This window comes from Mytilus galloprovincialis, chromosome 14 (assembly GCF_965363235.1).
Source record: "Mytilus galloprovincialis chromosome 14, xbMytGall1.hap1.1, whole genome shotgun sequence".
NCBI lineage: Eukaryota > Metazoa > Mollusca > Bivalvia > Mytilida > Mytilidae > Mytilus > Mytilus galloprovincialis.
In genome coordinates, this window is record NC_134851.1 from 33,394,655 (window position 1) to 33,538,833 (window position 144,179).

At 31.9% G+C, this 144,179-nt stretch overlaps 1 protein-coding gene and 2 long non-coding RNA genes across 3 annotated transcripts; all 3 read right to left on the reverse strand.

The window, feature by feature from the left end:
• Positions 1–31,583: 31,583 nt before the first annotated feature.
• Positions 31,584–72,948, reverse strand: LOC143059097 (uncharacterized). Its single transcript, XM_076232586.1, has 8 exons — positions 72,819–72,948; positions 57,585–57,665; positions 49,360–49,665; positions 47,098–47,216; positions 43,222–43,393; positions 34,549–34,671; positions 33,876–33,955; positions 31,584–32,522 (listed from the first exon to the last, which is right to left on the reverse strand). The coding sequence occupies exons 2-7, from the start codon at positions 57,652–57,654 to the stop codon at positions 33,894–33,896; spliced, it is 852 nt and encodes a 283-aa protein (XP_076088701.1). The 5' UTR covers positions 57,655–57,665; positions 72,819–72,948; the 3' UTR covers positions 31,584–32,522; positions 33,876–33,893.
• A 23,684-nt stretch (positions 72,949–96,632) lies between these two features.
• Positions 96,633–98,915, reverse strand: LOC143058331 (uncharacterized). Its single transcript, XR_012973011.1, has 3 exons — positions 98,649–98,915; positions 97,661–97,984; positions 96,633–96,727 (listed from the first exon to the last, which is right to left on the reverse strand). It is a non-coding gene; the product is annotated as an uncharacterized LOC143058331 (long non-coding RNA).
• An 18,739-nt stretch (positions 98,916–117,654) lies between these two features.
• LOC143058364 (uncharacterized) lies at positions 117,655–118,975 on the reverse strand. Its single transcript, XR_012973025.1, has 2 exons — positions 118,705–118,975; positions 117,655–117,709 (listed from the first exon to the last, which is right to left on the reverse strand). It is a non-coding gene; the product is annotated as an uncharacterized LOC143058364 (long non-coding RNA).
• Between the last annotated feature and the right edge of the window lie 25,204 nt (positions 118,976–144,179).

Below are 144,179 nucleotides of genomic sequence, written 5' to 3' on the forward strand. Positions count from 1 at the left end.
CACAGTCTCTTGAAATTACTGAATGCAGCTCATTGTCTTGGTTAAAATAAATAAATACTGATGGAATGTTATAGTTGACTAACTGTTTGAGGTTTTTTTTTCGAAGTAATTGTTTCAAATCAATACTGGTTTTCTAATATATTTATGATAGAAAATGTCAACCTTTTAAGAACATAGATTAACCCAGTATTGCATGATTTCCTTTTCACACAGTTGGTTACTCATAGCGAACTGAAAAGTCTTATAGAAACTATACCAAATCTTTAAGCAGAAAATAAGTATGATATAAGGGATATTCAATTATCGTTTACAAAAAACATGTACCTGCTGCAATATGTTCCAACATTTCCCAATATTTCTCTAAAAAAAGTTTAGAGGTATATGTTGATCAATTTATTTATATATTAAGAAGTGAAAGTACTTACTATTTGCTCTCAGTTCCAATGTCATGTTAATGCAACCTTTTTTGTTACAAACTTTGACTGTATAATTGGTAAAGTCATCATCGTTGTTTATGTATATGTCAAAACGTAGCTTCGATCCTAATACCATAACTTTTACCCCATGAAAAACAACATGGCCTATTACTCTTGTTTCTTCTGTGTACGATGTTACATTGTTTTGTCCACCAGATCTTCGAATGGTGCCAGAAAACAGCTCTGTGTCACTGTATATTTTAACCAATAATCCTGCTTCGTTTACATATGCACCATACTGCACTTGCATGTTGCTTAACAAAAATACGGGCGGTCCTGTTATAAACGAGAAACATAAAATTAAACACTATGAATAAATATTATAACACAGACAAATGTAAAACATGGTGGCGCACATTCTATATTGAGAAATGGTTCAGATAATCTTGTTTCCCTAATTAATTTGAAATAAATTAACATTATATTTATTGATTTATTGAAATGATCCATCATAAATATCTATTTATATATTTACGATATGAACTGAGCTACAGGAAAAAACGTTACTAATTCCGCATATAGGCAATCAATTATGGATTATGACCAATTTATTCGTGGTGAGAGCTGGAATGCCAGAAAGTAACCACTTACCTTTTGCAGGAAAAATGACAATATTAGTCCAAGACGATTCAAGTACACGTACTTTAAATGTTCTAACGAATGCAATCATGAGATGGTTCACTTTTACGAATGTAAATGTCACAGATGATCGTGTATATGATTGGGATAGTAAAATTTACTGATGTGACTAATCACCAAAATAAATACTTGACATGAGCGGTAACATATATAAAGAAGGATGTGTTACTCTTCCGCTAAACCTAAAATTACCCTGGTTACCGAAAAAGAAAACTAGTTTCGTTAAGTCTTTAGTAAAATTATCATGATTATGTGGTATATTTTTATTTACTGTAATTTGGATACAGTATGTGTGTTGGAATTGTGTCTTAATTCTGTTTATTTTCTATTCATGATGGTCCCTATGATATTTAATCCCTTGTTTTACTTGCCCAATTTTATAGCATGTATTTATAGTGTTCTCATGAATTCGTTCACATATGTTGATACTGTAGAACCTTTAAGTGTATTTCATTTTTTAAGAATTCCTGAAAATCAATCATATAAATCTAATAAACAATTTGATTAATATATAATTAAGGTAATACCAATACTGAAAAAGGATTAAGCAAACGTTTAATAGTTATCAAAAGTACCAGGATTCTAATTTAGTACGCCAGACGCGCGTTTCGTCTACTTAAGACTCATCAGTGACGCTCATATCAAAATATTTAAAAAGCCAAACAAGTACGAAAGTGAAGAGCATTGGGGATCTAAAATTCCAAAAAGTTGTGCCAAATACGGCTAAGGTAATCTATGCCTGGGATAAGAAAATCCTTAGTTTTTCGAAAAATTCAAAGTTTTGTAACCTGGAAATTTATAAAAATGACCTGCTTCATATTCAAGGAAATATATATACAGCATTTTCAGTAAATGATCCTAATTCAGCCTTTCAAATTGATGGAACAAGTCCATTTGTAAGTTATCAAATATCTAAAATGAAAACGCTGTATTGTAGACACTATTACAGGTATATATCATTTTTTGATATTATTAACCAAACTATAAAGCATTAATAGGTTACCTAACACAATTAGTATGTGGTCGTACCTTGTTGAACTTATTGTTTATCAATCGTTCGACTGTTACAGTCACACCAACGAGCAAATTAAGACGTTAGTTATAAAGACCATGGGTAATTTTCTAATCGATGTATTCCAATGAAACGTTAATGCCATTCATTTATCTTTAAGTATTTAACTGATCATTTCCAATTGTTTTCTTAATTTTCCATATTTCCTTTTGCAATAAGGAAATCCTGCTTTTTAATTTTTAGAACACTTGTGATAGGGAGACATAATTAAGATCCCCCGTTCCAACTAAAACAACCATATAGATTTGACCATTGGTTTTTATACGACCGCAAAAATTTTAATTTTTCGTCGTACATAAAATGTATATTGCTATCACGTTGGCGTCGTCGTCGTCGTCGTCCGAATACTTTTAGTTCATACAAGGATTGCAAACTAATTTTCCTTTTATAAATTTAAAATAATGAAGATTTTACATTCAGAATACTTTCATTATGATCTCTTTTAAGTTTAAATGAAAAAGGTAGGACCAACTTGCAAGTGTCAGTAATGAAAAGGAATTCCTGTGTTAAAATAAATTGGTTGCAGCAGTAAAAATACTTACCAAAACATGAATATTAAATTAACTCTTGGAATATTAAATTAATATTAAATTATTAACCCTATTATGGCACATAGGGACACATAGGGCCTATTTCACTGGGACTGAGTTCTGAAAAGTGATAAAATGTGTTTCTTTATTTTTTTGGCACATGTTTACAGTATCAAAATATATTTAATAAGATTATTTTAATAATATCCACGTGTAAATAACAGCATATGGTGCTTGATATAACAATAGTTTGTTCATGAAAGTGTCAAACAAAGGGACGTAACTCGTGAATTACCGTCGGCCCCGCTTCGTCAGAAATATCGACACATCTAACTGGCACATTTGCGTATCTGAGCATATCAACTGGCACAAATTTGACATATCATAGTCCAAGTTATGTTACATAACATAATTTAAATTCAGCATAGCTTCCCGAGAAGTTAAGAAAGAAAATTACGATTTTAATTTTCTGTGACCAATTTTTTTCGTCAACACCTTGACTTTGAAGACACATTTTGAGAGAAAAAAAGGAGTTTAATCCATAATTGAGTTGAGTAATATATTTCTTATATACTCAAAAATGTTCACTTAAAAGGAAATTAGTTTTAATTCATGCAAAAAACTACAAATTCCAAAAAACGAGCTTCACTTTTTTTGGTAAAAAAATGCCCATATATGGTAATCACATGACGTCCATTGTTGCTTTAAGAAATGGGGTCAAACCGGGGTCAGCTTTCCAACTGATAATGTTTTTCAATTTTACTTTCTAATGAATAAATGCCATTCTAATAAATGAGAAAATAAAAACAATAAAATATCGAGTTACCATATTCTGCTTTACTCATAATATGAAACACTCATTAATGATATTTGAAATTTGCACTAACATATTTTTACAAATTTTTGTTTACGTTTTGGTTTAAAGTTTCATGGAAATATTATGTTATCAATGTTTTTGTGTTTCCTATAACTCCGAGAAGGAACGGATTCAATATTTCATTTAGTGTATAAAGAACAAGTCACTTGATAGTGATAACTGTTAACCGAAAATGATAACTGTTAATGAGAGTATGAAAAATCTTAAAGTACGAATGATACATTAAAAAAATGTCCTTCCATTCTATCTTATTGAAATCATATTAACTTCCTACACGGCATACGTTCTGAAGGTCAGAAACTGTTCAATGTATTCAAACTCAATTTTGAGATATCTATTATTCTCTATATTATATGGACATTGGCTGTAAATTTTAACTTATCAGTATGCATTTATACATATTCAGTGTTGTATATAGTACAACGGTAAAAAAACGTTATTTATATCAAAAATTTTAGGTATAAAATATACTTTTTTTATTCCTTTAGTTCTGTTATTTTTAGATTAGTGCTGTTTTTTTTAATTATTTAAATATATATGCATTTGCATTTATCGGGTCGATTTATCTCTTTTCTTGTTTTCTTAAATGACACACTTTTTGCAATGTTATTTGTATATAAGTACCTACAAATGTTGTTATTTAATAATATTTTTTTTTTATTAAAACATAGTCGTAAAAGTACGCATGCATTTTTCATTGGAGTTCTGTATATTTTCACTTTTGATAACAATGAGATACAATATGGCGAACAAGTAAGTATGACATTTCAAACGAACAAAACACTTAAAAGTGTACTAGTTTGCTCAGTTGAATTTAACAGCGTGTACCTGTTTGAACAACGGTTATGTCAAAGAACGTTTCGTCATTTTTCTAAAACAACTAAATGTATCCTTATATCAAAAAGCACTACTGAAAGGATATATAGGTATAAATATACCTGCATTCATGTATACTGAACCTGTAATTATGATAAACTGTACATCTAGGTTCTTTATATAAGTAATCGGATACGTTGATCTTATCGTGTATGATGTTATACATGTTATAATATTGCGAAATATCCTTTATTTAGTGCTAACAAAGAGTCTTCTGCTTTAGACCGTAGGACGGAAGTGGACGTTCCATATATACTATGCGAAATAGCTCTCTCTCTCTCTCTCTCTCTCTCTCTCTCTCTCTCTCTCTGAACTCTTCATATAATATGTCTGACATTTTGAAAATTAACTAGATTAACGAAAACCGTTATTCGTGATGTATGCTGTGAACTTGGAACATTAATTATTTCTTGTAAATTATAAGCCATGGATTTCGTTCATTGCCATTGTTAGTCATTATCTGGTTTGGAAAAACTGTTGTATTTTGATACAAGTTTGACCAAATTGTAGTATAAGGATGTATTTCAATATTTCCAAAATCAATGGTTTGATACGAATGTTCATAACCGTCTTCATTCAGCAAAGAAATTGATTGACTGTGTTCAGAGCTGTCTGAGGAGCTCGACTTTTCCGATGACGAAATGATGTTGCTAGTTCTTTCTAAGCTTGACCAGTTGACGTTTGATATTGACTCTCGTGGATTGTTGTGTAGCCCTTGAATATTTGCACTTGTGAAAGTAATGTCTCCAATTTCATCGTATTGAACTTCAAGTGGAACGATTGCTTGTATTTTTGAATTTTTCTTATGTTTATAAAAACAATAAATATTCCAAAATAGACTGATGAAAAGACTTCCTCCGAAAACAATTCCAAAAATCTGCCAGGTCGCGTTGTTAATCATGTTAACGTCCATTGACTTGTTATTATCTTAAAATAGAAGTTAAACTGACATTTTATACAAGAATAAGAAAGAACAAACCATTTTAAACGTTTGCAACGATGTCCATGTATAATAACATAAAACATTAAGACATTTTTTTGTATGTCAGTTACTTGCACATCTTATTATTATGTATGCATTTCTGTTACAGTATAAGATAAGAAGATGTGATACGATAGGCATTGAGACATGTGTTTTTATATAAATGTTCAACATATATATAATCTTTGTACGGAGAAGTCTGAGAAGTTCCGTGTTTTAACCCTTTTAGGTCGTCTGCCAAATGACATACTTCAGCTACGTTCACAAGATGTTTTGCTGGTTCGGTAACTTTAAACAAATATTTAACCTTTGATCTTTGCAAAATCTACTAAAGATGCTAAACAAGATAAGGATAGTCGTAAATATTTTCTATACAATTGTCGCATGTATTTGTCTATCAATTGTACCAAAACTATAGTCGGTTATAATTTAACTTTTAAAACAGTGAATATGTTGTTTTGAGTACAGGTAAATTACAAATAATAAATAATCTGCACATATAAAGCTCTGAATTTACCACAGTCTCTTGAAATTACTGAATGCAGCTCATTGTCTTGGTTAAAGTAAATAAATACTGATAGAATGTTATAGTTGACTAACTGTTTGAGTTTTTTTTTTCGAAGTAATTGTTTCAAATCAATACTGGTTTTCTAATATATTTATAATAGAAAATGTCAACCTTTTAAGAACATAGATTAACCCAGTATTGCATGATTTCCTTTTCACACAGTTGGTTACTCATAGCGAACTGAAAAGTCTTATAGAAACTATACCAAATCTTTAAGCAGAAAATAAGTATGATATAAGGGATATTCAATTATCGTTTACAAAAACATGTACCTGCTGCAATATGTTCCAACATTTCCCAATATTTCTCTAAAAAAAGTTTAAAGGTATATGTTGATCAATTTATTTATATATTAAGAAGTGAAAGTACTTACTATTTGCTCTCAGTTCCAATGTCATGTTAATGCAACCTTTTTTGTTACAAACTTTGACTGTATAATTGGTAAAGTCATCATCGTTGTTTATGTATATGTCAAAACGTAGCTTCGATCCTAATACCATAACTTTTACCCCATGAAAAACAACATGGCCTATTACTCTTGTTTCTTCTGTGTACGATGTTACATTGTTTTGTCCACCAGATCTTCGAATGGTGCCAGAAAACAGCTCTGTGTCACTGTATATTTTAACCAATAATCCTGCTTCGTTTAGATATGCACCATACTGCACTTGCATGTTGCTTAACAAAAATACGGGCGGTCCTGTTATAAACGAGAAACATAAAATTAAACACTCTGAATAAATATTATAACACAGACAAATGTAAAACATGGTGGCGCACATTCTATATTGAGAAATGGTTCAGATAATCTTGTTTCCCTAATTAATTTGAAATAAATTAACATTATATTTATTGATTTATTGAAATGATCCATCATAAATATCTATTTATATATTTACGATATGAACTGAGCTACAGGAAAAAACGTTACTAATTCCGCATATAGGCAATCAATTATGGATTATGACCAATTTATTCGTGGTGAGAGCTGGAATGCCAGAAAGTAACCACTTACCTTTTGCAGGAAAAATGACAATATTAGTCCAAAACGATTCAAGTACACGTACTTTAAATGTTCTAACGAATGCAATCATGAGATGGTTCACTTTTACGAATGTAAATGTCACAGATGATCGTGTATATGATTGGGATAGTAAAATTTACTGATGTGACTAATCACCAAAATAAATACTTGACATGAGCGGTAACATATATAAAGAAGGATGTGTTACTCTTCCGCTAAACCTAAAATTACCCTGGTTACCGAAAAGGAAAACTAGTTTCGTTAAGTCTTTAGTAAAATTATCATGATTATGTGGTATATTTTTATTTACTGTAATTTGGATACAGTATGTGTGTTGGAATTGTGTCTTAATTCTGTTTATTTTCTATTCATGATGGTCCCTATGATATTTAATCCCTTGTTTTACTTGCCCAATTTTATAGCATGTGTTTATAGTGTTCTCATGAATTCGTTCACATATGTTGATACTGTAGAACCTTTAAGTGTATTTCATTTTTTAAGAATTCTTGAAAATCAATCATATAAATCTAATAAACAATTTGATTAATATATAATTAAGGTAATACCAATACTGAAAAAGGATTAAGCAAACGTTTAATAGTTATCAAAAGTACCAGGATTCTAATTTAGTACGCCAGACGCGCGTTTCGTCTACTTAAGACTCATCAGTGACCCTCATATCAAAATATTTAAAAAGCCAAACAAGTACGTAAGTGAAGAGCATTGGGGATCTAAAATTCCAAAAAGTTGTGCCAAATACGGCTAAGGTAATCTATGCCTGGGATAAGAAAATCCTTAGTTTTTCGAAAAATTCAAAGTTTTGTAAACTGGAAATTTATAAAAATGACCTGCTTCATATTCAAGGAAATATATATACAGCATTTTCAGTAAATGATCCTAATTCAGCCTTTCAAATTGATGGAACAAGTCCATTTGTAAGTTATCAAATATCTAAAATGAAAACGCTGTATTATAGACACTATTACAGGTATATATCATTTTTTGATATTATTAACCAAACTATAAAGCATTAATAGGTTACCTAACACAATTAGTATGTGGTCGTACCTTGTTGAACTTATTGTTTATCAATCGTTCGACTGTTACAGTCACACCAACGAGCAAATTAAGACGTTAGTTATAAAGACCATGGGTAATTTTCTAATCGATGTATTCCAATGAAACGTTAATGCCATTCATTTATCTTTAAGTATTTAACTGGTCATTTCCAATTTTTTTCTTAATTTTCCATATTTCCTTTTGCAGTAAGGAAATCCTGCTTTTTAATTTTTAGAACACTTGTGATAGTGAGACATAATTAAGATCCCCCGTTCCAACTAAAACAACCATATAGATTTGACCATTGGTTTTTATACGACCGCAAAAATTTTAATTTTTCGTCGTATATTGCTATCACGTTGGCGTCGTCGTCGTCGTCGTCCGAATACTTTTAGTTTTCGCACTCTAACTTTAGTAAAAGTGAATAGAAATCTATGAAATTTTAACACAAGGTTTTTGACCACAAAAGGAAGGTTGGGATTGATTTTGGGAGTTTTGGTTCCAACAGTTTAGGAATAAGGAGCCAAAAAAGGGCCCAAATAAGCATTATTCTTGGTTTTCGTACAATAACTTTAGTATAAGTAAATAGAAATCAATGAAATTTAAACACAAGGTTTATGAACACAAAAGGAAGGTTTGGATTGATTTTGGGAGTTTTGGTCCCAACAGTTTAGGAATTAGGGGCCAAAAAGGGGCCCAAATAAGCATTATTCTTGGTTTTCGCACCATAACTTTAGTACTAGTAAATAGAAATCTATGAAATTTAAACACAAGGTTTATGACCATAAAAGGAAGGTTGGGTTTGATTTTGGGAGGTTTGGTCCCAACATTTTAGGAATAAGGGGCCCAAAGGGTCCAAAATTGAACTTTGTTTGATTTCATCAAAAATTGAATAATCGGGGTTCTTTGATATGCTGAATCTAACTGTGTATGTAGATTCTTAATTTTTGGTCCCGTTTTCAAATTGGTCTACATTAAGGTCCAAAGGGTCCAAAATTAAACTTAGTTTGATTTTAACAAAAATTGACTCCTTGGGGTTCTTTGATATGCTGAATCTAAAAATGTACTTAGATTTTTTATTATTGGCCCAGTTTTCAAGTTGGTCCAAATCGGGGTCCTAAATTAAACTTTATTTGATTTCATCAAAAATTGAATAATTGGGGTTCTTTGATATGCCAAATCTAACTGTGTATGTAGATTCTTAATTTTTGGTCCCGTTTTCAAATTGGTCTACATTAAAGTCCAAAGGGTCCAAAATTAAACTAAGTTTGATTTTAACAAAAATTGAATTCTTGGGCTTTTTTGATATGCTGAATCTAAACATATACTTAGATTTTTGATTATGGGCCCAGTTTTCAAGTTGGTTCAAATCAGGATCCAAAATTATTATATCAAGTATTGTGCAATAGCTAGAAATTTTCAATTGCACAGTATTCAGCAATAGCAAGAAATCTTCAATTGCACAGTATTGTGCAATAGCAAGCAATTTTCAATTGCACAGTATTGCGCAATAGCAAGAAATCTTCAATTGCACAGTATTGTGCAATAGCAAATATTTTCAATTGCACAGTATTGCGCAATAGCAAGAAATATCAAATTGCACAATATTGTGCAATAGTAAGAAATTTTCAATTGATTGGAGTTATCTTTCTTTGTCCAAAATAGTAGTTGAATCAACTTAAATCATTGTTTTATACAATATACAATGTATATTCACTTTTACTACCAACTGATAAATTAAAACAATCTTTACCATTCAGTGATAACAAGCACTTTATTTTACATTTTAATATTTTATGATGTATTTAAATGAGTAGTTATTGTTGCAAACTCCATTAGGAATTTGAATTGAGATCAGTTTTGGAAAAATTGGAAAGGGGGATGTGAAAAAAAAAATGGGGGGGGGGGGGGTTAAATTTTTCTCATTTCAGATTTCATAAATAAAAAGAAAATTTCTTCAAACATTTTTTTGAGAGGATTAATATTCAACAGCATAGTGAGTTGCTCAAAGGCAAACAAAATATTTTAAGTTCATTAGACCACATTCATTCTGTGTCAGAAACCTATGCTGTGTCAACTATTTAATCACAATCCAAATTTAGAGCTGAATCCAGCTTAAATGTTGTGTCCATACTTGCCCCAACTGTTCAGGGTTCAACCTCTGCGGTCGTATATAGCTGCGCCCTGCGGAGCATCTGGTTCCTGTTTGAAATGTGGGGTCTTTGTCAATGTTATAGCTCGCTAGTGGTTGTTAGCGAATACTCCGGGTTGAAGGCTGTACATTGACCTATGATGGTTCACGTTTTTCAAAGTGCGACATGGGTGGAGAGTTGTCTCATTGGCATTAATTCCATATCTTTTTATATCTATTTCGTTAAAAATAGCATATCATAGTATGCTTTATGCACATTCGTTTTTCGAAAAAGGTCTATTTCTATGGCTGTTGTTCTCAACCGTTTCGTAGATAAATAACTATAGTTTTGTCAAACTACATACCCTCAAATTTAACATATGTCATTCCTTTTTGTACTGTCTTTCCATTTATACCAGGGATGCCATTTGATACAAGATAAATGTAGTATCCACTGTCTTCATACTGCTTGGAAACAATGTTTGTTCTTTGAACATGAAGTGTGCCCGACTGTGTTCCATTTAAAAGACGTATCTGTTTGTGAAATTCTGATTCATGTACCCATGGTAAAAATGTATAGTTATTTGGTTCTCCAGCTGCATCACACGTAAAATCAATATAGTCATCTCGAAGTGTATAGTTCACTGTGACTCTTGCAGGATCTGCAAATTTTAAACAATTTTGTATTGTTAATGCTGAAATATGATGAGAGTATGTCTTTATTAATTAATTTGCAAATGTCTTTTTAAAAGCATTCGGTATTACTGTATGTTGAGCTTTATTTTCAAATATGTGTTAAACCGAAACTGATTAAAAGACATCTATGTTGAGGTTAGAACGGCTTTATGCACATATGTTTTTTCGAAAAAGGGTATATTTCTATGGTTGTTCTTCTCAACCGTTTCGTAGATAAATAACTATAGTTTTGTCAGTATTTATGGACTTCCCATTTTTGAGTTTTCCTTTGAGTTCGGTATCATGGTGATCATCTTCAAGTTGTTATTTCGATGTTTATATTTAGTTCGCATGGCAGCTCTATGAGGCATATTGAAAATTTTCTTAACTCGTATTGCATTAAAGAATAATTCTTACAACTATGTTACTAATAGTGTATTCTTAGATAAAGTTAGATATATTTTTTTTCATTTTTGATTTTATAATGTCTTTTGTCATGTTACTTGTCAATCTTAATATTGTAAATGTATTAGTTATACTTACATAATATTTTTAACTCGGTTGACGAGTTGGATTTACCCATAATATTTTCAGCTGAACATGTATAATATCCAGAATCGTTCCGATTGAAGGTAGTAAAAATCAAACAATAATTGGTGCCGTTTCCTTTTTTGTATTTTTCATTATTTTTCATCAACCAAGTATACAGAACGGGTGGATTACTTTGAACCTCACAACAAATCATACCATTGTGTCCTTCTATTCTGTGGAGTCTTCTTGGTTTCACTGATATAATTGTGTATGGTTTAACTACAAAGAAAACCAATCTATATTATGATATGCGTAAAATTGAAAATGAACTGTTAGCTTAGGACAACAATGATACAAGAATGCTTCCGAGACATACATTTACTAACAATTATCTCTTTCTGCGAAATCACTGAATGAAACTCGTCACCTAATTTGCATTACCCATCGACCCTTAACTGATATGATCCACTGGTAAAAACATGATCTGCTTACATTCTTTAACCTGTTCTACCTGGTGAAGTTCGTGTTGACAAATTGTGTGCTTTGAATATGTTGGATGTGGTCTTTTCGTTGCATTTTCGTTTTTGCCAATACGTTGTCGGTTTATCCCGACTTGTGAGGGTTTTTTTCATGATTGTAAATGGCTGTTTCACGTTCAGCGCCTACTTAAATGCACAATCTGGACGATAACATTTCAATGATAAATACAATTTTAACCCTGGGTTTCACTAGAATGGCAATGCGCTTGTTCTCAACCCTTAATGCCGCTTGCTGAATCGGTTTCAAAGTATTTCGTTAGCCAAGAGTGAGTTTACGAGCTCCCACTCTAGTGGCGAACACGCTATATCAAAATCAACATGCAGTTACTTGGTACAAGATAACAATATCTGTAAAGTCTGAATAATAAATAGCACGTATCATAGTGTCATCGGCACGATCTGCATGCATGTCCTGCTAATGTTGCTAATTGATCATGTTCTAAAAAAATGACAAGTAAACTTGTTTTGCATATTTTAGGATTCCAGATTCGCCAAAGAAACTTTTGCAAAGGGTAGATAATATCATCTACCACTACACCACATGTAACCTTGTCCACTCCGTGATGTTCTATCCATGTAGTAAGTAGGACTAGACATATATGTCACACCAACATATTACTGAATTACATTTCTATTGTGCATAAGTGCAGTACATTTAAAGTCATAAATTGTTTTGCTTTTGTAACTTTCCTTCTAAGATATCAAAGGTGTAGATATTCAAAATAGCTGCAATGATTTGATAGTGTCTGTATCAGATGGTGATGATAACATATCAGTTTAAGTTAAAAGAGGGAATTTTTCGTGGATAATGAAAAACGGATATATTGAAATTTTTCTAACTTACATTTTATATCCAACATGATGCTCGTATTAAGTGGTACTCTTAATGCACTACTGTATACGATACATGTAAATGTTCGTCCATGGTCATATCTCCGTGGTACAATAGACCAGGTAAAAGTCCCAGGTCCTCCTCTGCCTAGCCATAACGAACTGTTATACCATGATATTGACTCTTTAGGGATTCCACTTTCAACACTACATTTGAGATATAGTTGATTTCCTTCTTTTCCATATATAATTCCTGTGTTTATACCGTTTACAGTTAAATTTGAAGGTGGTACTGTAAAATTAGAAATATATTTTTTTTAAATTACGGTTTTAATCATATTCCCTATCTTGACTGTGTTCGACTGTTAATTTATCAATTAGTGGTTACATTCAATATATGCATTGAGGGAAAAAATATGTCAGCATACCTGGTATAAGTCCATTTTTGATTTGTGGCGCTTTCTTAGGGATTTCGTTTCGATAAACTGTTTTTGCTTGTAATTCATTGTAAGTCATTACTCATAATAGACATATTACAAAAAGGTATATTCTCGACGCTGCGGTTTACAAATCTATTACTTTAAATTTGGGGACGGTGTCAAAAACATTGATTATAGATTCAAACAGATATAATTTAAATCTTGTACGTCTTGGTTAATTCAAATCACATTTATCTAGAACAGTACTATGTAACATCCTATATGACAATTGCTTTTGTGATATCATTGCTAGCTATCATAAAACATAAATGGTGTTCGCGTGCAGGATGGGTGGGCTAGAAAAGGGAGATGAGGGTTATAAAAGTTCATTCGATTCTATATTAATAATATATAGATAGTAAGCCAGTTAGATATTAATTTTGTTGTTGTTTTACAGTTCCTGAAAATTTTCAATATCTCGCTCTACTAATACCACACAAAGATCTACAATCTGGTTGATTTTTTCTCTCGGGAGTCTGCGTAAGTTTCAAATCACTCATCTATCAACAAACATGGTCGCCATTGCTAAAAATAGAACATAGGGGTCAAATGCAGTTTTTGGCTTATATCTCAAAAACGAAAGCATTTAGAGCAAATCTGACATGGGGTAAAAATTTTCATAAGGGTCAAGATCTATCAGCCCTGAAATTTTTAGATGAATCAAACAACCCACTGTTGGGTTGCTGCCACTTAATTGGTAATTTTAAGGAAATTTTGCAGTTTTTGGTCATTATCTTGAATACTATTATAGATAAAGATAAACTGTAAACAGCAAAAATGATTAGCAAAGTAAGATCTACAAATAAGTTTTATATGACCAAAATTGTCAATTGACCCCTTAAGGGGTTATTGTCCTTTAATGACAATTTTTCACAATTTGTTCATCATATTTGCTAACTTTAAAAAATCTTCTCCTCTAAAACTACTCAACCAAATTCAACCAAACTTCAACTGAATGATCAGTAGGGTGTATAACATAAAGTTTGTGTTTTATTTTCTATTTCGTCAAAAAACATGGTCGTCATGGCTAAAAATAGAACACAGGGTAACATGCAGTTATTCAAGAATCTTCTCCTCTGAAACTACTAGGTCAAATACTTCCAAACTTTAACTGAATGTTTCTTAGAGTATCTAGTTAATAAATTGTATCCGAAGTTTTGATCTATCAACAAACATGGTCGCCATTGCTAAAAATAGAACATAGGGGTCAAATGCAGTTTTTGGCTTATATCTCAAAAACTAAATCAGTCAGAGCAAAAGTGACAGGGAGTCAAAGTGATGAAAAGGTCAAGATCTATCTGCTATATAATTTTCAGGCTAATTGAACAACCTATTGTTGGGTAAATGTCAGATATAGTTATTTTTTTAGGAAATTTTACAGGTTTTGAATTATTATCTTTAAAATTATAGTAGATAGAAATGAGAAAAATTTTCAGCTAAGTAAGATCTACAAATAAGTCACCATGATCAAAATAATATAGATAATTATATCTAGTGATTAGATTCATCTCGGATGAAAAAAGTAGATCATAGGGTGAAATACATTTTTTTTGACTTAATCTTAACAATAAAGCAGTTAAAGCAAAACTGACAAGGGTTTAAACTGATTAACAGGACACAATACTGTTGAATACATATTTTAAACATATGATGTCACAGTAAGGCATTCATATAGACCCAATAAGTCTGAGGCGCAACTACTCCTAAACAGATTAATCAATATTGATGAAACTTCACACAGTTTTTGTACACAACCTGTAGATGTGCAGGAAGGAAGATATTTCTGGTAAGATTTTTTTCAAGGGAGATAAGCAAAACTCCTCCTAAATGACTGTACCAATATTAATTAAACTTTACACAGATCCAGTACATGACCAGAGAATGTGCATAAAGGAAGATATTCTTGGTCTGAAATATTTGAAGGGAGATAATTAACTTAATTTATATAGATTTAGTTATTTTTTTGGTTTCTACACACTGACTTAAAATATGCAAAGAGAGATCTCTAACTATTATTAATTTAAATGTTCTTTCATTTCCTTTTACTTCAAGAAAAATAGCCAATGTTGCTAGGGGTAAAATGCATTATTTTTGCCTGTGAAGAAAATGTGACAGATACAAAGAATGTTTGAATGGCATATTTTAGCACACACTGAAAAGCAAAAATAATCATTGATGAATGATTTAAACAAAAAAATTGAAGGTGAGCGATTCAGGCTCTTGAGAGCCTCTTGTTTTTTTTTTTAACATTTTCTTCTTTCTGCTCGTGGTTTAGCTCTTATATGATGGCTTCTGTAGGGGTTACGATGGGCTAGCGACAAAGATAAATTTTATACGCTAAGATGACAAAATGCTTGGGGAAATCTAACTTCAAACCTGGTCCAATTAAAGGCAATCGATTATACTGTTGGACATCATTTTGATGTCCTATGAAACCACTTCGAATAAGTCTAATATGATTTCAGTGGTCATCAATAACCTGTTGATGCATGCAATGTCTGTGTCTATGTCCAGAGTAAAATTGTTCTTCAGGCTCAGTCAGTAGTCTGTAAATGACATGAGATGTTCCGTCGATTACAGCTAACGCTGTGGGTAATGAATGCCACCCACTGCATAGTTGGCGCCAATTTCTACGGTTGACCAAGAATATTGAGGGCATATATTTCCCAAAGAATTGGAATCAAGGCATTTTTACATAAAAAGAGGAAACGTGCAAAACGCACAACTCTTGATCTTGCTAGAGAAAATTAACTGCTGTATTACAAGTTTATTAGAAATACTATACCAATAGTCCTTGAAGACCTGATAGTGACACTGGACTCTTCTGATAGTGAAAGCAGTCAAACAAAAGTGTGGTTTCACATTAGCGTTAGTTTACAAAAATAATGAGATGTGGTATCAGTTACAATGAAACATCTATCCATCTATCTAATAGCAATAAGGTATTTCAAAAGGAGAAAAACCTATACATATACTAGTAGTCGGCTATCAGGCCCTTGACTAGGACAGGCTAACTAAAAGTACTGCGGGTTTAAACAGCTCGTTGAAATATATGTCCTGCCTTTTTATTGCACTATTCTCTCCGGCTTTTTTTTTTATTAATTCATTCTTTTTTTTTTACATAAATTGTCATCCTTTTTTTGGCCAAGTTGCCTATTTTACCCTTTTTGTTTAACTCAAAACTCCTGTCCTGCCTTTTTCAAATTAAATCCAATTTCCACAAAATGTTTCAGGGATTAATAAAATACAAAATATCTGCATATGTTGGTGTTAATGTGTAAATGCAATGTTAATGAACTTTTGACGCAAACAACAATCACTTTTCCATTGTGGCGTCAGATATTTTGTTTTATGACGTCGACATTTTACGGAAACCTGTGTGCTATCCAGTAATGGCGGACACATAGCGATAAGGTGTATTGTCCAAAGTTCAATATCTGAAAGTAAATAATGCTTATCAACCAAAACGAGGTAAGAACTTTCTGACCTGAGCAAATAGAAGAATAAGCTATTATATAAAACAAACATGATATTTAATTGAATATTAAACGCCATTTTTTTACATTGAACATGTTGAAATTGTTGTTTCATGAAAAAAATTATATAAGAGACACTGGCATGCACTGATTATATATACGGTACCAACTGTTTTACTATGCATGTGCATTTCGACAAATAATATCTCTTTAGTGGTGTACGAAGCAAACATATTGGAATATTTAAATACCTAATACAAAATATATATCCTCCTTTGTATAAGGGTTTTTTTTTCTGATTTTGAAATGATTTCTAATATTTCATTACAGAAAATTGCACTCAAACAATATTCAAAGTGTAAAAACGCATTACATATATTCCTTTAAGTTATGTAGTTAAAATCTCTATGAAATAACAATTCCTCATTAACAGGAAACCAATTATACATAGTATTTGGTAAGTTATTAAGTATGTCAACAGTTACACAAAGTAAACAAATATAGAACTGAAAGAAACATGTTTTGGACAATTTATGTGTTTTCTGTGATTGACTGGTACAATTAAATTATAAATCATGTTTTCATGAAAGAGCCTAACGATTGCTATTGCTTTATGCAAACAATATCCTAAACAGCTAAATAAAAATCGTCTTGTTTTGAATTGAGTCCTTTTCATTTAATTTGTTGGCGATAAGAATGAGTCCTAAATCAAGACAGGACAAAAGAGTGGGATTTAGAAAAGGACCTCTCGGTACGTGTAGAACTATTTCTATGGGAGTACTTGCAATACTCATGTTTGATTTTGGAGCTGACCCGTCCTAAACTCTAAATCAATATAATATGTTGGCATAAACAATTTCATGATTCGTCTGCCTTGGAGGGCTAATGTTTAGGAAACTAATTTACCTACTACTTTAATGAAAGTATACAAATGAAAAAAGGATCTAAAAGGAGCTACGCTTGAACGAAAGATGATGTGGGGGTAAATAGCAGTGATATGATTTTGAGCTTGTATACAAATGCATCGACTACGCAATGACCCTCGTATTGCTCAAACCACTTGAATTTCTAAATCCACTACTGCACTTAGTTAAATCATGACATGGATGATTTTTTAATCAGTTGATTACATATTATGTAATGGTTGTATTGTTTGCAAAATTTTTAACACCAATGGTACATTGCGAATAATTATGAGAAAAGCAGGAGACGACCATAATTTACTTTTTAAAGATACCAATTCCAATAAATGGTTACATTTTGCTAATGGTCTTTATTTCATCAACAGTAATGGAATCTTGTTCAACTGCACAAAATCATGACTATGTCATCGAATGGTGAAATGGTCATGTTACTTACAAATATTTTATCTTCAATATTTTAGTTGTAGACATTGGATGCATTTAAAATTAATGTACATTGATATTAACTCCAAAGAATGAAGATTTAAATATCTCTACTCTGTATAATCTGCAACAGGTTATTCATTTAAAGGCAAAATCAATTAACTTTCTATATTACATATACTATTTAACATCAATTTGATAATAAACCTTGATTAAACTAATGCATTGCTATTTAACAACTTAGGCAAAAAAGATATAATAAACTACATTGTATTTCATAATTTCGTTTCGTTTCGTCTCCGAGGGTACTACCAGCCCAGTAGTCAGCACTTCGATGTTGACATAAATATCAATTATATTTTCATGTTTTTATAAATTTCTTGTTGAAAAATCTTTGAATTTTTCGAAAAACTAAGGTTTTTTTTTTATCCCAGGAATAGATTACCTTAGCCGTATTTGGCAAAACTTTTTGGAAATTTGGGTCCTCAAGCTCTACACCTTTGTACTTGTTTGGATTTATAACTATTTTGATATGAGCGTCACTGATGAGTCTTATGTAGACGAAACGCGCGTCTGGCGTATTAAATTAGAATCCTGGTAACTTTGATAACTATTCACATCACTTGGTCGATGCCACTGCTGGTGGACATTTCGTCCCCGAGGGTATCACCAGCCTAGTAGTCAGCACTTCGGTGTTGACATGAATATCAATCAAATAGTCATATTTTTATAAATTATCTGTTGCATAACTAAGATTTTTTTTCGAAAAAACACAGGATTTTCTTATCCGAGGAATATATTTCATTAGCCGTATTTGACACAATTTTTGGAATTTTAGGTCCTTAAGCTCTACACCTTTGTACTTGTTTGGCTTCATAACTATTTTGATCTGAGCGTCACTGATAAGTCTTATGTAGACGAAACGCGAGTGTGGCGTATTAAATTATAATCCTGGTACCTTAGATAACTATCATAACAACTAACGCAAAATAGATATTATAAAATATTGTACCTTTCATTTTCAACGATACAGTTGCTTCCATTGGCATTCCATGTAATTCTCTATCCATACATGCACATCTGTAATAACCTTCATCTTCCGAAGAAACATTAGATATATGCAAGTTGTATTCCCCTACACTTATGTTTCCAATTATTTTTAGTCTATGCGCATTTGGAAGTTGTTGGTCAATGGTCTCCATATCAGAGTATGTTATAAATGCGCTTCCATTGACACCTGGTCCATCCCATACACACAAACTGGATTGGCTACCATTGCAAAAAAGGATGACAGATTCTCCTTTTTCAAAGTAAACGATTTCTTCTGATCCAATATCTGTTCAATATATTATGATTTCATTTAAATAATAGACAAAAATGTATTTTGCATAACATATATTCAAATTACTTAGACTAACATGAAGAAATCATGTACGTAAAAATAAAACTCATATATAAAACAAACTTTATGATTTTTCATTTCCTATCGTTAATTATCCGTTTTTAGATGGTGACGTTCCCTTGTCATCATCTTACGGTGTTTATATATCTCAACTTGTACGATTCGCTCGTGTATGTAACAATGTTTTAGATTTTAACGAGAGAAATTTATGTATTACTGAAAAATTATTACACCAGGGTTTTCGATATCACAAACTAGTCAAAACATTTACTAAATTTTATCATCGGTATAAAGACATCATTCGTAAATATAGCTCAACATGCAGACTTCTAATACGTTCAGGTATTTCACATCCAATTTTTTATGGTAATATTCTTTATAAAGCACAAAGGTGTCAGTATTCACCTCAGAAACTTACAAAACCTTTGAATAGACTTATTAAGAAGGGATATAATTACGATACTGTTGTCAAGTCATTAAAGATTGCATATTTTGGCGTTAATATTGAGTCACTGATAAGGTCTTTGCATCGGAACTAAACACATTATTTTTTAAAAACAGTTGTTGGCATGACACGGGTTATGTTCTTCTCATATATGTTATGATGGTATGATACTAAACCCCTAACGGGAAGGATTGTGCCTGATGTTCATATGATGAAATCATAATCTTTCAGTCAGTTTAATTGAAATCTGGAGCTGGCATGTCAGTTAACTGCTAGTAGTCTGTTGTTATTTATGTATTATTGTCATTTTGTTTATTTTCTTTGGTTACATCTTCTGACATCAGACTCGGATTTCTCTTGAACTGAATTTTAATGTGCGTATTGTTATGCGTTTACTTTACTACATTGGTTAGAGGTATAGGGAGAGGGTTGAGATCTCACAAACATGTTTAACCCCGCCGCATTTTTGCGCCTGTCCCAAGTCAGGAGCCTCTGGCCTTTGTTAGTCTTGTATTATTTTAATTTTAGTTTCTTGTGTACAATTTGGAAATTAGTATGGCGTTCATTATCACTGGACTAGTATATATTTGTTTAGGGGCCAGCTGAAGGACGCCTCCGGGTGCGGGAATTTCTCGCTACATTGGAGACCTGTTGGTGACCCTTTGCTGTTGTTTTTTATTTGGTCGGGTTGTTGTCTCTTTGACACATTCCCCATTTCCATTCTCAATTTGATTTAACATTATTTCGATTATAAGATGGTAAAAGAAAATCACGTCGAACATTGTATCGCATAGTTTTAGTGTATTTATAAACATGATAAAGGCATCAGTAGTGTACCGCTGTTCAAAAGTCATAAAACGATTGAGAAAAAACAAATCTGGGTAAACATATTCAAACCGAGTGAAACACATTATCTTTAAGAGGAAAACAACGAAACAACAGAATCACTAAAGTGCAACAACAAAAACGACAATGCAACAACTAACAAAGTAACACAGGCCAAATGCTCCTGACTTGGGACAGGTACAAACATGCGGTACAGTAACATGTTTTGTGCGATCTAAATCTTGCCCCTTTTACCTATAGCCAATGTAGAATAAAGAAACACATATCACTTCGCACAGTAAAACTCTGTTTTAAGGGGTCCGAGTACAATGTCAGAATAGGTAACAAAGAAATTATGTAAAAGGACAATGACATATGAAGTTACAAAGGACTACTAGCCATAACTAATATGCCAGCTCCATATCTCATTTGAATTGATTGTACCATTATGTTTTAATCATATGAATGTGTTTTTCAGTCTAGATCAAAATGACATTTTAGATCAACATGTTTTACGTGTAATTGTTCCCTTTATTCTTTTCTTTTAACTTGCTTTATGTTATTTTGAGTGCTCGTAACTTGCTAAGTTGTGTTCGTTGTGTGTTTTTTTTTAGTTGGCGATACTTACCGATTTGATGAGTAATGAAATGTAAAGCTCTAAATATTATTCACACGAAAAAACTTTTGTTGAAACGCAAAATGCGTCAACACGATTATAGGCCAAACTTATTGTATAAAATTTAAAGGCATGTGCCTGACTACATAGTTTAATGTAGATGATTTTGTTAATTTATTTCCGATAAAAGACATTCGAGTACACTTAATTGAAATTAAAGTATATGATAATGGAGTAGGTCCGGTAAGGATCGATTTTGGCCTCAAATTTCAGGTTCATCTGACGAAAGATTTAGACCACTTTTTAAACACTTTTAAGTGTCTATTTCAATTGAATCAATTAGTTTATGTAAAAGATTATAACTGATTTAGTCATTAAAGACGATCTGATTCAATTTAAAAAATGTTCATCCTCAACCTTTATATATGTTATGTATTATCATAAAATACAACTTACATCTCAATATTAAGAATGAACACGAATGCAGCCACTTTCGTTTTACACGAAAACCGTTTAAAATTTAACTAAAATGCTAGAATTGTGAAGATTTCAGTAGCTTAATGTAGATGATTTTGTTAATTTATTTCGGAAAAAAGACATTCGAGTACACTTAATTGAAATTAAAGTATATGATAATGGAGTAGGTCCGGTAAGGATCGATTTTGGCCTCAAATTTCAGGTTTATCTGACGAAAGATTTAGACCACTTTTTAAACACTTAAGTGTCTATTTCATTTGAATCAATTAGTTTATGTAAAAGATTATAACTGATTTAGTGATTAAAGACGATCTGATTCAATTTAAAAAATGTTCATCTTCAACCTTTATATATGTTATGTATTATCATAAAATACAACTTACATTTCAATATTAAGAATGAACACGAATGCAGCCACTTTCGTTTTACACGAAAACCGTTTAAAATTTAACTAAAATGCTAGAATTGTGAAGATTTCAGTAGCTTAATGTAGATGATTTTGTTAATTTATTTCGGAAAAAAGACATTCGAGTACACTTAATTAATTAAAGTATATGATAATGGAGTAGGTCCGGTAAGGATCGATTTTGGCCTCAAATTTCAGGTTTATCTGACGAAAGATTTAGACCACTTTTTAAACACTTAAGTGTCTATTTCATTTGAATCAATAAGTTTATGTAAAAGATTATAACTGATTTAGTCATTTAAAAAAACGATTTTACGTAATTTAGCATGACTTAATGGTGCTAGTACCCGATATATGTGCATTGTATTGTCAAAAACAGCCAATATAAATGTACCACAAGCATTCTACTGTCCAATAAATAACTAAAAATTTACATTTTAACAATTTTGTAAAACTTTTATATTTTGGGGCCAAAAGGGGATCTTACTGGACCTACTCCTTTGTCTTAGAAACCATAATTAGCTTACCTTGAACTATAGCGACAATGCATATAAAACAACGCACTCTGTCATTCAGGTACCTACTCTGCACCATTTTTACACCTGTTAAACGAGAAACTAAAAAAAAATACCAACCTTCAAAATACTAATACTATTACTTTTTATATATATTATACAATATTTTACTTTTGATGGGATTGCTCCCATCATCAAGCCCAGTTGTTGTTGACAAATCATTGTATCAATTGAAATCAAAAGTCAACAATTGTTTTACTATATGACTGTATCCTTTAATTTCTATAATGTGCTCAAGATACTTTTAAACTTCTCCTTGTTTTCTAACAAAATATATCATTTGCTTTTGTAGTTGCTATTTTTCTTATTCAAAATTATCCAATAAAGTTAAAAAAAAACCAAATACACCAAAAACAAAAAGAGAAAAAGTACACTGAAAAGATCAAAGAAGAAAAAAACAACAACAGGAATTTACTTCACGTGATAAAACATTAGACCTTTCTTTTGAAAGTCTATATATCAATCACTCATGATTTTTGCCGCGCTGAATATAATTGTTTATTATAAAGGATTTCCAATACTTTTAGCCAATGAGAAAACAGAAAACGTTGCAGTCGTAAAATACAATTGAGAATCTAAGTTGGTAATATGTCAAAGAGACAACAACCGGGCCTAAGAGCAGAAAACAGTCGAAGGCTACGGTACCAATGGTTCATAAATACAGAGAGAAAATCACGTGCCCTGAGACGTGCATCAGCTGGCCCTTAAACATTCATTTACAGCGATTAAAGAAACAGAGTTGTGCAATGTTCGTTTTTGATTAGGAAGTCAATGGTGAGTAATTTGTATCCAAGACACGTTTCTGGCAAACAAACTTTGACACCGGATTGAGCAGTTTGTTGTGAACATGCATTTATTATTTGCCATTGGACGTTAAGCAAAAGTCAATCGGTAATAGAGCATGGTTATGCTAATGACCGTCAACAGTATTTTAGAATCACCATCTATGTTAACTTGTTTGCACTAAGATTTAAAGTTTCATGGTAATTGGAAATATTTACTACCACGACTACCATACTACCATTACTACTACTGATAATATAAATGATAAAAATAACAAATAAGAACAACTGAAATAATGAATTAATATATAAGACAAGTAAGAGATTATGAAATACTTTACCTAACTTTATGAATATGCTATATGTATTCAATGTTTTTAAATATTTCCTTATTTAAAGTAATTTCCTTTGTAACTGAATTTATTAACAATTATTTAAGTATGACCTATAACGGAAACGACCAATCACTATCAATAATGTCCTATATAATATTTTCAACAACCATTTAGAAACTTATTGTTTTAATTGTCAACATATTGATCTTTAGTAAGCTATAGTTTTAATAAGAAACAAACATGTCTGTCAAACCAATTTCAACTCTCATAAAAGTATAACTAACTTACATTTTTTGGATATGAAAGCAAACTCAGTAAATTGCAACGAATTCCTCAAAAAGACGAAAGTTTGTTTTATGATAAATTGACCAGCGGTTGAAAAATTAAAAAAAATAGTCAATGCACCTACCGAACAAACGACTGACTTATACATCGCTAGAAAGAAAAAAATGTGAACTTTCACATTGATGAATCCGTAAGCCTTAGAAGTGGTCGAAATTTGCATAATTGAGGTAAAGGGAGAACAATTATATATTTCTAAATATTGTCTGAATTGTTAATCATCATCATCATCATCATCATCATCATCATCATCATCATCATCATCATCATCATCATCTGGCTGATCTAACCGATATAAAATACACAATTTCAATGTAAATGCTTGGTTTGCACAGTTATAGAACTGAACAGAATGGGGCTTAAATAAAGATAAATAAAACGTCTCAGACTGCAATTAACATAAATTGTGTAACGGATTGGTGCGTCCTATCTAACTTGAAACATTCTTGTAATTTGAATAAGAAATGTTTCAAATGAAAGTTGTTTTGAATAATGTAAATATCAAAGTGTTTTATATGTAATATAAACACAAATGCAACATTTCATTATTATTCTGTGATTAATTCTGTGATTAATGGAACCCGGTGAAAATCGTGTTAACCACAACTACCGAAGTAAAAAGGTTTCAAACGTTTATCATTAACATTATATTCTTACATTTGCATATTTAAAAAAAAGCCAAGATATTGTGATTCGTAAATATAATTAACAATTAAGTATATCAGTGTTTTTGTCTTTAGGTGAGGTTTTTGAATAAGTATCGATTTTTCGGACTCCTTGATTTTTTGGCATACAATACAAGGTAAACTATTCTGCCCCATAACACCTATTTATCTTTTAACATAAGACTTAATAACTCATAAATGATCATTTGACAAAATTTAAGAAGATTCTTGATTTTCTTTCTTTTGATTTAAGACCCAAATAAAACCAATGCAAATATAAGCTAAAAGTCCGAGTCATACTTTTCCCGTCATATTTTATAAATCAAATATCTCGAAAAGGAGCTCCATGACCTATCAATATTTTTAGCTTTTTGTTTATCCTTAACTAAAACTCTTGCAGCTAAATGTACCAATTTTGAATTTTTGATTTGTTCAATTTTACCTAAGATCACCTAAGTACATGTTTAACGTTAAAAAAAGCATTTTTTACGGAAATTCGACCATACGATTTTCTTACTGAATTTTTAAAATTTACGTTTAAGATGTATTCTTTCGTTTTAAAACATTTTCCTGTTCGTGTTCTTTGGGTGCATTTAACTTCTTAAATAAGTGTCTTTTTCTAGATTTCGCTGCTTCATTTACACATCCATGTCAATTATATTGTTGCTATGCATTAATTTATGTGAGTTATGCACATTGACAAGTATATGCAGTTCATAAAAGATGTCCAACTAAATTTGATAAAGACAACAATTCCCTGATTTTGAGAAATGCAAAAGCTTGCATTGTGAATTACTAGAGTTATTGAGACAACTTATACACCGAAGATGATGTCCTCGAAATACGGGAACTTTTGATGCAATGCAACATATATGAAGTCAAGGTTGTCGAGTGGTCTAGCGCGTCGGATACAGTACATGTGACTTGGTTTCACGATATGTCATTAGCATGAGTTCGATTCCCGACAAAGAAAGAACAAACCATTTTGCCAGATCTTACATTGTTGGGTTGATATTTAGACGAGTTGTATACATAAGTTAGTTTGATGTTGAATAATTTCAGCGTACCCCGAGTTTTCGAATTTGTGAAAATTCTGCATAATCATTGACATATTTGTTTATATTTCGGGGAAACACTTGTAAAATTTGTAAGAGTACAGTTCAAATATTCCTTAAGTTCGGTATTTTTGCTTTGCTGATAATATTGATTGTGATTCAATATCAGTATCTTTTCGCGACACAGTCGGTGATAGCTTCGAATATGTAGCAATTGATTTAATGATGTTTATAAACTAGAATAATCGCGTGGCTTTCGTTATTGATATGTTCTCTCAAAATTTTCAAGAAAAAAAGCAATAATGAGAATGAACTGCAACGAATGAAAAGATCAAGTACATGTACGTCGGTAATTATGTCTTTGTTGTGAATGTTTATATGCATTTGGTTAACAATCCGAAGCCTATGTGAATCATTAGATATACATTTCTTAAAAACAACTGGCAGGAAGGATAATGGACGATAATTTAAATTTCGCCTTACTTAAGCTATATTTTTTATCAAAGTAGTGTGAGAGGATGCTAAAGGTATTATCATACTCGTTAGTCGATGCCATGGCAAAATACAAAAAAAAAAACTAATGACAAACAATTACACATACAACACAAAAGAACAATTTAAGACTGAGCAACATGAAACTGTGGATGATTAGAGGATCCCGGAGAATAATGCACCGATCAATTAAGCTCTTCATTATAATGAAGTAAATGATTATCATTTATTACAATATAACAGATTTTGTTTAAAAAAACATGTAAAATAGTATTGAAAGGGAGATCATTATACCATGTATATCTTTATGCGAAAGTATTGTGAAATTCTGACAATCTTGTTATTAAGAAAGTGAACAACGATTAAGCCAAGGTGAACAATGGGTTTCAATTACAATTAAGACAACTAAATGCTTGAAGCTGCTATTGAACATTGCATGTGTGTGTGAGTGGGGATCCGTTTTAATTGTGAATTTATATTTTAATCGATATTTGAGAGCCATAAAAAATATATTTTATGCACGTGACGGATGAATTTCATCGTATGATGATTCTATTATTATATGATTTGTAACCGGTTTAATGAACCTAAGGGTATTCGATTTGAAATTATCGATAATGGCGTTGACCTTTCGCCAGTACACACGTATTTTTTTTTTAGATATACTTGCATTTTAGAGACCTGTCATAAGACTTTTTGACAATGTCTGACATCAGAGGAGTGCTTCCTTTAAAATCGCATCGGTAACACATTTTATTTGGTACCGTCAAGTTTATGTATGGTTGGCTATGATATTCAATATTTCACAGCTTTAACTGCGTACTACAATGTTGATAGGATCCTACTAAAATTCCAATACGATAGTAACACGTTCTAGCTCAAATCTTTTCACGAACTTAAAATGTCTACTTATACTTGATCATAGAAAAACAACCATCTCTGTGTGCTTGTACCAAGAACTTCCAGGATGCATTACGATTTCAAAACGAATATACTACGTTGGAACCACGACTTCATTACGTTTGTCACTGCACTCTATGTAAATATCTTTCCTATTACACACAAGTTTCCATGATAAAAAAAAAAGCCGCCAATGGTACCAAAACAAAAGGTAGAAGCCGTTGTTAATAAGGTCGTAGCGCGAAGTAGCAGCGCACTAATGTCTTCCTAATTGTAGTATAATCGTATCATTATAATAGTAGAATCGTAATTAAGACGTAGTGATTTCGAGCTAGTAACAGTGAAATCGTAGTAAATTCTGGGTTAAAATAGTTATTTATTTGTTCTGATTACGATTATCCTAAAATGTAGACTGCTGTTCAAAATTTTGTGAACATTTGTACCTATCACATGACTTTTTTTGTATCATGTTGGTCTTTTTAGCTCACACATTGTTGTCAATATAATGGAATTTCAGGCGACTGTCATGTATATTGGAGGTTTCATTTACTTACGTTCACGCTAGGTCTAATACACCATATTCTCCATAGTAAAATACCTATACCAAGTCAGGACTATGACAATTGGGGTTTTTCCTTAGTTTGATGCGTTTGAGCTTTAGATTTTGCTATTTGATAAGAATCTTCCCGTTTTTAGTTTTTGGTTATTTTAATTTATGTCCTCAATATGATATTCAAAGTAAGTTGTTTTTATTCAGAAGACAACATTTGTGCCATCTAATCAAAGGTAAATATATCTTAGAATTGTACTTAGACCACATTGATTAAGATCTCGTCGATTTACAGTCAAATTCATATCCTAGGATGGTCATCAATAGTTTTGAATAGACAAAAAAAGGAAATTTGGTATGATTGTCCTTGTGACCACTATCCAAATTCAAATGAGGTAGGTGTTAGTGTATTTAGTCTTGTTAGTTATGACTTTTCATGTGTAAGTCTGGATCGATATTGTGTGATGTCTAATGATTTTTAGTTTAAAGCAATTGTATGCACAAAATTAATTTGTTTTTATGCAGTTTTTATTTAAAAAGAAAAACCGACATGGTTAGAAAATACAAATATTTACACCACTACTAACATAAATCTGTTAGTATTCTTAAGCTGGTAATGGTATGAAAATACAAAAAAAAAAACTAGAGGCCCTAAAGAGCCTGTGTCGCTCACCTTGGTCTATGTGAATATTAAACAAAAGAAGCAGATGGATTCATGACAAAATTGTGTTTTGGTGATGGTGATGTGTTTGTACATCTTACTTTACTAAACAGTCTTGCTGCTTACAATTATCTTTATCTATAATGAACTTGGCCCAGTAGTTTCAGTGGAAAATGTTAATAAAAATTTACAAATTTTATGAAAATTGTAAAACATTGACTATAAAGGACAACAACTCCTTAGGGGATCAATTGACCATTTCGGTCATGTTGATTTATTTGTAAATCTTACTTTACTGAACATTATTGCTGTTTACAGTTTATCTCTATCTATAATAATATTCAAGATAATAACCAAAAACAGCAAAAAATCCTTAAAATTACCAATTCAGGGGCAGCAACCCAACAACAGGTTGTCCGATTCATCTGACAATTTCAGGGCAGATAGATCTTGACCTGATAAACAATTTTACCACTTGTCAGATTTGCACTAAACGCTTTGGTTTTTGAGTTATTAGCCAAAAACAGAATTTTACTCCTATGTTCTATTTTTAGCCGTGTTGGCCATCTTGATTTGATGGCAGGGTCACCGGACACAATTTTTAAATTAGATACCCCAAAGATGATTGTGGCCAAGTTTGGATTAATTTGACCCAGTAGTTTCAGAGGAGAAGATTTATGTAAAAGATAACTAAGATTTACGAAAAATGGTTAAAAATTGACTATAAAGGGCAATAACTCCTAAAAGGGTCAACTGACCATTTAGGTCATGTTGACTTATTTCTAAATCTTACTTTGCTGAACATTATTGCTGTTTACAGTTTATCTCTATAATAATATTCAAGATAATAACCAAAAACAGCAACATTTCCTTAAACTTACTAATTCAGGGGCAGCAACATATCAACGGGTTGTCCGATTCATCTCAAAATTTCAGGGCAGATAGATCTTGACCTGATTAACAATTTTACCCCTGTCAGATTTGCTCTAAATGCTTTGGTTTTTGAGTTATAAGCCAAAAACTGCATTTTACCCCTCTGTTCTATTTTTAGCCATGGCGGCCATCTTGGTTGGTTGGGCGGGTCACCGGACACCATTATTAAACTAGATACCCTAATGATGATTTTGGCAATGTTTGGTTAAATTTGGCCCAGCAGTTTCAGAGGAGAAGATTTTTGTAAAAGTTAACGACGACGGACGACGGACGCCAAGTGATGAGCTAAACACATCATTACAAACCTAATTCAAACATTCATTATAGTTTTGGAACTTAACGTGTAACGCCATTTTATTATGCATTATACATTCGTGTGACGCACAATTCATAATGATATTGAGGTGAACTATGTGTTGAAGGTATTCTTTGATATTCTGTGGTTCACAGGTAGTAATAAACTATTATATTATGTATTTGTTCTCTATCCTCGTGTTTGTTTTTGTAGCAGCTAAGTTTTTCAGTTTTTCCGTTGTTTTCCTCTTATAGTTGATGTTCTTCGGTTTTGGTTTGTGACCCGGATTTGTTTGAAACAAACAATAGTACACATGACACAACATAGAAAACTAAAGAATAAGCAACACGAACCAACCAAATACTAGGGGTGATCTGAGGTGCTCCGGAAGGGTAAGCAGATTCTTTTCCACATGTGGCACTTGTCGTGTTGCTCATGTTATAACAAATCCGGGAAATAGTCTAATTCGGTAACTCACATTCATGAAAGGGGAGGAGATTGTAGTTGTGAAACGGTACCGATTATTCCATAACGGTCAACCAACTCGTGATGGCGTCCGTAAAATGTACAATAGGGATGATTTCAATTTCAGCATTTGGAACTCTTGGTTTAATAGCTTCCTTGTGAGCAGCATCCCTCTATCAAGCAAATCATGAAAGGAAACGCAAGCACGGGAATATTGTATCAATTGGGAGATATATACCCCGTATGCAGCTGCTGCAGGAATGTTGCTACTGAGAAATGGAAAGTTCACAATTGGAAAACTGAAATCATTTCTTTTGCCATAAATTTTCTTTTTCAACCGACATTTATTGTCAATTTCTAGATGTAAGTCAAGATATGAAGCCGACTTAACTGTATCTGTTGTATCCTTTATCTCTAGTTCAATGGGATAGATGCTTTCAACATAGTCACCAAATTTTAAATTATTTGGTGAAAGAACATCATCTATATAGCGGAAAGAAGAGTTAAAGGATATTGCTAACCTCTTTTTTTTCTTCCTAAGAAGTTCCTGTATGAAGTTAGCGCCATAATAATAAAGAAACAAGTCGACAAGAAGAGAGGCACAATTGGTACAAATTGTAATGTCGACAGTCTGTTGAAAAACACGTCCTCCGAACGTAACAAGTAATTTTGTTGTCAATCAAGAAATCAAGCATCTTGATTATGTCAGTTTCAGAGAATTTTTTTTTGAATCAGAGTGATCCTTTACAAAGTAGGATTTATCCCTCCCTAAGATAAGATACTTGTATTTACGTTGGTCATTCTTTTTTATGAAACAAAGCAATATCAACTTTTTCAAAAAGTTTGAAACGTGGAATACTTGTGTAAAGTGTAAAGTGTAGAAAAGTCAAGTGTGTAAATACTGTTGCAAGATAAATGAAAGTTAGATTGTATGTACTCTAAAAGATCTTTGGAATTTTTAAGTATCCACATCTGATTCATGCCGCCTATAGAATATGCAGTTTCACAATTACTTTGAAGCTCGTCTCTGATTGCTGTAAATGTACAACAAAAACCAATCTACAAACATCAGTTGAAAAGAACTTAACTCATCAGATCAGATAAAAAAGAAAAGAATCTAAATCTTGACATACGATATATACTCATCTAAGATATATACACATCTAAGTATACTTATGACGTATTTTGTTTTTAAAATTGATGTGTTTTTCTAAAAACAAAAATAACATTTCACAGCAGTTTTATACTTTTACTTTGATAATTCATCCCTTACTTTTATTATTTGTATTTAAATTGTACATGTTGTATCACAGATCAAATTTATTCGTTCATTGTGTGTTTATTTGTGTCAGTTTGTTTTTCGATTGAGTTAAGTCATTGATATTTGATAGTGTGCTTTTCTATGTTGTGATGTTATACTACTGTTTCAGAAAAGGGGGAAGGTTTGGTACCATCAAAACGTTTAATCCCGCTGAAATTATTTGTTCCTGTCCTAAGTCAGGAATCTAATGTTCATTGGTTGTCGTTTGTTTATGTTGTTTATGTGTTTTTTAAGTGTTTCTCGTTTCTCGTTTTTTGTATAAATTAGACCGTTGGTTTTTCTCGTTTGAATGTTTTTTCACTAGTAAGTTTTTGGGCCCGTTATAGCTTGCTATTCGGTGTGAGCCTAAGGCTCCGTGTTGAAGACTGTACCTTGACCTATACTGGTTTACTTTTATAAATTGTCACTATGATGGATAGTTGTCTCATTGGCACTCATAGCACATCTTTCTATATGTTATTCTTCAGGTAAGAATCTTGTATATCTTTTGTTATGCAATGTATGGAGTATAAAATATATTCTGAATATAATTCTTTACAAAATCTTTGTAGCAATATATACAAAAATACATAAACAACAATATTCAAAAATTAAACACCGGGTTTTACAATTATCATGACTAAAAATAAAATATGTATAATGATAACTAAAAATAAAACCTTAAAGACAATAGCTGCCTAATAGTCCTCACATGCAGTAGTAACCTTGAAGTAAGGGTATATGCATTTTGTATCGTATGATATACTCTATAGAAATTGCTGGAGAGAAATTGATAGCAATGTTACATACTAGAACGAATAACTATGCATTCATCACTTTTTATACATCATGTATTCCTTTTTCTTTTCAAGTTTATGCTCAATTGTCATCTGAAATATAATTACAGATTTGCGTTATATTAATTTATTAGGGTACAGAAAGTATCAAAATTTCGTATGTTGTTGCAACACATAAAACTTTTTGTTTACACAGAATATTGAATTCTCATTTCATCTGAGATACGTTGTTATACATTTTACTTTCTACTTGAATTTATCATTAAGCGTGCGACAATGTGTAATTCTAAATAATTAATGTATGATTCAGGCAGTATGAAATTCAACGTTTATAATCAAGATGGATGTATAACAATGAACATTATTGATGATAGATTATTTCATTTTCCAAAATATTTTCCATTTTATATTTGGTAAATTGATTAATCAAACGGAACTGATGAGTTAATTGAAAGATTCAAGGTATTTACAAATATCCTCGGTGGATCATCGATATATAAATACATATAGCATGTATAGTTTCAGATATAATTTTCTTATACCTTGCCTTAATGAAGATTTTACTATGGGTTTTTTTCAAAAAAAGTGGAAAAAAGAGTATGGTTCAAAGTGCTTTCTGTCAAGCTACAAATCTTGGAAAATTGCACAAATTAGCATAGATTGGACATGATTAATCACTTTCTTTAGTGATTAAAAAGAAATCTTTGCGATAAAAATTTAAAAATTAAACATGAGAAGATAAGTTTGATAATATTCTTTAAGAAAATAACACAAAATGATGTAACAGATGTTATTCTATTGCAGAAAGTGAAAAATTTAATAAAATTTCTACACGTATTTCATTATAAAACTGTTATTATAAGAGTTATCTCCTTTTAAATGGTTCAGTTACAAAAAATAACAAGTTAAAGGAAAAAAAAATCTATACACACAAATATGTAGTTTTTGTTTACACATTTTAGGTTATGCAATTAATCAGTTATTTAAGGAATGACTGTTATATTTTTTCTGTCTATGAAGAAATAACATTAAAAAAATGGTGCGCACTGAATAACCCGCGTAGCGGGTTATTTTAAAGTGTGCACCACATGTTTTATGTTATTTCGAACAGAAAGATAACATATTACAATTATTTCTTACAATTTAATTACAAATTCTATTTTAAATCAGAGTGAACCATGACAAAACGTTGATGACGTCACGGTCACATGACTAACTTATGTCTATGGGGTGATAAACAAAACGACGTCAGCCAATCAGAAGACGCGTTACATCCAAAATTAAATTATATATATATATAGTGTTACAATAAATTGCAAACTTTTCTTACAATTTGCAAATATAGGCTAAGAGCTAAACAGATTATATACTACTATTGTACAATGCAAGATGTTGGTATACAGGTCTAGACTTAATATATTAAGAAAGTTTATCATTTTTACTTACGTATGTATTCTCGGTTTTTTAACTTTTGCTTCTTTCAGCTATGATTTCGTCAGTGTTTGTTGAGTGATAGTCAATGTTTTCTAAGAAGAAAAATCGATGAACTTGAATATGAAGTTGAATTTACCTTCAAAATTTGCATTGTCCGTTGATAAACATAGGATTGTTTATGTTATTGTGAACAATTATCGGCAGCACTATTAGCTTCTGATATACTATGGTACAAAATGTAAACAGGTAATCTCATTTTATTACCGTTTTGGGTGAGTCATCTAAGAATTTGTTGTTTATCTATCTTGAAATGAATAATGGGAAAATATGATATACGTGATAGATAATTAGCTACGCAGAAAATATATTCAGTATTGACAAGATCAATATAATTTGGTTCTGTAAGCTGTCAGTTCATTGAATTGTGTAGCTGCTGCAACCCCGCATATAACGCCTGTCTAAAGCGAATTGTATCATTCTGAAAAGGGGGCGAGGTAAATTGGTATCAGACAATAAGATATCTTTTAAAAAGTTATTTTTTCTCCGCATATTTGACTTCAATATGTTTACACACTCATATGTTTTGACAGTTTATATGTGATGACAGTTATGGAGGTGATATGCATGACGAGAGCAAATATACATATTTCGTAATAACCAAATACATTATACTACTGTGTTTTACCTTTGTGATATGTCTGTCGTCTTTTATGATATAGTACGACACAACCAACAGTTACTATCAACAAAAATGAGCAGAACAGTGGTAACAATATGACCAGTAAATTTATACTGTCTTCTTTATAGTCTACAAGACAAAATTATATATACTATATATGTATGATACTCAGCAAATATTCGTATGAATTTATTAATTAAAAAAAAAAGTAGTTATTGCCATAAACTTTATGATACCTCGTGTATTATTAATTTCTACAAAACCATGACAGTTTTTAGCAAACAAAAATAGTAACGATTCTTGTGTTTGTTTTCATTGAAATATAAATATCATTGACATAGCGCATGCGTATCTTTAAATACTATGATCAGTGTGGTGGTTGTGTAATGTAATATTGTATCCCAAATTGAAATCATTCAATTTTTAATGATTAAACATAAGATATGTGAACTCTAAAATTATAGCACTTTGAAGTACAATTACTTTTTCCAGTTGTCTCTGTTCTTTAACTGAAACAACAAACAAGCTCATCAAAGATACATGTACAGTATCAGCCTATACCTTAGTACGCCAAACCCGATTTTCGTCTGTGACACACAATTCAATAAAGTTAAATGGCTAAATAAAGTAAAATTTACCATAGTTTTGTTTTTAAATCTGCTGATCAAATCGAGAAAAAAATGAGGTAGTTGAAACGATGAATGAAACACATTTCGGTATTTAATAATCTACGCACAATAACATTATTATACAGAGTTATTAGTTATTTAAGATATACTTTCCAGACTATGCAGATTTAGATTCAGATTAAATAGTTAATTAAAGTCTCGCCACATACTAAATATGTATATTTATATTATATACAGTAAAATACATTTCAGATTAAGAAAAACAATTTACAATGTACAATGTATGTCCCAATCTTTAAAATTTACGAGACTATTTTCATGATATTATTACGTATACATTTTACCTCATAAAGCAACCCTTATACATCAGCAATTTTATATTTATTAAATCTTTTATCTTTAATCATATTAATCTTTGCAATTGTATTTTAATCAAGTGCAAAATCATTGATTTTACAGGATAATTAATGCTTAAAAAAAATTCAAGATATGCATTACATAATAACACTTGTTCTTATTACCTTTAACTTTTTACAATTTAAAAAACCATTTAATATCTACACATATAGTCTAGTATCAAAAATTGTTATCAACTGATTAACACTTTTTAGTTTAGAACCCATATCACCTATAAATGCATTTTTGCAAGTATATTTGCTACCCCCTCCCTCATGTAACATCCCTTTGCTCGGTTCTGTATATCATTGTTGGATGTGCCTTACACTTGAGTAATCCTTGATATGTTCATAACTATAAATTAACTGTTAACTAAACTTTGAATTTTTCAAAACCTAAGGCTTTTTTACCTCAGGAATAGATTACATTAGCAGTTTTTGGCAAAACTTTTTAGACCTTTTGGTGTTCAATGCTCTTCAACTTCGTACTTTATTTTGACCTTTTAAATATTTTTTGATTCGAGCGTCACTGATGAGTCTTTTGTAGACATAACGCGTGTCTGGCGTAAATATAAAATTTTAATCCTGACATCTATCTTTGATGAGTTTATTAGATTGTTGATCCTTATTTTATGACTGACTATATCATAGAGTTATAAATGGTGAATGAAACATATGATGCAGCCGCTTGCATATCATATAAAGTTGTAAAGGAACATATCTGAAGAACGGTAAAAGTGACGCTCCCAAATTTGATCTGTGTTTTGTAATAATAAGCATTGTGTATAAGTTTCATAACATTTGGTTAAGGCAAACTAACATTAGAGAACGAAAACCAATGTTGGGACGTACAGACGCTAAATGCCCCCTCAGCTACGGCGGAGCACACAAAAAAATCGTGAATATGTTGTGTATGAATCCACCATGGACTTTACATTTTACAATTAATAAACCCAATCCTCTAAGTGCAGATTTTGCTACAGTAGTTGCCATTAATTGATAGTTAAAAAATTCAGCTAATAATTAAACTAGATATTGAGGATACATATTGAATGTTGGCACCATTTAACAGAAATTCAAAATTTGCTCTATCTACTGATGTTTTTGCAAAATGCCTGATCAACACGTGAACAAAAGAACACAACAAACATACGGATTCAGTTAAGGTGAGGGTATATATAAACATTTTTATTCTGATTAAACTTACTTACAATGATAGGTTGATTGATGGGTGTTTAATGGCGCTTTCATCACTATTATGATATTTTATGGCGCGTAGAAATTTTTAGGCGGAGAAAACCAGAGTGCTCGAAGAGAACCACCGATGTTCGGTGGAGAATTCCTTTTTTTTTTTAAAGAAACAAGAATGTGTCCATAGTACACGGATGCATTATCATTTTCTATGTTCAGTGGACTGTGAAATTGGGGTCAAAAGTCTAATTTGGCAATTAAATTAGAAATATCATATCATAGGGAGCATGTGTACTAAAGTTTGAAGTTGATTGGACTTCAACTTCATCAAAAACTACCTTGACCAAATACTTTAACCTGAAACTTGCTCTATTATTTTCTATGTTCAGTGAACCGTGAAATTGGGGTCAAAAGTCTAATTTGACAATTAAATTAGAAAGATCATATCATAAGGAACATATATACTAAGTTTGAAGTTGATTGGACTTCAACTTCATCAAAAACTACCTTGACCAAAAACTTTAACCCAGTGGGAAAGCCACGGATCGATTCTGCGCCTCCTTCCATATGACGTAACGGCCAAAAAATCAAGGGCGACAATCGCGATTTTTCATAGAGGGCGACAGTATCGCGCCATCGCGGCAATTTGTTTACATCGTGTACGTGTGATTTTTCGAGAAATTTATCATTAAAGACAATTAAACTTGTGTCATTTCATCATCAATTAGTTATATAGGTAAGTTTTAAAGGTGACCATGCTATTTTTTCATCTTAGAAGATTTTATTTTACAAGAAACGAACATCTGAAAATGGCAAGTGACGTTGTGATTTGGAAGATAAAAATATTGCGGGTGTTTTCCCCTTCTGAAAATAACTGACACATTTGCATCCTATTGGCTATTTAAATATAACATGACCAAAAATAGTATCTATGATGATAGGAGTCCCTAAATATTTGCATAAATACCCATCACTCCGTGTCAAATTGTAACTGAGGCTGCGAAAAGGAAGCACATAAATCGACGCCATTTTTCAACAGATTAAGGTTTCTGAGCTCACGAAATCCTAGTATTATTACTTTTAATGGTTAGTAGAAAGATATGAATACTATCCATAACATAATTTATTGATCAGATCGGGTTATGGCTACATGTTTGCCTCTTTTCGATTCTGAAATCCAGTAAATTTCCGTAGACCACATGTAAATAAACGCCCCTTTTCCAACGGTGAATTTTGGCATGTCAATGTTAGCATTTAAATTTTAATCAAATTTTTACAGCTGTGTAAAGCATTTGTGCTGATTTGTTTGGTTGTCTCGAATAGTAAAAAGGTTAACATTTTTATTTTTGAACCCAAAAAGTGTGACAAAAAACACAAAAAACAAACAATAAAAATAGAGAAGAAAAATAACTATCCCCAGGATAAAGGGGGGTTCCAACTATATGTCCCCATTCAAACGCATTGATCGTCCCCAAAAAAGGGAGATTCCAATCCCTGGAACCCTATCCCTGGATCTGCCACTAGGAACTATGACTATTAAAACATATAAAGAATTAGAGAATTATTACTAATGCTTAAAGGAACAAGAATAGAGAAAATTTACCATGAAATAAGGAAAAAATAGAGCAAATGACATGATATATAGTCCAAATAATTATGAAGTCTGACGAGACTACTTTTTTTCTGGGACGACTTCCTATGCATCCCAGAAAAAAATCTAAATATTCCTAGCAGCAAGCCAGAGGTCTGGTCAAAATCATTTTGAACTATTGATGTGCTAATTTATATATTGAGGAAAGAGAAATTATGGACAAAAAGTATAAAAAAAAGAGACAAATGAACTTAAGGATTAAATGATAAAGAAATGCAGAACACCCCATCCAGACCCTTGTCTATGTGAACAACAGTACTATTATTTTTGCTGAATAGTGCATATGGGCATGTAAAATATCTTTTAAAGATTTCAGGTATATGAAATATTCACCAGTAGGAAAGTATAAATTCTGTCCCTCCTTCCATGCTAAAAAAAAAATTATGTGATTTATTGTTGAATTTTATTGTCACCTTCAGTATTGGCTAGGTGTTGTGGCCAGGTTTTATTGGCGTTGGATACATTTATTATCAATTACTGGTATGAAGAATTAAAGATATGAATGATTGAATGAAAAGTTATCTTTTAAATAACAGATACCTGTAAGATAATTTAATGTTGCATATTACGTTATACTTTATTTAAACATTATTTATATCTATTAAAAAGGTTGATATGTTATTATGGTGATGAATTTTAGATACTAAGTAAATGAATTTATAAGTAGAAAATTTCTCCAAACATCTGTTGGTGACTGGTGTGTATAATTATTACCTTTTCTAGAGGACCTTTTTCGGGACGTCTGGATTGGGTATTTTTTTAGCTCGGGATTGGGTATTTTTTAGCTCATGATTTCAGGATTGATCCTTCAGATTCCAGTATTTCCTTCAACATTTTTTTTTTAAATTGGGAACTCAGAAGATCATGTTTTTGTCAGTAGACAATTAAAATATATTATAATTTACCGATCATATAGCAACTCTAGAGAAGTTTGAAATTAAATTCATTTGATAATATCATCTGCATAAATTATATATTTTCAGATAACAATAGGAATAAGAAGAGCAGGATTTCTATATTGAGGATTTACATGTATGGGACAGAGGACTATTTGACTTGATTTTACTTTAAAAAACTTTTTAATTTTAACAATAGTTCTCCTTAATTGTTTAAAATACTTTTTACATATTTTTTCATTTTAACATTTTTTTTATGACTTTGTATTTATTCATTTATATTTAATAAACTTTTATTACTAAACATTTTTATATTTTCAAATATACATACAATGTGAAACACTCCCCCATTTTATATTGATAACGTGGGGTAAATGTACACGAGACACTATGCTGTTGCAATACAATATTACTTAATGTCATTGAAAAACCTGAGATTCATTGATGCAAAGCTAGCATATTCATAGGGCCCCCCTTTCATAGGAAAAAATTGGTTGATTAAATAGGGAATCACTGGAGCGGGCCCCTCTTAAGTTAGTCAGCAGCAGCAACCCCCCCCCCCCCCCCTAGAAAAAGTTCTGGATCTGTCACTGGTATCAGACATTTACATGTATGTACTGTAGTATTTGAGACATAAGAAAAATAAAAGATATAAAAAGTTAAAATGATGGTCTTTTATTCTTTATAAGGTTTGAATGACTTAAATGGAAAGTTTCTAGAATTGTTCACTTCTCTGAGGTCTCTCAAGTGGCCTATCATGACATGACCTTTCACTGTTTTGCTTCCATGTAGATTTCAAAGTGTGGTAACCCCTGCACCTAAATAAATCATTTTCAGTAGATACATTTCTCTTTTTTCAGACTTTTTGATGAAAAGTTTAAACTAATATACAAATTAGAAAAAAGAAAACTGATCAACTTGAACCCACAATATATAATTGATCCCAGGTGCTCTGGAAGAGTAAGCAGATCCTGCTCCTTGTGTAGAATTATGAATGAGATGTCTATGTGCCCTTTTTCCTAGATATGTAAACACATGATTTTGCAAATTATTGCAATTGTGTGCTTTTAGAATGGATTAAAATGTGTGGAAAGGTATTCTATTGCAGAAAAATCAGCACACAGATATAGGAATGGTATGATTCTTAATAAACTATAGATCCTGAGTCCAAGATTTGTTTTCCTGTAGATTGGTGTAAAATAAAAATGTGGGTCAAGCAGTTATATCAATGCAACAAAACAGGATCACCAAAATCAGAGTGAGACATTCATATACGATTTTTAAAGTAGACATTGGATTTATTGGAAGTGATAGCATTTTGTTAATGCTTTGGATGGTCATATACATGGTCATATACATGTAGCTCTTACATGTATTAAGAATTTGATGTATTAGGCATCCTATTGAATGTTAATCTCAAGTTCTCAAGAGTTGAATATGTCCCAGGGCCAAGACACACTCAAACATGAATAGTTAGTCACAGTGTATATATCAGGTTGCTTGATAAGCAGGGTAATGACAGACATTTATAAACATGTGTGAGTGTTAACTTCCCACTTGCCTAGTATTTTTTATATAAACAAGAACAAAATATGAAAATTATTGATGCATCAGTAGTAGGCAGGCAATATTTGTTGATTGGTACATGTACTTTTTAAAATTGACAAGTTGAAACATTTCAGATTTATAATAATTTACAGAATCAAAGAATGACTGTAACCATTACCCTAAAAATTGGCTTAAAACAAAGACTACCTGAATGCTTACACTTTGCACTTTTGCATGCTTATTCAGACAACAACTTTTGACTAGCTGATTTTTTTTGTTGAAAAAAGGGGGGTAGGTCTACTTCCAAACAATGGAAGTTAATATTTATACGGACAAATTCGTTCATAGATTAAACCAGTTTCAATGTACTACATAAATCTCGCCCATAAATCTGTTATACAACAGCAGCATAATTAAATAACTACAGAAAATGTGATACGAGGAGTTTGAGCAACTTGTAAACATCAACAAATGACGGTGTCAAGCCTTCCACCACTCAACATTTTAAGTAAAATATATTTAAAATCCTGAAAACATCATCACCCTTCGTTGTCTCAATCAGTTTTGTGCTTAGAATCTGTAAAATATGACATAATTTGCTTGATTTTGCACCGAAATAACTCCCAAAACGTCTGAAAAATGTTGAATTTTGACCTCCGGTTGAAGTATTTATTATGTAAACAAGACTCAGAGTGACGGGGAATCCTGTACATAGTCATGTGCCCATATGTTTCTAGGTCACATTTATTTATATCTCGACCAATGAAAAGCTTTAGGATGCATTTGTGTCAGTTGTTTGTAGTCGTGGGGATTACCCGCGGTTTTTTGGAAATCAACGGAGGTAGTCTTTTGGTTTATCATATTTCAGTAACGGAGCACTTATTTGAATACCGAATTTGGCAGTCGTGTGACAAAATCTATTCTAATGAAAAATTAACCTCAAATACTGATGGATGATACGTTGTTTTAATAGATTTAATGTCTGAAGCACAGGCTACGTTTTTGTTTACACGCTGGTTACAGCGCCACCTCAAAATTTTTAGATTATGTCCCCTTTCCCGCGGGACTACCGGAAGTAGCTCTTCAATGTCACTGGCTTTCCCACTGAACCTGAAACTTGCACTATTATTTTCTATGTTCAGTGGACCGTGAAACTGGGGTCAAAAGTCTAATTTGGAAATTAAATTAGAAAGATCATATCATAGGGAACATGTGTACTAAGTTTGAAGTTGATTGGACTTCAACTTCATCAAAAACTACCTTGACCAAAACTTTCACCTGAACGAACGGACGGAAGGACGGAAGGACGGACGCACAGACCAGAAAACATAATGCCCCTCTACTATCGTAGGTGGGGCATAAAAATCTGACAAAGCAGATATTACTTTTGTATAAGATGCGGACGTAGGAAATAATTTTGTTTGAAACAATGTTAGAATGCATCCATTACTAAGATAGTGTAATATACATAATGGTTTACTTTTTAAATGGTTACTTGGATGTAGAGTTGTCTCATTGGCACTACCACCACATCTTCCTATATCTATGTATATATATTTTTTTCTTTTTGTTTGAACGAAATGGGAGTGGGTTATTGAAACACATATGTATTTTATTAGACCAACTAATTTTAGGGTTTATATATGTTATACATAAAAATACCTTTTTCTTTAAAACAACTAGGCGAAGAAGCAGAAAAAATATGCATTTGCTTTACAACAGGAATAAGTCGATAATGCAAATATTCAGCATAACAGGTACAAATGTAGGAGGTCGATCTTTCGTTTTCTGCCGTAGTTTGGTTAGGATAAAAAAAATGTTTCATAAACAGTTGGGGAAGATTTCAAAGTAATGAAAACCGTTTGGGTCTATTAGATTTCATAAAACAGTGCCTTGTTTGGAAACAGATGTTAACAATTCAAATATTCAAATTTTCCATTTTTCCTTCGGGATCTTTACAGACATATATGGGATTATATTTCACGTCAGTATCTTTTATCAGCTTAGCAAACAGGCGAATGGAATATAGGACAATGACAGGGAAAGGAGTCATTATCCCCTGTGAAGCCCGATTAACAATTATATTTTTTGGAGTGTCCAGGTATAAAACGAATTAACATTTGTATCTTCACATGAGTTATTGGCTCATATCTCCTGTGAAGGTAATCAATACATGCAGAATTAACAAAGATATTTTGTGTTCTCTACTAAATCTTTTAAAAATAGTTGCAATATAGCAGATGTTTCAATTGTTGTATTTATCTATCTATGAATCTTATTTTATGCTTGCATGTAGTAAGACGCTAATAAAATGAGTCTGAATCTTGTTCACTATATACTGATTACATAATTAAAGGCTAAAGACATACTTTTGCATTGTATGAATTGTTCGACATGTACAGGATAATGACCAATCAATTTGCAGACTATAGTTGGTTGCAGGTCACATTCAATTTCGCTTCCTAAAGTGTAAATCAAGTTGACCTCAAGATAAATTGTATAATTATTTACGGAATCCACTTCAAAGTTAAACTGTTTGTTCTGGAAAAAATAGACAAAGACATATCATAACAAAACAACACAAATAAAACTAGAATAAATCGTTAAATTGAAGTTAAGTAAATATGTTAGAAACTAGTCTTCATTTAATAACGTTTCTTCTTGCCTTTACCAAAACACTTACTATAATCCGTTCACATTCTATAAATCTTCAACAATAAATTATCAAAAATCAAATTCCATATGCTATATTTTATATCTATATCAGGTCTTTAAAAATAATCATCGATATGTGATCTTTGATTATTTTTTTTAAGTTGTCCACGGTACATTTTGGATCCTTTATACAAATGTAGCTTGATGTTCAGTGTGAGCCAAGGTTCTTAGTTGAAACGTACATTGACATATAATTCATGAGAATGGAAATGGAGAATATGTCAAAGAGACAACCAACCGACCAAAGTTCAGACAACAGCCGAAGGCCACCAATGGGTCTTCAATGGTTTACTTTTACAAATTATGACTTTGATGGAGATTTGTCTCATTGGCACACATCTTCTTAATATATATATATATATATTATAATATTTTTAAATTTGCAAACTACATTTCACATCAAATAATAACAGTTCGTTAAAATATTGTCACTAGCGCTTTCATGCCTTCTGGCAATCTTCAGGCGACGTTTTAACAATGTCCTTGACGACACTGCCGTTGGTTACGTTTATTACGTTACAATAACGGTAAGGGGAGATAAATCAAACGTGTTTACGTAGATCCGTTTAATTTTGGCTGAAAGTCCTTTATAAAGTGTGCTTCCTTTGCCAGTCTTTTATATTTGTTCGATTCGCTCATTTTATAGAACGGATATACGGTAAATTTTCCACTACTACACGTTTCGAAATGTTCGCTCACATCTTGCATTAAATATTATCTACAGATCTCTGGTACAGCTATGGGAACAAAAGTTGCTCCCACATACGCAACTCTCGTGATGGGATTTCTGGAGGATAAAATGTATCAACAAGTTGAAAGTGAATTTGATACAGCTTTTAAAGTGTACGTAAAATCGGAATGGAAGCGATTCTTAGACGACTGTTTTATCATTTTAAACAAAAGTCACAATTTAGAGAAGTTTCATAGTCTGATAAACACATTACATCCTTCGATTAAATTTACCATCGAATCTAGCGAAGAAAGACTGCCATTTCTAGATATTTTAATATTAAAGAATGGAACAACCTTAACCACAGATATATATTATAAGAAGACGGACACCCACCAATACCTGAATTTTCATTCCTGTCATCCTTCGCATACGAAAAGAAACATCCCGTTTTGTCTAGCACGACGTGTATGTACAATTGTGAGTGGTGATTTCACGAAGGAATTACGTTTGAATGAACTAAAGGTGTTTTTGAAAGAACAAAACTATCCAAACCCACTAATAGAAAAGGGAATAGAAAAGGCAAAAGCAATACCAATGACGGAACTCAGGTCCACAGCACGTAAAGAGAGTAATACAGAACTATCCCGTTTGTTAGCACTCATTACCCGTACAATCCTGACATATTCAACGTCATAAAAGCAAATTTGCCAGTTTTACAAAAAACGAAAAAATTAAAAAAGCTTTTCCCTACAAAAAAAATCCTGAAAAGTAAAAGACAGCCTTTAAATCTTAAAAAGATTTTAACAAGGGCTAAGTTTTATGACCCAAATGGAATACAATACAACGTTTCAAAATGTAATGACCCTAGATGTGGTCTTTGTGAATATATGGCAACCGGCCCGCAAATAACATTGAAAAACGACCAAACCATTGTTCCAAATGCAGACATGAATTGCAAAACGGTAAACCTTATTTACTGTATTGTATGCAGCACTTGCAAGGAATGGTACATCGGACAGACTGGTAACTCAATTTGTCAAAGAGTTCGTGTTCACAAACAACAGATACGAGATCCATCCACACGAATGCAAGATGTGAGCGAACATTTCGAAACGTGCAGTAGTGGAAAATTTACCGTATATCCGTTCTATAAAATGAGCGAATCGAACAAATATAAAAGACTGGCAAAGGAAGCACACTTTATAAAGGACTTTCAGCCAAAATTAAACGGATCTACGTAAACACGTTTGATTTATCTCCCCTTACCGTTATTGTAACGTAATAAACGTAACCAACGGCAGTGTCGTCAAGGACATTGTTAAAACGTCGCCTGAAGATTGCCAGAAGGCATGAAAGCGCTAGTGACAATATTTTAACGAACTGTTATTATTTGATGTGAAATGTAGTTTGCAAATTTAAAAATATTATTATATACATTCTGTACACCGTGTTTATTTACTTTTGCTATATATATATTATATATATATATCTTTTATTTGCTTGTCCCTACACCTATAGTCTTTTTATTTAAGGTCCTGGTGTCCTATCTAAAAAAATGAGGTCATTGTCAAAGGTCAAGGTTGTGTTTTGAATTTTATTTCTTGCTTATTTGTTCATTCTCTGATTATTTAGCATTAGCTATATAAGAAATAGTGGAAATTGTTTGTTATATTGTGATGAAGATATAATGTATTTGACCTGACACAATTCAAAGATATCTTATAAGAGATGTTGACCCTGAAATGTTTATTTTAGGTAAATTAATTTTGACTTCAGAATGGTAAATCATAAAAGCAAAAGGTCTTTTAAAAAATGTTAATTGACATGTGACCTTAAAAAATCCTAACCAGAAGTGACCTTGAGTGAACCGGAAGTATTCATGTTTGCACTTGTTTTATGGCAAAATACCTAAAAACCATATATTTGGTATAGCCATACATACATATTTCATATATTTACAATGTTTAAACTTTAAACTGCAAATAAGCTATGAAATCGAGGTCAGGTGAATACAGAGCGTGCAAGTATATACCTGATGTTCAGTAGTTGTCGTTTATTGGTGTGGTTTATAAGTGTTTCTCGTTTCTCTTTTTTCTCTATAAATTATACAGGTTTTTTTCCCGTTTGAATGGTTTAACACTAGTCATTCTGGGGCCTTAAATTTACAGCTCGCTGTTCAGTGTGAGGCAAGGCTCCGTGTCGAGGACAGTACTTTGACCTATAATTGTTTACTTTTACAAATTGTGACTTGGAAAGCAAGTTTTCTCATTGGCATTCATACTACATCTGTTTTATATAGATCTATCAACATATAATACTCACAATAAATAAATACTGCAAATGACAAACAAGCAATACATTCTTTTCAAGCATTCGCTATTATCTTGAACTCAAAATAAGGTCAAAGACAATTAACATATGACAGATGGGAATAACATAAAATAATATGCAATGACTGCTCAGTTTCCGGTTATAAAAATATGTCTGAGAAGATACACATGTGTACCTTTAGACTGTTATCTTTCTATTCAGCGTGTTACAAATCCGGCTAAGTGTCTCAGCATAAAACACACACAATGGTTCCTATGCGTATTACATAACCATATTCCAGTCATGATATGAAACATCCGTTAGATATTATATACATTAACCACTATTTTGATATATTTTAATATGATTGATTGGTTGTTTATTGTTTCACGTCCAGTGGTAAGTATTTCCTGCATGTTCAATAAACACAATAAATAGGTCCTGTAATAACGTTGGGCGTCGTATTGCTATTGGAATAGTTGAGTATGTTAATAATGGACTACATCTAAAAATTGAAATCAACACAATTACCTTTTCTTTTACTTACCTGTATTTCAATTGTGCAATTTGGTAGGGGAAAAACTTTTGTAAAATGTAACTGTATAAAAGTACTTCCTTCTGTAGTGTAATTGTACAAAACATGTGTTGTTTTATCACTAGGCGGATCTGGAAAAATATAACAAAGTATCATATAATTAAAGTCTGTTCTATTCCACGAGAACGTTTTTAGATAATCTTGTATGTACATGGCTTATTATAACTGTTTCAAAATCATCGATTGAGTGTTGGATATCAACTTCTATAATAAGTTTTAATTATAGGAAGTCACCAACAAAAATTACACTGGTATGATGAGAGGGCAATAGTTAACATGTTAACAACACCTCGATTTTGGCAAAAACCGTTAATAACAAATTCAAAAATGCTGATATAACAGTTACCATCCATTTTTATTCTATCCTTTTTCACAAATCAACCGAATAAAGCAATGGAAAAGAGAAATGCACACCTTCAATATTCAATCACCATTTCCATCTCCAAGTCCCAAGAACTCTGAGCTGGTATAGAAAAAAGCCTTTGACCCATCTTTACATTTCTAAAGTCTTAGGCTAGCAAATTTGGCATAAATTTGAGAACCAAGTTCTCATTTTTGGTCTCTTTTACCAAGCCACACTGTTCATTTGTTTTTCAATTGCGAATTAACTTTACTTCATTTTTCATCAACTCCATTCAGGTGCTCTGGGTCAATGTAACTTATCAAACATTCTATATCATCTTTATTGTTTTTATCTTGGGACTGACCAGTGTGTCAGCTGGATCAGAAGTGGCCATTCATGTTAACGGGGTGATCATTATAAATAGGAGATAGAAATCAACTTCATTAGTTAGAGGTATAGGTGGAGGGTTGAGATCTCACAGAACCTGGTAAACACTGTCGCATGTGTTGCACCTGTCCCAAGACCGGAACCTCTGCCATAGTCCTGTATTTTGTTTTATTCATTATTTTGGTTCAATTTTATGTTTCGGGGTTTATTGTGACGTTAATTTTATATAAACTTCTACTCATATTTGTTCAGGAAACGACCATTTAACCTCTGCCCCTCCCCTGTTTTGAAGTTACATGATTGTTCCCTTAGTAGCTAGTTCAGCCTGCCTCCTGGTGCAAGATTTCCTCTCTGTGTTGAAGCATAATTTTGTGTTTGCCTTGGGATGTTTTCTTCTCTGTGGTCATGATCGGTGTTGTTGTTTCTTCGACATATTCCCCATTTCCATTCTCAATTTTATTTATTTTACTATACTCAAAGATCTCAAAAGACAGTTTTATATATGAAGTGTATGTCACTCCTTTGATGAAGCAACGCAAAGAAAGAGAGGGACAGCACATTAAATGTGATTATTGTGAATCTTAAAAGTTCTGATAAATAACAGTTAGGATCAGTTCACTGAGAAAAAATTTGTCAAAAAACAATGAACACTTTAAGTGTCAAGTAATAGATAACAGGAATTCCATTTGAAAATTAAACAGTTAACGACCTTGCAAATTTTTACAGAAAAGATAACATACAATGTGTTGAAAACAATTATCAGTTTAATTTTATCTCAATATAACAGTTAACCACACCTTGTAAAAGCCTAAAACAGGTTAACATAAAAAGGTATTGCCCCCCTCCCCTCCCTCTATAATTTAACTTCAAGGTATGGATTCTTTTAAACACGCTTCATTAAGGTTACAATGAAGTAATTATTTCAATAGGCGACAAGGGTAGCCTTTTATGGGTCCTGCGTTTTCACTATTAATGATCCGTTATTAAAACTGTAAAATACTGAATTATCAACACATGTGGGTGTGATTAAAACTGCAAAACTAATATGGTGAGTATAAATTGTGTAAGGTTACTCAATGGTTCCGGAATTTTCAAAAAAGTATGAATGAAAAACACCCCTTGCTTAATTTTGCACAGACAATGCTTCTCGTCACATGCAGATAGTTTCCCTACATTTCTTTCTTTTACTACATCAATGGCCAACACTCATTTCTCACGATTTCAATGTTGTTTTCTCATTACCAGGGCAGCAGCAAAATAAAATTACTGCCTATTATCTTCGAAATGAAATATTGGTTGCGCCAGTAATCTATAACTCATTCCTTTTAACAATAACGCAAAGACTCACAGCAGTATGAATGGAATAGGACACATTTAAAATTAAATACGGGGGCTAAACGTAATTTTCACATGAAAAACTATATATACACAAACTATATGCATATATAGCTATGTAAGAAATTTCCTTACACTTTTTTACTTACATTCAAAATTTTCACTATCAATATCTAGACCTTTTGTACATGCCTCGAAGCTATACTGACATTGGTATATTGCTGTAACATCAGACACTGTGAGGTTCTTAATCAATAAGCTAAATTCATTTGTTGGTGTTAATATTTCTGTATATTTAGAAGGCTTGTCCAAATGTCCGTTATAGGCAATCAGTTCTGCACCTTTTGACCACTGTCGTGGCATGTTATTATCTATAGTGTCTACATTTTGGATGGTGCAAGTAAGAGTCATCGTCCCGCCTATTCTTAAAATTCCTGGTCTAAGTTCCCATGTCACTACAAAAAAGAATTTTACTGAACATGCTTTAGTTGATAAAATGTGTTGAACAAAGCTAAGTTTAAAATGTGTTCTAAATAAATAATTAACATAATGATTGCTTTATTTCTATTTCCGGAAGCGGGCCACTTACATGCACTGATAAATAAGTATTGCGTATGGTGTATAATAATTGCTTACTTACATGTCAAATGTATTTCGTTGGATAGTTGTCTCATTGGATATCATACCATCATATATTTGGCTTATTTGCTATAGACATTTGTCCCAAGATCATCCTAACTCAGACTCTTTACCTTCTCCTCATTAGGTATAAACATTTGTCCCAAGATCATACTACATTTTTGTAACTCAGACACTTTTCCTTCTCCTCATTACATATAGACATTTGTCCCAAGGTAATCCTAACTCAGACTCTTTACCTTCTCCTCATTAGATATAGACATTTGTCCGAAGATAATCCTAACTCAGACACTTAACCTTCTCCTCATTAGGTATAGACATTTGTCCCAAGATCATCCTTACACAGACGCCTTTCACTCTCCACATTTGGTAAAGATATTTATCCCAAGATCGTTCTAACTCACACGCTTTATAATCTCCTCATTTGGTATACACATTTGTCCCAAGATAATCATAATTCAGACACCTTACATTCTCCATATTTGGTAAATATATTTGTCTCAAGATAACAGACAGCCTAATTCAGACGCTTTACATTCTCCTAATTTAGTATACACATTTGTCCCAAGCTTAACATTGTCTTTATTTGTTATAAACATTTGTCCCAAGATCATCCTAATTCAGACGCTTTACATTCTCTCCATTTGCTATAGATATTTGTCCCAAGCTTAACATTGCCTTTTTTTGTTATAAACATCATGAACATTTGTCTCAAGATCATTCTCATTCAGACGCTTTTTATTCTCTTCATTTGCAATAGACATTTGCCCCAAGTTAATTCTAATTCAGACACTATACATTCTCCTCATTTGATATAGACGTTTGTCCCAAGATCACTACAATTCAGACACTTTACATTCTGCTCATTTTGGTAAAGATATTTTACATTCTCTTCATTTGGTATAGATATTTGTCCCAAGATCATTCTATTTCAGACGCTATACATTCTCCCCATTTGGTTGACATATTTGTTCCAAGATCATCCTAACTCAGACCCTTTACATCCTCCTCATTTGGTATATAGATATATATATATGTCCCAAGATTATCCAAACTCAGCATGCTCAGACTATTTACATTCTCCTCATTTGGTAAAGATATTTGTTCCAAGATCATAATAAATCAGACGCTTTACATTCTCTTCATTTGGTATAGATATTTGTCCCTAGATAAAAGACAGCCTTATTCAGACGTTTTACATTCTCCTCATCTGGTATACACATTTGTACAAATGTTAATCCTAATTCAGACGTTTTACATTGTCTTTATTTGTAATAAATATTTTCCTTAAGATCATCCTTATTCAGACGCTTTATATTCTCTTCATTGGTAAAGATATTTGTCCCAATATCATCTTAATTTAGACGCTTTACTTTCTCCTCATTTGGTATAGACATTTGTCCCAAGATCATCACAATTCTGACACTTACATTCTCCCCATTTAGTAAAGATATTTATCCCAAGATAAAAGACATCCTAATTCAGACGCTTTAAATTCTCCTCATTTGGTATCGATATCTGTCTCAAGATCATCATAATTCAGACGTTTGACATTCTACTTATTTAATAAAGATATTTGTCCCAAGATCATTCTAATTTAAGATGATTTACATTCTCCTCGATTGGTAAAAATATTTGTCCCAAGATAAAACTATTTCAGACGCCTTACATTCTCCTCATTAGGTATAGATGTTGTCTCAAGATCATCCTAACTCAGACGCTTTACATTCTGCACATTTGGTTTAGATGTGTGTCCTAAGATCATCCAAAATCAGCCGCTCTACAATCTCCTCATTTGGTAAAGACATTTGTCCAAAGATCGTCCTAACTAAGACGCTTTACATTGTTATCAAAGGTACCAGGATTTTACATCCTACTCATTTGGGATAGACATTTGTCCCAAGATCATCCTAATTCAGACGCTTTACATTCTTTTTAATTGGTATAGATATTTGTCCCAAAATCATCCTAACTCAGACGCTTTACATTCGCCTCATTACTAAAGATATTTGTCCCAAGATCATTCTAATTCAGACGCCTTACATTCTCTTCATTTGGTAAAGATATTTGTCCCAAGATAAATGACAGCCTAATTCTGACGCTTTACATTCTCCTCATTTGTTAACGATGTGTGTCCAGATATCATCCTAATTCAGACACCTTACATTCTCCACATTTGGTACAGATATTTGTCCCAAGATAACAGACAGTTTATTTCAGACGCTTTACATTCTCCTCATTTGGTAAACACATGTGTCCCAAGATCATCCTAATTCAGACGTTTTATATTCTCTTCATTTGGTACATAAATTTCTCCCAAGATCATCATAACTTAGATGCATTACATTCTGCTCATTTACAATAGATATTTGTCCCAAAATCATCCTTATTCAGACGCTATACATTCTCTTCACTTTGTACAGATATCCCCCCCCCCCCCCCAAGATCATTCTCATTCAGACGCCTTATACTCTCTTCTTTTGGTAAACATATTTCTCCAAAGGTCTTTCTAACTCAGACGCTTTTATTGTCCTCATTTGGTATAGATATTTGTCCCAAGATCATCCTAACTCAGACCCTTTACATCCTCCTCATTTGGTATATAGATATATATATATATGTCCCAAGATTATCCAAACTCAGCATGCTCAGACTATTTACATTCTCCTCATTTGGTAAAGATATTTGTTCCAAGATCATAATAAATCAGACGCTTTACATTCTCTTCATTTGGTATAGATATTTGTCCCTAGATAAAAGACAGCCTTATTCAGACGTTTTACATTCTCCTCATCTGGTATACACATTTGTACAAATGTTAATCCTAATTCAGACGTTTTACATTGTCTTTATTTGTAATAAATATTTTCCTTAAGATCATCCTTATTCAGACGCTTTATATTCTCTTCATTGGTAAAGATATTTGTCCCAATATCATCTTAATTTAGACGCTTTACTTTCTCCTCATTTGGTATAGACATTTGTCCCAAGATCATCACAATTCTGACACTTACATTCTCCCCATTTAGTAAAGATATTTATCCCAAGATAAAAGACATCCTAATTCAGACGCTTTAAATTCTCCTCATTTGGTATCGATATCTGTCTCAAGATCATCATAATTCAGACGTTTGACATTCTACTTATTTAATAAAGATATTTGTCCCAAGATCATTCTAATTTAAGATGATTTACATTCTCCTCGATTGGTAAAAATATTTGTCCCAAGATAAAACTATTTCAGACGCCTTACATTCTCCTCATTAGGTATAGATGTTGTCTCAAGATCATCCTAACTCAGACGCTTTACATTCTGCACATTTGGTTTAGATGTGTGTCCTAAGATCATCCAAAATCAGCCGCTCTACAATCTCCTCATTTGGTAAAGACATTTGTCCAAAGATCGTCCTAACTAAGACGCTTTACATTGTTATCAAAGGTACCAGGATTTTACATCCTACTCATTTGGGATAGACATTTGTCCCAAGATCATCCTAATTCAGACGCTTTACATTCTTTTTAATTGGTATAGATATTTGTCCCAAAATCATCCTAACTCAGACGCTTTACATTCGCCTCATTACTAAAGATATTTGTCCCAAGATCATTCTAATTCAGACGCCTTACATTCTCTTCATTTGGTAAAGATATTTGTCCCAAGATAAATGACAGCCTAATTCTGACGCTTTACATTCTCCTCATTTGTTAACGATGTGTGTCCAGATATCATCCTAATTCAGACACCTTACATTCTCCACATTTGGTACAGATATTTGTCCCAAGATAACAGACAGTTTATTTCAGACGCTTTACATTCTCCTCATTTGGTAAACACATGTGTCCCAAGATCATCCTAATTCAGACGTTTTATATTCTCTTCATTTGGTACATAAATTTCTCCCAAGATCATCATAACTTAGATGCATTACATTCTGCTCATTTACAATAGATATTTGTCCCAAAATCATCCTTATTCAGACGCTATACATTCTCTTCACTTTGTACAGATATCCCCCCCCCCCCCCCCCCCAAGATCATTCTCATTCAGACGCCTTATACTCTCTTCTTTTGGTAAACATATTTCTCCAAAGGTCTTTCTAACTCAGACGCTTTTATTGTCCTCATTTGGTATAGATATTTGTCCCAAGATCATCCTAACTCAGACCCTTTACATCCTCCTCATTTGGTATATAGATATATATATATATGTCCCAAGATTATCCAAACTCAGCATGCTCAGACTATTTACATTCTCCTCATTTGGTAAAGATATTTGTTCCAAGATCATAATAAATCAGACGCTTTACATTCTCTTCATTTGGTATAGATATTTGTCCCTAGATAAAAGACAGCCTTATTCAGACGTTTTACATTCTCCTCATCTGGTATACACATTTGTACAAATGTTAATCCTAATTCAGACGTTTTACATTGTCTTTATTTGTAATAAATATTTTCCTTAAGATCATCCTTATTCAGACGCTTTATATTCTCTTCATTGGTAAAGATATTTGTCCCAATATCATCTTAATTTAGACGCTTTACTTTCTCCTCATTTGGTATAGACATTTGTCCCAAGATCATCACAATTCTGACACTTACATTCTCCCCATTTAGTAAAGATATTTATCCCAAGATAAAAGACATCCTAATTCAGACGCTTTAAATTCTCCTCATTTGGTATCGATATCTGTCTCAAGATCATCATAATTCAGACGTTTGACATTCTACTTATTTAATAAAGATATTTGTCCCAAGATCATTCTAATTTAAGATGATTTACATTCTCCTCGATTGGTAAAAATATTTGTCCCAAGATAAAACTATTTCAGACGCCTTACATTCTCCTCATTAGGTATAGATGTTGTCTCAAGATCATCCTAACTCAGACGCTTTACATTCTGCACATTTGGTTTAGATGTGTGTCCTAAGATCATCCAAAATCAGCCGCTCTACAATCTCCTCATTTGGTAAAGACATTTGTCCAAAGATCGTCCTAACTAAGACGCTTTACATTGTTATCAAAGGTACCAGGATTTTACATCCTACTCATTTGGGATAGACATTTGTCCCAAGATCATCCTAATTCAGACGCTTTACATTCTTTTTAATTGGTATAGATATTTGTCCCAAAATCATCCTAACTCAGACGCTTTACATTCGCCTCATTACTAAAGATATTTGTCCCAAGATCATTCTAATTCAGACGCCTTACATTCTCTTCATTTGGTAAAGATATTTGTCCCAAGATAAATGACAGCCTAATTCTGACGCTTTACATTCTCCTCATTTGTTAACGATGTGTGTCCAGATATCATCCTAATTCAGACACCTTACATTCTCCACATTTGGTACAGATATTTGTCCCAAGATAACAGACAGTTTATTTCAGACGCTTTACATTCTCCTCATTTGGTAAACACATGTGTCCCAAGATCATCCTAATTCAGACGTTTTATATTCTCTTCATTTGGTACATAAATTTCTCCCAAGATCATCATAACTTAGATGCATTACATTCTATTCATTTACAATAGATATTTGTCCCAAAATCATCCTTATTCAGACGCTATACATTCTCTTCACTTTGTACAGATATCCCCCCCCCCCCCCCCCCAAGATCATTCTCATTCAGACGCCTTATACTCTCTTCTTTTGGTAAACATATTTCTCCAAAGGTCTTTCTAACTCAGACGCTTTTATTGTCCTCATTTGGTATAGATATTTGTCCCAAGATCATCCTAATTCACACGCCTAATATTCTCCTCATTTAGTATAGATATTTGTCCCAAGATCATCATAATTCAGAGACCTTCCATTCTCCTCATTTGGTAAAGATATTTGTCCCAAGATAAAAGACAGCCTAATTCAGACGCTTAACATTCTCCTCATTTGGTATACACATTTGTCCAAATGTTAATCCTAACTCTGACGCTTTACAGTTTCTTTATTTGTAATAAACCTTTTGTCTCAAGATCATCCTAATTAAGACGCTTTACATTCTCATCATTTGGTATAGACATTTGCCCCAAAATCATCACAATTCAGACACTTACAATTTGGTATAGATATTTGTCCCAAGATAAAAGACATCTTATTTCAGACCCTTAACATCCTCCTCATTTTGTAAAGAGATTTGTCCATAGATTATCCTGATTCAGACGCTTTACCTTCTCTTCATTTGGTAAAGATATTTGTCCAAATATAAAAAAGACATCCTAATTTAGAAGTTTTACATTCTACTTATTTGGTAAATATATTTGTCCCAAATAATCCTAATTCAAATGCTTTACATTCTCCCCATTTGGTATAGATATTTGTCCCAAGATCATCCTAATTCTGACGCTTTACATTCTCCTCATTTAGTATAGATATTTGTCCCAAGATCATCCTAATTCACACGTTTTACATTCTCCTCATTTGGTATAGATATTTGTCTCAAGATCATCCTAATTCAGACGCTTCAAATTCTCCTCATTTAGTTGAGATATCTGTTAACCGAAATTGTGATACAATATATTTTGTGATATCAAGGTGTATATGGTTTAACATTTCTAATGTGATTTTGTTGTTCATCATAACAAATGCATTCAGGGGTACTTACCACCGAACAGAGGTTACTGTCTAAAATTCAACTGAACGTTTTAAATACAAACTATAATTATTACTATAGAAAAATCAAGCTTCAATCAAGTCAGGAGCCTCTGGCCTTTGTTAGACTTGTATTATTTTAATTTTAGTTTCTTGTGTACAATTTGGAAATAAGTATGGCGTTCATTATCACTGAACTAGTATATATTTGTTTAGGGGCCAGCTGAAGGACGCCTCCGGGTGCGGGAATTTCTCGCTACATTGAAGACCTGTTGGTGACCTTCTGCTGTTGTTTTTTTTATTTGGTCGGGTTGTTGTCTCTTTGACACATTCCCCATTTACATTCTCAATTTTATTCTCAATGATCACAATGATCTCATTTAAACTGTCATGCATATGTATCCAATAAAATTATTCCTGTAAATTTCACATTTTTGTCAACAGGTCAAAGTTAATATATCGTAAAAAATTATGAAAATTATACGATTCAAATCTATTATCGCCAAAGTACTATGATACCCTTTAAAAATTAAAGTAATAATTATGCACGCTATATAAAAAAAAGAGATTACATCGTATTGAATAACGTTTGAAACGATTTCTTTGACAGAAAACATGGAAAACCAATATGTTTAAATATAATACATGTTGAAACGGAATCAGCAGTTCTCAGCAAAAAATGTGGTGCATGTCTTTTGATATCGATATCAATTTAAGCTATGTTCAGTCACATCAGGAATCTGGTGCATGTTGACTTTCGCTCATATAACATTCATATTCGTCCTGTGTTATAGACATTTTAGATTAACATTTTAATGACCTTTAATGCACGGACTATTCTTCTTTTGTGAGTGGGAGCGGGGTATAGTTTTGTGTTCTAGGGATAAACAACGTTTTTATTTTAAACTTAGCGAAGAACAAACTAGTTTGATTACCTATACATTTCAAAATAAAATCGATACAATTTACTAATTTTCAATGGAAGCAAACTTTTTACAACTTTCTTTCAAAAACATTTTTTGTTTAAGAAAATATAGAATCAAACGGTTATTTCAAGCCCTCCACACAAAAGATAAATGGTTTGTGCCTCAAGTACTTTGTAACGAATGCTTACATTAATAATTGTTGGAATGAAAATACATACCTATACCAGTAAGTACGAATTTTGAATTAATCCACACCAAAAACAGTGAAGGTAAAATTCTCTGCATCATATACAGGTAATCTAAATAAAAAAAAAATGTTTATTGACTACCGATAAATGAAGCATACCAAACGCACACATACAAAATTATGTTAATTTGAAGCATACAACCGTGTGTTTTGCAGTTGTTATGTACTATACATACAAGGTTTTTAAATCATAATTATATATAATTGACATTAATAATGTTTTTCCTTTTCACATTGTATAACATATATGTTAAAAAAACGTAGGGGGAATTGAAAGCTTTAAAGCCCACATAAAACTCTTAAATCAGGATAAAAGCACAATATTAAAAATATTATAGATATGTCCTTGACCTTATGATCTTTCTTAATGTCTTTGGTCCCTGATGTCATTTTATATCCCATTTAAATATTCCATGGGTCGAATACCTTTGTTTTAAGAGTAATCGACGCATTTGTTCTATCGAAAACCGCTAAAAGGCTTGATGTAAATGTTCTTAGTATAGCACCACTTCTACCAATAGACAACTAAAACACAAACGTATGTTACAGTTTGTCGACTAGCTTACTGCTTGTATATTTTCTGAGCTGCCGATTTTATTCATGTCGCATTAAACATGTACAAACATGTCACATAAATACACATTAAAACTGAGGTAATCATAATGACTTCTAATAATTTCTACTTATATACACATGGAAAAAAAATTTGCAACACCTTTTTAAAACTTGAAAAATCAGCTGCTTATTATGGATGGAATATGATAAAATATTTGTAAAATAATATTGAAAGGTCGTTAATGATAACATTGGCATTAAAACGAACAAACCATGTATAAAAAAAACAAGTTTTATCTAACCAAAATTTTTATAACAAACAGAAGTGTTTTTTGTACAAAAAATGCGTTTTACAACTTTAACTGTAGTCGAACTTTACAATGTCAGACATTTAAAAATTAATCTTTAGATGATTGTTCACATCATGGTTGATCGTTATAAGCCAAAGAATTAGTACTTTGTGTGCAGCTTCCATTCAAACGGATAACCGCATCTTAACGTCTTCTAATTCCTGTCATAAGTCGACTTATTTGTTGCTATGGTAGCAGCAACCGTTCCTGACGAAGGGTATTGTTTATTTCATGACGTGTTTGAACTGGGGTGCCCTTTCGTGCACTTTACACACGATATTGTCCCATATATGCTCGATATGGTTCAAATTTGGGCTATTATCGGGCCAAGGAAGATAAACCAAATTCCATTGGAACAATGGATATCCTCGACGATGCTTATTTCCAACTTTGGCGAGCTCTGCACTATATTGGATATGGGCAACTGTGTGTCTGTACGTAGGCAAAGGTCCCTGAAATAGTCTTATCGCACGATAATCAGTAGAGATGAGCCGATATCGAACAGTTGTTGTTTAAAGGCTCATGTATGGTCATCACTCTCTTTTTAGGATTGTATTGTCTGCAATGGGTTTCCTTCTGACCAACCTTCATTATGCTTGATTTTCTCCAGCAGATGTTATAGGGGGTCTTCTTGATCTCGGAAGGTCTTTAACATCGTTTGTTGCCTGATTTTTATTCTCAAAACGACTTATAGTGGAATGGTGATGACCAACAATACGTGCAATTGTCACAGCGACATACCTGCTTCTCTCATGCTGATTATCTGCCATATTGCTGCAGTTATTAGTTGTGGATTACAAATTACAAGGTGTCAATCACATAACTTTATAAACTTAATTATTTAAAGTGATGAAAACAATAAGGAAACACGTCTGTTTTATTGTTTACGATTACAGTAGCTGCATGTGCAGATAAGAACTTATCGAGTCGATATTTATTGATTAAACTCAGGTGATATTTGAATAATGTTTAACTAGTTCCATTTCAACAAATTAAAAATGCATACGCCTTCGAACTACCACGTGAAAAGAGAATTAATTCCAGTTACACTACGTGCCACGGAAATGATGAACTCTTACGGAAAGGTCAAATCTCCTCGGTCAAAATGTAACAAAGTTGTGCATTTATGACCCACAACGCTAGTTACTCAAATCATTCAATACAAGGTACATGTATAAGGTAAAACTAGATTGGCCTTGATGTATTTTCCAGGTCACCATCGAATGGTGATCATTCGGCTAAGGTCCTGGCTAATGTTTCACAAAAATAAGTACGGTTAACGGAAAGATGCACATAAAAGAGATGATTTTTCATTTCCTATTGTTAATTATCCATTTTTAGATGGTGACGTTCCCTTGTCACCATCTTATGGTGTTTATATATCTCAACTTGTACGATTCGCTCGTGTATGTAACAATGTATTAGATTTTAGCGAGAGAAATTTATGTATTACTGAAAAATTATTACACCAGGGTTTTCGATATCACAAACTGGTCAAAACATTTACTAAATTTTATCACCGTTATAAGGAAATAATTCGTAAATATAACTCAACATGCAGACATCTTATACGTTCAGGTATTTCACATCCAAAATTTTATGGAAATATTCTTTATAAAGCACAAAAATGTCAGTATTCTCCTCAGAAACTAACAAAACCTTTAAATAGACTTATTAAAAGGGGATATAGTTACGATACTGTTGTCAGGTCATTAAAGATTGCATATTTTGGCTTTAACATTGATTCACTGATAGGGTCTTTGCATCAGAACTAAACACATTTATTTCTAAAAAAAACAGTTGTTGGCATGACACGGGTTATGTTCTTCTCATATATTTTATGATAGTATGATACTAAACCCCTAAAGGGAGGGATTGTACCTGATATTCATATGATGAAGACATAATCTTCCAATCAGTTTAATTGAGGTCTGGAGCTGGCATGTCAGTTAACTGCTAGTAGTCTGTTGTTATTTATGTATTATTGTCATTTTATTTATTTTCTTTTGTTACATCTTTTGACATCGGACTCGGACTTCTCTTGAACTGAATTTTAATGTGCGTATTGTTATTCTTTTACTTTTCTACATTGGCTAGAGGTATAGGGGGAGGGTTGAGATCTCATAAACATGTTTAACCCCGCCGCAATTTTGCGCCTGTCCCAAGTCAGGAGCCTCTGGCCTTTGTTAGTCTTGTATGATTTTAAATTTTAGTTTCTTGTGTATAATTCGGAGTTTAGTATGACGTCCATTATCACTGTACTATTATGCATATTTTAGGGGCCAGCTGAAGGACACCTACGGGTGCGGGAATTCTCGCTACATTGAAGACCCATTGGTTGCCTTCGGCTGTTGTTTGCTCTATGGTCGGGTGGTTGTCGCTTTGACATATTCACCATTTCCTTTCTCAATTTTACAGAAGGACTTCAGCATTTTTTTTAATCCAAAGTAAAAGAAATTTTATAGTTAATTATAAGTTCAAAGTTTAATTGTGTATACAATTTATTAGGCATGATAATTGTTTCTGCTGTCGGTCAACAAGTTTGTTTTCTAGAGAAACGCACATGCAAGATAACTTTTAGATATAAACTTGGAAAAACTATACCGGTACTCATAATCATATGACTTTTTTGTGTAGTTCTAAAGGTGAAGGCTCCATCCTGACCCCAATCCACCTCTGAGTTTAAGTACTGATGCAATCAAACTTTTACTGTAAAAGGACACTGCATTGGGACTAGCTAAAATCCCGCTGATGCACATCCTCCGACTTCATTTGTATCAGTTTTTCAATGTTACTATCGATTGAGATATCAAGAATATATATTCAAATTTGGTCTAGGTGAAGTTTCCTTCATACCTGTTTTTTTCAACCATTTTTCTCTATTCTTTATAGATTTTATATCTTGCACACTATAATCTATTTTGCATAATCTCCTTTATTCCAGAACTTTAAATTGATACTATAAGTCGAAAGAGCATTAGTAAATGAACAAAGTAAGCTAAAAATGTTGATAGTTCATGGCTATTTGATTTTTAAAATATGGCGGGCAAAATGCTGACTGGGACTTTTACCTTATAATTACATTGGTATAATTTGCGTCTCAAATCAAAAGAAAAGATATCAAGAATCTGCTTAAATTTTGACAAATGACCTACTATGAGCTAGTAAGTCTTATATGCAAAGATAAATGGGTGTTATAGGGAAAAATATTTTACCTTGTATCTCATAGAAAAAACTTTCGAACATTTGACAAAATTTCCAAACCCTTACCTAAGTACATCCTTAAACCAAAATTTTGACCCTAAACACAATATGACTGACATTTCCTTGAAATCTAGCCTTGAAATCTGGGTCATACCAAAAGGACAATTGGCAATAGCATTTGTTGTGCCCATCGCCACTTTCGTTTAATGTGTCTTGTTGTAACCTTCAGACCATAGTTATACGTGTATGTATTTATTCTATATATTATTAAAACTATTTTTATAGTAACTATGAGTACTCTCAGATCTGTTCTTCGTGTTAGTTTTTTTGTTGTTGTTGTTGTTTGGATGAACAAGTACCAGTCAACGTCAACCTTGTGTTTTTATTAGATGTATTTCTATTTGTATCCGTATGATAAGTTGATTCTTTAATTTTTCAACTGGTTTTCATAGTTTGATATAATGTTGTACTGTTACACCACTGTCCCAGGTTAGGGGTTGGGTTGGGATTTTGCTAACATGTTTTACCCAACCACATTCTGTAAGTGTCTTTCCCAAGTCAGGAGCCTGCCATTATGTTGTTGTCGTTTTTACCTGACTATGCGGTATGGGTTGCTCATTGTTGAAGGTGTGTATTGTGGCATACAGATGTTAATTTCTGTGTCATTTTGGTCTCTTATGGATAATTGTCTTATTGGTAATCATACCCCATCTTATTTATATATGTATATGTATATATGTATACATATATATACATGTATCTACTAGGCACTTTATAGAAATTCTAACACCTGGTATTTCTTAATTATAAGAAATCCGATGGACAAGGTATAATTTGCAGTTGTCACTCATATACATAATTTTATATTTATTTACAGTGATTGTATGCTTCTGAAAATAGATTAGCATCCTGTAATTATACAGAAGAGATGAGAAGATGATCATTTCTGTACTTATTTCTACGAGAAGGCGACACCTTCCGAAACGAAAGTTTATTTTTATTAGCTAGAGTTAGAGGAAGGGATAAGGTTTCTGCGCATTGTTAGGCGGTGTTGTTGTAGAAGGTATAAATAAAAAGTACAGGTTCCAACCCCGGTCGGAGAGGAAGTTACGAATCAGATCTACTCTTGTAACATCGTTAGATTGATTTTCTAGTTACTTTATATGCATTTTCTATGTTGTGATAATAAACTATTGTTTCAGAAAAAGGGAGAAGGTTTGGATCCATTAAAACGTTTAATCCAGCTGCAATTTTTGCACCTGTCCTACGTCAGGAATCTGCTGTACAGTAGTTGTCGTTTGTTTATGTAATTTATACAGTTGGGTGCAGACCAAGCATTACATGTAGACGGGCCGAAAAAGTTAACGCGGCGTTTACTCGCGTGCACTTCATGTAAACGCCGCGTTAACTGTGCGTTAACTCCGAAATTGCAGTAGACATTAAAAGTAAACGGGCGTTTACTTTCGCGTTTACCTCCGCGTTAATGCAAAAACGGCACGTCTTCTAATTTTGTAAAGAGTAAACGGGCGTTTACTTTCCCGTTTACCTCCGCGTTAACGTGGAAAAATGCGCGTCTTCTATTTTTGTAATAAGTAAACGCGCGTTTACTGTTTGTAGTAAACGCCCGTTAACGCAGATTGTCATCGTAACCTGGATACACTGACCTAATTAGTTATCAAAAGATTATAATTTTATACGCCAGACGCGCGTTTCGTCTACATAAGACTCATCAGTGACGCTCAGATCAAAAAAGTTAAAAAGCCAAATAAATACAAAGTTGAAGAGCATTGAGGACCCAAAATTCCAAAAACATTGTGCCAAATACGGCTAAGGTAATCTACTCCTGGGGTAAGAAAATCCTTAGTTTTTCGAAAAATTCAAAGTTTTGTAAACAGAAAATTTATAAAAATGACCATATAATTGATATTCATGTCAACACCGATGTGCTGACTACTGGGCTGGTGATACCCTCGGGGACGAAACGTCCACCAGCAGTGGCATCGACCCAGTGGTGTAAATAGTTATCAAAAGTATCAGGATTATAATTTTATACGCCAGACGCGCGTTTCGTCTACATAAGACTCATCAGTGACGCTCGGATCAAAAAAGTTAAAAAGCCAAATAAATACAAAGTTGAAGAGCATTGAGGACCCAAAATTCCAAAAAAATTGTGCCAATACGGCTAAGGTAATCTACTCCTGGGGTAAGAAAATCCTTAGTTTTTCGAAAAATTCAAAGTTTTGTAAACAGAAAATTTATAAAAATGACCATATAATTGATATTCATGTCAACACCGAAGTGCTGACTACTGGGCTGGTGATACCCTCGGGGACGAAACGTCCACCAGCAGTGGCATCGACCCAGTGGTGTAAATAGTTATCAAAAGTACCAAGATTATAATTTTATACGCCAGACGCGCGTTTCGTCTACATAAGACTCATCAGTGACGCTCAGATCAAAAAAGTTAAAAAGCCAAATAAATACAAAGTTGAAGAGCATTGAGGACCCAAAATATGAAATGATAAGGAACATCAAAATTAATTGACCAACTGGTCATTTCTGCTTGACATATTGACGATTAAAGTTATTTAAAAATGTCACACATTTGTATTTAATTGAACAATAATTATAGTAAATTTCTTGTTCTTCGCAAATATTAGTTTAAGTATGTTTATTCAAATACATGTAATTTAATCCTCACCAAAATCAAACAGTTTTCTCATCTTAGACAGACTGACTCGTAAAACAAAATTATTTGATATCATTAACCAAAACTGACAATATTTACCTCTAAACAAGTTATCTTATTCTATATAGAAGTAATTCAGTTATATTTTTATGCCATAATTGACCAAATAATACAATTGACAGCAATTTTTGTACCAGCCTGACGGCCATGACCTCTTTTTATTTAAAATATTGAATAGTAAACAAAATTCAGTAGTTTTCATACATCAGACTAGCTCGTAATATATAATTATTTGTTCGCAACAACCAAAAACTGACCATATAAGCAATTTATTATGTAAATCTATATAGCCCGCATAGTAAATGAGTTATATTTTGATATAAAGATTGATTGTATAATAAAAAAGGAAGCAATAATTGAATATTATGACATAAAAATTTTGTTTGCATCAATTTAGCGTGACAGCATGTCCTTTTTTATTCAAAATATTGAATCGCAAACAAAATTCAATAGTTTTCTTACCTTAGACTGACTCATATAATAAAATTATTTGTCCGCAATACTCAAAACTGACCATATAAGCATTTCATTATGTAAATCTATATAGCCGCATAGTAAATGAGTTATATTTTCATGTAAGAATTGATTGTATAATGAAAAACATAGCAGTATTTGAATATTATGACTAAAAAATTTTACCCGCATCCATTTAGAGTGTTAGCATGTCTTTTTTTTATTCAATATATATTGAATCGTAAACAAATTTCAGTAGTTTTCATACCTCAGACTGACTCGTATTATAAAATTATTTGTCCGTAACACTCAAAACTGACCATATAAGCATTTTATTATGTAAATCTATATAGCTGCATAGTAAATGAGTTATCTTTTCATGTAAAGATTGATTGTATAATAAGAAAGGTACTAATATTTGAATAGTATGACTAAAACATTTTGTTTGCAACAATTTAGAGTGCCAGCATGTCATTTTTGTATTAAAAATATTGAATCGTAAACAAGATTCAATAGTTTTCATATTTCAGACTGACTCATATAATAAAATTATTTGTCCGCAACAACCAAAACTGACCATATAAGCATTCTAGTATGTAAATCTGTATAGCCGCATAGTAAATGAGTTATATTTTCATGTAAGGATTGATTGTATAATAAAATAGGTAGCAATATTTGAATATTATGACTAAAATATTTTGTTTGCATCAATTTAGAGTGCCAGCATGTCCTTTTTGTATTCAAAATATTGAATCGTAAACAAAATTCAGTAGTTTTCATACCTCAGACTGACTCATATAATAAAATTATTTGTCCGCAACAACCAAAACTGACCATATAAGCATTCTAGTATGTAAATCTATATAGCCGCATAGTAAATGAGTTATATTTTCATGTAAGGGTTGATTGTATAATAAAATAGGTAGCAATATTTGAATATTATGACTAAAAAATTTTGTTCGCATCAATTTAGAGTGCCAGCATGTCCTTTTTTTATTCAAAATATTGAATCGTAAACAAAATTCAGTAGTTTTCATACCTCAGACTGACTCATATAATAAAATTATTTGTCCGCAACAACCAAAACTGACCATATAAGCATTTTATTATGTAAATCTATATAGCCTCATAGTTAATGAGTTATATTTTCAGGTAAGGATTGATTGTATAATAAAATAGGTAGCAATATTTGAATATTATGACTAAAATATTTTGTTCGCATCAATTTAGAGTGCCAGCATGTCCTTTTTTTATTCAAAATATTTAATCGTAAACAAAATTCAGTAGTTTTCATACCTCAGACTGACTCATATAATAAAATTATTTGTCCGCAACAACCAAAACTGACCATATAAGCATTCTAGTATGTAAATCTATATAGCCACATAGTAAATGAGTTATATTTTCATGTAAGGGTTGATTGTGTAATAAAATAGGTAGCAATATTTGAATATTATGACTAAAAAATTTTGTTCGCATCAATTTAGAGTGCCAGCATGTCCTTTTTTAGCTTCAGGTCAAGTGAGCTTTTTCTCATCTCTTGGCGTCCGTCGTCCGTCGTCCGTAAACTTTTACAAAAATCTTCTCCTCTGAAACTACTGGGCCAAATTCTACAAAACTTGGCCACAATCATCCTTGGGGTATTTAGTTTAAAAATGTGTGGCGTGACCCGTCAAACATACCAAGATGGCCGCCATGGCTAAAAATAGAACATAGGGGTAAAATGCAGTTTTTGGCTTATAACTCAAAAACCAAAGCATTTAAAGCAAATCTGACATGGGGTAAAATTGTTGATCAGGTCAAGATCTATCTGCCCTGAAATTTTCAGACGAATCGGACAACCTGTTGTTGGGTTGCTGCCCCTGAAATGGTTATTTTAAGGAAATTTTGCAGTTTTTGGTTATTATCTTGAATACTATTATAGATAGAGATAAACTGTTAAAAGCAATAATGTTCAGCAAAGTAAGACCTACAAATAAGTCAACATGACCAAAATTGTCAGTCGACCCCTTAAGGAGTTATTGCCCTTTATAGTCAATTTTAAACAACTTTTCGTCATTTTTTGTAACTTTTCTAAAAATCTTCTTCTCTGAAACTACTTTGCCAAATTTAACCAAACTTGGCCACAATTATCATTGTGTTTTATAGTTTAAAAAAAGTGTCCGATGACCCAGCCTACCAAACAAAATGGTCGACATGGCTAAAATTAGAACATAGTGGTAAAATGCAGTTTTTGCTTTATATCTTTGAAACTAAGACATTTAGGGCAAATCTTTTAAGATTTAAATGTCCATCAGAATAAGATATATCCCCTCACAAATTTTCAGTTGAATTGGACAACCTGTTGTTGGGTTGCTGCCCTAAAATTGGTGATTTTAAGGAAATTTTGCAGTTTTTGGTTATTATCTTGAATACTATTATAGATAGAGATAAACTGTAAACAGCAATAATGTTCAGCAAAGTAAGATCTACAAATAAGTCAGCGTGATCAAAATTGTTAGAGGGCCCCTTAAGGAGTTATTGCCCTTTATAGTCAATATTGAACAACTTTTCGTCATTTTTGTAACTTGTATAAAAATCTTTTCTAAAATTACTTGGCCAAATTTAACCAAACTTGGTTACAATCATAATACTAGGGTATCTATTTAAAAAAAAGTGTCTAATGACCCCGCCTACCAACAAAGATGGCCGACATCAGTAAACACATTAACAGGTGAGCGACACAGGCTCTTTAGAGCCTCTAGTTTATTCAAAATATTGAATCGTAAACAAAATTCAGTAGTTTTCATACCTCAGACTGACTCATATAATAAAATTATTTGTCCGCAACAACCAAAACTGACCATATAAGCATTCTAGTATGTAAATCTATATAGCCGCATAGTAAATGAGTTATATTTTCATGTAATGGTTGATTGAATAATAAAATAGGTAGCAATATTTGAATATTATGACTAAAAAATTTTGTTCGCATCAATTTAGAGTGCCAGCATGTCCTTTTTTTATTCAAAATATTGAATCGTAAACAAAATTCAGTAGTTTTCATACCTCAGACTGACTCATATAATAAAATTATTTGTCCGCAACAACCAAAACTGACCATATAAGCATTCTATTATGTAAATCTATATAGCAGCATAGTAAATGAGTTATATTTTCATGTAAGGATTGATTGTATAATGAAAAAGGTAGCAATGTTTGAATATTATGACTAAAAAATTTTGTTTGCATCAATTTAGAGTGCCAGCATGTCCTTTTTTTATTCAAAATATTGAATATTGAAACAAATTTCATTAGTTTTCTAACCTCAGACTGACTCGAATTATAACCAAAACAGACCATATTAGCGCTATATATAGCTGCATAGTAAATTAGTTAAATATCCATGTAAAGATAGCAATATTTGAACATTTAAATTGACGAGATGGTACAAATGTACATATATATATATTACACTTTATTGATATCCCTTTCAATACACTACAATTTACGTTTTTTTTATCATTTGTCAAAACAGAATCTTATCATGTTACTCCAAGGCAAACAAGGTGAATTTCGATTAAAAATAATGTATTAAATGCACCGAGTTATAGTTAGGAATTCGAAGAGACAATTATAAATGGGGAACGAAACAACGTAAACCATGATGTTTATATCCCATCATATAAATTTTCTTCCGATGTCTCGGATAACCTTTCTTTCCGTATCGATATTTGCACATGTAACTTTTGAAAGGAAAATATAGAAAATCTGCCAATCAGTAAAGTTAATGGACTTAATGAAAGTGATTTTGTGTAATTTAATATTTCGAATTAAAAGAGTTTTTGAATTGTTCTGGTTTGAACCACATATACGTAAAATAATAAGACTAAAGGTCGTTTTTATAAAATAAATGTGCAAATGAACTTGAAGTTTATTTCTAAATTTACCCAATCAGTTAACGCGAAAAGTAAACGTGCGTTTACTTTCAAGTGCACGTAAAAATACACTTGTAAAATCTGTACTAAACGCCCGTTTACTTTTAAGTGCACGTAAAAATAAATTTGAAGAATTCTGAAGTAAACGCCCGTTTACTACTGACTAAACGGACACATAGTAAACGCCCGTTTACTAGGGTAGACATTAGAAACTTCCATTTCGACCACGTTAACGTAATTATAGTAAACGTGCGTGTACTAGTAAACGGAAGATTTAAAGTTAACTAACGAAATATGTGCACGCGGCGTTAACTTGAGTTTACTTTATGTAATGCTCGGTCTGCACCCAACTGTACGTGTTTCTCGTTTCTCGTTTTTTTATATAGATTAGACCATTGGTTTTCCCGTTCGAATGGTTTTACACTAGTAATGTTGTGGCTCTTTATAGCTTGTTGTTTGTGTGAGCAAAGACTCGTGTTGAAGGCCGTACATTGACCTATAATGGTTTACTTTTGTTTTAAATTTTTATTTGGATGGAGAATTGTCTCATTGGCACTCACACCACATCTCCCTATATATGTATATTTGCAAAAGCAAATTTACAGATCTAACATTGTTTGGTTGATGCTTAGACGAGTTGTATAATGTACACAGCCATGTATCACCATCATTGATGGCGATCCGATGGATAAATCTGTTGTAGAGTTGTCACTGACTCAGACGTACTTATGTATATAAATATATATATATATATATAAAGTAGGTTTTAAATACCGGGGTTGAAGCATTAACTTTATACATCAAAAGACAACGCGAATCTGATGGAGCTCATTTTATGCTTTACTCTGGCATAAGTAATTAAATAAAGTTCAAGTTAATAATGTTCTATTCCTCATAAACACATCCACATGGTATAGTAACAAAACATCAAGAGAACAAGATAAACTAACATATATCATACAATTACGGAATGCAATCCGCATATGAATATCCCAAATACTGGTTAAGGAGAGATAACTCTCATAAAAGTATGTTAACTTTACCAAACGTCTTGGCCATACCAAACTGACATATAACACTCATGGCAACAGGTTTATTACATTGAAACTACATATTTAAAACATACGACTGTACCACTTCATTCATTACATGCAAGCAAGTATATGAAATATTGCTTTCTCAATTTCTAGACAGGTATTTGCTTGAAAATAATTATAGTCATTTGTATTAAAAAAGGTCTATTAAGTCAAGAGTACCCATCCTCCGCGGTGGTGTATAAACGCATGTCATACACTCATCGGTAGGTTGCACATTTATCCTGACTTGTATATTGATTAACTTCATGATCACCGTGTAGAAAGCCACATGTTGGTGTTTAATGCTGTGTATGATATACGATTGAAGAATTAGTCAAAATACGTTTCGTTCTTTTTTTTTCTTTTTTTTTAGAGAGTGTTATTAGTACCCAGCTGCACAGAATGTACCAATCCCATTAATATGAAAGCAGATGTCGGTTGTGCTGTTCTAGCTAAACTTAAACTCTTCTTATATGTAATGGTCAAAGATGTGGAACTTTGGAGCAGGGTGCTGGTTTTGGTTTAATTTTAATAAGTTTAAATATAGTAAAATAATGATAATTTACGAACAAAAATATATTTTAAAATTTCAGTTAGGTAATATGATTGTGACTTAATAACACGGGTAGATATCGCAGAAATCCTATTTGAAGAGAAGTGTTTACTTATTTCAAGTTTTTTGAAAACAATGTGGTATTTTGACAACATGATAAGCTATGAGCACCGCACAAATGTGTGCCTTGCAATTTTCAAATATATAAATACGAAAATAAAAAAAAATAAAAAAAAAAACAAAAAAACTATCATAATGCATAGTTTTTTTTTTACTTACTTTCAATACCAGATTGTGATATAGCAGGATTTAATGCGTCTTATTCACGTTATGGTCTTTAATCGAACGAAGAATTTTCACTGGTGAATATTCAACGATATCGTTCAACAAAATATATGCTTTAAAGTTTACTTCAAGGAAAATTAATATCTACTACTAAATGAAGAAACTTCCCTTATCAATATATGCATTTACATTTGCACATGAAATATAGGGCAATATAACTTGCTTTATAAATCACAGTAGTGTCGTTCCAGCAGAAAGTTCTCCATTTATAACATTAAACATGTTTATATGAGGATAAATCCTAACTATGATTCTGCCTATCGATAATTTTATTTTGACATTGCACAAGTCATGTCTTTTTTCAAAAATTGACTGTTCATAGCGATGAAATACTAAATCCATGCGATGTGTTTTGATTGATTTTAGTCTCACTAACTGCTAGTACTCTCAAATCATAGTTTCAAGTTGACCTGTTGACCTATTGACACAATTTGTAAAGCATTTTTGCTATCAAAATTTGTGTTTGTTTTGTGTTTCAAATTTATATCTAGTCTCACTATTTTTTTTGTACCACCTTTGATAAGTGTTTAGTATTACGATATTTTTTCACTTCTGTTATTTCAATTTGGGCAACCAAAATAGTTGTTAACAATAATGTGTCCATAGTAGACTGGTGCCCCACTCGCACAATCCTTTTCGCTTATATGACGCGCGGAAAAGTGACCGGATCGTTCATTTAAAAAAAAAAATGACGAATTTTCAGTACACCCACGGAAATGCAGTTGTGAGTGTTTAAAATATAGTTTGTAGGATTTATGAGCCAGAACATAAATAATAAACACGATTTAAATCTTTTTTGAAAAGATTAAAATAAATTCAATTCCGATTTTTGTACAGTTAATGTGCGACTGCATACAGTGTCAGAGTTACACATTTCATAATATTTTTTTCCTATTTTCTGATCGCATTGAGATCTGCAAAAGGGACTTTTTTTTAAACTTTAATAATAACTCTAAAGAAAATCACAGCTCCTTTATTTTTATATATAACATTGTTTCTACAAACTAAATTCAATCAGCGTACATGAAGTTCATTTCAATCCTGTTACTGCTATTTAAATCAGCCGGTTTTTTTCCCTGAATCATCCTGTATCATCCAATCATAAGCCGTACCAAAGAATTCTATTCTGAGTACCATCGTCGGGGAAAAAAAAATTCCGGTAAAATCTAAATAAATCAGTAATTTAGCTCTTATAACCATTTGCAGATGCAATACCGCTATCAGCAACAGGACAGACATAAATGTAACAGGATAAACTTAATGTAGTGATATTTATAAATTATAGTTGATCATCTCAACGATATTGACATACTCGCTTGAGCCGGGACGGCGAAAGCGAGAATAGCAATCGAGTTGAGATGAGTTTAACTATGCCGACGTTGTCAATTTCATGTCAATTTAGTTAGCAACGTCACGTGCCTCCTCAGTTTCTAGCGATAATTTTCCAGCTCAATCGAGTAGCAAGATAAATAAGTTGACTTGACATTGTCAGATAATAAAATGAAGAGGGCGAAATGTCTAAAAGAGAAGTATTTACTCTTCAAAACAATCTTAATGGCTACGAAAAACAAGCTAAAATTTTATCAAAACTTTTCTTAATAAAATGTCTTTGTAACATCCATATGGTAACAGGACTGGAGGGACAAAATATTGCACCACCTATCAAACAATCTTCCAATATATTCTTGTATGACGTTATCAAGATTGCAACTTTTAATATGTTGTAATTACTTAATTATGATCATGGGGAGGACTGTTTGAAAATGTAAATGTAATTTCAAATCAATTTAGCAATTTCTAAAGTCGACAATTTTTGTTTAAATGACCCATATATTTATCATAACACGAGGCGTTTTATTTAACGTCCTTGATCTGTTATTCTAAACGAACGTGACTGTGTAGCTTATATACCCCCGCTGCAGAGCCAATTAAAATCACGAACTGTTAAGCATTGCAAATTCAAACAATGAAATATGGAAATAAATAAGATTATTCAAACTTACTAAGTACTGTAACAATAGGCTGTATATTTATATCCAAAATACGCGGCTAAATGTCTTCCTGTTTTTTATTGGTTGAAATGACAGGTGAGGGATAGTGTAATGTACACTTCACTGATATCTTCACTAATACAAATGTGCACAACGAGGTATCGCATATGCGGTGTGTAAATCTTTTTTTGTAAACAAATACTTAAATGAATCAGTGAACTGTTTTCATAAATACTTGGGTTTTTATCGTGTTTATTTTGTATCAATTCGGTATTTATCCGGTAGGTGCAATCACCATTGACCCTAATTTTCGATAGGAATTCCACCTTTCTTTGCTTATTAATATAATTATTTAAAGACGTAAACGGTTATTTACGTATTATCCTGATATCAAACTAGCCTTTGCACTAGTAAAAGTTTAAAGCTTTTAGATTATGTATGTAAAAATACACCAAGAAATTACTGAATGAAAAAGAGGGTAACCGTTTTCGTTTTTAAGAATACGATCTATTGAAATAAGGCCGAGAAAAAAATCTGAGTTTCCGGTAACCCGACCGACCCTGTTTTTAGCCCCGACCCTAATTTTTTTATTGGATCTTCAAAAAAAAATATTTAAAAATGGTATTAACCGACCCTGTTTTTGACACAGGCTTCTGTTAATCGACATAATAAAATTTTCCGGATTTCGTTTACAATGTCAGAAAAAAAACGAAAAAAAAGAATTCCGACCTACCGATCCTATTTTTCAAAATTCTGTTGCCGGAAACACAGATATTTTCTTAGGCCTAAACAGCGTCATACGCCAACACATTGTCAATACAAAGATTACATATGTAGGGAAAACAATAAAAACCGGGTGATATTTTGAAATGAAGATTTTCCATAATGTTTTTCCTTAGACATTTTTTGGAAACTGTTGACTAGGAGTTTAAGGAAAACGTGATCGAGAAATCAAAATTATTTCTATACAACTGATTTATTTTTTAGGTAAGAAATATAAATAAGCTTCTTTTATTCCACAATATTATGCATTCTTTAAATAGAGAATATCATATTGCTTTTTCAATATCGCATCCGTATCAACCCGAGACACCAATATAATCCCAAGAGCTCTGCTCGAGGGATTATATTGGTTGATACGGTGTGTGATATTGAAAAGCGCCTTTGCAACTGCAATCGATGACGTGACGTCATGCAGATTAAGGGTGTGATAAAGCCTTTTAGTCCAGTCAATCTAGCATTTTGACCCTAACCCGAAAGTAATTGCAACAGAAGATTTTAATCTTTAGCATTATACCTAAATATACACAGAAAAAGTCCCACAAAATCTAACTTGAGGAAGACTAAAAAAATCACCATTTTAAATTCCTTCAATGGAAATTTGCATTTAATAGGAAGATAACTCTTGCAAAAAGGCAGACATATCATTAAAAATTGATACCAAATTATAACTTTACCGCTTCTTTTAATCAGTATGTATTGATTCTTGATTATTTAGCGGTCTTTAGAGTATAACAAACAACTCTAAAGGTATTTTCATATCTTTTATCAAGCTATAATCTAGATTTCGTAATTCATTAGTTGACCATTTATTGAATTTTTCAACATATCAAGGTAAAGAATCTCAAATTCAATAAAAATAATTTAGCATGTATTCTTCTTTTTGTGGTTTAAAGTTTCTTTAGATAAGTAAGTAACTGCAAAAACATAATATACAGATATAAACAATACCAAATTTTCACATTATTTTTCAATGGTCACAAAGCTTCAAATTTGTAATTTCTTTAATGAAAAATGCATGAAAAAAAAAATAAAACTACACATAACACTTCGGTTTTGTACATTTCATGAGCAGAAGATAATATGATTTAGTCAAATACAAGCTTATAACCCATCAAAGTATCAAACTTTACATAAATTTCAAGAAAATCAATCAAAAACTGACCAAAAAAGACTCAATCTTGCCAGAGTTATCTCCCCTTCCAATGTTAATTTTCATAGGAAATTAAAAATGCTAATTTTGAGTTTTCCTCAAGTTTGATTTTATGGGACTTTTTTATGTGTATATAAAGGGCATAATGCTATAGATTAGAACTAAAACATTTTCTGTTGCAATTAGTTTGAGATTAAATCTTAGTTTGACTGGACTATTTTGCAACCGTGCTGATATTGACATCATACAGCACGCTTGCAAATGATTGTATTACACATAGAATTTATCTGTATTTACTACTAACTATATGATAGATCCATCTATTCACTTTACATTGGAAACAAGTGCAAAATAATAACCATTCTTAGATATCACAACAGAGACTTTCCATAACCAAGATGTCATCACATCTATCTATAATACTAAAATTACGAGGTCCAATTTGTCAGCCGTCATCACGTAAAAACGATGAATCAAAGAATTCAACTTTATATATAACTAATATAGTACAATGCTCTTGATTAAAAATTACACCACTCCAGACCCTTTTGTTTTCCACATAGTTAATATTGCCAACAATTAAGAAGTTCCGGGTCGAATCCGATACTGTTACCTATTACCTTATCTGTACGTTCCGCATCTGACAGGCGCACCACCAAACGCTGTATTTAGGATTTAGCTATATACACGGGTCGTAATCACAGGGTTGACACTACTAAATTCAATCATTGTCACATTGTTCCCGATTGTAGTATTTTAATCAGTATATGACTTTCTAAGATGACAATACGAACAATAAAAATCTGGACTTAAAATAAGGCGTATAGGTACAACATGTACAATTTTCAATGTGTTAGCCGGAATGACGTAAACAGTGAATCAAAGATTTCAACTTTATTTATAACTCATAAAGGACAATGCTGTTGATTAAAAAATACTCCTTTCCAGGCCCTTTTGTTTTCCAAATAAAATTATTAATACCAATAATTGATAAGTTCAAGGTCGACGGGTCCAAACAGAAAGATGTTGAAAGCAGAGAAAACTGTGCATCTTTTAATCGGCATGACTTTAACAGATGACAATACTAATAAGGTTTACGCATAGTTATATTCTTTAATTCAGTCACAGACCCGCAATATCACGGGTGTGTTCTAGTAATACTAAAATTACGAGGTCCAATTTGTCAGCCGTCATCACGTAAAAACGATGAATCAAAGAATTCAACTTTATACATAACTAATATAGTACAATGCTGTTGATTAAAAATTACACCACTCCAGACCCTTTTGTTTTCCACATAATTAATATTGCCAATTATAATTAAGAAGTTCCGGATCCAATCCGATACCGATACCAATAGTATATTCACCTATTACCTATAACCTTATCTGTACGTTCCGCATCTGACAGGCACACCACCAAACGCTGTATTTAGGATTTTGCTAAATACACGTGTCGTAATCACAAGATTGACACTACTAAATACAATCATTGTCACATTAATCCCGATTTTAGTATTTTAATCAGTATGACTTTCTAAGATGACAATACGAATAATAAAATCTGGACTTAAAATAAGGCGTATAGGTACAGCATGTACAGTTTTCAATTTGTTAGCCGGAATGGTCCGTGTATATCTGCGTCCATTCGTTTTTCGTTTTGAAATATCATAAACAAAAAACAAAAAACGAAAGTGTTTTAATTTTTGCTTTTGATTTCTTAAAAACCAAAATGAAAAACAAAAGTGTTTTCGTTTTTCATTTTTGATTTCACAAAACAAAAAACGAAAAGCAAAAGTATTTTCATTTTCCATTTTTGATTCCCAAAAACTAAAATGGAAAAATGAAAGTGTTTTTCATTTTTCATTTTTGATTTCACAAAAACAAAAAACGAAAAACGAAAGTGTATTCAATTTATATTTCCCCCACACTGTTTAATTGTCATTCAAAAAATGACAATGTTGTTATTTGTCATTCATTTAAAGGTCGTTAAAGTATACATGCAGTTGTCAGATCAATATTATTTTAATCGAAGAAAATGTCGACGGATGCAAAAGTCTTTATCAATCTAAACAATAAGGGTGCGTGATCTTTACTTTTAAGTTTGGAGAGGTTAATCTAAGATAATAATACAGAAGCGTAACTAGCCTCTTTTACAAATAAAGCAAACTATATATTGTTGGCGAGGGAAGGGCTCAAGGACCCGAGAAGAACTGGACAAAATGATACAAAATCCTTCAGACCCTTTCTTAATCTAAAGCGCAAGTTTTGTTTTATCTATTTTATTATGTTCTGGTCTCGGAGCAAACTATATAGATACAGTGTAAGACTTCTAGTATTTACATGTATGAACATTATCAAAAGACATATGTAGGATGGAGAAAAAAATAACGTAATCCACAAAGTCAAGTTAGTGGCTATTGTTAGTTTAAACATATTTATTAATAGTGGATTGGAAATTTTCTCCCCGGAACGGGGATCGAACCGGGAACTTATGTTTTTGTAGTCCGATGCACTAACCTATGTATACTTTTGTATAATGAGGATCAATGGTCTAGTTCCTCGTTGAAGTCCCTCCAGCTCCTTTCAAGATGAAGAACAGGAATAAAAGCCCTGTTCATTAATAATTTGTATTTGTTCTATATATTGTGTGCGATTTTGTCCCGTGTACATTTACTCCACATCTCTTTATTTTCTATTTAGGACCTGGACACGGCTCAAAGCTAGTTTAACCCTCCAATGTTAAAGGCCATATGTTTTTTTTTTTATTTTTTGATGCCGTGGGATTGGGATTTTTAGCTTTAATGTAAACCATGTCCGGTTTTTAACTTATATTTACAGCAAGGATAGCCAGTTTTGTGTTCTGTAATATACTGTAACAGTTTAATTTTCCATGTCCGGTAGCATTGTAACTTCTCAAAACATCTTCCGAACAATATCTGGACATCGGTGTCGTGGGCATGTACACTTGCCTAACCACACATGAATGTTCTTTAGTCTTCGTAGATCTATTCCAACTTGAAGTCTTTTTGAGTCTACGACAAGCAGAACATGATATTTTATACCATTGAATATTGAAGCCATAGTCACGAAGATCGATTACTTGATTGGTGTTCCCGTTAACGTAGCCGCAGAACAAAAACGCGATCGAGAGCTACTTTTGAATATTTCTACAATTTTAAGTAGTTTTCCACTCACAAACACAATAATATTTTCAACATTTATTAAAATATTATTTTTTTTTACACTTTTTTATTTTTATGTTGTTTTAAAATATCAATTTGACTTGAATTTTGGATCCCGCTAACATGTTTAACCCCGCACTTTTAAAATGTATGTGCCTGTCCCAAGTCAGGAGCCTGTAATTCAGTGGTTGTCGTTTGTTTATGTGTTACATTTTTGTTTTTCGTTCAATTTTTGTGCATAAATACGGCCGTTAGTTTTCTTGTTTGAATTGTTTTACATTGTCATTTCTGGGCCTTTTATAACTGACTATGCGGTATGGGCTTTGCTCATTGTTGAAGGCCGTACAATGACCTATAGTTGATAATTTCTGTGTTATTTTGGTCTCTTGTGGAGAGTTGTCTCATTGACAATCATACCACATCTTCTTTTTTATATTTATATGAGTATATTAAATAAACATGTATATACCAAGCTAAGTCAGTTTATATCTTGTTTTTCGTCTGACTATACAAAAGGCGAGGAGAGCTACTTTGATAGATCAGGTTGACTGATAAGCTGTCTATATAAAGTAATGGGACAATGCATGGCATGAAGACATCACCAAATCACCGTATGCAATACTCAAAAAGACATCCAGAGCTTACCATATAGTCATCAACTACCCACCAACAGGCCGTGAGCTTTGGTTGGCTCTTAACTCAAATCCAAGAGCACAGCAAAATGTCAAAATATTCTATTCAAATTGGCCGACCTGGGAGAAAAACATTGAAATTTTCCAAAGAAATACACACACCCCTCAACTTTTAATAAGAAGATTTGGTGTTAATGCAAATGAGTCAACTATCCAACAAAGTTCAAATGTCGTGGATGTAAGAAGCAATTATAGGCAACCATATAATCTTCAACAATGAGAAAAACGTACGGTATTGTCGTCTACAATAGTCCATGAATTGAAAAATATGAAACAGTTCAATTGAGAAAAATAACGGCCTATTTTAAAACAACATGAATTACGAAAAACACATATAAAAGACATCAACAAACGACAACCACTGAACTACATGCTCCTGAGTTGGAGCAGGCACATGCAATATATTGCGGCGTTTAACATGCTTGTAAACAGCTGGGACAGTTTTGTTACAGCACAGCATAAGAACAAACTATACAAATCAGTGGAAAAGGGCTTAACGCATGAGATCGATACAAAACAGAAGAAAAAAAGAGGTCTAACAAAAACACATACCGAATGTGACAGGGTATTTTTACCTCGTTTTCAAACAATCAAAGTACTGAATTACTGAACATCGAATGACTGCTAGTTCTTTTGGATTGTCACAAGCACTTGTCTCAGAAAAAAAATCACATCTATATACCTGAAAGTGAAGTTAATGTACAGATATAATTTTTTTGAAACTCAGTACACATATTCTATATTATATGATCTTTTTAATTTTAATGCCAAATATAGAGTTCTGACCCTCAATTCCACGGTCCACTAGACATGAAAAATGATAGTGCGAGTGGGACATTTATGTACTATGGACACATTCTTATTCAAATACTTTATTAAAGAAGTCAGTAAATTTACTACAGATAATTACGGAAGCGTATTAGCGCCACACATTTTTTTTTTTTATTTTTCTTCCTAGGTTTGCGTTATAACGCAAAGGTTGGTTTATAACGCAAACATTTGCGTTATAACGCAAACCTTTGCGATATAACGCAAACCTTTTGCGATATAACGCAAACCTTTGCGTTATAACGCAAACCTTTGCGTTATAACGCAAACATTTGTTTTATCTTATTTCTTATTTAAGATTCAAAGGAAACAGTAGTTATTAATGGAGGAGGCTGGATATAATAAAATTTATCACCTTTGTAGTAATTGCAAAGTAAACTGCTTGAATAATTAGATCATATCAATGACTAATAATGAGCAGAATAATATAAGAAGATGTGGTATGAGTGCCAATAAGAAAACTCTCCATCTAAGTCACTATTCGTAAAAGTAAACCATCATAGGCCGAATTACGGTCTTCAACACGGAGCATTGGCTCACACTAAACAACAAACTATAAAGGTCCCCAAAAACGATATCCAAGTTACTACTAGTATATATATTACAAAGAAAATTGAATAAATTGAGGTTATACCTAAGAAAAAAATCAACCCTGCTAATATAGCTATAACCGAATATAAAATATACTTCCAAAGTAAGCTCTCGTTTGAGAACTGTGTAAAGTAGGTTACATTCAAACAAGCTACCCTTTGGCAATAAATGTATAGAATGAAGATGTTTTATTAATAAAATTATGTTCTCTCTATTCAAATTGCTACCCAAGCATCTTAAAAATACTTCATTATATTGAAATGAAAATTCAATGACTTTCTATCAAAGAATCTTGATCATATTCTGAGATTTAAAAAAAATGTTTCCTTATTAATAATTCATTTTAAAGCAGAAAGATCATTTTGTCTATTTGACTTGGAGGTTTCACAATTGTATGACATTATTTTTGATCTTTCAATTTTAATATGACTATATACTATATCTATTTTCTTGTTAAATTATATACTTTTCTGATGCACAAATCAGTCTTAATTTATGTATAATTGCACTTCAATTATTCCATTATTCCTATGCATATTTATTACAATGATTTGGCCTTGTATGTATGTTTCTTTTTTTATCTACTAGTAAATCACATCCGAAATGAATGACAGACGGACATATATACAAAACTTAATGAATAATTGAAATAAAGATGTTTGCGTTATAACGCAAAGGTTTGCGTTATATCGCAAAGGTTTGCGTTATAACGCAAAGGTTTGCATTATAACGCAAAGGTTTGCGTTATAACGCAAAAGGTTTGCGTTATAACGCAAAAGGTTTGCGTTATAACGCAAAAGTTTGCGTTATAACGCAAAGGTTTGCGTTATATCGCAAAGGTTTGCGTTATATCGCAAAGGTTTGCGTTATATCGCAAAGGTTTGCGTTATATCGCAAAGGTTTACATAAAAATGTGTGGCGCTAATACGCTTCCGTAGATAATACTACATTTGTAAATTTGACGAACTAATCTAATTAAAAGGTATATCTCTGATTTTGTTATACTTATGTGTATGAGAAAATTAATATATATATGAATTTTAATAAGATTGTTGAACGAACGCGTTCAATCATAGGATTTTATTCTTGTCAATTTTTCCGAGCAGAGCGAGTCGAAAACAATTAAATAGACGTCTTTCAAGCCAAAGTTAATATGTTTTCTATACACACATTATGTTTTTATTAAACTTGGTAATCAATTATTAATCAAAAATACAGTCTTAGATAATAAAAAATCATGAAATATTTGGTCTAGTAATAAAAAAATCACACAAAAAAACAGTAGTTGTCGTTTGTTGATGTCGTTCTCGCTTCTCGTTTTTTAGCTCACCTGGCCCTAAGGGTCAAGTGAGCTTTCCTCATATCTTGGCGTCCGTCGTCCGTCATCGTCCGTCGTCGTTACTTTTACAAAAATCTTCTCCTCTGAAACTACTGAGCCAAATTCAACCAAACTTGGCTACCATCATCATTGGGGTATCTAGTATAAATATGTGTCAGGTGACCTGGCCAACTAACCAATATGGTCGTCATAGCTAAAAATAGAACATAGGAGTAAAATGTAGATTTTGGCTTATATCTGAGACACCAAAGCATTAAGAGCAAATCTGACATGCGTTAAAATTGTTTATTAGGTCATTATCTATCTGCCCTGAAATTTTCAGATGAATCAGACAACCTGTTGCTAGGTTGCTGCTCCTGAATTGGTAATTTTAAGAAAATTTTGCAGCTTTTGGTAATATCTTGAATATGATTATAGATAGAGATAAACTGTAAACAAAAATAATGTACAGCAAAGTAAGACCTACAAATAAGTCAACATGATCAAAATGGTCAATTGACCCCTTAGAAGTTATTGCCCTTTATAGTCAATTTTTAACAATTTTCATAAATTTGTACATTTTTACAAAATATTTTCCACTGAAACTACTAGGCTAAGTTCATTATAGATAGAGATAATTGTAAGCATCAAAAATGTTTAGTAAAGTAAGATCTACGAACACACCACCATCACCAAAACACATAGACCAAGGTGAGCGACACAGGCTCTTTAGAGCCTCTAGTTATATATATAGTTTAGACCTTTGGTTTTCCCGTTTGAATGGTTTTACACTAGCCATTTTGGGGGATCCTTATAACTTGCTATTCGGTGTGAGCCAAGGATTCGTGTTGAAGAGGGTACTTTAACCTATTATAGTTTCCTGCTACACACTGTGACTTGGATGGAGAGTTGTCTCATTGGCACTCATACCACATCTTCTTATATCTATATATTCTTTCGATATGTTTAATTGGGGTCTGGACCTGGCATGTCAGTTGCTGTTAGTAGTTCTTTGTTAATTTATGAATCATATTCATTTTGTGTAGCTTCTTTTGTTTACTATTTTGTCATCGGACTCGGATTTCTTTTAAACTGAGTTTTTCTGTGCATATTGTTGTGTTTGTTTATTCTACATAAGCTAGATATAGTTGTATAGGGGGAGGATTGAGATCTCACAAAGCATGTTTAGTCCCGCCGTATTTTTGCGCCTGTCCCAAGTCAGGAGACTCTGATCTTTGTTAGTTTTTTATGTTTTTTTTTATCTAAGTTAAGTGTGACGTCCATTTTCACATAACTAGTATAGATTTTTATTTAGAGACCAGCTGAAGCCCGCCTCTGGTTGCGGGATTTTCTCGTTGTGTTGAAGACTCATTGTTGGCCTTCGGCTGTGCTCTTTGGTAGGCTGTTGTCTCTTTGACACATTTTTTATTTCCATTCTTGATTGATTGATTGATTGATTGATTGATTGATTGATTGATTGATTGATTGATTGATTGATCATTTTACTACAAGCAAAAGTCATGATCATTTGAGAATCCTTTATTTGTATTGTAGTGTTTATTTAACCAATGAAACGCTATATTAATTTTTGTTTTAATATTAAATTTCTTTGTAAACTCTAAAATTACCGTCTGATTATAATAAGACATGCAAGAATAAAAAAAAATATTATTTTGCCTTCAATGTCTCAACCTTTTTAATATGAGTAACTTCATTGTTCAGTTAGATTTCGATTTTGATATTGTTTTTGCAAGTTTCCATAATAGATTTCCGGTAATTGTTCTGCATAAAACCCTATGGGAAAGCACATTGACTTAATTTTCCAAACGTTTATTGGAACCCAATGATTTGGCAAGGTGTTGCAACCTGTAATGTAAAGAAGTTACAGCCGATTGCATTGAGTGTGTAGGCAAAGGTAGCATTTCCTTGGTCAGCTTGCTTGTATTATTAGGTTAGGTAAACTACCCTTCTTTAGAGTAGACTAGTTCGACAGATAACCAATCAATCTGTCTGTAGGACTAGGCTCCTTCTACAGGAGGGTAGTATACCTTACCTAGTTACTTCATAGTTCAGCTAACAAAAAAGCGATCCAAAGATATTACCTTTGTCTACACACTCAATGTAATCGGCTGTAATGAAAATGCGGAGTTTGTGAGACCAGGCTCAAGCAGCCAGTCGGTAGTAGCCAGTTTTCAAATATATAAACACAAATATTGCATAAGACTCAAACGTACTTCAAATGTTTTTATTAATATATAACCACTATATCATCAGTTTTTAATATATAATTAAGCAGTCAAAGACACTATTCAATGAATTTTAAAATTTCATTTCTGGTTCATTTAAGAATTGAATGGGTTTTTTTTGTTACTTCATTGAGGTGTAAAGCGTTGACCTAAATACATTTTGTATGAAACGCGGAAGCGCTTCATTCTGAAAATGTGCGCACGGTCAACGCTTTTACAACTCTATGAAGTTACAAAAAGAAGCATTCAATATTTATAATTACATTTTTTAGCTAGGATCATGAAAACACGATTTTTATCAAGTTTTTATTAAATTCACCTTTGCACTTTATTGTGGGACCTCGTGTCATCATGAATGATGAATTTCATTGTGTAATGCAATTGCGTAAGGAATAACATGAGATGTGCAGTTAGCCAATCAGAATAACGAATTATAATGAAACATACATCTTATGTAATTATTAGGGTTTATTCCTTGAATGCCAACATCCTTTGATCTACCGACAATTTACCTGTAAAATTATGTTGGCGTTCAAGGAATAGGTGCAAGTAGTTAACACAACAAAAGTACATGCTTATCAAAACAATCATACTAACTAAACAGATAGGTAAATTACAGGTAGCTTAATCTGGTTCATGTTTGTTAAGTTGTTAAAAATCATAATTTGCTGCTTCTTCTTGAACAAAAATTGATTCTCTGGAAATGAAACTTTGAAAAGTGTTGCATCACAAAGTTTATATTCGCATATTGTTAGGAATCCCAGTTTGCACAAATTCTACAATCGACTCTGGACTTTGAAGGGTTTTTTTTTCTCACTATTTCTATAGTTGTGTGTGCTGTAATATTCTACCTTATTACTTGATTAAATTTCTTGAAACTTTGTATCTCTAGTTTGATTACTATTTTGTTTTGTTCAGTTTGTTCATGATAATTTTTTTGGTTATAAAATTTCACATTTTTTATTGTAAGTGATTCGTAAAATAACATTGTTATGTTGTTTGTCTTGTTCGCAACTCATCGGAATTCTTGTTACCCTATTTCATGAATTTTCTTGAAAAATATTTAAAATGATATGGAACTAAACAAATCTCTTCTAATCTTTATTTAGTTTGAAATAATTGTAGTAAACTTAAATTTCATTCAAATGTTTAATATTTCTTATGTAATTAACATATTCATTCCAAACATATTTTTTGAATTAAAAGTAATGAAAGGTTTTAATTTTCTTTCTTTCTTTAAAATTCGTAATAATTGTAACCCTTTGGCTAACTCCATATGAGAAATGTTGCAATTCTATAAGTTCAGTATATATATAATTATCTTTAACATTTAAATACTTATAAAAAACACTTATTGTTATTATATAAACATCTATTGAAATATTTTTGTTGGCATTCAAGGAATATAGGTAAGATATAAAATGTTGGCATTCGAGGAAGACACCATTATCAGTTATATAATAAAATGCAAAATCAATCGCTTTCGATATATTACACAGCGTACTGCCCGCTTTACATTTTAAATAGTCAACACTTTCTGTACAGTACTGGAAATGAAGTAAAACTTATCCAGGAAATGTGTGTGCGCCACTGATGTCTAGTCGCGCGATATAACTGCCTTAAAACTTTCCACAGTTTTACAGTTCACGGCAGCATTTGGTAGTAAGTTCCAATCAATGATAGTTTGTGGAAAAAAAGAATGTTTATAAATGTCAGTATTTGCTGATAAAAGTTTTGTTTGGCGTTAGAAGTTCTGGATGGTCTAGTATCAAATTCTATATGATGTTCAGTGGGGATGGCTACCAGGTCGTTCACTATTTTATACAGTAGTACCAGTCGTTTTCGTTCCACAAGAGGTTTCCAACCAAGGTCTTTCATCATGGAGGTGACACTACTAGTACGTCTATAGTCTTTGAAAACAAATCTAGCTGCTCTTCTTTGTATGTTCTCTATGCGATTTATGTCTTTTTGTAGGTATGGGTCCCATACAGTGCCTGAGTAATCTAAGACTGATCGAACTAGCGAGATGTAGGCAGTTTCCTTAAAATGTTTGTTGCAGTGTTTAAGGTTCTGTCTGATGAATCCAAGTGTAGAATTGGCTTTGTTGCAGAATTTGTTCATGTCAAATTATCGCTAATAATTACACCTAAGTATGGATTTTCATTGACCTGCTCTAATATGTGGTTACTTAGTGTATAACTGTATGTGAGCGGGGACCTGTTTATAGGATCGTAAATGATTTTTTTTTAATGATGGCTAAATTGCACTATTGTGTGAAATAGCTTTCCTTATTATCGGCATCCTATCATATAGTTCATGAAAAGTAATAATAATTCTGCATTAAAAGAAAAGAAAGTTGCACTCGTGCTTTAACTTTGTTTTGCCACACAAAACTGTTTTTACAAAACATTCTACCTCTGAACTAGTGGATTTCGCTTAAATATGACTTTGTATTCAAAGTATTGTGGGCAAGTAAATTATTCATTAGCTTAAAAAAGATTGATCCGTGCTATAAATTAACTTGTAATTTTGATCAAGTAGGCCCTAGATCTCTAGCTTACGTTCTCACCTAGTGCAGATAAAAGTATTGCCGCAGATTTTTTTTATTAACTGTCCGGTAAGGATTGAAAAATCCAGGGTGTTGTTCTGCTTAGTTTTTTTTCTAAAGTAGGTCTAAAGTTGAGGGTATACGACCTCAACTTTAGACCTACTTTAGAAAAAAAACTAAGCAGAACAACACCCTGGATTTTTCTACTGTAGACCCCAGCTACCCAGCTTCCCTTTGCACCTAGTGAGGACAATTTTTATTACATTTTCGGTAAGGATGGGGTTGGGTGTTCGACCCCAACTTTGGATCTATCTTTGAAAAAAAATAAGCTAAACAGCAACCTTGATTTTTTTCTCCAGCAGACATCAGCTACCCAGCTCCCCTTTACACATTGTGCGGACAGAAATATTTCCGTAGACATTTGTTTATTAACTTTTATGTCATGATGGGGTAGGGTGGGTAACTGAGGTCCACTTGAAAAAAAATTACAGGGACTCCAATGTGGTGTGGTCTATGCAGAACAATTACCGGAAATCTATGGTAGTTTGCAAAATAAGTCTTTTTTATAATGTGATATGTAAAATGTTGGCAAATAATGAAAGCACGCTTCTTAATTAATAGACATAGAAATAAAGAGAAACCGTATGATAACCAATAACTATCTCCTGGAGACAAACTAACGTTCATTAAGGCAACTGGTATGATTGTCTGGATTCGGGGTTCTTAATTTCTGTATTCTTTGATATTTGAGGCCATTTTTCTCTATTCTTTATACTTTTTGACAATTATTCTCTTCTCATTACATTTTAACACCATTATTCTTGCTATTTTATTTGTTTCCTGGTTCATTGTCTCTATTATTTATATTTTTTGTCCACTATTCTCAATTCCATATAAATCCCCCATCAACGGCTTCTAGTTGATGTCACCTTATAGTCTTCACAAATAAGCAAAATTACTACTTTATAGGCTCCTAATGGCAAACCAATTGAAGGCTTTAATATCCCAGTTTGAATTGTGAAATTGCGGAAATTTTGAAAATTTGATCAAGCAAAATACATTATCGTCCTCGTAGTTCGTAAAATACTGGCAGATGGACCTTTGTCATCAATTCTAATAATCTTGGATCGACCTTTCTAAACTTAAAAGTAATAAAGTTCACGCACCCATATTGTTTCGATTGCTAAAGACTTTTGTATCCGTCGACATTATCTTCGATTAAAGTAGTATTGATCTGACAACCGCTGTGCATGTATACTTTAACGACCTTTATATGAATGACAAATGACAACATTGTCATTTTTTGAATGACAATTGAACAGTGTGGGAAGGATAAATTAAATACACTTTCGTTTTTCGTTTTTTTGTTTTTGTGAAATCAAAAATGAAAAATGAAAACACTTTCATTTTTCGATTTTAGTTTTGGAGAATCAAAAATGAAAAATGAAAATACTTTTGTTTTTCGTTTTTTGTTTTGTGAAATCAAAAATGAAAAACGAAAACACTTTCGTTTTTTGTTTTTTGTTTATGATATTTCAAAACGAAAAACGAATGGACGCAGATATACACGGACCCGGAATGACGTTACTGAACAGCGAATCAAATAATTCAACTTTATTTATAACTCATAAAGGACAATGCTGTAGATTAAAAAATACTCCTTTCCACGCCCTTTTGTTTTCCAAATAAAATTAATAATACAAATAATTGATAAGTTCCAGGTCGACGGGTTCAAACAGAAAAATGTTGAAAGCAGAGACAACTGTGCATCTTATAATCGCCATGACTTTTTCAGATGACAATGCCAATACTAAAATAAGGCTTACGCATAGTTATATTCTTTAATTCAGTCATAGACCCGTGATTTCACGGGTGTGTTCTAGTAGTCTATAAGAAGACAGAAACTCATGATCATCAGTACTTAAAAGTTTTCATAATTGACATCCAACGCACAAATGGTTTTCTCTCTTGCAATTATTATACCATATTTCTTAATTTTTATATCAAGATATTTCTACGTAAATTTTGACTATAATTGGTTTTTAGGGACACATCTTCTATTGATGACTAAGAGAATACAATTTCTACTGTAACGCCTGCCTTAATGGTGGTATACTTCGATACTTAGCTCACTTTACCCAATGGACCAAAACTAAGATAGCTTTTGTCATCATTTGGCGTTCGTCGCCCGTCTTAGTCGTCGTTAATTTTAACAAAAAAATCCCCTGAAACTACTTGGCCGAGTTTAACCAAACATACAATGTAACTCCTATAAGAAGTCGTCTGACAGTTTTGATTTAATTATTCATAATCATAATTATAATTTGGGTATCTGGCTTAAATGTATCCGATAATCCCGCCTACCAACCAACGAGAACATAGGGGTAAAATGCTAGTATATTGTCGTTTACTTTGAAAACCGCTATAAATGTAGAAAATCTGACTGGCAAAAGTATTCGGAATATTGAGCTCTACCCAAATTTGATTCACGTTCATTTTGTTATTCGACTTCTTAAAATAGTTATCATCGCTCTTAAATGACGAATTTTATCATTTGTTCTTCTTCATTTTTGCCTATTATCTTGAAATATATAATATATACAAACATTTAATATTTTAATTGTAAAAACAACTAGATCGAGAAAAATATAAAGGAGGTCAAAATGGTCAAAAATCATTATTCGACTCATTATTACTGTTTTTGTTCTTTAATGATTTTTACCAATATGTTGTATAACAATGAAAACTCCGCAAGCGTGGAGGAAGTTACGAACCAGATCTACTCTAACATTGTTATGTTGATTTTCTAGGCACTTTATATTTATATAAAAGATAGATACAACAAAATCATCAACACTTTTGTGCCCGTCACAAGTCAGGAGCCGATGGCCTTTGTTAGTCTAGTGTGTGTTTTTTAATCGTAGATCATTTATATGCTCCGGCGTACAGCGTGACGTTCATATTCACTGACCTAGTACATATTTTATTTAAGGGGTTAGCTGATGCCGGCCTCCTGGTGTGGTATTTTCTTTCCGTGTTTAAAAACCGTTGGTGGTATTGGGCTATTTTCTGCTCTTTTGTCGGGTTGTTGACTCTTTTACACATTTCAAATCTATCTATATCAGAGGGATTTATTTCCCTTGTTTACACTCTTTTGTGTTTTATGTAAGATGCACATACACATATATGAGCGACACTTACTCTTCCCTTTATGTTGAAAACCTTACAATACTGCATGTATCTTCTCCACAATTAATTGTCCAAGCCTTCTCCGTGAAATCTCGAATTATTCTTCCATAGAAGCCCTTGAATAAGCCGAGTTTTAAGCTAAAGTTTCAGCTTTTGGACATGACACTCTCTAAACCTTGCACATATGATGCGCAGTTATCTCTTGTTTGAAACTCTATACACGTTTTTGGTTTGAATTTTTGTGCCCTTGTTTCATATTTTGGAAAATAGCACCTTTCGAGACCTTCTGATTTTCAATATAAATGTATGCAAACGGAATAAAAGCGGACAGAAATCCTCATTCATGGACAAACACTTAAGAGAAGACGTCTTGCAGTTGTCATAAAAATCTATGGTTCATAGTAATTTTTGTCCGTGTCAGATTCAAGTTTGCCTTTATTCGTGCTAGTACAAATGTTGTTTCGGAGGAGATTATTTCTGTAAAAGGGAACAGACGATGAAAGACACAACGGACGACAGATAACGGACGGAAAGTGATAGCAATAGAATATGTACAAATGGTTCAAATGATGAATATGAAAGACCATTTAAAGGCAGGTTTTCATTTTATACAATTGTAGAATTTATTTACATTGATGTCTCTTGGTTTAATCAAAACATTTGAATAATGAATGCACTTCTATATATAGCACCGTGAATACATTCTTCAACCATACCGTGTATAAAATAACTACGCTACATGCTCATTTTTCTTTTGAGCATAATTTTCTATGCCGTCCACATACACAAAGTCATCATCGTCACTTTCACTGCTAGACGTAAGAGCACTTAGTCTGGCTCAGCACGATAAGTCTATTTCAGAATAATCAGTCTTGTCTTCAGCTCCATGAATAAAAGGCCTAGCGTTTTTAGTAGTGGAGGGTCCTGCTGCTTCGAATACGACTTCAGCATAATTCATATTGGTCTCTTGATTCTTTAAGAAAAATACATGTAATAACGATATGAACAGTTTTGAGAGTCATTATATTATACTATCTACATTGTAGTTAACATATCTGTTTCTATAAACTTATGATTTGCAATTTTATCTGTTATTATTGTGCTTATTAATAACAATACAAATATTAAGATCATTTTTCATAATTAATAATTTCATTTTACATCGCTTCAATTAAGCTTTAGTTTTTTCCTGGCACACCAGATATAAAAATAAATAAAGAAGATTTGTTATGATTTCCAATAAAATAAGTTGAACTCTCAACCAAACACCAAATTACAAAGAACAAAAAAAACAACTGCAAATGTAAAGATCATCGAACTGCATTCAACAATGAGCAAAATTGATTCCGCAGATTTGTCATCTATGAATGGTCCAAAAATGAAAAATGTAATACAAAATTCAAACGAGAAACGTAAAGACCTGATTAATGTAAAAAAAAAAAACAACAACAATAGACAGAAAACAACGCCAACCACTGAATGACAGTCTCCTGACTTGGGACAGGCACTTACAACATTATGTAGAATTACACATGTGAACAAGCGCTCAACCCTTCCCTGACCTAAGCCTACTAGGGAAATGGTGAAACAGCACAACATATGAACAGGGTATTTTATTGCAATGAAAGTTTTTGTATTATCCATAAAAAAAAATCTTTTTTACCTTCACCTACAGCTCTCAAATTCAAGCTTTTATTTAAAGCAAAGGATTTCTAATTACCAAAAATGTATCGGAAGACAATAGCAAAATAGATCTAAAAGAAGAAGTTGTAAAAGTCTTGTTAGAACCGGAAGCGGATGAACACGTCAAACTTGCACACCCAAAAACTTAACTTATTCGCATCCTAAAATTATCATGATTTTTACAATCGTCATTTATTTTAATTGTCAATCTCATTTGGCTTATAATTTGTAAAAGTTATCTCGGTGAACGCAAACGGAGAAAGCGCGTCGCACGTAGCAGTGACGTCAGTCTAGATATATCATTTATAAAGAAACATGATCAAGTCTTAATGAAATTCAAATACCTACCTGTGTACGTCTTGTTACATTGGATCTTTCTGCATGTGTTTCGTTTTCTGAAAACAAAATATAATCTCGTAAAAACTTGGAAAGTTTAATTGAAAGAAAACATGTATAGTAATCAAGATCACCAGATTATTAAATCTTTTTTAGCTAGGGACTTAAAACATATTTTTATTCTGCTATTTATTGCTGTGCACTGATTGTGATGAAAAAAAATGTTAAAGTAAAAATAAAATCTAGTTTAGTTTAGCACTGCTGTATGTTAATTTGTGTATCGCAATCGAGAACCTCCTGTGGCACTGTTTAGTATTTACTATACAAATATAAAACAAGAATGTGTCCATAGTACACGGATGCCTCACTCGCGCTATGATATGATCTTTCTTATTTTAATGCCAAAGTAGATATTTTCTCCCATTTCCACGGTCCACTAAAGATGGTAAATGATAGCTCGAATGGGGCATCTGTGGAATGGGGACACATTCTTGTTAGATCTAACTTTGATGAACAGTATTGCTGTTTACAGTAAATATCTATCTATAATAATATTCAAGATAATAACCGAAAACTGCAAAACTTCCGTTAAAGTACCAATTCAGGGATAGGAACCCAACAACAGATTGTCCGAATTGTCTGAAAGAAAGACAATAGATACTAGAGGGACTGTCAAAGTCATAAATCGAAAACAAACTGACAACATATAAAAAAGAAGATGCCGTATGATTGCCAATGAGACAACTATCCACAAAAGACCAAAATTACACAAACATTAACAACTATAGGTCACCGTACGGCCTTCAACAATGAGCAAAGCCCATACCGCATAGTCACATATTAAATGCCCCGAAAAGACAATGTAAAACAATTCAACGAGAAAACTAACGGCTTATCTATGTAAAAAAATGAACGAAAAACAAATATGTAACACATAAACAAACGACAACCACTGAATTACAGGCTCCTGACTTGGGACAGGCACATACATAAATAATGTGGCGGGTTTAAACATGTTAGCGGTATGCCAACCCTCCCCTAACCTGGGACAGTGGTTTAACAGTACAGCATAAGAACGAATGATAAAAATCAGTTGAAAAAGGCTTAACTCATCAGATAGACTAAAATTATAAGTGAACGTGGCCGGGTACTTATACATCCCGACACAAAAAGACACAATAAACAGATCTGAGAGTATTTGCAGTTATCTGACAGCTAGTTCAAAGCTACTAACAACTTATAAAAAAATCATGCCTCTAAGACTAAACACTCAATCCGTACACATCCAACATACAATGGATTTAGTGTAAAGGCGTCATAAACAGCCAGAGAAAAACATGACCGTGTTCAATGCCAAGTTACGGGTATCGACAGATTGTAGATCCATGAAAATGTATAATATGTATATAACATACTAGTAATATTTAGTTAGCTTTCAATTTACTGATAACGCCATGGCTTAAAATGAAAGAGACAAACATACCAACAATAGTACACATGACACAACATAGAAAACTAAACAATGTCAGGGCAGCTAGATCTTGATCTGATGTACAAGTTTACCCTTCAAGTTGTCAGATTTGCTCTTGAAGCTTGTGTTTCAGAGATATAGGCCAAAATCTACATTTTACCCCTTTGGTCTATTTTTTAATATGTCGGCCATACTGATCGGCAGGCCGGGTCATAGCACACGTCATTTAAACTAGATACCCTAATGAAGATTATGGCCAAGTTTAATCCACTTGTATTTTTGTCCATCTGATGAATTAAGCCTGTTTAGTTCGTTCTTAAGTTGTATTGATATACCACTGTCCCAGATTAGGGGGAGGGTTGGGATCCCACTAAAATGTTTAACCCCGCCACATTATTAATGTATGTGCCTGTCCCAAGTCAGGAGCCTGTAATTCAATGGTTGTCGTTTGTTTATGTGTTACCTATTTGTTTTTCGTTCATTTTGTATATAAATAAGGCCATTAGTTTTTTCGTTTAAATTGTTATACATTGTCTTATCGAGGCCTTTTATAGCTGACTATGCGGTATGGGCTTTGCTCATTGTTGAAGGCCGTACGGTGCCCTATAGTTGTTAATGTTTGTGTCATTTTGGTCTTTTGTGGAAAGTTGTCTCATTGGCAATCAAACCACATATTCTTTTTTATATTAGTTGCATTTGGTTCAGTAGTTTCGAAGGAGAATTCAGAGGAGAAGATGTTTGTAAAATTTAAAGACAGACGACGGACGTCAAGTGGGCCATGTGAGCTAAAGCACAAGAACATTGAACCACACACTTTATCAGAAACATTTTATTGGATATATAGAAGATTGACAAACACTAAAAATGTAAATTACAAAATGAATCGTAGCTTGTTGAATTCAGTATTTCTCACTGATTTGTCGTCAATGATATATATTGTTTATAACGATAAATGCAAAAATAACACAGTAATTTACCATTACCTGTTAGAACATTTGCCTGAGTTGACATTGTTGACATAACACTGTTTCGATATCTATCTGATGGCTCAGTCTGTTCAAGAAAGTCAGTAGTCTGGTAAAGACGATTTTCCACTGATTCTCCTAATCATATAATCAGGATATATGATTTTTTAGATTACATTGTCATGATAAAGCACTCAATTTTATGTACCAGTACATTTGTATAGCTTTTATTTAATAATCATGCAATGTAAATACTCCCTTATACAAAAGATGGACACGTTTATACTCACCAAAACAATAAAACTAAAAATAAGAAGTCAATCATATTGAATTTGGCACATTTGAAAACTTCTCATTTAGAATGTTTCGATTATTTTCAATATCTCAACTAAATGATCCAATATGGTCCGAGACCACAATTATTTCGTAGTGCAATTCTTTTAGAACATAAATGAAAATAAAAAAAATCCCACCTGCGCTTTCTCAAAGAAATTTTTACAGTGTGTTGTACTACTTTTGGGACAAATTATATCAAAATTATAGAAAACTTCATCGGCTCTCACTCAAAATATGGACAATTTTATGTTTAGGGCGTCTTGAAATCTTTTGACAGCTTCCGAAGTGCTAATTTTTAACCTTTTTCAGCTGGACCAAATCACTAATTTCCTTTAAAATTCTGGACTCAATTTTTTTTACAATGTAATTTCACCCCCCCTACTTGCAATTTGAGGCATTAAACATGGAGAAATAAATTTGAAAGGTATAAAAATTAATGGCAAGTAACCCACTGTCAACACTAGGGACTATATTCGTAATTGTGGTCTCGGACCATATACATTTTATGGTGATGTTTCTTCTTATAATGTTAATACTACACTAATCAATATCCAGGAAGATGAGTTGGACATGAAAGACGTCGTTTCAAGAATTCCAATATTTTGTAGCTTGATACGAATTCTAAAGATTACGAACACAATCATTTTGAAGCAGTCATAGCCATTTTTAACGGATCTGTTTACTGTCAGCTCGATTTATCAGCATACAAATATGTTTCATACATAAATAATTTAACATGTACTGCTAGCACGAATGAACTTAATGAAGAACCAAATGATTAGCAGTTATATGTGATTGTCCTGATTTCAATGTTGTGTTAAAAAGGTATTTAAATTAGTAAAAATATCATTAAAACGCATCAATATAAGTTTGACCTGAACGTATCAAGTCATTTTCTGGTCTGCAAGGGAATCAAAGAAATCACTTTTTTCCTATCCTAAACAATACACACATACTAGCCGATAAATCGATTATCAGGTTGTCAGCATATTGATCCTGTTAAATATCAACCTTTAGACACACTATGAATCATTTCGATCTCGTTCAATGCGCTCAATAGACAAAAGAGCTTCATATTGTATGTGACTCATGTATTATTTTACCATGTCAATATACAGACAACCTGATTATCGATAGCAGTTTCAAATTCTCGTTCTATTAGTTTATTGTTCCAAAATATATTTTGAGTCTTTATCTTTTAAACAAATGCCCCCTTTGTTAGTATTTTAAAAGGATATTTTCAAATACATGTAGTTTTTTTTGTCCAAAACACGTGTTTCGTGGTTTCAGGAACCGGAGATTGTATTTTCATATCTTGGTCAGAAAAAAACCTCAATTAAGCACTGGTAACTAAATATACGTGATTTGTCACATGCATGTATATATCTACATAATGACTCGGCTTAAGATTTGTTGAACATATGTGTCAATTAGGCATACATTTTTTTCTTTATTGCAACAACATGTCCGTTCTTTTAATAACTTATAAATAACATACTATTTTTGGTTTAAAAATTCATCAACAAATGAAATTTAATATGAGCATATCGTTATTGTCTGACAACATCATGGAACCAGAACTGTTTAGAGAAAAATATAATCAAACTAGCTACATGAGCATACCGTCTTGATAAAATGTTAATGTACATAATAACACTTACCTTGTGTCTCGTATCTTAGTTCTAAATCACTTGAATAAAAGAAACAATATGCAATTATTATTATTTTTTATTTGAGAGAAATTTTAAAGGCAAGTTTTCTAGTATTAAGGTAAAACCAACACTCGCAACATATCGTTATCAGTGACAAACAACGATTTTAGGAGAACTGTTTTCTTGCATGGTAGTCTGGTCATTTAAAAACAAAACAAATCCTGACATTCTTTTTTTTCGCGTTATAAAAATGTAATCGATTTATAAATTAATTCATTTTATATGTATATTCCAGTTTAGTTGTTTACCTTATGCTATTCTCATCTCTTCCTCTATCTGGAAACAAAACAATGTATGTTAGGTATTAAATATTGTCTACCATTACAGAATACTGAATTGTCGAACAATAGTGCAACACACTAACACTGTTATTCAATGATATTTTTTTTAACATCATAATGAATCAAGTATGTTTTTGGTGCCCCCAAAAAATACCGGACTATATGATGAATATTAATACATCAGCGATACTTAAGGGTAAAACTTAGCCAGTTTCACTTTCATTTATGATTAACGTGTCGAAAGTGTACCTCTCAGAGTACGATCGTCTTTAGTGGTCCCACGATATGAAGAGAATAAGTCTGATTCGGTGGGTCACATTCGGGAAAAGAGGACGGGATTGTAAGAAAAAAAAATGTACGACATGAAAACATATCCGCAATCATCTGTGTAACGGATATTTCATTACGGTCAACTAACTTGTGATTGTTCTAGTGACAACGATACAACAATTCCTTTTTGTTGAGATACAAGTATATTTTTTTGTATAATGTCTTACCTCTAATTTGAATTTTCATGTACACAAGTTTTCCCAAGCTTACTAGTACAGCAATTAATATTACAACAACACTAATCCACACAAAACCCAACCTTGTGTCATTGTGTGATTCTATAACAACAGCAATAAAATAGTAAGACAAAACAATCAAAGATCGTAAAAATTAATAATATACAAGGTCCTTAAAGAACATAAACTTTGTCAAACACTCAATTCGAATATACCGCAAAAATTTTACGGTAATAATATAATGTAAGTACTTTTGAATGTTGTTTTCCTGTTTTTAAGGAATAGATTTTATATCCATGAATACAATCCTAAAATCCTAACATGAGAATTTGTATGTTCTTCCAATGTATCGAAAATAGCTTGCATGCAAAGAAATTGTTGTTTAGAATATTGCTTCTTTTGATGAGGCTCAATTAAAAAAAAATCATGTCGTGATTTGTGGATAAATTTGACTTTTCTACTTTTTTTTTAGCATGGTATTGTCGCTTTTACCTCGAATTTCGTATATTTTGCCTTTTTGCTTGTAATAACAACAGAAAACAACGATAGAAAACAAAGACAAAAAAAAAACGAAAATAAAAAAAGATGCAGTTATCAGAAACTAATGTAAATCTGTAATGCAACTTAAAAAAACTTTGAGGTCCCAAAAATAAATATATATTATTACAACTCTATACACCTTATCGCTATTTGCCTACTCGGCCGGCCAACACGGCCGCTTGACCTTTTGACGCATGCAACAATCACTTTTCCATTGTGGCGTCATATATTTTGTTTTATGACGTTAAAATTTTACAGGAACCTGTGTGATATCCAGTAATGGCAGACAAATGGCGATAAGGTGTATTGAATTGGGTGTAAAATAACAAATAACCTAACTCCCTGGTAACTTTAAAAAGGACTGCCATGAATACAATAATGATAGCTTACTAATATTAATTTTTGCGAGGTATTGCACAATTCCAGACCATATACCTATCAAATAATACCGTTCAATTTAATCATAACATCATCAACAAACATAAATAAACTTACTTCCTGAAACAATTTCAATGAATCTATTGGTGCAACCATGTCTATTACAAACAGTAGCAGTAACATTTGTTAAATTATCTGTTTCATACAGTCGAAGAGAAAACCACAATCTAGTACATACAACTCCAATGTTCACTCCATAAAATGCTAGACCCTCATTGCATGTTGAATTGTATAACGTCTCCGTAGCTTCATAGGAATGCATCCTAGTTTCTAATGTTCCTAGTATCTCAAATGAACTAACAATCCTCAATTCAACTACCACATATTCATCAGATGGGCTACTATACACTGTATCATTGAAAGAAACAAATATTGGCGGTCCTGAAATAGGAAATATATTACACAGCCGAATGATAGATATACTGAACTCCTTTTTTCAATTTTGTTCATCTATTGAAACTTCGTTTATCACGGTTTTACTTTTTATTTATTAGTATTTGTAACAACAGTTCAGAGTGTACTTAACATAAAATATTCTTAATATGAAGGGTAACACACATTTTGATTGGCTGATAAAAGTACAAAACTTACGGTATTGAATTGATAACCAACGTGTTGGTATTTCATACCGTATGAATAACAAATCAACGCGTTGAAAGTGAAGACAAACGCGTTGAAAGTGAAAACCAAAGCGTTGCCAGTGAAACAACCGCATTGAAAGTAAAAACAAACGAGTTGAAAGTAAAAACCGACGCATTGAAAGTAAAAACAAACGAGTTGAAAGTTTACACCAAAGCGTTGAAAGTAAAAACCAACGCGATTAAATTAAAAACCAAAGCGCTGAAAATTTCATACGGTATTTTCATACCTCCAATTATACGAACGACCACTCATATGAAAGGTGTATTGAGACAAGATGTACGACTCATGTGTTGCAAACAAAATGTAAAAAAGCCTCTAAAAAAATTAGAAAATTTCGATTGATCTGTTTGCATCTGTAGTGCAATTGCATGAAAATGTATTCGTTACTTGAATGTAAAACTACCTTCGTACTGGATTGATATCTGAGATGTCTGGAAAAGATGCCCGTCTTTAGTAGCGACACCATTTTTCACATTACAAATGTAAATTCCACTGTTTTGCAATTTATTTTTCTGAATGAACAGATGTCCTGCGTGTGTTCCAATTATATATCTTATATGTTCATTGAAACCTGAACGATGTTCCCATTTACCAAAACGATATTCAGTTGGTACACCAAAGGCATTGCATGTAAGTTGCACCATGTCATTAAACGTTTTCAAATGAATAACCACATCCGGTGGGTCTATATAATAGAAAAAAAAAACAATTTATAAGTTGTATACAGGTATATTTTTTCTGTTATATGAAGTAAATGCGTTCATATATACGAACTTGCAAAAAAACAGCAATTCAAAAAATATCAAACAATTGTTACATGTGATCTTATGTTAAGTATGTCTTTAAAATGTGTTGCATTTACTTGAATCATACCAAGATTCTGTATCTATTGTTAAGTTTGTATGCATAATACTTGAGTCATTAATCATACACAAGTCATATGAATACAATATCGACAAAAGTCCATGTAAATGTCATACTTATGTAATATACATTGAAATCTACGTTATATTTTGTTAATTTTTCTTTTTAAAGCGATTTACATGAAAATATGAAATACAAAAGAACAATTATCATTCTGCTGACATGATAGCGGTTAAAATTTTTTAAACAAAATATCTTAAAATGAGTGACAGTGAGTTTGTTGATGTGGTAAGACAACCAAATTTACACTTTAGATGAATCATGCGAATGAATATCTGCAATGCACGGATATAAGGATGGAAGTGTGGGATATACGTTATGTGATGGCAGTCAGGCAACTCACTTTAACATTTCGATTTGTTTGATCCTACCAGGAATATAACTACCTAATGAATGTTATGTCATTTGTTTAAAAATAAAACTTCACAGTACTCACACAAAACACGAACAGATTGCCTGACGCTAGATGAACCAATGGTATTTTTTGCAATGCATGTATAGTTTCCGGCATGTTCTCTATATATTGGCAAAAATTCAACGCAGTTGTTGCTGTTACTTTTACTTTTTATCTTTTGTAAATCTTTAATCCATATTATATTATCAGCTGGAGGATTGCTTTCAGTGATACAACACAGTGTAAACAATTTTCCTTCTTGGATGTTTGTCCCGTTGAAAGAACTCGTGTTTAATTCTGTTCTTGGCTTACCTTTTAGAATACAAATTCGAAAAAACAATATTTCCTTCATATGTTCATAATCATTTAGTTTCGTGTATGCACTACATTATAAGGAAAAATTGATAACATACGAATTTATTTATTAGCTATATATTTGACATTTACCTAAAAATACTAGAATATATCGAAAATAATGTGATTTAATGAAAAACGTTAACATGCTAAACATTATAAAACACGCATTCCAGGCATGCACATTTTTTCATATTTACATCATTAACCCTAAATCTAATATTTAATATATTTTGTGCCCAAGCAGTCGGTTTACTAAAACTGTATGACAAACCTAAAATGTCCAAACGAATATGTTTTGCCAATGGCATTTTTGATGCAGAATTGAAGGCTGAACATGTGTATGTTGTCATGTGATCTTTTGTGGATGCAATTTTTCTATATGTTATTGTTTTATTTCCTGTTTTTAAAACTGTTCCATTTGATGACCACTGCATTATTTCGACTGGTCTTCCACTTTGAACATTGCATATTAATACCAGTGATTTTCCTTCTATAGCTTGGATAGTATTACCCTCTTGTATATGCAGTATATTCATGTTTGAAGGTGGATCTGTATCAAAAGAACAGATACTGAAAAAACATACAATTTTGTAAGAAGTTAACTACGGGAAATGCTTACAATAATTTCAAAACAATAAACAATTGGTAATTTAAAATATGATTTATTTTTTAGAAGAAATGTACTACTCATTTTGTAAAGTTATTTTAAATTTAAAGTGTAATTTGAACGTTGATAAAAAAGAAAAAAAAAACGACAAAAGACTGATAAAAGACAGCAAAATTAAAAGAAATTAAATGTCTTGTCATACTGTATGTTACATGCGTTAATTTTAACACAAGTAGGCATAGTATTTGGCAATCTTAATTCTGTGTTTAAGTAAGGTATATAGTCTTAACATATATAATACCTACCAGTGTAAAGATAAGCAAAAAGCATAGTATGATAGAATTATTTCGATTTAAAACGGAAAACAAAAAACTTTCAAAATATACCTCATTTTTTTATTGGAATAAGAACATAGCTTTAGTTCTAAAGCGAAAGAAGAACATCATATTATAATACTACACAGTTCAAGGAGACTTTGAAAAATGCATAGTGCCAGCGTTGCAGTCTTGTGTGCACCCGATGAAATACTAAATATAAGTGTTCAAATATTGAGGCAGACCTGAACTGTTCCTTATTTTTATTTCTTGTGAATAATTTGAAAAAGCATACTTACATGTCAATAAAATTTCGTATACTTGAATGTTTGTTATATCATTTTCAATATATTGACATTTGTATTTGCCTTCGTTGTCCGTTGAAAAATCCTCTATCAGTAAATTACATGTTTTTTTGGCATAATCACCAACAACACGAACGTTTGTCTTTTCCAATTTTGGATTCAAATGTAGTCCATGTGCATATTGAATTAAGTATGTCTCGTTAAATTTGAAAGATGGTGATGATCGGTTTGGTCCTTTCCAGTTGCCGTTGTTTTCTTGAAAACAAGTACAGTTTAGAACAATGGTTTCCTCCGTTCCCACAAATACTGTTGTGACAGGTATCAACCCTGCACGAAATTGAATTACAATTAAAAAAAAAATGTAATGCTATTGTACTGCACATGAATGTTGTTTGTGTTTTGGTTGGAAGACCGTTAAACTACTTATACTAACTCCATCAGGTAATCAACTTTAAAAAAAATAACATAGAGTCGCAATGGGAAACTTTTTAAATTATTGACCCAAAATTATGAAATTAAAAGTCAGAGTTCATATAAACATGTATCATATTTTAATATACATCGAAGAAAAAAATATTAATTTGTCAAACGGACAATAATTGCGTTTTATAAGCTTAGCATATCTTACCTAAAACATCGAATACTTTCAGTAGTATCAATAATGCTGTCTTATTTATTGTTTTCATATCTTAAAAGAAAATTGATATAATGTTAGAATAAACCATCAAATCAAACACAATGGATATCAACTTAGTTAAATTGGTTAACGAGACTTACTGGTTAGAGGTATAGGGGGAGGGTTGAGATCTCACAAACATGTTTAACCCCGCCGCATTTTTGCGCCTGTCCCAAGTCAGGAGCCTCTGGTCTTTGTTAGTCTTGTATTATTTTAATTTTAGTTTCTTGTGTACAATTTGGAAATTAGTATGGCGTTCATTATCACTGGACTAGTATATATTTGTTTAGGGGCCAGCTGAAGGACGCCTCCGGGTGCGGGAATTTCTCGCTACATTGAAGACCTGTTGGTGACCCTCTGCTGTTGTTTTTTATTTGGGCGAGTTGTTGTCTCTTTGACACATTCCCCATTTCCATTCTCAATTTTATATTACAACAAAACTATTTTAAAATAGACACGTTATCACGGTTATGGATAATGTAAAAACAGTAATTATCTGTATTTTTTTTTATAATTTTGCTTTTTATTTATCTTTATATACGCAACACCTCATGTATTGTTTTCTTTGGTTTTATGCACTATGCCCGACGCGCTAGACCACCTCGAACACCTAAGTTTTCGGTCTCAAAGATTTGGGATGGAACCTGTTCCTTTCACTTCATATTTTTCATATCGCCTAGCATTATGCCACACCAATTTGTTTTATAGTTCTTTGGACAAAATCTAAAAAAAATATGGGGCGAGCGAGCGAAATTTTTTGAGTGTAAAAAATTCTTAAAAATGAGTTTTGTTGAGGCGGGTGCTCTACAAGTGAAGCCAGCGGTATAATTTTGTTCTTTAAATTGTGCAATTTAGAAATTTATGTACTTTTTAAAACTGGGTAACTTCAAAGTAAAAGGAGGAGAAACGTCCTCTTATGCATATAATTTGATGTAGTTGTGTCTGTTGTACAGGCTATACCATACCCAACTTTCTGGTTCGTCTTGGTTTAGTATAATTTTGACTATTTCCGTCAAATAAGCTTTAACTGTGTGAATTTTTTTGTAAAGTCACACAATCATTTGGACATATTTAAAAGGGGAAAAGCGGATAAAGTTTATCAAGAGGCATTATGGAAGGTAAACATATTGTATGGAATAAAATTAAATAAGATATGTGTATATGTCGTGTACAAGTTGCGATTTTGTACAGGTTATAACATGTACAAAAATATTGTACATGTTATAACTTGTATAATGTAAAAATACAAGTTATAACATGTACAAAAGTACCTCATACATGTTAAACCTGTACAAAATATTGCTTAAAAATGGTTTTAACTTGTACAAAATTTAAGATAAATCTTAATGAAGTAAAATATACATTTAAATTCACCAATGCATAAAGAACAACAATAAATAGGCCAAAAGGTGTCTTTTTCTGTAAAGGACAATGATCACAAAGTTTCAGAAATATATGTTTCATGACTTATTTTGGCAAAATGTGTTTTCAAGGCTCCGTGTTGAAGGCCGTACATTGACCTATAATGGTTTACTTCTTGTACGTCGTATATTGGTACGTTGGCGTCGTCGTCGTCCGTAGTCGTCGTCTTCGGTTCAAATAAGAATTTTTTTCACACTCTAACTTTAGTAAAAGTAAATAGAAATCTATGAAATTTAACCACAAGGTTTTTGACCATAAAAGGAAGGTTGGGATTGATTTTGGGTGTTTTAGTCCCAACAGTTTAGGAATTAGGGACCAAAAAGGGCCCAAATAAGCATTTTTCTTGGTTTTCGCACAATAAATTTAGTAAAAGTAAACAGAAATCTGTGAAAGTTTAACATAAGGTCTATGACCACCAAAGGAAGGTTGGGATTGATTTTAGGAGTTTTAGTCTCAACAGTTTAGGAATAAGGGGCAAAAAATAGGTCCCAAATAAGCATTTTTCTTGTTTTTTGCACAATGACTTTAGTATAAGTTAATAGAAATCTATAAAATTTTAACACAAGGTTTATTACCACAAAAGGAAGATTTGGATTGATATTGGGATTTTGGTCCAAACGAATTAGGGGCCAAAAGGGTCCAAAATTAAACTTAGTTTGATTTCATCAAAAAATGAATTATTCAGATTCTTTGATATGCCAAATCTAACCGTGTATTCAGATTCCTAATTTTTGGATCTGTTTATAAATTGGTCTACATTAAGGTCCATAGGGTCCAAATTAAACTTAGCTTGATTTTAACAAAAAATGAATTCTTGGGGTTCTTTGATATGCTGAATCTAAACATGTACTTATATTTTTGATTATGGGCCCAGTTTTTAAGTTGGTCCAAATCGGGGTGCAAAATTATTATATTAATTAAGTGCCAGTCTGTCTAAGAATCAGGCAGTGGTAAAAACATAACAAAAAAAAAACCATCCAATTTGACATTGATTTCAGTTCATAAAATGTAGTTATGCACAAAAATAACATTCATTTCCATTTTCCGTTCTGGTAATAGAAGATACAATTTGGTTGAAATGCACTTGAAATTAACGAATAAGGGGAGATAACTCTGTAATTTGCTATCATTCTAACCAATTTTCTAACCAAGTTATTTGATATTACCAGACACACACAAACGAAAGACTAATACTTTTTAACTCAGGATGATGGTTAGTATTAAATAGCATGATAAGCTCGGTGTGTTTTTTCTAATCATGTTTTAATTTTTACCTAAATTGCCTGATTCTTACAAAGACTGGCACTTAAGTATTGTGCAATAGCATGAAATTTTCAAATGCACAGTATTGTGCAATAGCAAGAAATCTTCAACTGCACCGTATTGTGCAATAGCAAGAAATCTTCAATTGCACAGTATTGCGCAATAGAAAGAAATATCTAATTGCACAATATTGCCTAATAGCAAGAAATTTTCAATTGCAGTTTTTTTATGAAATATTCTTTGAAAATTGGAGTTATCTTTCTTTGTCCAGATTAATCAACTCAATTATACAATATACAATGTATATTCACTTTTACTACCAACTACTAAATTAAAACAATCTTAACCATTTAGTGACTATAAGCACTTTTTTTACATTTTAATATTTTATGATGTATTTAAATGAGTAGTTATTGTTGCAAACTCCATTAGAAATTTGAATAGAGATCAATTTTGGAATAAGGGAAAGGGGGATGTGAAAAAAAATTGAGGGGGGGGGGGGGGGGGGAGAGGGGTGTTCAATTCTTCTCATTTCAGATTTCATAAATATGATAAATAAAAAGAAAATTTCTTCAAACATTTTTTGAGAGGATTAATATTCAACAGCAAAGTGATTTGCTCAAAGGCAAAAACAAACTTTAAGTTCATTAGACAACATTCATCCTGTGTCAGAAACCTATGCTGTGTCAAATATTTAATCACAATCCAAATTTAGAGCTGAATCCAGCTTGAATGTTGTATCTATACTTGCCCATACCGTTCAGGGTTCGACCTCTTCGGTCGGATAAAGCTACGCCCTGCGGAGCATCTGGTTTAAAAAAAAATTATTTGGATGGAGAGTTGTCTCATTTGCACTCACACCAGATCTTCCTATATCTATTTCATGTAATTGTATGTTTTATGTACTCCATCATGCTTAAATAAGTGTAACACTATTTACAAAAAGCTTGCATTTCCTCAATGACAATTACATTAGATACTAGTAACTAAATTTTCCAAAATTTGTAAGAACGATGCCTAATAATTTTGGGCAATACTCCTCCCTCTCGTTTTATAGCATGTAAAGACTAAAACAAGTCTTATATGCTTACTCTGTAAAAGCAAGAGAGAACTAACATAGTTTTCATTGGACCACGCTTCATTATCAATATCTTTGGATCTACTCTTCAACATTTTTTACCTTCAGCATGACTGATGTAAATTTATAATTCAATATTTTTTTTATAAACAATAAGATTATTAATATTGTATGAGGCACATGTCATTTTGGTGTTTTAAATATATATCCTCTACTTTGAAAGCATGTATTTGTGTCCTTTGAATGCTGTCTTCTCCATTGGCGGGTTGTTGTCTTTTAAACACATACCCCATTTCCATTCCCAATTTTATTTGTAGACACATCTGTCCTGGCTAGCCTCTTATGTCTTTTAGTGTCGACTAGAATGAAAGTTTTTTACTATTGCCTTTAAAGTGGACACTCACAATTATAATTCATCGAATAAAGATATGTCCATAGATAGTCATTAAAGGATCATAAGACATGTCATATCTTATGACAAGTATTCGTAATACCGACCCCTGGACATTAACTGTATCAAAAAGGACAAAACACACTAACATGAAGAAATAATAAAAAAGTTATGAAAATATTATTGAGGTCAATAGCATCTGTTGCGATAATAGAAACATAATCCTTTTTTCGATTTTGTACAAGTTAAAACTATTTTTAAGCAATATTTTGTACAAGTTATAACATGTACAAGGTACTTTTGGAACTATTTATCCATAATAAAATCAACATAAAGTGTGAGGTGAATATTTCAACAACATCTTGAGAAAATAGTTATGTCAGTTATATTGGTATGCATGTAAATCTCAGTGTAGTGAAACATATTTCCTTTAAATACATTAAAGTCCTTAAACCACATTCACATGCATTATTCTGATTTGGCAAAATACATTTTCCTTCTGCCCCTGAAACCTGAAATGTCACGATTTCAAACTGAAAGGGGTTGCATCAATAATACATGTCTTATTATTATTTACAGGCCACCACCCCTTTGGACTCGAATATTGGAACTCTTAAGCTTTAATTGTCAATTAAGAGTTCTGAGTGCATGTCAATAGACTAACAGGAGATATGGGTTTTCATCAAAATAAGATTATGTCATTTTTTTTTTAAATCATGTTAATTTAATGTCAATTTCATCAAAGACAGAATAGCTCTATCTATGCCTGTTTTAGTCCAAGTTTATTTTGACGCCCAACCACTGTTTTACCTGACAAGATGGGGCCATTGGACAACAAAACCATATCTTGTCTGTCAAAAGAGATGTTGCACGTCAGATTAATCTCGGACTAAACTGAATATGTCTGTTGAAACAATGATCGGGAATGGCAATGGTTCTATCGAGTACGGTTTTAAATGTATAGATATGATGATCTACTCATCACTTCAGTATAATTACAGGATGCTGATCTATTTGTGAAAACATGCAATCCATGTAAATTTATCAATATGTAATTATACCTATGTGTAAATGGTGTTGTGGCAATTGTTGATAGATTCTACCACTGTATCGATTGTGATACGCTACTTCTACACTCAAAACAGTTAAAATATAATATTTCAAATATTTCAAATTTAATTATCAAGAATGGATAAATATCGTATTGCGCGTAATTCAGTGGAATAAAATTGAGAATGGAAATAGGGAATGTGTCAAAAAGACAACAACCCGACCATAGAGCAGACAACAGCAGAAGGTCACCAACAGGTCTTCATTGCAACGAGAAATTCTCGCACCCGGAAGCGTCCTTTAGCTGACCCCTAAACAGATATATACTAGTTCAGTGATAATGAACACCATACTAAACTCCAAATTGTACACAAGTCACTAAAAGTTAAAATAGTACAAGACTAACAAAGACCAGAGGCTCCTGACTTGGGACATGCGCAAAAATGCGGCGGGGTTAAACATCTTTGTGAGATCTCAACCCTCCCCCTATACCTCTAGCCAATGCAGAAAAGTAAACGCATAACAATACGCACATTAAAATCCAGTTCAAGAGAAGTCCGAGTCTGATGTCAGAAGATGTAACCAAAGAAAATAAACAAAATGACATTAATACATAAATAACATCAGACTACTAGCAGTTACCTGACATGTCAACTCCAGACCTCAATTAAACTGATTGAAAAATTATGTCTTCATCATATGAATATCAGGCAAAATCCTCCCCGTGAGGGGTTTAGTATCATACCATCATAACATATATGAGAAGAACATAACCCGTGTCATGCCAACAACTGGTTAATTAATAAAAAGTGTGTTTAGTTCCGATGTAAAGACCCTATAAGTGAACCAATATTAACGCCAGAATATGCAATCTTTAATGACTTGACAACAGTATCGTAACTATATCCCTTCTTAATAAGTCTATTTAAAGGTTTTGTTAGTTTCTGATGTGAATAATGAGGAGATATACATGTAGTATCAAAGCATGTACAATTGACATAGTTTATTTGTTTATTGCTACTAAAAAATGACCTAAAAAACATATATATTCACATTCTGACTTTTTAAATGCCCATTTAAATAGGTATGTTAATTTTTTCTTAATGAGAATGTGAGGCAATGTGGTATATAGGGTAGAAAAATCAAAACTTTGAACAGATTCAAAATCACCAAAATAAGCATGCAATTTATCAAGTACTTTCAACGAGTTTTTGACACTCCAAAATTAATTAATTCCACTATTTAAGAATTGGTTTCTCTAAAAGGGTTTTAGACGATCTGCATATAAACTTCCGCCTCGGTTTTAAAACAGCAATATTAAAGATTTCTTTATCCTACGTGATGTAATGAGACATAATCACCTTTTTACATATTTTCACAATTGGTAAATAAAATTAAAGCAACACGTTTCCACTTCACTAATTCGATATTTCTGTCTTGCATTTCAGGATTAATAAAAAAGAGGTACAAACATGTTCAACCCCGTAAAATTCTGTATATTATAAATTAGGCCGTCAGCTTTCTCAATATAAGGTCATGCGGTTGCTTATAATTGTTTACATCCACTTTGTTTGAATTAAGGTGGATAATTGGTTGTCTCTGTGACACATCGTTTTATTTTTTTTTATAGTTTCCTTCTATTTAGTCCTTAAAAATGAAAGCGTATGACAAATGTATGATCTATCGTAAGGCAATAACTGTCAATTGCCACATATAATTACGTGCAGGACAATTATTTTCTATAGAGCGTAATTTTTTAGGGGGTGATGGGTGGTGTTGGGGGTAGATTTTTAATATTTGCTACTCGGAATACTCCTAACTGACTAGATTTTGGGTGCAATTGGTATTTTTGTTTAGTCTATAATCTGGATATAATCATGTTAAATGCACAGCGTAAAATATCAAAAGTATCAATCTAAGTAAAAAAAATCTCCTACCTGCAACATTTAATATGCACAAATTATTTATACCCAAACCTTCATTTTGTTCTCAATTATTTCCTCATTGCAATCGGAAATCGATTAGACAAAATTGTCAAATGCATTAACATATATAAATACATATATTCGTGTGTATTCTAATTAATATTGATTGTCTGTTATATATATTTATAAACATGTCTGATGATGTCAAATTGCAATCTTCAAATTGCTGCAACAGAAGGTTCCGTCTGTGTTGTCATATACCGTATAGCGGGTTATATCACGGCTGTAAAATCTCGCGATTTTCGATGAATAAGGTATAATAAATATTTTGGCGGTTATTATTTTGGCGGATTCAATCTTATTATCAATATCTTTGCATTTGTCGTTTTAAATTGGTGGAATATGTTTTGGCAATTTGTTCTATCCACGAAAATAAGCAAAAATTTGCACCCTGCGAAAATAACCCCCTAAACTATAACATGCAAACAGGTAAAATACGATAACATTTTAGTTTTGGCATTATTGTGAACAGAAATTGATGATACATAGATATAAGAAGACTTGGTATGATTGTCAATAAAACAACTCTCAATATAAGTCACAATTTGTAAAAGTAAACCATTATAGGTCAAAATAAATAGGTATATGAAGATAAGGTATGAGTGCCAATGAGACATCTCTCAATCCAAGTCACAATTAATAAAGGTAAATCATTATAAGTCAAGGTACGGTCTACAACATGGAGCACTTGCTCACACCGAATAGCAAGCTATAAAGGGCTCCAAACTAGTGTAATACCTTTCAAACGGAAAAACCAACGGTCTAATCTATATATATATGTATAAACAAACAAGAAAAACGAGAAAAACACCAACAACGGACAACTACTAAACCTCAGATTTCTGACTCGGGACAGGTGCGAACAATTGCAGCAGGTTTTTAATCGTTTTAATATTACCAAACCTTCCCTTATCTGAAACAATAGTGTAACATCAAAATATAGAAAGACACACTATAGATTATCAATTGGAATGGCTTAACTCCATGTACATTATGACATGTCTTATGTAAATGAAAGATTTTTCCAGTTGTCTTATTCATATTGAATGTTTCATGTTTTATTTAGGTCATTATTATATTATTCTGTGATAGTTGTTTATGTATATCTCCATATAAGAATACCACAATCTCATAAGACCTGTATTTAGTACCCAGTTTGTTTGGCAGAAATAGACACCTTATGATCCATGGTATTGTACATCTATTTTGGTTTTTACGTTAAACGTATGTACCTGCCACTAAAAAAAAGGAAAATTTTAATTACTTTTTTTTGTTTTAGTATAAAGCTTTATTATTGTTTAAATATAGTTGATGCAAGCTATACTTTATTGTAGTTTTAACATGGTTAGGCATTATTTTCGTGATTATTTTAGCCCGAGCGATAGTGAGGGCTAAAATAACACGAATATAATGCCTACAATTAATGTAATTTCTATTTCCGATAAGTATAAAAGTGTAAAAGCGTTTGTGTAGGATCTTCCATGAACCTCCCTTTTTTGTTTGTAAAGAAGCAAACGGCTGGTACTGTGATTTTTCAGAGGGAGGAGTTTGAACAGCCAGCATAAACGGTTGTCGCATCTAGGTTTAAATTCGGAATGCAACACATTACAGTCATAATAAATGAATTAGTAACATCATGTGCACCAGTTAAGACATTGAAAGTGTTTTAAAATTAAGGATATATATTGAGTGCATGATAATTTGATAACATAAATTCATTATTCTGAAGAAGTCAATATACGCAGGTGCAAACAAATTTTATTGGATTTAGAGCATGGGTTTGTTCACAAAGCGAAAGAAGCACGTCATATTAGAATAATTAACAATCTCATATAAAACTGGGATAATAGACAAAATAAATCATTATTGGCCACTATTATGATTTGTTTTAACACACACGTTATTACAAGTCTAGTTTTGGCCTGAGTTAAGTGAAATAGTGTTTTGAAAGCTATGTGTGGTATTCTTTGCTATTCAAATTTCATAAACAGAAATAAGTTAAGCAGAAGTAAACATAGCAGGTTTTGTCATAGACAGAGTCACTCACTCAGCCCTGATAAAAAAAACAGCAAGCAATTATTTAAAATAATTCTGCTTTTCTTTTCAAATATTCTGGTACATTATACTATGTAGAATTGTGTCATTGTTTAGTTAATACTATACAATTATATAGTTCATGCTTAGTATAAATAAGAAACTGGTAACGTAGCGTAGAGTTAAAGTTGTTAAACTGTCATATCTGTATTCAGTTTTTACATATAATCATTTAAACGACGTTTTGGTCAGGATATTTATTTTATACCAGCTTCCATACAGATTTCGTTGCATCTGTCAACGTGTAATTTTAGTGCATATGATGTCTGGTAAGAACATGCTAACATTTTACCACGACGCAATAACTGTTTTGAGTAACCCCGAAACAAGAAAGGTAACTCAGTTAGTTTCATTAGAATTAAAACATTTGTGTATTTCTTTTAAGTATTTTTTAATAAACTGGCAGTACTGTCTGGTTATATCATGTATGAATAGAAATCATCATTGCGACTGGAGAGTTAAAATGTGTTAAGAAAAAAAAAAAGGATAAATTTATTAAAATGATGGGCAATAAATAAAGGCAACAATAGTATACCGATGTTCAAAACTCATAAATCGATAGAAAAAAAAAAACAAATCCGGGTCATAAACCAAAACCGAGGGAAACGCATTAAATATAAGAGAATGACGACACAACATTAAAATGTGACAAATACAGAAACGAACTAAGCATTAGACAAAATCCGATGAGAATAACAAATATAACACCAAAACTAAATACATGAAATTTAATAGCTAACAAAAGGCAACTTGTTTAAAATTTAATACGTTAAAAGTGCGTTTTGTCCACACAAGACTTAAAATGTACTAGTGACGCCCAGAAACAAAAGTTTGAAAGCCAAAGCAAGTACAAAGTTGAACAGCATCGAGGATCAAAAATGAAAACAAAAGCTGTGCCAAAAACGGCCAGAGTTTTCTGTTTGGTACCAGAACATCCCTATTATTTAGAATAATTCATACTTTTTGTAAACAGTAAAATATACCATTGAAACTCTAAAATCGAAAATAAATTAAAAACGCAATGAATAAAAAACAAAACACAAACAAATAATATAACACAAGACACAACACAGAAAACTGAAGACTAAGCAACACGAACACCATCAAAACTAGAGGTGAACGCAGGTGCTCTGGAAGGGGAGGCAGACCCTGCTCCACATGTGACACCCGTCTTGTTGCTCATTTTTATAACAAACCATGTGAATAAGCTTATTCGGTAGAACCTGCACTACTTAATTTGACATTCAAGCTCGACAAACGTACTTTTTTTTAGGTAAGGATGCTCTTTCTTAATTGTGACTATACTCTATATAGTAGGAGTAAACATGTTTTGTGAGAGCTGAGACCTCCCCTATATATCAATCCGATGTAGAAAATAAAAAAACACATAAAAATACGCACAGTCAAACGTAGTTTTAAAGAAGCATGAGTCCGATGTCACAATAGATTACAACGAAAACTAAGCAAAATGACAATGGTCCATACGTTAACAAAGAATTACTAGCAGTGACTGATGGTCAGCTCCTGACCTCAATTAAACTGATTGAAAGTTAATGTCTTCATTATAAAACAATCAAGCAAACTCCCATTCATTAGGGGTTGAGTATCATACCATCATAACATATGCATGTTTTGTGAGAAGAATATGACCTGTATCATTCCAGCAAGTTGTTTTTGAAAAAAGTGTTTATTGCCGATGCAAGAACCCTGAGTGAATCAATATCTATTCCAAAATATATCATTTGAAATGACCACCTGAAAACCGTATCGTTAGTATATTCCTTCTGGATAAGTCTGTTTAAATTTTGGTAAGCATTTGAGGTGAATGACGATATGTTATGCTTTGTATAGAATATACCATAAAAGATTGGATGTGAAATACATAAACGTATAAGATGCCAACATGCGGAATAATACTTACGAATGATATCCTTTTACCAATAATAACATATAATTAATTAATAAATAAATAAATATTTAAAACGATGAGATTTTTTTTCTAATAAAAATTGGGATCTTTCGAACGAGATACTGTACTTCTATTCAAAATGTTTACGTTGACTGTTTTGTCTTTTGTAGACTTTACATTATATTTGACGTATTCAGACATATGTAATAAAGACTGATGTCTGTTAAGAACTTATCGTGATTGACGCAAAATCAAAATATCTTGAATAGTTGATGATAAATTTAAGAACAAATACAAATATAGATATAAAACTGTAAATTCCGTATTGTTAGGTCTTTAAAATGTTTTTCAGATCAAATTTGGTTTCACAGTGAAAATCATGTCTTTTATCATTGTTTTCTCTTGTATATAACGAGCCAGGGATTTTTGAGACTATCGATTGCAATATTATTTTGCTTTGTTGTATTTGTCGACAAACTAGGTGGAAATATTATCGTGTTTTGATAATTGCAGGAGGCAATACTACTATAATGATGTATTTCGATATTACAAGGATTTGTCGCTTGATATGGATTTTCATAACCGTCACCAGATAGTTTAATTGAAGAACTGTCATCAGAGCTACCGACATCATTCCTTGATATGATTTCGTTACTTTCGACAATGCTTTATTCATTATCATGTAACTCTTCGTCGTTGACTATATAATCAAACAAAGCATTGTTATAATTTAATGTTTCGACTTCATCATAGATGTCATCTGGCTTTAAGTGTATAATCGTCCTCGCGGTTTTTGCACGCTTTAAGCTGCAGATAATATGAGAACAACCACATAATGAAACAACTCCTCCAGCTATACTGCCCATTAATATCCAAGGCAAACAGTACCCATATACAAACGTAGAGGTAATGCCGTTTTCTGGAAAGGAAGTAAAAATAAACAAGTTTATCATGTATGTTAGATATGATACATTTGTATGTATTTAACTAGACGGTACAGATTTTCGATCGCATTTTGCCTGGGACTGTTTTAAACATGCAACACTGAATACTAAAACCATATTAAGGCTATTTTTCCAGTTTAGATTCGTTTCTCATAAATACCGTTGTATAACTATGTAACCGAATATTCAAACTTAGTCGTATTTGATTGCAAGCAGAACATGCAGAAGACGATACCAAAGTCGCCTTTTTTCTTTTTATTGTGGTTGACAGTATATGACACACGAAGTAGCCTGGCATTGTGCGAAAGATCAAATACCTACTGTTAATCAAATTGTCGTAGACTATTGCTATTCTTTATAAAAGAAAAGAAAAAAATACAAAGGAAACGTTCAGAATGCAATAATGCAGACAAACTGACATCACCGTTGTCAAATTCAAAAAGTACCAAAAACCAGACCAGTTAAAAAAACTTCATTGAACAATTGATGACTGATGTTACATATACCGAGAGGATTCATTTGTTGTATCTATGTCTTCAGAATTCATTTCATAATTTCAAGTTCAGCTAAAACAAATCCTTGCACGAAAACAAATAAACATTTTTTTTTTCAGCCAGAAAATTTGACTCAATATTTTAGCTATTTATGCATTTTAACTTTGTAGTATTTGATATTACTTTCCTTGTTATTTAATGTGAGTGCCACTGATTGGTATAATATATGGAGACGAAACAAATTATTGGCCTGGTTTTTTTTGGAGTTTTTACTTTAATTGCCGGGATTCCAATGTTTATTTCTTTTTAAATTTTTCTGAATTAAATATACAGTTCTTCTAATTCAATATAGCCATTGTCAGTTTAATGCAGAGGTCAAGTATTCAAATTATAAGTTCATATGAATCTGACATGTCAGGCTTGCTTCTGAACAGACTTGGGGTAATTGTAATTGTAATCGTTAATCGTTAATCAGCTGTAAATGATTACAATTTTTCAAGTAATCATTAATCAGCAAAAAATCTGAGTACATGTAATTTAATTTAATCAATTACTTTTCAAAATACCCTGTTATCATGATTACTTTTTGATTACATTCTGATGACAATGACAAAATCTTAGACTGTGATATGGTCAATAAATGAACCTTTTTGTTATTCTTATATAATAAATATTCAACATGTTAAGATTGGTTTACTTTATATAAGCATGTTAATTGATTTGTATACTTCAGTAAAAAATAAACTCTTACAGTATTGAAAAGTCACTGGTAGCCTAAGAATAGACATATAGTACTCTGGCCTTATTAAGATATATTATACATTTATTCACAATTTAAAGATGTACATATATATATTTGATAATAACTGTTAAATTCAAGTAATACTTTTCTTTAATCCTGAATTATAATCTTTTGTTAATATTGTGATTTTAGTCAACTATGAATTGACAGATAGTAAACCAATCAAGGTTTGTTTTTATTCCAATTAGTGTTGTTGTTGGACAATATATTTGATAAAAGATTTATCAGACATGTGAAAATTTATCTAATTAGCACAAACTAAATTAAAAGTTGGACAAATATCTGGTTAAAAATAAGCAAATTTTTGTATGTGTTTGGACTGGAAATGTAAAATGCAATGATTTTTAGTACTTGAATTTTGTTTACAATTTGATTAAACAATTCTATTAAAATTTTAAATATTTTTTAACTGGTAACTTTATTTCATCCATATTTTAACTTCCATAAACTGCATCTTGAAATACATGTAAAGTCTTTAAGAGGTTAGAAGACAAACAGCAAACTTTTTATAAAGCTATATTCAATTGAAGTCAAAATAATTCAGAGGTCAATGATGATAAAGTGTAATGGGTCATAACCAGTGACACAATGTTCGTGTATGTATGTAGTAAACTTTTGTAGTTAATCAGATAGATGAAATTTGAAGTTATCATTCAACAAAAATGCTATAGTTATATTAAACATTGTTAAACGTTTATTCATTCACAATGTTTTTTTCAATTCATTGTAATCAGATGTAATCATGATTACTTTCCCAATGTAATCATTAATTTAATCGGACACTTTCAGAAATGATGTAATCATTAATGTAATTTAATCGTACAAATGGCAAAGTTATTGTAATTTAATCAATTACATTTAAAGTAATCGGACCCATCTCTGCTTCTGAAACTATAATGTCAAACCCTTCCAAACTATGTAATTAATTAAAAGGCATAATCCTATCAAATCTGTCATGTTGTACTGACATTTTTTTTTGTATTAGATTGTTGCTCTATCTGCGTTTTGCTCACATGTAATAACAGAGTGAGAGACAATGAGGTTCATGGGAGGGGGGGGGGGGCAATTAAGCTTCCACGATTACTCTTTCCAAAAAGTAAGATAACAAAATTAATGTACTCAGAGGAAAATTCAAACGGAAAGACCTTAATCAACTGGCAAAAAAAAAAAGCTCAACTCATCATTCAATTTTCCTTTAGACGTTCATGTAATTTGGAAAGTCTTTTAGAAATGTAAAATTTGGAATGCAACTTAGATAAAAACGACGTCAGCAGTAGCATGTTTTTTTTCTTTTCTTTTTTGTAAACTTCACACGTTTACGTTTTCAACATTTATAGGGATTACAAAGTTTTTATATTTCATTTCGTGTTAGTGAAGTAACGCACATGTTGCAGTACTGTAATGACATTCAAAGTGTTTAATTTTGTAAATATTAAACCTACATTTCATCAATTCATTCGAAACTAAATGCCTCACCGAGAGACAAACTTACGAGAAACGGTAAAAAGGTTCTTTGAAAAAGCATATTTCGTTTCTTTAGACTGATAAAAACATTTTCAAAGACAGTAATGTTTATAACGTAAAGTCTCAGTGTTTGATTACACTGTTAATATATAACCGTCGGCTCAAACATGAAACGGGAAACTGTATATTTGTGAGTATCTTAATTCCTTAAAAAACAATCTATAAATAACGTTTCGATATTGATATCAACGACAGACATGATTGCTTTTGACAATCTTGGTATCGTTACAGGCAATGTTTTTGAGCAATTGAGCAACGGCATCAATTTTGAATATCGAATTTTATGCATTTTTAATGCATTTTTTTATTTTTATGTATATTATTTTTTAACTTCTCTGTAACCTTTGTACTTGCATGGTTTTATGAGAATAAACTATCTATCTATCTATCTATCTATCTATCTATCAAACGTCTTGCACTGTTACAAACTACCTTATTAAGCATCGGTACGTTTGCTTCAAACTGAAGCATTACTAGACTAACAGCATGTAGTTTGTGAATTTTTAATTTGATTCCTAGGTGACTAATTGCATATTTCTGAAAAGACAACAAAGTATGAACGAATCTAAACTGTTATATCTAGCCATAAAAGGAGGTATTATATTTAGCATATTTAGCTTACTTTCTGACACAATTCCAACCACACGATTGTTGCATCCATGTTTATTACAAACATCAGCAGTATAATTCGTAAAATCGTCTGTTCCAGATAGTAGAAATGAAAACGAAAAGCTGATACATAAAACAGTTATATTCACTCCATAGAATTATAAATGCCCTTCACAAGTTGAATAGTGAGGCGTTACCAAAGCTTTAAACGTCTGTATCCAGCTCGTCGTTATGATTGATACTCTTATTTCAGATGAACTAAAAATGTTTTCATATTGACCATAATATGTTCGATTATTTCCATAAACAAAGATCGGGGGCCCTGAAACAAGAAAGATAATAGAATCACAATCATACCTTTATAATGAGCTTAGTAACAATGAACATTTTTAAAATAAAAACTGATTTATAGAGTTATGAAATCATACAGGTTGCAAATGTAGTATACAGTATTTAGTCAAATGAAAACAAAAACAAAGTTCATAAATACTTAAAATAAATCGATCTGGACAATATTGAATGTATATAGGGTTATTTTGTTCTCAACAATTTCAACCGAAAAATGACATTCTGTCAAGAGTTAAAGTTTATTCAAAATTATTTTTTAGTTGTCAAACTAATACGTAATATACAGTTATTGGAAGCATTCCTGTACCAATGTTTACTTAGGGGGTGTAAATACCAATTATGGAATTGTCTGAACATAGACCTAACATAACCTTGAAAAGGAGAAAGCTATTAAACATTTGTTAAATTAAGTGTTCCAAGTCGTGAAGTTGAAATCATCCCTTCATAAATTTTTACCGACATCATTATGATTTTTTTTTGTTGTCCGCGGGTATCTTCCAAATATCGTAACAACAATCCCGTCCCCTTAACCCGAATGTGGCTAACCGAATTAGACAATACCTGGGAAACACGACGAATGCCACGTGTGGAGAACAATCTGTTAACCCTTACCTGAGATTATCCCATTTTTGGTTGGGTTCGTGTTGCTCAGTCTTTATTTTTATGTTGTGTTGTGTTGTATTTTGTTTACTTTTCTTTGTCTATTTGGCTTTTTCGTTTTAAACCATGGAGTTTTATTTGACTGTCCTATTAGTAATTATCGCCAAATTTTTTGGCTGCAAAGAAATCATCAGAACAAAGTTGAATCCATGTCAGTAAACCAGTCTGGATATTGACTGAATGAACTTAATTTTAAATCAAAATTATTTTCAGTCTAGTCAATTCATAAGAGGTTTACTATAAAAAGTTATGATACAAGAACATAAATTTTCAATGCTGAAATTTTCATCATGTTCATAGAGACATTACCTTCATACGGAATAGATATCTGCTGTGTTTGGAAAAGATTTCCATTTCTTAAAGACACGCCATTTGTCACTTTACATGTGTAGATTCCACTGTGTTGGTATTGGTTATCCTGAATAAAAAAATTTCCATCGTGTGTGCCCTTTAGATATCTGATATGTTGATTCAGTTTTGAACAGTATTCCCAGTCTTCAAAGTAAATACTAGGCACACCTGACGCATTGCATGTAAGTTTTATACCGTCGCTTAAGTTGTACACATGTAAGGTCAACTCCGAAGGATCTATAAAGTGAACAAAACAATTTTAGTTAGGTGGTTAACACTAATGGGGAGGGGGAGGGAGTTGTAAATACATTTTGTCATTATGATGCAGGTCAAACGGTTTATTCATTTTAAAATCTCATATCAAGCAAAACAAAAAACAAATATCGAGGAAGCATATTAAGTCAAAAGGTGGTAAAAGGACGTTGTTAGGTTAAGCGTCCAATCATATGTCTGCATAATTCGCTCTAAGAATAGTTATAATGCAGAACTAAAACAATGTTACCGTGGTTTTACCGTGTCTGCCTTTGCAATAAAAGTGCTTGAAATTGATTTGTAAACATATCACGTGGTAACTACCAAATTTTAATTTTATAATTCAGCGAGCACGGTTCAGGAATCAACTTTGGTCAAATGTTTTCAAACTAAGAGTAGTGTTTTGGACAATCTGTAAACGTTTTACAGCAGTCCATAACTGCCCTGTGATAATGCCCTACGACTCAAAATTGTAGTATGTCATACTTGCCATTTGTCTACAATAAACCATGATGAGCCAAATGATCAGTATGGCAAACTTCATATCATTTAATACTTGATGATTATCATAACGAACAGGTAGTTGTTCAATCTTAACATAGTAAGAAATGTATCATAAATGCAAAAATTACTTGTAATACACGATCAAAGTTATGTGTGGTTGTATTAAAATAACTTATGTTTGATCAGGAGAAGTGTTGCTCTTCAGTAATAAGCATTTGTCAGTGATCTTATTCTTGGATATATTGATACTTACATATCATTAGAACTTTGAACACATGGTTGTGTGTTACATTGGTTTTAATATACTGGCATTTGTATATGCCCTCGTTTAGAGCCGAAAAATCTTCTACTACTAATTTACATTTACTCTTGTCATAATCACCAATAATATGAACGTTAGATCTATTTAATATCGGATTTAATTTTATTCCTGTAGCATACGGAATTATGTATTCCTCTTTTAAGTGATTCAATAGGGATGATATGTTTGGTCCTTTCCAGTTGCCATTATTCTCACGAAAGCAGGTGCAATTCAACACAAATTCGTCACCCCTTCGCACAAACACTTTGTCGCTTGTTTTAACTCCTGAATACAAGAGATACTTCATAGGTTGAACTTGTATGTTTGCGTGAATGTAATTTGAAAATATTCAACTAAAGCATTAATATACCATCAATGTGACAATATATTACTTTGACATAATTTAATATTAAAGTATAACCCTAAACATCGAATAAAACGACCTGGCCCATATCCCTATCCCCCCTTAAAAACAACATAAAAACAAAAACAATAAAAAAACAAAAAAAACAAAAAACAAAAAAAAAAACAGTGTGGTTTCACTTTTTCATAACTGACGAAATGTATTTTATATTCATGTGTTTGTTGTTTGGAAATCATAAGACAAGTTTTTTTTCTGCTACGATTTCGTAGGTAGTTCTGGTAGTGAAATATAAGACCTAAAAGGAAGAACACTAACGGTTGCCATGACTTTTAAATAAGCTTAATACACATTGCATTCATTTGTGTTGAAATTTCTGGTTCGTGAAATGAATACGTTGTTCTAAAACTAGGTTTTTAAATTTCACAGTCAGGCCAAGTGAACATTATAAGTGTTTGCCTTGTCTTTGATCCTTGATGTTGTTTATGTAATATATATGAAAGACTCAGATCTACGTCTTGTCTCTAATCGTCGTCCGTTCGTCAAATCGACGTCTTATTTTCAAATCAGAAAAAACATGACGAATCGATGACTAATTTTATGTACCTCTACCTGACGTCCAATTTTGTGATTTTCTTTAACGAAGTCCAATGTTTAGCTTATCTAATCGAAGTTCGGTTTATGGACTTGCAACAATGCGGTCATAACTTTATAAAATGACAACAATAAAGAAAGACGTAGCATCTATTGAAGGATACTGTTTTGATACGCTTTGGAAAGAAAAAAAATAAACGAGAATAGGCAAAGCTCCAAACGCCGAGACATGTAATGACGACATGTCGTATTACATGAAAAAATTCAAAGCAAATGAACTAAGCGGAGATGGGAACCTAAACAAATTATAGCGAAATAAAAAAAAATGGTTGAAGACTGAATACTGCCCTCTAGAGTCGTTGGTTTTTTATTGATTTAAACTAACATGCATGTCATTTATTAAAATAAACAGGAATGCCACACTACAATGTAGATCGATTGGATTTACTTCTATCAAGATAGATATCAATACGCATGTTACCTATTTCGGATTGAAAAAAAACTATATGAAAGATAGGTACAATGTTTAAAATATTGTTGTCATTCGAAGCCTACAAAACACTTTATGACAGTAGCGTATTCAAAAATTTGTAAGAGAGTCTCCACTGAGTGTCTAAGATGGGGCACGCTTCAGTCATTCTTCAGTTATTTCTTACATAATTAACCATATTTTTCAAACAAAATGGTGCACACTGAAATCAGCTTTTGCATTTATAGGTGTAAGTATAGTAATTTATTTTTTATTGATTTGAAGATCGATAAGAGAAGACCACAATTAATTGAACGTCGTTTTGTCAATACACGTCGGCACATTGGACGTCGATTACAAGATCAAAATATTAATCTTCGATTTGAGGATCACAATATTGCAATCGATTTTGGAATGTGACGTCAGATTTGGACGTCGATTTAATGATCGGTCGTCGATAACAGTATGGACGTCGATTTGAGTCTAACATATATTTTGTCTCGTGAACACCAAATGAAAAGTAGGTTTTTTCTTCTAAATACAGTATCAATTTAAAAAGTTCATACTTAACCTAATGCTAAAACAGGGAAGACTTTTAGGATAATTAAAAATGCCTTCTGCTGTTTTTTCCTCATATCTCCAGCCTTAAATTATTCAAATTGTAATCCATTCATCAATCCGATGGTTAACAAAAATTGCTATTAAACACGTTATACTAAAAAAAGAAAACATTACTCCGTTATGTGTAATATGAAAAAGAAAGAAAAAATCTTTGGTTTTGCGACTTACTTAGTATGTGAATTGTCTGAATCTAGACGGGTGAAATAAATCATGTTGCCTTCCCAATTTATCCCATATTAAAATATCATTAGTATCACATAATTTATTAGTTAAACATAAATCATATTTTTCACTTGGAAGTCTGGTATGTTGTTTAATTTTTGATGAATCTATATGTTGTGGAGTTAATTGTGACGAAAATTTTTAAGGATCAAGCAGAAGCCCGCCTTTGGGTGCGGTGTTGTCTCGCTATGTTGTAGACCAATTGGTGGGCTTGATATGTGTTTTGCTCTTAGGTGGGGAGGATGTCTTTTTAACACATTCACCGTTTCAATTTTCATTTTTTCATATGAAGACGGCTGTCATGTTTTAAAATCAATAATTGGTATATTTGAATCGAAATAATTCATGGCAGTCGTAGATTATCTTTCTTTTAATCATTGGTTAGGCATTTTTATTCGTAATTAATCCCGAGCGTCATGCAAATTTGAAGCCGATTATAAATGCATGATTCACGCTAAGTTTCATTCAGATACAGGGCCAATGACTATGTTTAAAAAAAAAAGCTGAATATTTTATTTTTTCTAAAATCAACTGGAAGATTTTAATTTTACATGCTAGGATAAAAAGTCTCTGATAAATTCTTGTCGTTTAACATCTTAGGTTAATAACATGCAATGTGTTACAACCACGTTTTTTGTCTGTTCAGATTTTCTATGAAAATAAATGCTTATGCATTGTGATAATGCTATCATTTTAAATATTCACAATGAATGACTTATATTGAGTATTGTAGATATCTTTTTTTTTAAAAGGACCACATAAAAAAGACACTGTATGTAAGGATCATGTGTAAGCCGATAATTCTTTTTTAAATTGCTGTTTTTGGAAATACATGTATGTAAGTATCATAAAACAAATCTCCTAAAATTTATTGAGCGAGTTATTCATTTTTATATAAAATTGTTAATGTTTCACAAGTTTCTATATAATTATAATGCTGTCTCCGCATGATTTCTATTAATATACTCTTATTGCTGACTACTGTCTATTAGTATCTTGTTAGAAATAGTGGTAAAGTCAATATATATCATTTAAATATTATTTGCGTGTAGCGAGGTTTCGTGCTTCGTATGCACGGATGTTGACAGCACTAGTAAATCTAACATATTTGAAATGATGTTCTTCAAATTATATTATTCTACTTAAGCAAGTCAAAAACTATTATTTACCTTATTCAATACACACATGTATCTGATCCGCCATCATTAATTTTGTATTATAATAATTTCCTCATTGGAAACGGAAATTGGTTTTGATCAATTTATAAGTGTTCTAAAGTGTAACCATATATGTTCAACACTATAGCGTGTTCGACTACATCCTACTTAACAGTACTTATAACACTTGGCCTTATCTGGATAAGTACACGGCATGATTTTAATCAAGTCAATAAATAATGAATACTAAATTAACCATTTTTTTAAACATACAGAGTACTTCTTTGTATCAGAATCACAATCAGGTTGAATTCAGAAATAAATACAAGTTTTTTGTAACGCACAAAATGCGACTTGGTGAGTATCGCATTAATAATCATTCGCAACAAGATAGCTGAAACATATATATGCAGATCTTATTGAAATCGCAAATGCAAACTCGCACTTGTGTCCATGCTCGAAAAATTATACATAAAAAATTATATATAAAAATAATATCTAAATTAACAGTTATGATGTATGTTCAAAAAATATTGCACTCTCAGACAGTGCATTGACATCTTTAATTCATCGATACGAATCATTTTAAATAATTTGACTTAAATGCTACATACGTCTACATGTTTGCATTGTTATATAAATTAAAACTTAGACATACAAATAAAACTTCTACAAATATTTCGTTGCGGTCAATCCCCTTTCCCTGTGCCCAGATTATATAAACTTGTATGTATCTAATACCAATACATGTACAATTATTTGATTGAGTCTAAACACCAGTAATGTTACAATTTAGTGTTTCCCTTAACAACATATCAACTGATAATAATTCAGAAAGTGAAACATTTCTTTCTTTATATTCGTCCCTTCTTCAATTTGCCCTGTATAGTGTTGATATAACAATCATAAAAATATGTGTACTTTAAATCTCTACGTAATAGGGTATGGGAAAGCAAATATACGATGTACTGTCCAACAATTTATTCTGTTTTAAAAGATAAACATGCAGAAGTGTGACTCGTGATTTAAAAATGACAATTGAATTTATAATTTTTTTTTCAATTTTAGAAAACTGAATAACACATTGTTTACAATTTACTTATGCATTTGCAATTCTATCTTTAAATCATAATGACTTGAAAGATAAAACAAACTAATCAGTAAGCAACTAATTCGTTAAAGTCATATAAAACATCGAACACAAAAAATACAAATGTTTTTTTAAACTCAAGTGGTTAGTTTTTATTATCAAACTGATGTACATATATTTTTCCTCAATGACATTCTAAAATATGTTCAAATTAGACGAACTATACTTGTTTTAGTAAAATGGTTTGCTTTCATATGTTTTTTGTATGCAGTGTACACAGCGTGACCTTTTTCGTAAAATCCGGTGATCGTAATACGCATGGATCTGTTATTAAATAAACTATTATGATCGTATTGTACATGTTATACTCGTGGTCAATATTCATGTTTTTTGTTGAGAGTTAACTATAAAGGTGACAATTGGTAAACTACGGCTTCAAAACACGACAATTAATTAATTGCCATTTTTTCACATCTTAACAGACCGATAGAATTTTTTGACGATAACACGATGTGGATGCATATGAAAATGATGAAATCATGCACAAAAAGACTAAGTTTATGATATATAAATGCATTGATTCAAGAATTGGATAAAAATTATTGTTCACGAGTCACTCGTTTCATATGACTTCAAATGGTGATGAGCTTCAAAAAAAGGGTACTATATCATGTATAGTGTACTTGTTTTAATAGTGATTTATACTGGCTTACAGTTTCAGCATATCCTATCTCCCTCAGTCAAGTTGAACCTTACTGGAATATGGATAAAATATATTGATCACTTTTGATCATTTAGTTTTTTCATGTTTTGATTAAGATACATATATATAACTTTTATATGTTTTTTAAATCGAGTTTTCATACTGAAGATACATTAAATTGCATAAGAAATGCGTACGTTGTAAGGCCGTACGGTGACCTTTGGTATACTTTTGTCTTTTATGAAGAGTTGTCTCTTTGACAATCATACTGAATCTTCTTATTTTAAGTTCTGATTTAAAAGTGTTTGAATTCTTTATCAAACGCAACCATTTTGTTTAAATTATCACTACAACTGCAATTTACTACCAGCTAGTAAATAAGCTAGTTGAACACAAAAAAAGTAAATTATACTACTTTAAAGATCCCTTTAGATTTTTTATATATGTTTTAAAAAATCGGTGTGTCTATTTTGGACGGATGGTATATCACATTCATGAACTAACGTTCAAAGTCTATTATTTCTGGATATACTCCTGAAAAATATGATATAGTGCTGTTTCTGATGGTTACTATACTCCATTCACTCTATGCAATATCCTTTCTTCTTTGAGTCAAAATCACTGTAGTTGTGATTTTTTCAATCATCGTAGGTTTTTGCGAATAGTCATCTTCTTCGCTTTCACAAACAACAATGCAATGCAGTTGTATTTTTCCAGGGGAGTTTACACTCCAGTTCTTCAGCAATAAGTTCCAATTTATTTTTTTAAATATAAAAAGGAAGATGTGGTGTGATTGTCAATAAAACAACTCTCCAATACTCTGCACACAAACACCACACTGTGTCCGATACTTTACGCACAAACATGAAAAATAGTAGCAATTCAGAATCTATCAGTGATTTGTGAAGATGTATTGAACTACCAAGACGACTATGAAAGACTAAAAGAGACAAAGACAAAAAGACAAACAAGAGTACATAACACACAACATTGGAATCTAAAGACGTATCAACACGAACCCCACCAAAAACTTGGTGTGATCTCATGTGCTCTGTATGAGTAAGCAGCTTCTAATCGACATTTGGCTCCCGTCGTGTTATTACAAACCCGGTAAATAGTATAATTTAGAAGTTCACAATGAGCAATTATCGTATCGTATCGTATTTGACCATTTGATGTTCATTCACGTGTTGGTTGACAGTTTTGTCCAAAACTATCTGATATATCTCGCATCATATTGGAAATTTGTTCTATTCATATAATATTGATAATTTCCAATATTAAAAAAAATGTGTTATACAACTGCACTGAGAACATTAACTGCAGAGAAGGTTTTTTCGAATCATATACAAAAAACTTTGTATTATCATAAATGTTTAACTGATCGACTATTGCTTGTTGGTATTGTATTTGAATTGCATTCATTAATTATTTAAATAATATCAAGGCCTAATAACCATTTGTAAAATGATAATTTTTTGAAGAAGAGAAGTCGGATATAGTATTTCTCATTTGTTTACTAAGACCCCTCAATTTCAGTACCAATACATTTTGACACTAGATTTTGCGTTTTTATTTTAAACATGATTTGTTTTAAAGTAATTAGTAATTTAACCTCTGAAAATCTGTAATTTTTTTTAACGCGAAGTGACAAGAATGAAATTCATTTGGTTAAAAGAAACCGTTACCAAAGTAGTGTAGATCGTTTTCATGGAAACGACAGCAAAAGTGATAAGACTATGGAATATTTATAATCCAAACTTATCTCAGAAATGGTCTAGACCAACTGAAATTTAACTGTTATAAAGCCAGTATAAATGACTTTAATTATACACTGATGGCTGTCCTTTTTTAGGCAAAATCTCTAATATTTTGATTTTCCGAGTCATTATTTAATGTTTTGTGCGCTATACTCAGTAAAATTAACGTCCCTGCAAAAGAGCTAACCACCAACCACAAGGAGACAGAACGCCGAACGTTAAGACCAGTTGTTGCAAGCCAAAACTGTTGCTTTAACCTACCGCCAACGTTGACCAGAACCACCAGACAGAAGTCAGAGCATATCAAAATATCAAGATGAGCCTGAGGGGATCGTAATTAAGACGGTCATTGTTCATGTTGTTATTAGTTAATCCATTTAACCCCAAAATGGCATGCCATCGCCAGAACCAACCATGATCCCGAGTTACTCCGCATACCACCACACTCGTCACACTTAATAATACCATCTCCAGAGTTGGTTATTACAGCTATGTTCAACTAGGAACGGCCAGCAACACTATATAAAACTCCTCAACCAAGTAAACAGACCAACCGGATCTGTAACGGTAGGAAAATAAAAGTCCGCGATATCCTCTTGGGTAGTCGGACTACACAAACAAATATCAATATTGTAGTTGTTAACAACTACATAATTTCGTTTCGATTTAATTTTTTTCAGTTGGCGATCAAACCCAAATAAGCCTTGTTATTAAGGTTTTTTTTGGTGTTCTGCACAGTATCTTGATGGTCATTTAAAAAGGTAATAATTTCGCAAATTATATGTATATGTTCCTCAATAAAAAGTTTCGGTTGATAGCACACATTATGTGCATTAAATACTTTGACAAAGGATATATGCACATAACCAGAATATAAGTGCACAGAACTAGAACCATTTTGCCAGCACATTACCAGAACACTTCAGTTTAACGAACTTGCACTACTTCTTCGAGGAAGTATCGTGTTTTAATCGCAAGGTACGTATAAGTGGATACAAAACTAAGCAACACATTGTTGTTTTATTGCCGTTCTGATATAAACAAACCAAAACACATAGAATAAGGATATAAGGATATACAAAAACCGTTGAGGACAGAACCATTCCCTGATAAAGTTCTGTCGCAGGACTACCTAACCCAGCATGAATTAGGTAGATGCGAATCAAGATAACAAACACAAACTGAAGGAATGCACAATATTCAGCATGTTCACATATAGTTAGACATATTATTGTATGTTGTTGAGATATCATTTTAATCTAGAAATAGTATTCATTGGTTATACCTATCTACCAAATCCCTATAAAACCATTTAAGCATTCTTGACATAAAAATAATATATACCTTGTTTTCTACTTATATGATTTTAACACAAATTGAAGTCGAAAAGGTAATACAATTTGATATGTTGAATACCCTGTGTACGAAATCCTTTCGGGAAGAATCAATAAGCAACAGTTTATAGACAAAACTTGGACGTTTGTACAATTTGTGTTAATGGTTTACTGTTATCATGGTTATAATCAGGACTTGATAATGTTGACGATCAAATATTTCAGGTCCAAGAGTTTCTTCCCAAAGCTATCGTAACCTAATCATGTTCATGTATGCATCAGCATGTAAAATGATATATCAGCTATAATGCATAATACTTAAGTACACTTATATCGCATTCTAGTATAACATGATGAACTTTCTAAAAACTTTTTTTGTAATGATACCCCCCAAAAAACATGAATTCATGCTTTTTTTATTCCTAACCAGTATAACTTTTCTATACTGCTTTCAAACAATCACTGCTTAAACGATCAATCATGATTGTTATGACATATTCAACATAGTACAAATCTTTGATACATCATTTGTTTATTTCGAAAATATCATAAAAACTGGTAATTTTTTATTTAGCTCATAGTTTTCTCTTGTATATAACGAGCCAAGGATTTTTAAGATTATCTGCTGCAGTATTTGAATTATCTAGATTGTCTGCAGTCAAAATTGGTGGAAATATTATCGTGTTTTGATAATTGCACGATACGATACTACTATAATGATGCATGTCAATATCACACAAATTAAATGTCTGATAAGGATTTTCATAACCGTCACCAGATAGTTTGATTGAAGAGCTGTCATCAGAGCTATTAACATCAACCCTTAATATAATATCGTTATTTTCGATGATACTTGATACGTTGTCATTGTTCATATTTGCATCGTTGTTTACATTATTAATGATAACATTGTTATAATTCAAATGTTCTACTTCATCATAGTTGTCTCCTAGTGTTATTTCAATAATATTTCTTCTGCACGTTTTTTCACGCTTAAGGTAGCAGTAAATGTGCGAACAAACACAGATAGTAAGAATTCCTCCGACTAAGCTGCCAATAGTTATCCAGCAATAGTCATGTAGAAATGTAGATTTAAAGCCGTCATCTGGAAAAAAATTACCAATAAACAATTTTATGTGATGTGAATTACATGATCTTTAAAAAAAAATACAGAGATGATCTTATATTGAATCAAATTATGCTGTATTGTTTTAAATCAGGTATTAACAACTGAATTAAAAACAAAATAAATCAATTTTCTACTCAAGATTCAAACACTTTTAACTTCGAGTGAAAGTTAGAGACCTTTTTTACTTTCTTGATGTTTTGTAATTTCGTTTATTTGTTAAGTAAAAATTGCACATGCTACTGTACCATTCTGAATTGAATTATGTTCTTTTCGTTGAAAATAAAATCATAAGATCTACCGATAAGTTGTTAAAACAAGATTAAGCTCGTGTCGACATGATCGTAAAAACTAAACGAGGCGGAACGACGCGAATGGTGTTGCTAACAAATTAATCTTTGAAGTTTCAAAGTTCAAAAAACTAGATTGCAAATTAATCGGAGCAAAACTTAACATAAACTTTATGATATGTAACTCATATTAGAAGACTCACATAACTCAAGTCGTCGGAGACAACGAAAATATACAGGAACAATTATTTAAATACTTCTTCTAAATAAAGGCAACAGTAATATACCGGTGTTCATAGGCCATTAATCATTTGAGAGCTAGTTCCAATCAAAACCGAAGAAAACATATGATTTTTTTTTGTATTTTTATATTTATCTAATTGTAAGACCTTTTACACGTAACTTGTTTCAAATTTGGATGTCTATCTTACAGATTGAAACGTTTTACATAAGACAGTCACTTAATGAAAATGAGTGATGAAAGAAGTAACTATATGTTCATGATGTTATTAGACATAAAACTCACTTAGAAGAATAGTTGTTTTTCCATCTGCAATAAAATATTCAGAAATTACGATTAATAAAGACAAGTGAGCAATGGTATATACACAATATTAATTTTAGCTGCAGCTGGTTATGATTTGTTTCTTCTAAAGAATAGTACAAAACGTCATATGTTTAGGAATATACAACTTGGTTTGCATCGAATCGACAGTAAAATCCTTTTCCAAGTTGGGAGCCTGTTTGACTGTGTAAGATGCACAGGTACACAGCCAAAGTCAGAAATTTTCTTTGAACCTTTCAGATATATTTATTAGTTAAGACTAAATTACCTAGACGTTCATTCCGTACGTCCTCCATTTAAGGAAACATCGATTGTACTTCCTGAACATGCATGGACTATTTTCACTCGATGTGTAGCAACCATTAATCAAGCAATCAATCAAAATGAATACAATATAGGAACAAAAATAAATGAAGAGAAAATACCAAACCCTCCATCAAAGCAATGGAAAACAATTGTCCTGACTTGATACAGTCATTTCCTTCTGTAAAACATGGGGAATAAACCTAGTTTTATAGTTTCCTTACGTCTCATTTACATCTGCGAGAGTCTTATATGAGATTTACATGAATTTTAAAGAACTGATTTTTCATGTTATATTGACATTGATTAAAATTCACGTGAATTTACTGTTAGCGAAAGGTTTTTGTGGTGATATACAAAACATAAGTCTTTCATAAACTTACCTGTTGATATAACAGTAAAGTCGAAGAAACTACACCCAAACTTATTACACAATTTTGCAGAATAATTCCTGCTTTCGCCTTTCATAATCTTAACATTAAATTCCAGTTCGATGCATGGCACATTGACACTGACATTGTAGGATACTAAATGATCTCTACACGTCGAATTCATTAATGAACCTATCACTTCAGACAAATGCCTTTCGTCATTCTGTTCCGTCAGTTTAAGAGTTGGTTCACTAGTGATATCAGATGAATTAAAGACTTTTAAAGTAATAATAACTTCATCACAACATTGACCAAACCAGGTTTTGTTGTTGTTTAAAAGAAACACCGGCGGCCCTGAAATATATTTAGAAACGGATTAAATATAGTAATATGACGAATCTTAATGAGTTAGGCAATATGTTATGGTATGATAAAAAAACATTTTTGATCTTAAATAAAAGTGTGAATTTCATTTTAATATCCTTAATTAGTATATCTATATATTTTCCCTCTAATTTTTATCCTCTGCTCTTTTGGTATTGTTTTACAGCTTTTCATTTTGGAATTTTAACTTTCAACAAATAATTATTTCCATGATATGAAAACATAATTCAATGATACATATTTCTGTAAAAATCAACAACAAAAAATCAATAATAAAAGTCTATAACTTTCATGGCTTTAAGGTTTTGAAGGGAGGGCATTCTGTTAGTTAGCGACGATAAGTGCATCAATATAATATAATTGCACATTTTTGTTAATACAACAATGTACAATATTGTACATTCTATTTAAATGTATTATATAACATTCAACCATTCGTGTTGGTCTTAAGTGAAGAGCACTCTATTATAAATACTTAACAACTATGGAATAAATACAAACTTGTAACAACCTAAATGTCTAGATAATTACTTGAATGTCTTCCTCCCTTCAAAAAGAACTATCACTAGGTTTATAACTTGTTTGGCTTTATAAATATTTTGATATGAGCGTCACTGAGGAGTCTTATGTAGACGAAACGCGCATCTGGCGTTCTAAATTATAATCCTTGTACCTTTTACTATTTTGTAACTATTTTCACCACTGGGTCGATGCCACTGCTGGTAGACGTTTCGTCCCGAAGTGTATCACCAGCCAAGTAGTCAACATTTCGGTGTTGACATGAATATCAATAATGTGGTCATTTGTACAAATTTCCTTTCTACAAACCTTTGAATTTTTCAAAAAACTAAGGATATTTTCATCCCAAGCATAGATTACCTTAGCCGTATTTGGCACAATTTTTTTGGAAATTTTGGATCATCAATGCTCTTCAACTTTGAATTTGTTTGCCTTTATAAATATTTTGCTATGAGCGTCACTGATGAGTCTTATGTAGACGAAACGCGCGTCTGGCGTAATAAATTATTATCCTGGTACCTTTGATACCTTGTGTATCCTAAATTAAGACGCAATATGACCACATGTGTGTGTTTTTTATGTAGCCATTTACTTACTAAAGGTAGATTGACGTATTATGTCCCCTTGGAGAAAACAGGTCGTTTAGTATATGGGATACAGACGAGACCACGAAAAATACCTTGATCACTGATTCATGAAGTAAGGTCGCGGCCAGGTAAACCCTGCTTGACAAAAACAGACCTTAGACTGATTCAATATACCAGTATGGTTAAACTAATACTTATACATTTTGTAATAAGTGAGTATTTCACAAAACAAAAAATAAATAAACGTATATCAATCTGTCATGAACTATGCAAATAAGGTCAATGACTAAACAAAAAGAAACTTTGTCACATAAGGTACCTGCATACATCTACCGGTATGAAGAACACAGATTCTACCTTATAAAAATAAAGTTTTTTTTTATAGTTCTCATAGTCGCAGTTACTGACAGCTCCAGCTAACACAAAATCTATGTCTAGCATTAGGAAACTTAAGACATAGGCTTAACAAAAACGTTAAGACGAAGTATATGCAATACACATGTTGTCTACTCTGGTAGATAAAGCTAAACAAATTTTGAACCAATGCAAGTAGGTAGTTGACACTATAATTACAATGAAGATCTAGTATCTTGTTTTGTTCTGTTCGCTTTATATAGTCTATATGTCCTTACAGTTAATTGGATTTTCATATATTGAATAATATAATACACATCATAAGCAAAATGTTCAAAGAAATATTAATATAATTACCTTCATAATGTATTACGACTTGATTTCCATGATGATGTTGTCCTTTCGTATCGTGGATGCCATTCTTCACTCTACATATGTAAATCCCGCTGTTTTGATAATTGCCTTTATTAAGTACAATTGGACCGTCTTGTGCGTTTTCTATATAGCGTATATGTTTACCAGATTCTGATTTATGTTCCCAATCCTTTAATGTATAGGGTCCAGAATCGTCGGAAACATGGCACTGAAGGTTTATTTTATCTTCAAAATGTGTTGTATTAATTGCTACTTCAATGGGAGCTAATAGGAATAAACTTAACATCATTACATTGATTTATTCATAAGTTACATTTATATACCAGTGTACTTCTTACTTCAAGTTATGAACAATATGTTATACAATATTGGTGAATTACGATAACAAAATTCTATATAACTGTTTTAATTTCCTCTTTATATCCCCTGAAAATAAGGCGTTCCTGAAAAAAAACCGCATATTGTGTTAACAAATGTACTAGATCGTTCGTACATCCCTTTAAACGAAGCATTTTTCCTTTAGAGGATGGATGACATGAGGACCTCTTTAACTATTAATTTTTATGTTTTTTTCCGGAAAAAAGGAAAAGGAGATAAATCATGTAAAAATAAACCAGTGAAAACTTTATGTGTCAAGTTACAGATGACAAAAATCCAATTTTTATATAACATAGTTAACAGATCAGATAACAGACAATGAATTGAACAACGTTGACAGTTTATATATATATATCAATATATATATGTGATATACAACTCGTCTAAACATCAACCCAACAATGTAAGATCTGTAAAGTTGCTGTACTCAGCCATGTATCACCATCATTGATGGCGATCCGATGGATACATCTGTTGTAGAGTTGTCACTGACTCAGCCGTACAATGTACTTATATATATGTGATATATATATTGTCGAAATCCGGATCTGGTGTACTAAAAAATATTGACACCGTATGTTTGTGGCATAACATCGTGGCCACAAGTTAATTTTTTTCTGTTTAGTATTAAATTTATATTAAGATCCAGTTTGTTACATCTTGTGATCAATTTTATTTGACAATCGCCAATGGCAGTCACCAGGGTTAAAGAACATCAGTTGTTCTACCTGTTAGTCAAATGCGTTTTTATTAAATATACTTTTTCACTTTTTTGGTCTTTTGGAAATGTTGTTTTTGCTGTTTTTAGACCCTTCTACAACGAAATTTGTTTGACATGCACACGTATAACAATTGCGGTTTTTATCCAACACAATCATAGGTTTGAACGTCGTTTTCAATTTAGACTCGTTTATATTTTTTCGTTTGGGCTTGTATCATATTTTCCCTCCGGTTTATATAATCCGTTCATCCTATATTGACTCTTAAAATTCAAGAGTCTATCTCAAAATGACAGTACTTTTTCTTAAAATGAGGGTACTTTTGATATGGCCTTCCAAATACCGTTTCGATCCCTAACATCACTGAAGAGACATTTGTGTCGAAATCCGGATCTGGTGCACTAAAAAATATTGACACCATAAATAAAATTGAGAATGGAAATGGGGAATGTGTCAAAGAGACAACAACCCGACCAAATAAAAAACCAACGGCAGAAGGTCACCAACAGGTCTTCAATGTAGCGAGAAATTCCCGCACCCGGAGGCGTCCTTCAGCTGGCCCCTAAACAAATATATACTAGTTCAGTGATAATGACCGCCATACTAATTTCCAAATTGTACACAAGAAACTAAAATTAAAATAATACAAGACTAACAAAGGCCAGAGGCTCCTGACTTGCATGGAACAGGCGCAAAAATGCGGCGGGGTTTAACATGTTTGTGAGATCTCAACCCTCCCCCTATACCTCTAACCAATGTAGAAAACCGTATGTTTGTGGCATAACATCGTGGCCACAAGTTAATTTTTTTTCTGTTTAGTATTAAATTTATATTAAGACCCAGTTTGTTACATCTTGTGATCAATTTTATTTGACAATCGCCAATGGCAGTCACCCGGGTTAAAGAACATCAGTTGTTCGACCTGTTAGTCAAATGCGTTTTGTTTAAATATACTTTTTCACTTTTTTGGTCTTTTGGAAAATGTTGTTTGTTCTGATTTTAGACCCTTCTAAAACGAAATTTGTTTGACATGCACACGTATAAAAATTGCGGTTTTTATTCAACGCAATCATCATGATCATAGGTTTGAACGTAGTTTTCAATTTAGACTCGTTCATATTTTTTCGTTTGGGCTTGTATCATATTTTCCCTCCGGTTTATATGATCCGTTCATCCTATATTGACTCTTAAGATTCAAGAGTCTATCTAAAAATGACAGTACTTTTTTCTAAAAATTAGGGTACTTTTTATATGGCCTTCCAAATACCGTTTCGATCCCTACACTAGTAACCCGAATTTAACTTGATCGGACAAAAACGCAGTAACACTGTTTAAGGAGGCTCGAGGGTATAAAAATTTCAGAAAAAAATTAAACATTTGTTTTTCATTTCAAATTTTATTTGTTACCTTTTTTAGTTGTTACTTTATCATATGGTACAAAAATCATTCAAAACAAACAATTCGTGTTGGCCCCAGATGACTTTTAAAATGTATACATCATTGAAAAATTCCAAATTATCTCCCTTTAGTGGAAAAATGCCATTTTTTGGCTTTAAAATTTAAATATCTTTTTTAACTCATCGGTGACCTATATTTTTTAATATAATTTCCATATAAGCTGTACTTAAACTAAATTATTGTAAAATTTGAGCGATTTCTGTAATAAATTTCTTTTTTTATTTCGATATAACCTTTATTTCTCCTAATACTTCAACAGAAAAAAAAGACCTTTGCAAAAATGTATGCTTCTTTCGAAGGCAGATTGTGAGCGAAAATGACCCCACTTTTTTATTTTATTTTTCTATTAACTATAAGATAAAGTTCATTTATAGAAAAATATAGAGAAATCTTATATAAATTATTTAGACCCGCGAACCGCCTCAAATGATATTAATCGTCATTTGATAAAGATTGACAAAAATTAAAAATCATTTTTAATTTATTTCAATGCATAGCAAATCATTTTAATGCCAGTCAAATAGATTCGCTAGCAGTCGTTCAATTTAATTCAAGTTGGCGGTAAGTTACGTCAAACAAATAGGCCACGCCCCCGTTAAACTATTTCAAACTGGTATTAATTCGTTTTAAACCGTGTTGAGACCCGAGCTATTAACAGGTAAATCACTCAAGCAAAACAACATCGATGTATCTTTCGTTTATTTGTTTCAAACTTTATCGACTTATATATATAAATGCATGTATTCTTATTAAAGTCATATACTTCACATTTTAAACAAACGAATGATCAATACACGTAACATATAAGGAATTTAAATAAAAACAATAAAATATTGATGCACGGTTTAAAAAATTCATAACTTGTGAATCTGTTAAAAATAAAGTAGTTAGATGTTTAATATATTTTTGATTTGCCCAAATGCAGTAGATCTTTATCTCACATATTCGTTTCAAAACTTGCTGAGTGCTATGAAAACTTGTGACATGTAAGTAACGTATGGTCCATTACAATGACTTACGAAACTTTAAGTATTCCTGTATATTTCCGTTTCCCTTTTTCTGTTTTACTATAGTGTACTCGTTGATTAAATAAAGACACGGAAATTAAAGTAACTAACAAAAATTATTTATTTTTCACATAGTTTAAATCGATGTATCTTATATTTTCGGTCAACAACAAATATTCCCTAGCTGTATATTGATATATGAAATAGCTTGTGATAAAAACAATGTTGTGTTAAATAATAAAATTAATGAAGATAACGTTGACATTTCTTGAATTTAATTAACATTTAAGTCTTGCACAACATTGTAAATGAAGGAACAGCTCAATAAACTTTTAAAATTGTGTCAAATTGTAAGATCGGTCACTGACGCGAAAGGGGCGTTAATTGTGGAAAAGCAGCACATTACGAAAATTGTAAATTGTGGTTCCGATTCTGTAAAGGGATTATTGTGCTGTCATGCACCGTGACGTACAAAAAGTCTTGCTATAAATGAACATATATTCTGTTTATATGAGATAAATTTTAGTCTGCGATAACGATGGGTTAGTTGATTTTAGTTTTACGACCTTGACTTGCTCTAAGTCGACTTTCTCTTACGTCTAATGCATTTAAAAAACGTATATTTACGTTCAGGGCATATAATATAAGTCTACCGACCAAATTAAAATCAACATAAACATTATTAAAATAAACAAGAATTGAAAAAAAAACAATTATGCACTGTTGCTCTGATATAATTTTTATTAACTATATTTTAGAGGTAATGTCTAAATAAAAAGTAATTGTCGTACAAATAAAATATGTCATCTAGGTGCTTTCGTTGAAGTTCGCGTTACATAGTAAAATGAATTTCATTGGTCGGAACATTTGCAAACTTTCAATCCAGGTGTTCTCATCGAGGTACGCGTTCGTGTTTCAATTCAATACACAATATGAAGTCCACTATGGTAAAAAAAAAAAGAGAATTTTAAACTCAGCGATGTCCGAGTAAATAAATAGAATTTCGAAAATAAAACACTTTTACGATTCTTCCAAAACAATAAACTTCCAACACAATAAAGATACTATCCTTATCGCCGATGAATAATTATTACTATAATATAAGAACTAGGATGTGTATACTATTCAATCTTGGAACAGTATACCTAACAATATATATGTTCCTGATTTGATTTATTCCTCGAGAAAAAAAAATTGATTTATTCACTTAAAAATCAATAATTGATTAACTAGAACTTTGAAAAAGTTACATTAATATATCTTTTCGCACCCTTTAATTTAAGGTAATTAAATCCAAAAAACTGAATAAAATTAATTGTATTATTTACTTTAGATTCTTTATTTCTTATAAGACCAAGTTAACGGTAAAAAGAAAGATATTTTTACATACAATATTAACAAACAGATTTTGCGTATGACAGGTTTACAAAAAACGAGCAACAAGAATGAGCGATTGGTGATCAGCCTGCAGAACATACTTTTATGTATATATAATTCAAATTAATTTACACAATTTTTTTAAAAGACAATATTTTTTGAAATAAATAAAGTGCCCAATTTCGAAACATTTACTTTGCTTACATGGTTAGGTTTAAGAAAAGGTCTTCTACTTTCTGTTAAAGCTGTGCAGTTTAGAATATAGTGAACTACATCAACCTACATATATCTCTTGAGAGTTACAAAGTACACAGTACCTTTCCTGTCTCATAATTTTACGACATCTACCGGTTTATGATTTCTAGTTCTAAACCTACACAACATTATCTTATCTTTATAACGTAATAAGTTTAAATATTCTTCAAATTCAAATTCAAATAGCAATAGAGGCCTTACAGTCTTATCATTTAATTACTAGTAGATTAACTAAAATAATTGCTTCGATATTTTTATTAATCGATCGATAAATTGAAGAACTGAATGGAATAAAAACATAAATAAAGAAATATGTGTCTAACGCCGTTATAATATCTTTGGCTATCCTACATGTATACTAGCCAGGAGACTGTACAATGGCGGATCCAGGTTTTGTTCTGTAGATAATATCTCCCGTTTGTTTGACGAAATTATTTTTCAATTGGATCATATGGTTTGAACCCCCTCTTTTCTGTGACCAGTGGTTGTCGTTGTTGTTTTTATTTTTTTATATAAGTGTTGTACATCAATCAGGCCGATGGTTTTCATGTTTGAATAGTTTGATTTCATATTTATAATTCTGGGAAATGTTATAAACGTGTATGCGGTTAGGTTTTTGCTCGTTGTTGAAGGCTGTACGGTGATCTAGTTCATGGGCAAGTACACCACATCTTCTTACATTTATTCGTTAATCATGTAGATCTTCATCAAGACTAAATAAATAAATGATTTTGAAAATGTACTTATTGATAACTATACAACTTTTAATTCCAAAAATTTATATTTATCTAACATAGAATTGTGATCAGCGGAGACATATACACATTAAGTCTAAACTGGTTTAAAAAACAGACACATTATTATTGTCACATGTATATGTAATAGTGTGTTTTTATGTAAAAAAAAATCTATGAATATCTACCACTACTGTTACCGGCTAAAGAGATCAGCTGTTCTCGCGAGCTTTGAATTAACAAAACCAAAACAAGTACATAAAATGCATATTTTTAATCTTAATATAGAAACACTTAAATTGTAATACCGTGACATTTTTATGAATAATTCAATTTTATTAAATCTTTGTCAATCAGGCATGTACAGTAGCATAACAGGATTGTAAATATACAATTTTTTACATACAATTTCTTGGCAGCATGTATTCTTCTATATTGTGACCTTATTTGAACTAAAAGAAAAATTGCGGTTTTTATCCAACGCAATCATAGGTTTGAACGTAGTTTTCAATTTAGACTCGTTTAATTTTTTTTCGTTTGGGCTTGCATCATATTTTCCCTCCGGTTTATATGATCCGTTCATCCTATATTGACTCTTAAAATTCAAGAGTTTATCTAAAAATGACAGTACTTTTTCTTAAAATGAGGGTACTTTTTATATGGCCTTCCAAATACCGTTTCGATCCCTAACATCACTGAAGAGACATTTATTGTCGAAATCCGGATCTGGTGTACTAAAAAATATTGACACCGTATGTTTGTGGCATAACATCGTGGCCACAAGTTATTTTTTTTTCTGTTTAGTATTTAGTTTATATTAAGATTCAGTTTGTTACATCTTGTGATCAATTTTATTTGACAATCGCCAATGGCAGTCACCAGGGTTAAAGAACATCAGTTGTTCGACCTGTTAGTCAAATGCGTTTTGTTTAAATATACTTTTTCACTTTTTTGTTTTTTTTTAAAATGTTGTTTGTGCTGTTTTTAGACCCTTCTTCAACGAAATTTGTTTGACATGCACACGTATAAAAATTGCGGTTTTTATCGAACGCAATCATAGGTTTGAACGTAGTTTTCAATTTAGACTCGTTTATATGTTTTCGTTTGGGCTTGTATCATATTTTCTCTCCTGTTTATATGATCCGTTCATCCTATATTGACTCTTAAAATTCAAGAGTCTATCTAAAATGACAGTACTTTTTCTTAAAATGAGGGTACTTTTTATATGGCCTTCCAAATACCGTTTCGATCCCTAACAACACTGTAGAGACATTTATTGTCGAAATGCGGATCTGGTGTATTAAAAAAATATTGACACCGTATGTTTGTGGCATAACATCGTGGCCACAAGTTAATTTTTTTCTGTTTAGTATTAAATTTATATTAAGATCCAGTTTGTTACATCTTGTGATCAATTTTATTTGACAATCGCCAATGGCAGTCACCAGGGTTAAAGAACATCAGTTGTTCGACCTGTTAGTCAAATGCGTTTTGCTTGAATATACGTTTTCACTTTTTGGGTTTGTTGGAAAATGTTGTTTGTGCTGTTTTTAGATCCTTCTACAACGAAATTTGTTTGACATACACACGTATAAAAATTGCGGTTTTATCCAACGCAATCATAGGTTTGAACGTAGTTTTCAATTTAGACTCGTTTATATATGTGATATATATATATTTCAAATAAAAGTTATGAAAAACAATGAAATAGCCAAACACAGGCTACATGTTAAAAGATATTGCCGCCCTCAACTCTAAAATGATAGTACATTTGTCACATAATAACTCTTGCGTATGTAAAAATCTCAAATATGCTTAATGCTTTATGGAAAAATTGGCAAAGGGTCCACATGAACCTTTAACATGCAGTATACATACAAATGCCTTCTGGTGAAAAACTGATGCATTTAACATATATGATTGCAAAAAATGTTTAATTGCTAGCAAAAAGAGAGATACCTTACAAGTCGTGTAATAGATTTCGAGAAAAATGAATCTTTTTTGTAGAATTTAAAACACATCATTGGTCGAAAATTTTACTGTCTAGATATAGTTTGAGATCAGTTGAAATCTCTCAAAAACTGCCAGTAGTACTGTTGTACAGTTTTGAAATTCATAACGTGTTCTTATGTTTTATTCTAAATTATTAAATGTACTGTTGTAAAAAAAGTACTTACATTTTATGAAAACTCGGTAAAAATGACTATTTGCTGTGTTATTTTCCACGAATTGACAATGGTACATTCCTTCATCATAAGACGAAAATTGTTTAATCATTAAATTACAAGTTCTAGTTTTGTAACTTCCAATAATATAATATTTTGATAAGTTTAACTTCGGATTAAGTAGAACCCCAGTTGAATATGGGATTAGTTTGTCGTTGTTTGGATCGTTAATTCCGGATGTTGACTTTCTTGGTCCATCCCACACCCCGTTTGAATGATTGGTGCATGTACAATTTAAGATAACTGTATCACCATTCCTGACCAGGACTTCTTGTACGACTCCTTTAGAATACAAAAATCAATATCTTATTAGGTATTTTTAGAAATATACACATGCTAACTTTAATACATTTATTTATTGCATTATATCAGACATTCACCACTCTTGGCTACATCACATAAGACATTTGGTCTTTAAAGAGTAAGTCGGAGTGTTCAAAGAGAACATCGGACCATAAGCAGGAAAACTAGGTCTACAATTTTGAATTATGCATTGTATTGTGAATGGACATTTAAAACCTACTGATTGAAAAATGAAAGGAAAACAATTTTTCATATCCAGCAATTTTGGTAAAAAGTATGAAAGTATAGTAAATACAATTGAGAATTGAAATGGAAATGTGTCAAAGAGACAATAACCCGACCAAAGACCAGAAAAAAGCAGAAGGTCATCAAGGTTTTCAATGCAGTGAGAAACTCACGCACCCGGAGGCGTCCTTCAGCTGGCTTTAGTGCATGTCATAGATTCAGATTCAGATTCAATATTTTATTAGAGTCTCACCACTTGCAATACATATAATACAATCATCATAATATATACATTGAATTAAACAGTAATGTTATAAATTAAAATACAAGTGCCATTCTATAAAGAATTATGAGAGACTATAGAAATCAATATAAATTATTAACTATATATTTTATCATGTCTATAAAACATTTTTATTATGTAAAACTATGAAACTACATTTATCATGACTTTTGTCTATAAAATATTTCAGGTCTGTAAAAACATAGTTATCAATTAAGCATATAAAAAAACTATTTCTTCTACTTAAAATATTAAAGCAGGTCTTGGCAACCATATCAAAACAATCAGTACTTTTAAAAAGGTATATAAACTTCTCATCATTAGATAAAATATTAAAATCACCATTACTTCTTTTAACTTCATAAAATAAACTTTCACGTAAATCTGCATAAAGGAAAATCTAAAATAACATGTTTCTCATCTTCAACTTTATCATTGCACACAAAGCAAACTCTTTCATTTACAGTTTTGTTTTCATAACGACCTGTTTCTATTTGCAAGGGGGCAACGCCACACCTAAATTTAGCAAATGCACTTCTATAACGTATTGAAATGTTTTCCTTCAAATACATCTCTGATCCAAAAATATCTTTAAACAGTTTATAAGTACGTAATTTTTTTCCAACATTTTGAGACAATATTCTATTATGCCAATTTATCTTATAGTTTTCAAATAAAAAATATTCTAACTGTGTAATCACAATGTTATGTAACACATTATCCAAATTAGTGTATCAATCTACATTATATTTTCTAAATTTTGACATAATTCTATAACAACAATTTTTCTTTTTATCAATGGCATTCCTAACTGCCCATTGAAATACTTTATAATTCACCCTATCTGTTGACACAACATTACATCTAGCCCTATGTCTAAAACCACAACTCCACTGCTTCAGACATGGAGGTTCCCAAACCATATCCCCATTAATGGCATCACAAGGTGTATATTTACCAAGACCCATAAAAATCGGATAGCTCTTTGCTGAACAGCATTAATACAAGAAAAATCTCTGGTGCCCCAAATGGCTGCACCATAACTTATGACTGACCAGAATAAGCTATCAAAAAGTTTTGTATATGTATTAAAGTGGAAACCTCCATGTGATTTACTCTTTACACTCAGTAAACTTAATGCTCTCTCTGCTGCCCTGGCTACAGATTTTGCCATTTCATCATAATCAAGAAATTCAGTCAACAATAGACCAAGATATTGATATTTTGATACAATAAACAATTGTTTTTCACCAGGTAAAAATATGTGATGGTTGTACAGAGGGATTTCTAAAAATGCACAATCTTCGTCTTTTCAAAGTAAACATTCAATAACTTATCTTTACACCATGTATTAAGAATATCTAGCATTAGTTGTACATCATTTTCATTTTCAGCAATTAATACAATATCATATGTCATACAGAAATATTTTTGATCAAAACAAATACTCAAACTTTATTCAAAATTTCGAAGTACCTTAGTTAAATGGTGTTTTCCTATTGATCTGAGTTCAATAGTATAAATCTGATGGACTTTAAGTACTAATTGGTAATACCAGACTAAAAGCCTCTAATTCGGTTTTATTGTAGATTTGGTGTTTAGAAGTTTTAAGATTAATTTAAGGAATGTTGGCTTATTATGAATCTTTGTTAGATACTCAAAAAACCTCTCCAGTTGTCTATGTTGTTTCAATACTAGTGTGGTTCACTCACACATTTTTTTATATATCTTTATTCTATACAATTCAAAAAGCCCGTGATTTTTTATAATCTTATAAAATCTTTATTTCATTTTTTTTTTTACATTTTTATGACAGAAATAAGAGATTCCCATGTCTGAAGCATGTTCAATCTAAAACAATCATTTCAATATGCACATACAATAGCTTATATCTATAAACAAAATTGACACGGCATTTTAATGCTTTTCTCGATTCAATTTTTTGATAAATTATTTTGAAATAGTTTCGACCTCCGTTTTACTGATATAAGTATAACTAAATTGTTTCAACCTTTTTTTCTTTTTTTTATATGTAATCGTTGTTATCAAATGTGTTGTGTCTTTCGTCTAATTTATCAATCATAATAGTAGAATATTTCCTTTCCTAAACAATCGCTGATAGTATTATATGTCTAACAATGGTTGAATATTTTCCCTACTAGTGTTTCAAAGACTAATATTGCATTACCTGCTACCTGGAACACTCTCAGGAATACAAAAATAAATT

Excerpts from the sequence above, each read along its gene's own strand:
- LOC143059097 (XM_076232586.1), bottom strand. The coding sequence starts at position 57,654 with ATGATGCAGAGAATTTTACCTTCACTGTTTTTGGTGTGGATTAATTCA. Across the intron at positions 49,666-57,584 it reads ATTCGTACTTACTGGTATAG|TGACATGGGAACTTAGACCA; the intron begins GTATGTATTTTC and ends TCTTTTTTGTAG. Across the intron at positions 47,217-49,359 it reads TGATAGTGAAAATTTTGAAT|ATCCGCCTAGTGATAAAACA; the intron begins GTAAGTAAAAAA and ends ATATTTTTCCAG.